The 117533-nt window shown below is 50.4% G+C and overlaps 6 protein-coding genes and 1 non-coding gene across 8 annotated transcripts; 2 read left to right on the top strand and 5 right to left on the bottom strand.

The window, feature by feature from the left end:
• Positions 1 to 18422: 18422 nt before the first annotated feature.
• On the top strand, positions 18423 to 23459 carry CTSF (cathepsin F). Its single transcript, XM_047070806.1, has 14 exons — positions 18423 to 18733; positions 18950 to 19048; positions 19325 to 19409; positions 19502 to 19563; positions 19692 to 19767; positions 20368 to 20481; positions 20601 to 20746; positions 20835 to 20931; positions 21011 to 21091; positions 21885 to 22004; positions 22084 to 22148; positions 22253 to 22343; positions 22749 to 22807; positions 22890 to 23459. Exons 1-14 carry the CDS (start codon positions 18524 to 18526, stop codon positions 22962 to 22964), a joined length of 1380 nt encoding a protein of 459 aa, XP_046926762.1. The 5' UTR covers positions 18423 to 18523; the 3' UTR covers positions 22965 to 23459.
• A 204-nt stretch (positions 23460 to 23663) lies between these two features.
• ACTN3 (actinin alpha 3) lies at positions 23664 to 36761 on the bottom strand. The gene is given in 22 exon segments (XM_047072099.1): positions 23664 to 23888; positions 23972 to 24130; positions 24837 to 24902; positions 24995 to 25141; positions 25566 to 25745; positions 25834 to 25968; positions 26413 to 26595; positions 26845 to 26985; positions 27081 to 27189; positions 27785 to 27935; positions 29086 to 29233; positions 29358 to 29588; positions 30041 to 30133; positions 30416 to 30501; positions 31279 to 31360; positions 31444 to 31508; positions 31511 to 31521; positions 31979 to 32066; positions 32148 to 32234; positions 32550 to 32669; positions 32845 to 32959; positions 36615 to 36761. Coding segments are annotated over 22 exon segments (2703 nt in total). The 3' UTR covers positions 23664 to 23729.
• An 864-nt stretch (positions 36762 to 37625) lies between these two features.
• Positions 37626 to 43277, top strand: ZDHHC24 (zinc finger DHHC-type containing 24). Of its 2 annotated transcripts, none has more exons than XM_047070702.1 (3): positions 37626 to 37954; positions 39049 to 39326; positions 42677 to 43277. In XM_047070702.1, exons 1-3 carry the CDS (start codon positions 37674 to 37676, stop codon positions 42970 to 42972), a joined length of 855 nt encoding a protein of 284 aa, XP_046926658.1. In that variant the 5' UTR covers positions 37626 to 37673; the 3' UTR covers positions 42973 to 43277. The 2 variants fall into 2 exon arrangements, with proteins under 2 accessions (XP_046926658.1, XP_046926659.1); XM_047070703.1 differs by lacking the exon at positions 37626 to 37954 and adding an exon at positions 37991 to 38163.
• Positions 43278 to 43448: 171 nt separating this feature from the next.
• BBS1 (Bardet-Biedl syndrome 1) lies at positions 43449 to 68775 on the bottom strand. The gene is made up of 18 exons (XM_047070701.1): positions 68718 to 68775; positions 68308 to 68384; positions 68139 to 68173; positions 64546 to 64818; positions 64384 to 64430; positions 64202 to 64240; positions 64010 to 64082; positions 61026 to 61157; positions 60183 to 60289; positions 58708 to 58828; positions 58384 to 58542; positions 56907 to 56976; positions 56263 to 56421; positions 53505 to 53638; positions 52375 to 52509; positions 51670 to 51756; positions 51026 to 51441; positions 43449 to 43735 (listed from the first exon to the last, which is right to left on the bottom strand). The coding sequence occupies exons 1-17, from the start codon at positions 68762 to 68764 to the stop codon at positions 51355 to 51357; spliced, it is 1782 nt and encodes a 593-aa protein (XP_046926657.1). The 5' UTR covers positions 68765 to 68775; the 3' UTR covers positions 43449 to 43735; positions 51026 to 51354.
• A 933-nt stretch (positions 68776 to 69708) lies between these two features.
• DPP3 (dipeptidyl peptidase 3) lies at positions 69709 to 104963 on the bottom strand. Its single transcript, XM_047070919.1, has 17 exons — positions 103955 to 104963; positions 95083 to 95172; positions 94351 to 94488; positions 93447 to 93521; positions 92725 to 92818; positions 88993 to 89123; positions 88752 to 88882; positions 88618 to 88676; positions 85459 to 85653; positions 85150 to 85262; positions 84724 to 84816; positions 83285 to 83347; positions 83065 to 83189; positions 82835 to 82955; positions 81579 to 81758; positions 73246 to 73408; positions 69709 to 70230 (listed from the first exon to the last, which is right to left on the bottom strand). Exons 1-17 carry the CDS (start codon positions 104222 to 104224, stop codon positions 70058 to 70060), a joined length of 2214 nt encoding a protein of 737 aa, XP_046926875.1. The 5' UTR covers positions 104225 to 104963; the 3' UTR covers positions 69709 to 70057.
• LOC124506508 (U6 spliceosomal RNA) lies at positions 96198 to 96304 on the bottom strand. The gene has a single exon (XR_006960771.1). It is a non-coding gene; the product is annotated as a U6 spliceosomal RNA (small nuclear RNA).
• A 3922-nt stretch (positions 104964 to 108885) lies between the features above and the next one.
• PELI3 (pellino E3 ubiquitin protein ligase family member 3) lies at positions 108886 to 116569 on the bottom strand. Its single transcript, XM_047071405.1, has 7 exons — positions 116418 to 116569; positions 115815 to 115886; positions 113370 to 113499; positions 112633 to 112734; positions 111643 to 111837; positions 111135 to 111323; positions 108886 to 109850 (listed from the first exon to the last, which is right to left on the bottom strand). The coding sequence occupies exons 1-7, from the start codon at positions 116567 to 116569 to the stop codon at positions 109281 to 109283; spliced, it is 1410 nt and encodes a 469-aa protein (XP_046927361.1). The 3' UTR covers positions 108886 to 109280.
• Positions 116570 to 117533: the final 964 nt, after the last annotated feature.

Raw genomic sequence — 117533 nt, 5'->3', positions numbered from 1 at the left:
AAGCACTTTTCTTCATGCTGACTCACTTTTTAAGCTTATTTTTTTAAAAAGCAATTTAAACCATATTACCAAATACCTATATAGTGATTGATTATGAAACGCCAGCCTCGGTTCTACACACCTTACATACAGTAATTCATTTAGTCCTCATGGCAATGCAATGAAGCAGGTACTACTATTATTTCAAGGTCCAGATGAGGGAGCTGAGGCACAGAGTGGTTATATAACTTGCCCAGGGTCACATAACTAGGATCATGGCAGAGTCTGAATTCATACCCAGGGTTCTGACTCCCCAGTACTGCTCCTAACCACTACACTCTTATCTTAAAATATAGAAAACAAGTCTGCCCAGTTGAGGCCCACGGGATGAAGCTTCATATGATCAAATTTTACTTTCATGATTGCCTAAACGCTGAGGTAATCAGGCTTTCTCGCAGCTCACCTGATTCCCAGAAATGACTCTGAGGCCCTTATCGCTATTCTTTCAGATTTAGAGTGCATTCCCTGAGCCTCTCCCAAGGGCCAGAGGCTCTGCCTGGAGGAGGGAGGTAGGGAACTAGAGGAAATCAGAGAGAAGCAGTCCCTGTTGCTGATGAATCTAAAGTTTGGTGAGGAATATAATTTCAACAATGTAGCAAGCGAAGGGTACAGTGGGACCCCACAAAAAGGCCATTCAACAGAGCTGGGGGGGGCGGGGTAGGAACAGGGGTAAGTGTGAGAAGTGAGGGAGATGATTCATTTTCAGAAATATCAAATAAAAGCTGTGCTGTCTAGTTAACAATAGGTTTACAACCTATGGGAAATATGTACCAACCTCCCCAACAATGGAGTCCCAAAGCCTTAGACCTTCACTTCCTGGCTCTTCTTCCCCTTTCCGTTTTGCAGGCTTATTTTTCTCAGGCTTTGCAAAGAGCATGTGCCAAAGAACAAAAGGAGGAGGGAACTGAAAGTCTCTGCATCACCTCAGGGAATATACATTTGTTCCAACCAGACTATGTTTTGCCTTACATGGGCATAGGTGACTTCCGGGTAAGGCTGTAACCTCTGCTGTACTTAGCCAATGAGGAACCAGGGGAGAGATTTGCATTCTAGGAAATAAATTGTCTGCTGTAGCTGCCCTGAGTGTGTCTGTCCATCAGACACCTGCTCTTGCAAGAATGTTGATTAAAGCCCGGCTTCACTGTGCTCCAAGTCTCTGCATCCCTCCTTTGATTGGGTCAGTGGGCTTCCTTCCCGCAGTGAGGGAGAGCTTTCCTGGAGGAGGCTACATTCAAGCAAGATCTAGTTTCTAGAAGATTGAGCAGGAGTTATCAGGCACATGGTAGCAGAGGAGAAAGGGAGAACATTCTTTTCTTTCTTTCTTTCTCTCTCTCTCTCTCTCTCTCTCTCTCAGTAGGCTCCATGCCCAACGTGGGACCTGAACTCATGACCGTCACATCAAGAGTCACATGCTCTACTGACTGAGCTAGCCAGGAGCCCCAAGGAGGAAAGCTTTCTAAGCCCAGAATGAGCAAAGGTATGGATCACGAGCATGGTGTATGTGGAGGAAATACACATTAACAACCTTGAAAGTTCCTGGAAGGAAATGAGGCTGGAGGGGGAGGCAGGGCTTTGTTGTGTAGGTGGTGGCAAGCCATGTATTCCTCAGCAAATGCCTACTGAACACCTGCTCTGTGAAACCACACTAAACAACATAGACAAGGATCTCTCACATTCTGGTGGGCGACACACAGTGGTCATGCAGGTAAAACAAATCATCTCTGAGATGGTGACAAATGTTATGAGGGGTAAGAAAAAAAAAAGCAAAAAGGGCAATAGAAAGTTCAGAGACTAGCAATTTAAAATAGGGGATCAGAAGAAACACAATAGACGAACATAGGGGAAGGGAAGGAAAAATAAGATAAAAACAGAGAAGGAGGCAAACCATAAGAGACTCTTAAATATGGAGAACAAACTGAGGGAGGTGGGTGGGGAGATGAGCCAAATAGGTGATAGGCATTGAGGGGGGCACTTGTTGGGATGAGCCCTGGGTGTTGTATGTCAGTGATGAATCACTGGGTTCTACTCCTAAAACCAATACTACACTGTGTGTTAACTAACTTGAATTTAAATAAACAATTTTTTTTAATTTTTTTTTCAACGTTTTTTTATTTATTTTTGGGACAGAGAGAGACAGAGCATGAACAGGGGAGGGGCAGAGAGAGAGGGAGACACAGAATCGGAAACAGGCTCCAGGCTCCGAGCCATCAGCCCAGAGCCTGACGCGGGGCTCGAACTCACAGACAGTGAGATCGTGACCTGGCTGAAGTCGGACGCTTAACCGACTGCGCCACCCAGGCGCCCCTAAATAAACAATTTTTAAAAATAAATGAATAAAATAGGGATCAGAGGAAGGAGTATTTGAGCAAAGACTGGGAGGAGTGGGAGGAGCCATGTAATATCTGGGGAAAAAACATTCTAGGTGGGGAACTCATGTAAGTGCAAAAGCCTGGAAGTAGGTGTCTGCCTGGTGGGTCTACAGATGCCCGAGTTGCTGGAATGGAGTGAACCAGGTGGAGAAGGCTTGGGAATTAGGTCAGAGAAATAATGGGGTTTAACAGGCTTTAGTCGGAGAGGTGACATTTGGCTGGGCCACGGGTGACGCTTAGCAGGCTGCCAGGCTGGAGGTAAGCAGACCAGGGCAGAGGCTGCCCTGGGGGGAGCAGAACCACTGTGTTGGGCCGATGAACAGGAATAGAGTGTTTTGGAGGCAAATTTGCCAGCATTTGGTGATGAGTGGGTATGGGGAATGAGAGCAGAGAGTCAAGGGTACCTCCTGGGTGTGCCTGGCTTGGGCTGCTGGTGGAGCCCTTCTTGAAATGGGAGTCTGGAGGGTGTGGTAGGAGTGGGGTGGGATGGGGTGAGGGAAGGTGATGAGTTCAGCCCTGAAAAGGTTAAGTTGCCTGCAGAACATCCGAGTGGAGATCCAAGGGCAAATGTTCCTCCTTAGACTCTGCTAAAGATAGGAGCCCTCTCTGAGCAGCACGCTTATACACGTATGTCTTGTGTAGCTCCTCTCATATCTTAAGTCTGTAATTTTCCTAGCTATTTTTAGACTGAAAGTATCTATCTGGGGCCTAAAATATGTGTAGAAATGATTGGTTTGAAATTTTACCAAGGCTACACTTTTTTAAAAAGCTGTTAATTACTGGGGTGCCTGGGTGGTTCAGTCAGGTAAGTGTCAGACTTCGGCTCAGGTCATGATCTCGTGGTTCATGAGCTCGAGCCCTGCATCGGGCTCGGTGCTGACAGCTCAGAGCCTGGAGACTGCCTTGGATTCTGTGCCTCCCTCTCTGCCCTCCCCCGCTCATGCTCTCTCTCTCTCTCAAAAATAAATAAATATTTTTTAAAAGGCTATTAATTATAAACACAAAGTTCACCTAATACCACGGAGTTAGGCATTGCTGTGGACTAAATGTTTGTGTCCCCCTAAAGCTCATGTATTGAACCTCTAACCCCCAATGTGACAGTATTTTGGAGGTGGGGCCTTTGGGAGGTAATTAGGGTTAGATGAGATGATGAATGAGCCCCCCCACCTAAAAAGCAGAGGAAACCAGAGCACCGCCCCCCCCCCCCAACTATGTGAGGACAGAGCAAGAAGGCAGCCAATGGCAAAACAGGAAGTTAGCCTTCACTGGACACCAAATCTTCTCATCTGGGGATCTTGGACTTTCCAGCCTCCAGAACCATGAGAAACAAATGTGTGTTGTTTAAGCCACCCAGTCTTTGGTACCTTGTTACTGCAGCCCAAGCTGACCGAAATAGGCATCATCAAGGTATACCCTGGCCAGGAAGCTAGAAGTCCCTTGTTCCGTTCCTTGTGTGACCTTGGGCAAGGGATTTCTTCTCCTTTTCATTCATTCATTTGTTACATATTTGCTAAGCACTCTCCGGGTCTGGTGCTGTGCTAGGCCCTGAGGGCACAACACTGAGCAAAGCCAACAAGGTTCCCGACTTCAGGGAGCTCCTGCTCTGGTGGATGAAGACCACAAACAGAGAGTAGAAGTTATGGGGAGAGTGGCCTGGGGAGGCCTGTGGCTCACCCTGACCTGGAGCCTCAGAGACACTCCCCTCCTGCCCTGAAGGGCTCAGCAGAGTGTAGGTTTTGTCCCGGCCCAACCAACCCCTGTGATCTGGGCTTTCTGTGACTCTCTTCTCATTGTACTGTCATCACATTCCCTTAAGACGTCATTAGGCTCACTCGGCAGATGAAGAAATGCTCAAAGACGCAGAGCAATCTGCTGAAGGTCTTATAGTTAATAAGTGATACGTAACAATTTAAAACATGTGCGTCCATGGACACCATCAAGAATATGAAAGACAACTCACAGAATAGAAGGAAATATTTGCAAATTATATATCTGATAAGGGAATTGTAACTAGAATATATTAAAAAAAACTTACAACTCAACAATAAAAAGACAACCCATTTTTTTTTAAATAGGCAAAGCATTTGAGAAAACATTTCTCCAAAGAAGAGATACAAGTGGCCAGTAAGCACATAATACGATGCTCAATATCATTATTCATTAGAGAAATGCAAATCAAAATTATCATGACAGGGGCACCTGGGTGGCTCAGTCGGTTAAGCATCCGACTTCAGCTCAGATCATGATCTCACGGTTCGTGAGTTCGAGCCCTGTGTCAGGCTCTGTGCTGACAGCTCAGAGCCTAGAGCCTGCCTTGGATTCTGTGTCTCCCTCTCTCTCTCTGTCCCTCCCTGCTTGTACTGTGTGTGTGTCTCTCTCTCTCAAAAATAAATAAATAAACATTGAAAAGAATATATCATGAGAAACCATTTCACAAACATGTGGATGGCTATGATAATAAAAAGACAACAAGTGTTGACAAAGATGTGGAGAAACTGGAACCCTTGGTAAAGCAGGGCGGCCGCTGTGGTTAATGGCCTGGCAGTTCCCCAAAGTGTTAAACGCGGGGTCACCACATGTCCTAGCAATTCCAACTTGTAGGGATACACCCAAGGGAAATGAAAACATATGTCTGCACAAAAATTTGCACACGAATGTTCACAGCAGCGGTACACCTAATGTGGTGGCTCCACCCAGGCAAAAGCTACTCAGCAGCAAAAAGGCACGAAGTGAGGACACACACGACGTCACAGGTGAACCTTGAAGACACGATGCTCCGTGAAAGGAGCCAGGCACAAGAGAACACATATCGTATAATTCCTTTTGTACGAAATACCCAGGGGCGCCTGGGTGGCTCAGTTGGTTAACGTCCCACTCTTGATTCTGGCTCAGGTCATGACCTTGAGGTTCGTGAGATCGAGCCCCCTGTCAGACTCTGTGCTGACAGCATGTAGCCTGCTTGGGATTCTTCCTCTCCCTCTTTCTCTCTCTCTCTCAAAATAAATAAATAAACTTAAAAAAAAATCCCAGAATAAGCAAATTCATAGAAAAAGTAGAGTAGCAGTTGCCGAGGTCTGAGGGAAGACGGGGAAAATGGGTGGGAAACTGTCAACATTAAAAAGATAAGTGGTAGAAGGCATCTGGGTGGCTCAGTGGGTTAAGCATCTGAATTCAGCTCAGGTCATGATCTCGAAGTTTGTGGGTTCAAGCCCTGTGTTGTGCTCTCTGCTGTCAGCACAGAGCCGCTTAAAATCCTCTGTTTCCCCCTCTCTCTGACCCTCCCCTGCTCGTGCTCTCTCATTCTCTTTCTTTCTGTGTCTCAAAAATAAATAAATATTAAAAAAAATAATAATAAATCACGGTAGAGACTGGGCAACTCCAGAGCCTGTGTCTTTCTGTTACCATGTGGGGAGGGGAGAATGAGACACTGGAAGGTCCTTTTTGACATGGGTACCCCCTTACCTCTGCCAGGGCCCTGTACCCATTGGCTGTCCAGTGGTCCCCATTACCCTTCCCACTCCCCCCCTCCCCACACCAGACTGTCCTCCAGTCTCCTGATTTGTGTCAGCTTTTACCTCTGAACTCAGTGAAGACTAGAGTACTGGTCTGGGAGGGAAGAAGAAAAACCAACCTTAATGAGTATCTACTGTATGCTGGACAAGTCACTGTGCCCGGTAGGGAGTTTCCCACAATCCTCTCACTTAATGCTCACAAAGACCTCCTAAATCTCAGGGCTCATATTCTGTTCTCAGCGCCAAGCTGATAGCAGATCCTTTCTTCTTGGTTTACATTCACCAACTGAAGGGGTGGCTGTGGACCGTCTCAAAGGTCCACTCCAGTTCCGACCTGCTCTGTAAACAAGTCAATGAAAGCTACTCACAAAAGTGGGAAGGATTTATGACGCAATGACAACTAATAATTTGAAGGATTTACCACGTGCCAGGTCATGTTCTGAGGATGTTTCAGGCATGAACTCCTTCATTCTTCACAATAACCTGCGTAGCATGGACACCAGCCCCTGTTTTGGAGATGAGGAGAAGAGGCGCGCATGGTCAAGTCCCACTGTAGGTAGCCTGATCCAGGGCAAGAACGCAGGCTCTAGGGGAGCTTTGCTGTAGACTTTAGACAACTTAATCTCAGAGTCTCAGAGGACATGAGCTCAGAGGAACTAGTCTCTGGTGACAAAGGAGCTCCCCTCTGAAACACAGGACTGGCTCAGGTGTTATTTGGAGAACCTGTTTATAGAAAGATACCCACAGAAGACCAAGATTTGGCCCCTGGGGAAGGAGACTGCTGCCTGGAGTCTGGAGCAGGCCTGAGGATTGGGGCAGGAGGGAGCATGGTAGGAGGGCTTCCCAGGGAGGGGCGAGGAGGCTGGCACTGAAGCACACCGTGGGCATACAAGGGAGCCCAGCCCCCAGGGCTCTGGACCGGGACTTGGGGATGGGTGTGCTCTGTGCTTACCTCCAGGAGATGAAAGTCAAGTGACTGTCATTTCCCACGGGTCTGTATTCCCCCACCCCAGGAGAGTCTCTATGCCAGCCTACCCCACGCCACCTGCCAACAGCTTGGCCTGTGACCGGTCCCACCATGCTGTCAGACAAACCGGACAAATTGGTTTCTTGTGGCCCTTGCACGCAGACTCCCACACTTGCTCGCCACACTCCCACCCCATGAACAGTGGTATTAGCCTAGACTTGGGTCTAGTTTCAGGTTTTAAATTGCTGTACCTCATTTGACCAAATTCTCCAAAATAACAACTTGCTGGCTAGTTAAAACAGAGACTTAAGTGGCTTCCGTTGTGAAAGTTCTTAAGATGTCAGCCTTTCCTTCTAAGCCTGAAGGCCTCACAATGCCTGGAGATGACTTTTTTAAATCAAAAGATGATTCCTGTGGAAGGTGTAGCACAGGGGCACTGAGTAAACACTAGGTTGCTGTTATTGGATGACTCTTCCTAGTTATGCAAGCAGGAGTTAAGGTCATTCTGGGACTAGGGTGTAACGGGAATTTGGGGGGGGCCTCCAAAGCTGTGGTAGCCTGAGATTTTGGCCGCAAAGCAGGGAAGGAATGAATCAATTTACACACGAAGATATAGAGCACTTGCGATTGGAGGCAAGGAAGGTCATTACGCTAACCCTTGGCCTGATGATTCAGCCAGGGAGACCTGTAGGTGGACCATAGCTGCTCAGTCAAGGCTGAGAGATAAACCCACCTCCAGGAAAAAGAGTTTGGGCTGAAGTCCTGGGGCCCAGAATCTCCATCCATCCAGCCATCTGTCCGTCCATCCATCCATCCAGTCACTCAACAAATACTAGGGGAAACCCACTAATGGCCAAGGCAACATCATTTTTTGGCCCTTTTTGGTTCCTCACCCCATATCTTACCACATCTTATAAAATGCACCTATGTCCCATATTAAATAATATTTTGCTATAAAATGTTTTGAAAGACACTCCTTTCAAAAAATTTTGTTTTTGAAATGATCTGACTTCGTGTAACTTGTTTAAATTGTGATTTGCTGTGAATTTTTAAAATGTTTATTTATATTTGAGAAAAAGAGAGAGTGCGAGTGGGGAGCACAAGCAGGGGAGGGGCAGGGAGAGAGGGGGACAGAGGTTCCAAAACAGGCTCTGTGTGACCTGAGCCAAAGTGGGATGCTTAACCAATTGAGTCACCCAGGCGCCCCTGCTGTGATATTTGTAAGCAATCATCCTATGGACTGCAGATGGTCTTGGGTTGAGAAATTATAACTCAAAAATCCTTCTCAGTTATACCAAAATATTTATGAATATCAAGTTTAACAATAAAGTCAATGAGGCATTTAATGAAATATAGCAATTTTTATTTTTAAGAAAGCTGTGGACTCTGTAAAATTTTTTTCCAGACTCTAACATCTTCATAGGCCTTGGAAAGCTAAGAGGCCTAGGGTGTCTGATGGAGAAATGGCCCCAAGGGTCAGGCATATGAGGATAAAGACAGAAGGGAATCAGATAATCAAGGTCCTTGCTCTCAGAAGTTTCCAGTCCAGTGGGAATAAGCAAATAAGGGCATGTTATGATAAATGCTGAAATATACAGTGTTTTGAGAAAAGGGCAGGTTCTTTAGATATCGGTGGTCCTACTCTGAAGAAACAGCATTTAGGCAGAGACTGGACAGTTGGGAAGAAATGTGACCTCTGCAGAGCACAAGTCTCTCCAGGCAGAAGGGACGGACAGTACAAAGGCCCTGAGACAGGAGAGCAGTCAGCTTGTAGACAGGGAAGGGGTCACGGTGGCAGAGGCATAGTGAAGGGTAGCACAGGAGACATGAGATGAGTTCGGACAGGAGGGAGGGACCAGATTGTGCCCAACCTAACAGGTCATGGTATGGAGCTTGGATTTCATTCCAAGTGCGTGGCGTCACTTAGGTTGGGATCTGCAGGGAGCAGATTCTAAGACAGAGTTTGGCAGGCAGGATGTCTGTGAGGGGTGCTCTCAGGACCAACACCAAGAAAAGAGAGGGAAAGTCAAGACGGGGCGGAGATATTGAACGGCTACGCAATTTCAGTGGATATTATTCCTCACCCCTCAGGGGGTTCTGAAGCTAAGGTGACCCTTCAGATTTGTCATTAGGTAGCAGCTGCTTGGGGAGGGGAGCACGACAATCCCTGAGGAGTTGACAGCCGAAGGCAGCACTCCCAGTAGCTGGACACCAAGTCCATTCACAAAAGGGGCTCTGGTCTGCACATCCCAGCCCACACTTGGTCCCGTTTATGTTTAAGGAGGTCCCTCTGGTTGCTTCAGGGAGAGTAAATTATTGGAGGCAAGAGTGGATCCAGTCAGGCAAGCAGTGATGGTGGCTTGGCCATGAAGGGTGGCCATGGGAACGGAGATAAGTAGATGAATTGGGAGATATTGAGAGGTGGAATCTAGAGCATTTGAAAATGGGTTAGATGTGCGACATGAAGGAAAGGGAAGAAGCACGGACACTTCTGGTCTCTGGACCGAACAACTGGGGGAAACAGCGATGCCATACGCTAAGATAGAGGATTCCGGAAGTGTGGTGGGGATTAAAACGATATGCAGTTTTGGCCAAGTTTGAGATGCAAGAGTTGGCGTCAAGAAGGTGGTGTGAGGCTCCGAGGCCAGAACTTGGCTTTAATTTTTAGATGCGTGTAGGGGGTGTAAATTCGGGCTAATTTTCGTCCGGTGAGGCCAGACTCTTCTCTGGTTCTGCCTTCCTAGCCCAGCGATCACGCTTGGGAAGGCAGTGGTTGCGTGAGAGGTGGGCGGGCACAGGAATAGGCGTCCCTGAAGTTCTTGCCGGGATGGTGACGCTCGCAACGTCCAGGACCAAACCTCAACAGCGCCACCGCGTGGCGATGATGCGTCACAACAGCGGTGGACTCCCACTCCGGGGCCCTGAGTGGTACCGGAAGACGTCGCTCAGAGCCAGGGCCCTCAAAAATCAGGCCCCACCACTGTCTGTTTGGCACTGAATAAATCACTGGGGATTCTGGACAACTTAGAGCCCGGAGGGAGAGGAGGAGCCTCAAAATACAGAGATAGCTAGGCAATGGAGTTTGAGGAATTATCTGAGAAAGAGAAAATGGTTTTAGTATACCGATGCCATAAAAAAATCGATTTGCATAGTAATAATGCTGACAGCTCCCATTCAATGAGCACATATTCCGGAAGGCTTGATCTCATTCAGTCTACAAGGACGCTGAGGCTCAGAGAGGTGAAAAGATGTGTCTCAAGTCACATACTAGTCAATGGTTGTGGGGCTAGGATTAAAATCCAGTTTAGCCTACCAGTGGATCTTGACTGTGTCCAACAGGCCTTTTAACAACAAATATTTTGCAATGCACTGTCACATCCCCAGCATCTAGATAGTGGCTAATACATAACATGCACTTGGTCTATATTTTTTAATGAATGAAGTGAAATTTATAGATAATATCCTATCTACCCACATCATTTTAAAAATCAAGGAAAGGGGCCCCTGGGTGGCGCAGTCGGTTAAGCGTCCGACTTCAGCCAGGTCACGATCTCGCGGTCCGGGAGTTCGAGCCCCGCGTCAGGCTCTGGGCTGATGGCTCAGAGCCTGGAGCCTGTTTCCGATTCTGTGTCTCCCTCTCTCTCTGCCCCTCCCCCGTTCATGCTCTGTCTGTCTCTGTCCCAAAAATAAATAAACGTTGAAAAAAAAAATCAAGGAAAAATGAAGTGAAAGTAATTTGTGCTACAGAAACCTCTATTTCCACATGCACGTGCTCAGTCAGGATCACATGAGAAGACATAACTGAAGCCATCATTGTGAACTGGGATGGCTCCAAATACAGTCTCATGTTGCCTACAGAGACAATCTTCTGAAACGGGGAATGTCTTTTGTAAAGATCTGGATTCATACAAGGGAAATTCTCTTAATAAATGCTTCAGTAGAATTCTTGAATAATTCAGTGTGTACTAAAACTATGCATGTAATATTATGTGTGTACATATAAACAGTTAAGGGTCTCAGTGCAGAGGATTATCAACAGGTTTTTTTCTTTTTCTTTTTTTTAATGTCTTTTTTTGAGAGAGAGAGAGAGAGAACGTGCGAGTGGGGAAGGGCAGAGAGCAAGGGAGACACAGAATCTGAAGCAGGCTCCAGGCTCTGAGCTGTCAGCACAGAGCCCAATGCAGGGTTCAAACTCACGAACCGTGAGATCATGACCTGAGCTGAAGTCGGACACTTAACCGACTGAACCACCCAGGCGCCCCTCAACACGTTTTTTTTTCCACTTACATAGAAATGACCAGTGGGACATTAGAAACTTGTGCAGGACATGGAAGAATTCTCGGTAATGTGGGTCTGTCCCAAACACTGAAGGATGTTAGGAATCTCTGGTCCCCGTCTGTTAAGGACCAGAAGAGCCCCATCAAAGTGAAAACCAAAAGTGCCCCTACAGATTCCCAAATCCAAATTTCCAGGGACAGCAGATCTGCCTTTGAGACCTCTGATCTGTTAAAGCCCCGATGCCTAAACTTTGCTTTGATGGTCTTCTCCTCTTTCGGGGCCCTCCCAAAGACCTGGGCTCCCACACTCTCACTTCTTTATCCCTCCCTTCAGCATTCTCTGCAAGTCGTTTGGTTTTAGTTTGTTTTTCTTTTTTTGTTTGGTTTTTCGCTAGAAGGTTAGAACTGATGTGATAAATGAGGTACATTTCTATCTTCCTACTTCTACAAAAAAGTCTCGGGCAGGTGAAGTAACTTGCTCATAGACACAGAGCCAATCCGAAGTGGCAGAACCAGAATGAGAACCCAGGTGAGTCAATTTGACTCTAAAGCCTGTGATTTTTGCCATCTTTTCTAATCCCTCCTCACTGTCTTCCACCTCCCAGTCCCAGAAGATTTCTGTTGTCACGGGGAACCAAGGCTGAAGAAACCCAAGTATCTCACTTACTGGGTAACGTTTCTGTAAGTTGTCCACCATTCTCAAAAGTCAGGTGGTGGGTCGGAGGGGTCTGGAATGAGTTCAGACCGTATAGTTGTTAATTGTCGTTCTCATAAAACATTGCTGGAAGAAAACCCTGCTGTTTGCTCCCTTGTCCTAGGAAGGTCAGTTCCATCTGGTCGTGACCTGTGTATTGGGTCATCTCCTAGATGCTCTCATTTCTGGGCAGCATTTGCCTCAAACTCCAGGGGCAGAAGAGGGTGAAATAAACCCCTTGGTCTCGGACTTAGGGGTGAGATGTAAGCAGCTGCCATTTCATTGAAAATTTAGGTCTTAAAAGAGGTGCTGCAAGTTTGGCACATCATCTCAAATAATTGGGGGATGTGCCTAATAGAACATAAACTTAAAAAAAGTTGCTTTAACGTTTATTCATTTTTGAGAGACAGAGTGTGGGTGGGGGAGGGAGAGAGGGAGACAATCTGAAGCAGGCTCCAGGCCTGCTGTCAGCACAGAGCCCGACAGGGGGCTCAAACTCACCGACTGCTGGAGGACCCCAATATCATGACCTAGGCCGAAGTCGGACGCTTAACCGACTGAGCCACCCAGGCGCCCCAAAGGATGAAGTTCATTTTAAATTTATGTTCTAGGGGCACCAGGGCGGCTCAGTCAGTTAAGTGTCCAACTTCAGTTTAGGTCGTGATCTTGCGGTTTGGGAGTTCCAGCCCCGCATCGGGCTCTGTGCTGACAGCTCAGAGCCTAGAGCCTGCTTCAGATTCTCCCTCTCCCTCGCTCTCTGCCCCTCCCCCACTCATGCTCTGTCTCTCTCTGTCTTTCAAAAATAAATATTAAAAAAAAATTAAGAATAAAATCTTAAAAAAATAAAAGAAACTGGTGTACAAAAGCATACTTTTTCAAACATCAGTGCTCCTAAGATTGACCACATGTTCCAAATTCCTTACCTAGACCTCCTGAAACAGAACCTGGGACCTTGCATTGTCAATGCCTTCCCCCCGCTCCGCCACACCCTGTACCTCCCAGTGACAGATCCCTTAGTCCATTTCTTAGTCCATTTCACCTGCTTGGAGGAAAAATGCTCCCTTTATGCTTTCAATAGCCCTGAGGGGTCTGCAGAGGCCAGTGTGAGAAGCAGAATCCTTACTGGTATTAGGACTGGTTTCCAACCCTGCTTCCATTTACCATTTCTGCAACTTGGGCAAGTTACAGATTCTCTTGTTGCCTGAGTTTCCTCCTGATGTGAAATGTGGGGGTTCAGGAGTGAACGGTCAAGAAGGAATTCTTGAGACGTCTTCGGTGCAAAAGGGTGTTTTTATTAAACTATGGGGACAGGACCTGTGAGCAGAAAGAGGTGCAGTGGGGTGGTGAGAGTGGATGATTTTTATACCTTCAAGTTGGGAGGGGGTTAGGGCTAGCTGTTGTTGGGAAAAGGTCATTTACTACTGCCTAGTAAAACTCTAGTCACGAGACCCTTCAGATGTGTGTCAGTGCACCATATGCTTGGAGGATGATCGCTGACATATATGGGGAACCGGGGAGAGAGAGATAAAGGAAGTTTCCCAAGGAATTTTTTACAGGATCCTGGTGGTTGGGCTAATGTCAAGCTAAGGTTGCCTGTTGCTTTTTGCCTGCAGCAACATGTTAACATTGAGGCAGCTGAGCTTTTAAAAACAATTTTTAAGTTTATTTATTTTGAGAGAGAGAGAGCATGAGAATGATTGGGGGAGGGGCAGAGAGAGAATCCCAAGCAGGTTCCAAGTACGGAGCCCCATGCAGGGCTCGAACCCATGAATCCTGAAATCTTGATGGGAGCCCTAACCAACTGAGCCACCCAGGTACCCTTAATCTAGATTTCTTGATGAGTAAATGACAATGTATACAAGAGTGACTTTCAGTTTCTACTCTCTGTAGTTTTGCTCTTTTCATACACTTCATTCTCCTGTGTCTAAATAGGGGCACCTGGGTGGCTCAGTCTGTTAAGTGTCTGACTTTACCTCAGGTCGTGATCTCACATTTCATGACTTTGAGCCCCACATCAGGGTCTGTGCTGACAGCTCAAAGCCTGGAGCCTGCTTTGGATTCTGTGTCTCTCTCTCTGCCCCTCCCCTGCTCACATGCTCTCTCTCTCAAAAATAAATAAACATTAAAAATTAAAAAAAAAACTAATCTAGACTGCAGACATGCTGTAATCAAAACTGTGGAGTATAGAAAAGCTAACTTAAGTATAAGTGCTTAAACTATGAAATTTCTAAAAAGAAAACAGTAAATAATTTTGATCTCAGGGACAATTATCTTTTCGTAAATTATTACCGAAGTATAATTGACATACTATGTGACATTAGTTTCAGGTTGGGACAATTTTCTTAGCTATGACACCAAAAGCATGATCTATAAAAGAAAAAATATGATAAATTGGATTTCATCAAAATTTAAGTGTAAAAGGTGCATAATCTTTGATCCAGAAATGCCTGGAGCCAGGAATATCTTGTTACACCAGATAGCAAAAAGCTATCAAAGAGGGGGTGGGGCAGAGAGAGAGAGAGAGGGAGAGAATCCCAAGCAGTCTCTGCACTGCCAGCGGGGAGCCCGACAAGCGTATGTAACTCACAAACCACAAGATCATGACCCAAGCCGAAATCAAGAGTCAGACATTTAACCAACTGAGCCACCCAGGTGTCCCAGAGGTAGCTGAACTTCTTGAGGAAGTTCACTCTGCCTGTGTCAAGTACTTCCCCATGGGCTGTAGGTTGTAAGGAAATTTAATTTTTTTCTTTTGCCTTTGTTTTCCCCATCAGTCCGTGGCAGCATACCTGTCTCATAGGGTTGTTGTGGGTTAAGTGGGCTAATGCATATACGTGCTGAGAACACTGAGGGCCTAGCACATAGTTAGTGCTCACGAAATGTGAGCTATCATTTTTACTGTTGTTAATATTTTTATGTGTGGGGCGCTCTTCTGGGGAACACCAGAACAGATGTCAGGTGACCCCGATGATCTCCACCTCCTGGTGTCCACATCTTTGTGTAGGCTCTCCCCTCCCCCCTCCCTTGAGTGTGAGGGCACCTGTGACTTCCTCCTAAAACCAGTAGAGTGCCGCAGAGTTGACGGACACCAGATTATGTGTATGTGATTATACAAGATTGCAATATCTTTACTTCCCCTTACTGGCTTTGAGGAAGCAAGTGGCCATGTTGGGAAGGCCCACACAGGAAAAAACTGGGGGCAGCTGATAGCCATCAGCCAGCAAACAACTGAGGCCTCAGTCTGGCCGTCCTCAAGGAACCGAATGCTGCCATTAACCGCTGAGCTTCCGAGCAGATTCTTCCCGAGGCCAGCCTCCCATGAGACTGCAGGCCTGGCCATTCATTTTGTGATCATGTTTCACACAGTGACAGGTAACTAATATACAACCCCTCACCTCCCGATCTCTTTGCTCCTGCAATTGTCTCCTCTTTCTCCTAAATCATCAATATCCCCCTTTCCATTTGGTCACTCACACCAACCCATAAGCATGCTCGAGTGTCTCGTATCTTAAAAAATACTCTTCCGACGCCTGATGCCTCTTACCTGGCTAGCTGCCACCCCATTTCTCTACTCTCCTCCATGGCAAAACTTCCTGAGACCCTTGTCTCCAGCCATGTCCACATTTCTCAGATTCTCCCCTCAACCCACTGCCGTTGGTGAGGGCTCCGGTGACCTACACGTCAGCCAATCCAAAGGTCACGTGTCTCTCCTCGTTATATTGCCTTTTCCGTGGCATTCGACGCAGCCGGCCACTTCCTTTCCTTGAGATGCACTCTCTTCTCCCACTCTGTTGACATCCCCTTCTTGTCCAACGTCGTCTCCTTCCCAGTGTCCTCTGTGGCCTCCCTCTTCTGTCCTCAGCTTCTGAATGTTGGCATGCCCCTGGTTTCGATGCAGGCAGGCCGGGTCCGAGGACCCAGAGGGGTGTCTCCTGCAGGACCAGCCAAGAGGGTCCTTGGCTTCGTGCGGGATGGAAACCAAACACGGGCCAGCAGCAGGTGAAAGCAGAGTTTACTGAACATAAAAAGCAGATACAGATGAAGTGCCCGGGGAGGCTTGGAAAGGAAAAAAGGAGCATGAGTCTAGTCTTTGCTTGTGATCTGGTCCTTGCCTCCCACCAGGCGTCCAGGAACTGATGGAGCGAGGACAAGCTCTCAGGTGTCCTCCTTAACTCATTCAGGCCCTGAGTCAGGGGTCTTGAAGTGTATGGCCCCTCCCAGTTACTCCTTAGCTGTTATCTCTCATGCTGGAAGACTCCAAAGAAATCATGAACTCCTCAACCTTCACGAGGAGGACACATTTTAAGGCATATGTAAGGTGGGGGTGTGGGTTCTGGCATGAAGAGAAGGAGGAAAAGGAGCAAAGAAAACTCAGCTTTTTCTCTCAGGAGGTCCCATCAGCTTCCTCCCCGGTGAGATTTCCCTTCCAGGTTGTTGTGAGAATTGCCCAAGGGAACATATGTGCTCCTTAAAAAAATATGCCTCACCTCCACCCACTCTATTAATTATAATTATGCTCTCTTGCCTCACTCTGGTGAGAAAATGAGCCACCCTTCCCCCCCACCCCCACCCAGACACTTGTCAAGTGGCTCCAGTGTCAAGGGAACAAACGTTGAGGAAGATGACTGTTTCCCACAAAGGCCAATGTGGATTTCTGTTATCCTGGGTCTAAGAAAAGCCCATGGCTTCTGCTGGTGCCTTAGAAATCCCTATTTTAAATTCATTCAGCCTCAGACCTCTCGGGAGATGAAGTGTGTGTGAGCGTGGGTATGTGATCTTCCGTAGACACAGGTAGGAGGCCTGGGTCAACGATAGCAGGCGTTTCCGAGATTCTTCTAGCCATAGTAACACCATTTATCCTTCTAGAAAGTGAAGCTATGCATTAAACAACAGTCGGGTGACATCATGCCCACTCCAGGGCATGCCAAAGGAGTCACTAATTCATTCAACAAACATTTATTACGCAGGTTTTGTGTCCGGCACTGTACTATGTGCTGAGGAAACAGCAGTGAGCAGGACAAGGTCCCAGCCCTTACAAGCTCCTGGCCAACTGGAAGACATCCACAAGCGAAGAGGAAATTGCAGTCCAGCATGAAAGGAAGTTCACAGGGCTTGGCATCTAGGAGTACAGCGACAGTGGCAGCTAGTCCGGCCAGGGGCAGTGGGGTGGATCAAGGATGGCTTCCTGTTGGAAGTGTCCTCTCAACTGAGAACTGAAAGATGTCTGGGTGTTGGGCAGAGGGAAGAGCAGTGTGAAGCTTCCGAGGTGTGCCTGACCTTGAACTTCTGAGGAGATGCAAATAGATCGAGGCTGGGGTTTCAAGCTCGAGGCACAGGGCGAGGACCCAGGCGAGACGGAACCTCGAGGGGCTTGGGAAGCCGCATCAAGGATCTGGGACTGTCTCCTGTAAGACACACAAGGGGAGCCCCCGGGAGCTTAAAGTGGGAACAGCATAACTGGGAGAGAAAAGTATCTGCTGGAATCCTTCAGGCCATGCCCTCTCAGACCACAGCCAGGAAGGAGCTCAAAGCTGGCCCTGGTCTGGCTCCAGCACTTATTTCTGAGTAGCTGGACAGTCACTTCACCTTTTTAGACCTCTGCTGCTGTAACGAGTCAGATTTGGATCAGGTGACCTTTGATATTGGTTCTTCACACTCTCCAAGCCCACACACCCTCCATCCCCTTCTGGGATTTCCTCAATTCCCTTAAACTCTCACTTCCCTGCTTCTCTCCCTAGCTGGGAACACCTTGTGGGACAATTTCTCTTTCTCATCTGGCTCTCCACTAGAGTGGGAGCTCCAAGCAGTCAGCACTATGCCTAGTGCATCTGTTCACGCATCCTCTTCCTAGGCCCTGGAACACAGCTGTGAATGCTTGAACGAACCAAAGACAACCTCCCGCCTTCCTTTAGTAGTTACCTAATGCTTGCATGTTTGTGTTTGATCCTCACAATGGCCTGAGGCACTGCCAGTCCAGGGGAGATTACCTGCCATTTTGCTGATTGGCAGAGGGGCCTCAAAGAGGGGCAACTGAGCCGTGAACCCAGGTTCTAAAGCCAATTCTCCAGGTTCAAGTCCAGCTCTATCACTTACCGGGTGTTTAGTAAACCATTTAATCTCGCTAAGCTTCTATTTCCTCAATTATAAAATGAGGATAATACCGACTTCACGGATTGCTACGACGATAAAAGGGAGATGGGATATAATGAGTAACATACAATAAGCATGCAATAAATGTTAGTTACTATTTTCATTCTCAGGCTAGCGTCCGTTCCTCTCCCCAAACAACAGCTCTAAGACCAAAAAGGATTATGCCAAGACTGCAGCGCGGGCCATGGGTCTACGTACAGAACTGCTGCCAGGCCGCGTTGTACCCCCTCCTCCCGCCCCCCACCCTACGTCTCCCCTCCCCCTCCCCATCTCCTCCCCGTTCCCTTTCCCCTCCCCGCTGTGGCTCCAATCCGCCTTGCGGCCAGCGCGCCCCACGTGCCTCACGTAAATAACCGAGTGCGCAGGCGCCCGGGACCCGCGGCCGTTGGCCGGCTCCCCGCCGCCCCGGGATCAGGGGGAGGGACGCCGGCCCCTCTGGCCGCGGGCCGCTCCGCCCCGTCGGTCGGTCCCGGTCTGTCCGTCGGTGCGTCCGGGCCTCCGGCTTCGCCCTCGCCATGGCGCCCTGGCTGCTGCTGCTGTCGCTGCTGGGGTTGCTCCCCGGCGCCTCTCCCGCCCCGCCCCACCGAGCAGCCGACGCTCGGGCCCGGGAGGCGGCGTACCCGGAGCTACTGGGGCCCGCCCGCTTCGCCCTGGAGATGTACAACCGCGGCCGGGCTGCCGGGACGCGGGCGGCGCTGGGGGCCGTGCGCGGTCGCGTCCGCCGGGTGAGGACGCGCCGGGGGCGGGGGCTCCCCAGTGCGGGTGCGCGGGGCCCCGGTCAGTGGGTTGGCAACTTTGGTCTGGACCAGGGGTGGGGGCGCTGGACGCCCGAGAGACGAACCTCTGGTAATCGGGGAAAGGGAAGGGGGTACGGCGGGGTCGTGGGAAGGACGGGCTGAGGAGGGAATGGATGTGCCTACTTCACCCGCCCCTCCATCCAGGCGGGCGAGGGGTCCCTGTACTCCCTGAAGGCGACCCTGGAGGAGCCTCCCTGCAACGACCCCACGGTGTGCCAGCTCCCGGTGTCCAAGAAAACCCTGGTGAGTGACGGGGCTCCTGTAATTCCCCGCCCCCACAATGCGTCTGGGTCAAGTCAAGGGGAAGGGATGAGAGGCACCAACTTCACAGGCCCTGAGGGCTAGAGACTGAAATGCTCTAAAAGGGGGTGGTGGTGACAGGGTGCTGGGTGTGCCTCGCTCTACACCGTGGGGGTGGTTGCCTTGGAGGCGGTCTTCACCTGAGGACCTTCCAGCTGCATCTTGCCAAGGCCTTGTGCCCATACCAGCCCCCAGACTCGCTTCCTCCTCTCCCTCCAGCTCTGCAGCTTTGAAGTCCTGGATGAGCTGGGAAAACACATGCTGCTGAGGCGGGACTGTGGCCCAGTGGATACCAAGGTTACAGGTGCTGGGATAGCCCAAGGATACTGGCATAGTTCAGATAAGACTTCACTCAGGGTTCAGCCTTGATTTCTCCTCTGTTCCAACCCCATTCAGATGACAGAAATGAGACTTTAAGTTCAGTCCTTCCACTGTTGAACAAGGACCCCCTACCCCAGGTGAGGAACCGATTTCCATGTAGGAAGTTGGCTGCTGCTTTATTTACCCCCCCCCTTTCCCTCACCCTGGCCTGGGCTCCCTGGTCAACTGAGAAGGACTCCTTGTGAAGACCCCTGTGCCTTTCCAGGATTTTTCTGTGAAGATGGCTTCAATCTTCAAGGAGTTTGTTACCACCTATAATCGGACATATGGGACACAAGAAGGTGAGGACCCAGCCTTGGCTGTACCTGTCCCAATCAGATCAGGACATTCCCCTCCCCCCACTTGGTATCTTGGTGTTGGGAAGGGGAAGGACACAAGAGGCAGTGCCTCCTTTCAGAGACCCCTAAGTCCCCAAGTTCTTGCCCACCCTTCCAGGACTGGACAGCTACCTCAGGTACCTGGTCCCTTCTCCCATCTAATTTTCCTGGTCAGAAAGCATGGGCCTTTATCATTCTGGATAGAGTGGAATGGGGCAAAGACCAGATTTTCTCTGCTGGTGCCCCCACTTCCCTGGCATGGTAGCCGTTCCCCATGACCTCCTATCTAAGGATGCCCTTAGGAGACCATTTTGGTTCTGCCTTCACTCCTAAGATGCCACCAGCGTTGCCCCCAAAGTTGATCACACCTCCTGCTCATCGCTTGTGGGTCTGGGCCTCCCCTCACCTCCAGCCCTCCCCAGGGTCTGTCCTTAAAAAGAGCTTCAGGCCTGATCCTGAGCCCACCTCCTCCCAAGGGAGACAAGTGCCAGTTAGTCCTAGTGCCCCTCCTTTTATGATCTGCCTGGGGTCTGAGACTTTCCTCTCCTGCTCCTTGGTTCTCAGAAGCCCAGTGGCGCATGTCTGTCTTTTCCAACAACATGGTCCGAGCGCAGAAGATCCAGGCACTGGACCGTGGCACAGCGCAGTATGGGATCACCAAGTTCAGTGACCTTACAGGTAGAAGTGGTGGCCAGAGCTCTCGCGGAGCCTGAAAGAGTCAGGGCCTACTCCCACAGCCCCGGATCAGGGCTGCCTAATACTTTTCCCCGCCATCCCCTGCCCACCTTTGCCCACAGAGGAGGAGTTCCGCACCATCTATCTGAATCCTCTCCTAAAAGAGAACCGCAACAAGATGATGCATCTAGCCAAATCCATTGGTGACCATGCCCCACCTGAGTGGGACTGGAGGACCAAGGGGGCTGTCACCAACGTCAAGAATCAGGTTGGACCCCTAAGAAGCAATGGTGGGACATGAAGGCTACCTTGGGGTTGGGAAGGGACCCAGCCCTGACTTTGTCCGTATCTTGCAGGGCATGTGTGGCTCCTGCTGGGCCTTCTCAGTCACCGGCAATGTGGAGGGCCAGTGGTTCCTAAAACAGGGGGACCTGCTCTCCCTCTCTGAGCAGGGTGAGCATCCCACTCTACATTCCTGTCCCCAGCCCAGCCCCTCCAGAGGGCTCCTCAGGACCAGCCTTCTGTCTCCTAGAGCTCTTGGACTGTGACAAGGTGGACAAGGCCTGCCTGGGTGGCTTGCCCTCCAACGCCTACTTGGCCATAAAGAATCTGGGTATGCATTCATGGGATCAGGATGGGCAGTGGGAGCCACTTTTCCCTCCAAAAGAAGTCACTTTGTGAGGGGGAGATATATGAGCATGGAAGTCATGTGAACTGGGTTCAGGTCTTAATGCTGGCCCTTAACAAAGACCTTGAGCAAGTCAGCTCTTTGAGAGCCTCGGTTGCCTCATCTGTGAAATGGGGATGATCTTGCTCACTTCATAGGATTGCCTTGAGTATCAAGTGAGGAAATATACATAAAGTTTCTGGTGCATAGCAGGGGTTCTTGGTGTTTTTGCTGCTTGGAGGTCTGTATTTCCGTAATACCACTAAACCAAGTAGCACACACCTCACCCTTTAGAAGAGGTATTAAACTGGCAATTCAGTGCAGGGGTGGGCTGCAGTGGCACGAGGATGAGGGGCTGAGGGACTGAGGTGGCTGTACAGAGACTGGGGACCTGGCAGGTGTCTGGACCAAATTGGGAACAGACTGTCTGAGCAGGACAAGCAAGCCATGGTGAAGAGTCCCAGGAATGCCAGGATGAATAAAGATCAGAAGTTGGGAATTGAGTTCCATCTTAGCCACATTTCTCGCTGGTTACTCCCCCATCCCGCTTAGTCTCTGTTTTGTCATCTCTAGAGAGAGGCTGTTGTTCAGAGGGCATGGCCTTGGTCTGGGATGGACGAGGACCTTGAGACCTCACATATAAGGGGCTGATTATAGCTCCTGGCCAGAAGACAAGTGTATGGTAAACGGGGGTCCACCTTTTCTCTCCCCTCCCCTCCCCACCCCCACCATTCCCTAGGAGGGCTGGAGACAGAGGATGACTACAGCTACAGTGGCCACTTGCAGACCTGCAGTTTCTCTGCAAAGAAGGCCAAGGTCTACATCAACGACTCAGTAGAGCTGAGCCAGAATGAGCAGAGTGAGTAAGGGACAGGGTAGGGACAGGCCAGGTGGGGCTGGGGCCTGTGTGTCCCTGATGCTGTCCCTCCCCGTCTCAGAGCTGGCGGCCTGGCTGGCCAAGAAGGGCCCCATCTCCGTTGCCATCAATGCCTTCGGCATGCAGGTAAGGTCCCTGTCTCTTGCCTGTCTCTTGCTGACTCCTTTCCCACTTCTCCTTGGAGTTGGCTCCCTACTCCTTATTCTCGCCTTCCCCCCCTCCCGCCCCAGTTCTACCGCCGCGGGATCTCCCACCCACTGCGGCCCCTCTGCAGCCCCTGGCTCATCGACCATGCAGTGCTGCTCGTGGGCTACGGCAACCGTGAGTTCCACTGACGCCCTCTCTGCCCATCCGCCCCAGCTACAGGCAGAGATTGGACCACAGCAGCTCAGGGCCTTTGGAGGGGGAAATTGAGGGAATGCCTAGGAACCCTGTCCTACTCCTGCTTTGGGCCACGGGCCAGGCAGGAGCCCTCCGTCCCTTCTGTGGATGGCAAAGCTGAGGTAGTGGAAGGTTGAACTGAACTGTTACAGATGAATAATCTGCCAGAGGAAGACGGCCGGGTGCCCTCCCCAAACCCCAGAGCCGTACCAGGAGGGTGGCAGGTGTGGGCCTGTCTTGTTTTCTGCTCTTTTCCCAGTGTCTGTCACAGTAGGCTACAGCAGATACTGGGAGAGGGCCAAGTGCTGGGGGCCCTGACTCCTTGCCCTCTGCCCGGCTCCTCAGGCTCTGGCATCCCCTTCTGGGCCATCAAGAACAGTTGGGGCACTGACTGGGGTGAGGAGGTGAGTCTTGTCCCCTTGGCCGTGGCTCTCCAGCTCCCATCCTGCCCTAATGCCCTTACCAGCTCCCCTGCCTCTCTGCCAGGGTTACTACTACTTGTATCGTGGGTCCGGGGCCTGTGGCGTGAACGCCATGGCCAGCTCGGCCGTGGTGAACTGAGGAGCGTCGGCACGGGACCTGGTGCTGACCAGAGCAGCCCCTTCCTCAGCCTGACCTGCGTGTCCAGGCCCCTCCCCAGGAGGCACAGCTGGCTGAGTGACGGCCACCGGGTTACCTCAGGGTGAGAAGGCACTGGCCTAGGGCAAAACCCCTACCCCTCTCCACTCCACCCCACTCCTACCCTGAAGTTCCCCAGCTGCACCTTTGTAGACTTGTGGTAGCTAGGAGGCTCTTGAGCTGAAGGATGATGCCGCTGCGGTTGATGCTGGGGCAAGAACCTTGGGCTTGGATAAGGAACAGGTGGGAAGAAAACATTCTGGTCTTAAACCCAGCTCTGTCTTCAGCTGGCTCTGGCTTCCTCTCCTGGCTTTCCTCTGTCTGATGCTATAAATTTTCTGGTTCCCCTGGATTTAGGGACAGTGTTTCCTTCCACATCTAGAGAAACTCTTGTAACTACCTTTTTCTAACAGCAATAAAGAGGTGTCCTAGGCCCCAGTGTGGTGTGATTGTTTAGTACCTTTGGGCAAAGAGGGGTGGTAGGGATCCCTGGAGGGTTAAGGTTGGGCAGCTGATCCTGCTCAGGAGCATGAGGGCCCAGTGTCTGCTTCAGGAACCAAAAGGAGATGGAGGGAGGCTCACGGATGGCTCTTTATTCAGAAATACGTGGCTGGCCGTTCTCTGAGGCCTTTGCTCCAGGAGATGGATGGAATCAGCCGGAGGGAGTCTCCTCTCTCTGACTCATGTAGAGAACCTTAGGGATTGAGGTCAGAGGTCACTCTCCCCATAGAGGGCACTGGAGAAGGCCACATAGTCCAGAGCACCAGCTGGAGCCCCAGAGCCTTTGTAGGGTGCCATACGGCGGATGCAATACTCGGCCTGCTCAGCTGGGAGCTCCCGCCGCAGCTCCTCAGGGGTGATGTAGTTCTGGGGGAGAAAAGGTTATTGAGGACCCCCAGATCCTGTTCCTTGTCCCAGCCCGCCAGCCCTCTCCACCACCCAGGACTCACCTTATCTCCTGCCAGGATCTTGAAGGAGGCCACAACTTGCTCAGCTGTGTCGGTCTCGGCTGTCTCTCGTGTCATGAAGTCAATGAATGCCTGGAAGGTCACAACTCCGGCTGCGTTGGGGTCCACCATGGTCATAATGCGAGCAAACTCCACTTCTCCCTGCAGGGATAGAGGCCAGGCACCATGCGCATGGGTGCTGAAGCCAGAGGACTCCTGATGTCCCTTTCTGGGGACTGTCCAGCTTTGGCTTGATGACCCCAGTTACAAAGTGCTCTCTTCCCTCCATAGACGGTGCCGCAGCTTAGCTCTGGCTTTATAGGAAGTCCTTTCTACTAAGCTAAAAACTGCTTCCTGTTCCTGGCAATGTCCCCTATTGCCCTTTGGTCCTGATCTTTTTTTCTGGAGCTCCCTGTAGTGCTGTTTCTCTGGGGGGAAATGTTGCAAGCTAAGGCGCTTTTGTTTTTTTCTTTTAAAACTTATTTTTATTTTTGAGAGAGAATCTTAAGCAGGCTCCATGCTCAGCACAGAGCCCAACGCAGGGCTCAGTCCCAGGACCCTGGGATTGTGACAGCCAAAATCAAGAGTTAGACACTCAAACAACTGAGGCACCCAGGGGTACCACAAGCTCAGGCTTTTGAGTCACATAGAACCAGATCCAAACGCTAGCTGTGTCCTTGGGCAAGTTAATTCACCTCTCTGAGCCTTTGATGGCCCTGCGTGAAATGAGGTAATTTTGCCCAGCCCCGGTGGGTGTGATGAGGAAATGAAGTGCACGAGGAGGGGGGAGGGGTGCAGTAGGTGATCGGTATGCAGGAGAGAGGGAGGCACTGATGGGGCTCCTGCGATGCGGTCTGGGGGCACTCACCAGGTCATAGCCCATGGAGATGAGGCAAGCTCGGAAGTCGTCAGGCTCCATCATCCCATTCCGCTTCTGTAGCGCATGAGTGGATGTCAGACTTGGTCTGCCAACCCCCCGCCCTGGCCCCCAGGTCCACCACCCCACAGGGCTGGGCCCCTGCTGACCCGGTCAAAGTGGTTGAAGGACGCCCGGAACTCGTTGAGCTGCTCCTGGCTCAGGCCCTTGGCGTCTCGGGTCAGTACCTGGTTCTCCACCTCATTGATAGTGCGGGCGATGGAGGTGAGCAGCTGCTCCCAGCCTACGCGGATGTGCTGCGGGGTCGGTGGTGGGCCAAGTCAGCGGGCGGCCAGTGCCTGGCCGCTGGTGCTAGCTTCACTTCCAATCTGCTGTGTGCCCCTGGGAGAGTCTTCCACCTTATTGGGGCTGTGTCCCTATCTGGAGGTTCCACTGAGTGGCCTCCAGCAGCCCTTCCTGCCTTGCAGTCTGGCGACTTGTTACGTATTAAGTGTTGATCAACCGGTCATGGCAAGACCTGGCCTGGCTTTAGACTCCTGTGTGACTCTGGACTGGTCACTTCCCCTCTCCAGATCTCAGTATCCCCATGGATACACTGGGGGACCTGGACAAGCTGGACCGGGGACCCTCCTGGGGCAGACGTGCTATGTCTGGCCACGGCTGCCCCAGGCTTCCCTGGCCAGTGCCACCTCCCCTCTCTCCTCAGCAAGTGGATCCCACCTCCATGCTGTAGACGGTGTGCTTGTTGTCGAACACCAGGCTCTCCTGCAGAAGCTGGTGGTCGCCCTCCAGCCGGTCAATGTTGCTCTTGTAGTTGATGATGTTCTGCTCCTGTTGCCGCAGCCCGGCCATCTGTTCCTCCAGAGACCCGGCCATCCCCGCTGCTAGGCGCCCCACCTCCTGTAGGGGGACCCAGGCGGGATGTGAGCTCCCTGTGGCCTGGCCCTGGCCCCACTCCCCCAGCTCGACCGCACCATCCAAGCCTTACCTCCACCTTCGCCTGGATCCAGGGCCCAACAGCATTGGCTTGAGCTGCAAACTGTCTCCGGAGCCTCTCGTTCACCTGCTGCCGGGCCAGCTCCTCCTGCAGCGTCTGGTCACGGCTGGGCACCAGCTTTCGGACCTAGGAAGGAGGGTGCTTGTGCATGGGTCAGCTCTGGGAGCGAGAAGATGGCTTTGAGGGGAGGTGGGCTCCGACCCCTAAAACAGGCCCTGCAGCTCTGAGCCAAGATGTCTGGGCTGTATGGACAAGCTCTTGGACAAGTCATTTGACCTCTTGTTTCCTCATCTGTGAAATGGTGCTGATGATATAACTGATAGCTAACCTAGGTTGTTTTATAAAGATGTCCACACCCAGGCTCAATACAGGAAAATGCTGCTGTTATAGCCATTTTACAGATGGGGCCATGACAGGAAGGGTGACTTATCCAGGGCTACATGAAGTCTGAGAGACCCCAGATCCCAAGGCGGACTTGGTTCTCCGTATCTTGGGACATCTGAGGTTTCAGGGCAGTTAGAATGCACAGGAGTGGGTGGGAGGCAGGGAGAGGTCACAGGCAGTACTGACCATATCCCACTTAGCGTTGATGTCCTGCGGTGTGAGGTTGATGTAGGGGTTGGTGAGGCTGGGCCGCAGCCCGTACGTTTGGCAGATCTTCTGGATCTCACCCTGGATGCCCAGGATGGCCCCTCTTTCTCGGTCAGCCTCGGGCAACGTAGCCTTGAATTGGTCGTGTGCAGTCAGCAGGCTCTGGGAACGACAGGAAGGAAGCATCAGCCAGCACCCTTCACTTCCCACAGGCAACAGGGCAGCAGCGTGCTCCAGGCCACCCAGCAGGTCCCCGGCAGGGCTGGCTCAACCCAGGCCTCCGGTCTCCCAGCCTAACACTTGGGAACTGGGGTTTCCCTCCCACCCCCATTCCCCAGGAACCCAAAAGAATGGCTGACAGGATTCTAGGCCAGCTTCCCCATCATCCCGTCCAGCAACCCCCGCGTCCACCTGGGTCTCCTCCACTGAGTGCACCAGCCACACATCCTGCAGGTCCTCCACGGCACCATCCAGCCAGTTGTTGAAGGGTGCCGCCCGCCGGGCAAACTCCAGCTGCAGCTGGTCAATGGTCTCCAGGAGCTTCTCCATCCGCTAGGAGCCATGGGGATGGCGAGTCAGCAGCCTGCCCACAGGCCCCTCACCAGCCTCCGGTCTCCAGCCCCCGGTTCTCTGGCCCCCAAGCCCACCTCCAGCGCGTCCCTCCTCTTCTGGGTCAGTGTGCCCAGGTTGTCCCACTGGTCACAGATGGCCTGGCAACGGCTGTTCACCGAGGCCGCATCATGGTAGTCCAGCTCACTGGGGGCGAGAAAGGGATGATGGTGGGGTCAGACCACAGCCCAGATTTCCACCTGTCTTCCTGGGACTGGAACCTGTGCCCCAGGTGAAGGCGGGGGTGTCAGGGGAGGTGTGGGGGAAGCAGGGCAGTCCTGGGGGTGGAGATGGGGGTTCCAGGGTGATCTCTGGGTAGGGGCTGCCGGCAGATCCTCAGCTCCAGTCCCTCCGGGAGCTCGGATGTGGGAGGTGGGTCGTGTTTCAAGGGTGGGATTGCTCGAGAAGGGGCGGGTGTACAGGAGGTGGGGGGCGTGGTCAAGGCTGATGGGGAGGTTTTGGGAGAACCGGCCACAGGAGCTGAAGGGGGCTGAAGGGGGCGGCCAGGTTAGGGGTGGCCCAGGAGGATGAGGCAGGCCAAGCACGGGTAGGAAGTGAGGGTCCCAGGTGGGGACAGGACAGGATTAGGGGAGGAGGGGAGGAGCAAGTGGTGACGGGGAGAGACGTGAGCACCAAGGCAGGGCTGCTGACTTGAGGGCAGCGGGGAGCCCGGGTGGGCGGAGGGACGAAGCCGGGTAGGGGCGTTGTCACCGGGGCGAGCCGGGAGGCGGGCCACGCCTACTTGAGCTCCTGGGCCAGAGCGGCGATGTGCTCCACGCGGTCCTGGTGCGCCGCCAGGTCGCTCTCAAAGGCCTCGTGGCGCCGCAGCAACGCCCGCACCTCCTGCAGCGAGGCCGACTCGTAGTCGCGCTGGCTCAGCATGTCCTCCTTCCCTACTCAGAGAAAGGACCGGCTCGGGTCACCCAGCGGCGGCCACGGCGGGAGAGGGGGTTCGAGCGAGGCTGCGTGACCTTGGAGATTCCTCATCTGTGAAATGCAGGTGATCACACCTGCCCGGCCTATCGGCCTATCGGCCTATCGTAGGGGTTTGTTCTGCGGCGCTAGGGTGATAAAGCGAAGTGAAGCTCCTGTTCCAGGGCATGACCTGTAAATCACGTCAGTGTCCCCGGATCCTGCACGTTTCAGGGTGGCCCTTGGTACAGTTCGGGTATTACTGCATATCGAACTACCTCCCAAGGACTAATGAGCCCCTGACCTTTGCTCACCAGTTTCCCCAGGGCCTGCCACAGTGCCTGACCCTTGGTAGACCTTCTAGGAATATTTGTTGGATGAATGAATGATGAATATAAAAGTGCTTTCACAGTGAATTACCATAATTACACAGATAAAACTACAATAATAATAATTGCAGCAGCGACAATTTATTGAGTACCTTTGCATCTTGCAGAGCTGGTAACAGGCTTAAAGATTCAGAAACCCCTTAAGAGTAACAAAATGGCTGTATATTTAGGGAGTTTTTATATCAAAGCATTGTTATTCTTTGTGCCCATAATCCATTATCAGATGTTTGTTCATTATTTTATTTACTTATTTATTTGTTTATTTATTTATTTTGTTCATTATTTTTGACAGAATTCATTTATTTGTAGGATTAAAATCGCTGGTAGAGTACGGAATGAATGTTTTCATACAGAGTGTTATATTTGACTCATGCAGTATTTTGCCACCAATATGCTTTGAGTATAACATAATTGCTGTTAGCATTGAGGACTCACCTGCTACATGTACAAATAAAATGCTAAATGACAGATTCATCAGAGCAGACCTACAGAAGGCCAGAGCTGGGAGACAGTTAGGGGTTGAAGTTCACAGATGAAGAAACCGTGGCACAAAGAGGAGAAGTGACTTGGTCACACAGCAAGTCAGGGTAGGACTAGAAAACAGGTCCCCACCCCCCCCACCCCACCTCCCTAGTTCCTGGCAGAACAAGTGCTCCTGACCTGTGCATTTTGCCAGGACCCCCCTCCCCCACATACCAGTTTTCACCCCAGGACAGACCCAAGCCCCATGAGGTGTACCTACCCCGGGTCCAGGTTTCGTGCAAGGAGGCCTTCTGCTGGAATTTCTCAGCCAGGTGCTGGAGCCGCTGCAGGCGACGGATCTCCGAGAGCAGCCAGTCCTCGTAGCCTTTCTCCACCTGCTCCAGCCCACGCCATGCGTTGGCGATGTCCTGTGGGACAGGCAGAGGTGTCTTCCGTCACGGTATGCCCATTGTACAGATGGGGACACAGAGCCCAATGTCGCCCAGAGGATGTGGGCAGAACGGGGGTCACCCCATCCCCGGCCTGGCTCACCGAGACGAGCTTGCCCTCCGAGGGCATGAAGGCGGGCCGGTGGCTCAGCCGCAGCTTGGTCTGCAGCGTATTGAAGTTGATTTCCAGCTGGCACTTCTCCTGCACCCGGGGCGGCTTGTGCAGGCGCCGGTAGTCCCGGAAGTCCTCCAGCTTGCGCTGCATGGCACTCATGCTGGGCTCGCCCACACGGTTCTCCAGCCACGGTATGGTGCGGCGGATCCATTCCAGCAGCTGCCAGGGCCAGGCAGGTGCAGCGCAGAGAGCTCTGAGCCACTCTGCTCACCCCTTCCACCCCTGTCCACCCACACCCCGGGCTGTGGCCGGAAGGAGGGGCCTCCAGCCGAATGGGGGTCCCCGCTAATCAGGGAAGGAGTGGGATGGTAAATGTCTGAGTCCAGGGACCAGCATAGGCTAGCACAGAGCAAAGGGTCATGAGATTGCCTACATATGAGTGAACAGATAAATGAATGAGTAAAGCAATGAATGATGAGGGAATCAGTGAATGACCAGGAGCTTGGACAAGCAGCAGAGGGCAGGAGATGAGTGAAGATGGCAGGAAGAGGCTGGAGGAGGCCAAGGCCAAGGCCCTGGGGTGAGGGAGGCTCTGTGGGCCCGGGCTTGGGCCAGGGTTGGCGGCGCACAGGTAGGGGAAGGGGAAGGGCCCTCTCTGGCCTCAGCCTCACCTCACTGGCAAGCTTCTCGTACTCCTCCATCAGCTTCTCGTTCTCCTGGTTCACAGCCAGCACCTTACAGATCCTGTTGGCAGCCGTCTCTGCCTGTCGCGGGAGGCCAAAAAGGTGGGCACTAGAATGAGCTACTGCTTTCCCTGACACAGCTTTCCTCCGTAAAGCCCTTACAATTTGGATCCGTGCACATAGGGGAGCACATCTTTTAGGATGAGGAGGGAGCTCCCAGACCAGATGCCTCTGCTTCTGAGTTCCCCAGAGACTGAGTATATGTGGCTGGGACAGTGGCACTCCCACCCACGTGGGGCCCAGCACCTCCAAATGTCGGACCACAAGCCCAGCCCAGGCAGCAGTAGCGGGGGGCCCCCTTACCTGCTCAGCCCCGGCGAAGGCGTGGTAGAAGCAGGAAACATAGGTCATGATGGCCTTCTCATCAGGCTTTGGGGTGTTCACAATGTCTAGGGGACAGCAGTGAGATACAGGTATTTATTGCCCAAAGCCAGGCTTGAGGAATGGGCTCACGCCCCTAACAAGGCAGAGAGCTCCCTCGAGACGGTAAGGGTGGAGACATCTAGTCACAGTTACCAACCGCCAGCTACCCCAAACCTAGCGTCTGCCTCTTCCCTGGAGCCCTCCCCAATCACCCCAGTGTCCAGCAACCTGCCCCTCTGTGGGGTGAGAAAAGCGTAAGGGAGCGGGTGAGTGAGCAGACACGCGGCCCTCAAGAAGCACCAGCCCACACTGCCCGGTGTCTCTAACCATCCCATCCCTCTGTGGGTCCACCTGTCTTCTGTCTTTTCCCCAAGCCCTCATCCATTGGTGCCCACAGACCCAGGGCACCAGGCACAGTAGGTGCTCAGAAAATGTTTGCTGCTTCAGTTGACTGAAGACTTGACTGGGCACAGGGACAAGAGGCAGGGCCTGCCCTTAAGGAGCTCCATGCTCCCAGGTACCCAGGTAACAGATCTGAGACAGAAGGTGGCACCATGAGGGAAGAAGAGGAGAGGCTGCTTCCACTGGCTGGTGAGGGGTAGGCAGGCATGATAGAGGGCTCCTGGAGAAGGGGGCCTTGGGCAGGAAGGATTCTGACGGAGGCGGGGGGGGGGGGGGGGGGGGAGGGGAGGGGGAGGGGAGAGAATTCCAGGCGGAGGGAAGAGCAGGGGCAAAGGTGAGAGGGTGGGACCACGCCATTGGTCGGTAAGTGGAGTCCTCGCCCAGGCTAGACTTCCTCTCACCTTCGGCATCCAACATCCTGGGGATGTCCAAGTATTTCTCCGCCACCTCAAAGGCAGTGTTTAGGTTGCCAATGGGGTCATCCTAGATGGGCAGGAGCAGGGACAGGTGAAATGGCAGCTGAGGGCAGAGGTGGGGAGTCGGGGCTGGGAGTGACAGAGGCCTACCTTGCGCAGCTTGGCATAGTCGATGAGGTCAGGGCGGTGTCGGTGGATGAGAGCACAGAGAGCCAGCCATCCTTCCAGCTGGACAGACAGAAGTGGGGGTCAGTCCCGGATTCGAGCTGAGGCTCTGTGCTTCCCTCACTCCAGGAGCATCCCCATCAGGACAGCCTCATCAGTAAAATGGAGTTGTCTAAACTCCTTGGCTTGGCATTTGAAGCCTTTCATTACCAGAGTTGGACCATCTCCTCCAAGCTTATCATGATTCCTTCACATACCCTGTCCTTGGGCCACACCAATATCTAGATGTTTTTGCTTACAAGGTCCCCTCTGGCTGGAATGCGGTTCCAGGGATGCCTCCAATGCACCCTCCCTCACCCTCCTGGATTCCATCGCAACATCGACTGAGTCCTCCTATTTTCAGACACGGTGCCAGGAACTTGGCTGTGACCTCTCCTCTCCTGGGGCTTGTGATAGGGGCCAGCTCTGTGCCCCAGAGCCCAGCAGAGGCCCGTGTGCATGTGCTGACCGGCTGACAGACCTGGTGTGGAAGTTCTGCACGTTGACGTTGCGGTACGGCGCTGTCTTCCGCTGGCACCACAGGAGCAAGCCTTCCTTGGCCGAGGTTTCTGGGTGGGGGTGGGGAGAGCTATTAGCTGGGGAGAGGGGTCTGGGCCAGCCCTCCCACTCTATCGCGTCCCCCCCCTCACCCTCCACAGAGATGTCCTGGATGGCGAAGCGAAGGATGATGGTCCAGATCATGCCCAGGGTCATCTTCAGGTTCCCGTCAACAATCTCTGCAGGGTGGGGAGTGGGGACAGATTCCAGCCGACATTCACGGCCTGTACCACCTCAGCTGCCTTCCCTCCTGCTCCGCTCTCCGGCCCTTGTCCCCCATCCCAGAGCCGGTACCTAGTAAGTGTTCAATCCCGGAACACCTACCAGAGCCAGGTCCTGTGCCAGCACTTTGGGCACGTTTGCCCCTTAACAGCCCCTCCCAAGAGGCATGGATGGTCGACTCGGTGGGTGAAGAGACTGAGGCTCACAGAAGCGACTTGACGCCGGGACCGCCCTCCAACCCCCTCCCAGGTCTTCTCCTGCCACCTCCCTACCTTCGGCACCAATGGACACCAGCTTAACCCCCTTGCTGGCAATGAAGTCCAGGGCCTTGTTGACGTTGGCGATCTTGTGGAAGCGCATCTTGCCTTTGTCTGGCCTGGGTAGCCTCTCTCCTGGGTGTAAGAGGAGAGGTCAAGGGTCAGAGGTCACAAGAAAAAGCTGAAGACCCTGTCCTCAAACTTCCCCCTCCCCCACTTCATCCCCTCCAGCACTCTGCTGCTGCGTTCCCCCAGCTCTCCGGATTCTCCTAGGTCCCAGGGTCCCGGTGCATTGATTCGCGCCCCTCACCTGAAATGACCTCCAAGAGTAACATGAGTTTGAGGCCATTGCGGAAATCCTCCTCGATGTTTTCAATCTGGGTGCCGGCCTTGCGCAGGTGTGAGTTGCACCAGGCAGTGAAGGTCTGGGGGGCAGAGGACAGCACTTAGACCCTAGCGCCGGCTCTGGGGGACATCAGGGTAGATCTCAGAGCCCGGACCCCCGATTCAAGTCCTGGCCCAGCCACTGACTTGCCATGCAAGTCCTTTTTCTCTCTCTGAGCTTTAATTCTCCTGGAAAAGGAAAAGTGGGCGCTGGGGCCCACACAGGTCCCAGTTTGGACCTGGGACATACCAGTTCCGGTCAGTCTCAAGCACCTGAGGGCGATTGAGAAAAATTGTAAAGCATACGCTCCGAAGTGTGGGGCCCTCCCACACACAAGGGCCAATGCAGGGTGATACCGCCCTTCTAAGGCCTGAAAAATTCTGGACTGAAGCATGTCCGGCTCTGAGGGTTGTGCCTGAGGAACTGTGCACCCGTGTTACTATTATCTCAGCCCCACTGCCCTCCCGGGGCTGTTGTGAATTGGCCTCCAAGTAGAACGTGAGGGTGCGAGAGCTTTGCAGGTCGCAGAGGATCATCTGGGCACAAGCGCAGCCTAACACGGCTCCTGGAGGTGACTGCCCTTCCCCTCTCCCTAGAGTCATCCTCAGCCTCAGCCTCTGTCTGGGATGGGAGGGGGGCGCTGCTGTGCAGTTGGGTGTATACTGGGGATGGGCGTGACCTGGTGCAGCCTGGTGCACAAGTTTCCACCAACCTATCAAGCCTTCAAGCCCTGGATTCTGCCATTAGCCACAGAGTCCTTGGTAGAATCTATCCTTGGGCTCCAGCTCACTCACTGTGGCCCAGGGTGCACCCCCTTGCCCTTTCTTGGGCTCAGTCTCCCCATTTGTACAATTAATCGCCCAGACTTCACGATGTCCCAGGTCTTTCTTCCTCCAATCTGGCAGGATTCTAGAATTCAGAGCATTCCCCCACCACAGAGCAATGAATTCTGGGAGGTGGCCCTGGAAGTCAACTGGAATTATTTCCCTCAGATAGCTTCCCTTCCCCAGACCAGCTTTTCAGCTGTCCTTAGAGCTGGACGTGAAAGATGATGCTTTAAATACTTGAAGGACTGTCGTTGCTAAGGAGAGAAAGTGAGCTTCCCGTTACTGGAGGTATACAAGTGAGTCTGAGCACTACTGGTTGGGGCCCCAAGCACAGGAGAAGGCAGTCGGATTCTCTGTAGTTCCCTCCAAACCCAGAGTCTGAGATGCTCTGGGTCTAGATAAGGCAGGGAGGAGAGGCAGGACTGGGTGGGGGTTCCATGGCGGAGGAAGGGGCATTCTTTCCTTTGACAAACATGACTCTTAATGAGATGTGGTCCCTGCCGTAAAGGAGCTCACGGTCAATTAAAGAGTCACGTTGGTCTGAGAAGTGCTGGGAGAGACTAGTGTCAGGGAGAGGAGGGAAAGAGCTCTTCAAATCAGATGGGGGGCCTCCTGGAGGAGGCTACTATCTGATCTGAGCTGCAATGGAAGGGCAGGAATTATTCAGACAGAGAAGGGCAGGCAAGGGCACGCCAGGCAGGGCCAGCGCCACAGGCAAATGCTCAGCAGGGAGAAACAGCTGTGAGGTCTGTGGGGCTATAGCTATCTGGGTGCCGCTGGAATGAAGCTGGGGGTGTTGGGGTATAAGTGGTGAGAAGCAGGCCGGAGGGGCGGCAGGGGCCAGGTCATGCACGATCTTGGGTGCTAAGCCAGGGACTTTCAACTCGATCCTGAGGGCAACAGGGAAGAGAGGGAAGCTTTCAGGCAGAGGGAGGTGGGCAGAAAAGTGTCTTAGAAAGCTCTTTCTGGTTACAGAGTGGAGGCAAATGGCTTGGCAGAGCAGAAGGGAGAGGTGAGGAGGTGGTACCCAGGACCAGGGTGAGAGAGGAAGGGTGTCAGTGAGGCGGCATAGGGCAGGATCAGACAGATGGGGTAGAAACACTTTTCCTTGCTGAACTGTAAGCTCCCTGAGGCAGAGGCTTTGTTTTGTTTCCTGCTGAATTCCTGACACCTAAAACAGCACCTGGCCCATAGTAGGATCTCCCTAAGAAATACTGAATGAATGTTTTTGAATGAGGTTGAACGAAGAGGACTCAGGCATCGAGTGCTCCAAGACCCAGAGGAAGTGCAGGGGTGGAGTGGGGCTGAGGATGAGCACAGAGATGCTCAAGTTGGAGGAGAAAGAAACTCTGGAATGGCCAACTCCCAGAGATGCTGATTAATATCTGGAGCACCTACGGTGTGCAGCCGTTGAATGAATGGATGAGGCGGGTGGCTCTAGGTTGAGTTAGAAGGATATCCCTGATATTTTGTTAAGTGATGAAGGCAAGTTACAGACGAGCACGTGTCTTATGAAGGGCGGGCAGACCTGGACCTGAGAGAAACATGGTGGGTGGGGTAGGGATAGGGGTTGTGGCAGAACAGATGGCAGCCGGAGCCGGGGGCAGGGATGACATCACCGGGAGATGGCCAGACCCAAGGACCGCAGCCTTGCTCGGAGACAGGTGCAGGAGGAGCTTGAGGGGAAACGTGTCACCGGGGGCACCCCAGCCTAGTCAGCTGAGCCTCCCAGACTCTGGGGTCATCTCCTGTCATCTAACCCAGCAGGAGTGCTCTGACTCTAAACCCTAGGATTCTCAGATCCTGCAAATTCCACTGAGCACTCCTGTTCCCTGCCCTTTCCTGGAGTCGCACACTGTTGGCAAATGCTGAGCGGGGTCCGATGACTTCATGGTGTCCTCCCTACCCCTGGCCTGCCACTCCCCAAAGTTTCCTCACTCCAGCCCGGATCATTTTCTCTTTTGGGAACCCAGGTGTTCTGCCCCCTCCACTTGGGAAAGTCTGGGAGTGAAAATAGATCAGGGAGGGGGCCCGAGTGCCCTACAAGGCTGGGCCTGGGCAGCAGCTGCCCGTGTGCCCCACTCCAGCTCCCTCAAGGCGCTGCCTCAGCACAAAGTGTCCATCTGGCCGGAGCGTCAGATTACTGTGTAAGGGGACCCAGGCTCCCCTCCTCCTTGACCCTGTGGCCTTTTCAGCAGACTTAGGGCCTCTGGGGTGGGAAGGGGTATCTTGAGAAGGAGTGGGGGTGGGGCAGACAAGGGGCAAGGACTCTCAGGTTGGGAGGGGGGTCCTGCTTTCCGACAGCATATGATTTGGGTTCTATCTCTGCCCCTTTCGGGGCTTCAGGTTCCTCATTTGACAATTGGGATGGAGTCGAAATGAACCCCAGGGTGGAGAGAATAGAGAGAGGAGAGTGGGGAGGGGTCTGGGATGGTTCCCTCCTCCCGCACACTCCCAGGTCCACCAGTTGCCCAGCCGCAAGTCCTCTGGGTGGGGTCTAGGATATTTAACTAGAGGGTTGGTGGTGTGGGGAGAAAGATTATTCTCCCCACGCTCCCCAAACTTGGATCTCCTGGGCTTCACCCAATCCCTTTTCGCCAACAGAAGTGGGGCAGTGGGCACTGGGTAATGAACCCTGAGGGGTGGGGACCCCAGAAACTCTACTGGTTATCCTAAACCCCTCATGAGCGCCCCCAGCCCTCTCTTCCAGCCCTAGGGGACGGCAGAGGACTGATGGGCAGAGCCTGGGCTAGGGAGTGGCTCTCCGGGTTAAGACAGGCTCTGCCCCAGACCTGCTGAGATGCCAAGGACAAACCGCCCGTCTTCTCAGGCCTCAGTTTTGCCATGTGGAAATGGGTGAGCACTCACTTTCCGCTGCTGCTTCTCCCAGGCCGGGTCCAGCAGTAGGTCGCGGTCCCAGTCCTCCTCCTGTTCCATGTACTCGCCGCCCCCGCCGCCGCCCGCGAAGGGCCCCTCCCTGACCCCCAGACCCTCGGGCTGCATAACCATCATCATCTTGCTCGGGCTCCGGGCTCCGCTGCGCTCGGCGCTCTCCAGAACACCGGGGCCGCGTTAAGTAGCTCCCCGCCCAGCCCCGGATCGGATTCGCGCTAAATATGGGGGAGGAGGGAGGGGCCGGATGGGGGCGAGGGCGCTCGGGTCGGGACCTGGCGAGAGGTTGCCCTGGGGCCAGGGGACTGCAGGATTTGGGGGTGCTGGGGGGATCCCATGGCGGAGATTCGGGGTTCCCGTCCCGGCTCCGCCTCTTGGGTGCTGTGTGGCCGTAGGAAAGCCACGGGCCTCTCTGTTTCCTCATGTGTACAACGGAGATGACGATAATAACAGTGACTGTAGACCGCTCTAGAAGCTGCCCCTTAGGCCTCCTCCTGACCCTCTCCCTGCGCGGCGCTGGTGGGAAACATAGAGCCCTATCCCCATTTCACAGAAACAGCGAGGCGCTGAGCTGTTTGAATGTTTTCTGGGGTGATGGAGACACTCGGGCATGGGAAGGGGTTCCAGGCCAGCTGGATGAGGTGATGCAGGGCTATTAATATCGGGGCGGCTGGGGGTTGAGGGGGAATGAATGTGCTGAGCCGGGAAACCCCGATGCCACCGAGTCTGCAACTCAATCCTCCAAACCAGCCAGCGAGAGCAGAGGGCGTGGCTTCGGCGGAGGGGCGTGGCCTCCGCTGGCGGGCGGAGCTATAACGTGCTGTCCTTCCCTGCTCCAGCGCCAACGGGATTCCAAGCTTCTCGCTGGCTCATTCGGCCGTCCAATCACATGCCTGCATCTTCGGGCCGCTCCCTGTGACTCTAAGCCCCGTTCGAGCTTCTATTGGTCGTAGAGGGCGTCCGTCTGCCACTATCCCCGCCCCAATACGGAAGCGGTGGTGTACTAGGGACCCGATAGCCGGTGGGGTCCAGGCCATGGGGCAGCCCTGGGCGTCGGGGAGCGCGGAGGGGGCGCCCGCGCGGCTGCCCCTCGTGCTCACTGCGCTGTGGGCCACGGCTGTGGGCTTGGAGCTGGCCTATGTGCTAGTTCTGGGTCCCGGGCCACCCCCGCTGGGACCCCTGGCTCGGGCCTTGCAGCTAGTGCTGGCCGCCTTCCAGCTGCTCAACCTGCTGGGCAACGTGGGGCTCTTCCTGCGCTCCGATCCCAGCATCCGGGGCGTGATGCTGGCCGGCCGCGGTCTGGGCCAGGGCTGGGCGTGAGTGGGGCGCGGGATCTGGCGAGGGGGGAAAGCAGGAGGAGCCTTGGACTGGGGGAGGCGCCCTAGGACCTGAAGATGTTAGAACCAGATTATAATAGGATCCGCTTGTTAGAGCCGGAACACTCTTTTAGAACCTGGATGGTAGATCCTGAAGACGTATCATTCATTCACTTGCAAATATTTAATGAGCACCTGCTATGTGCAAGGTACTGTTCCGGCCACTGGAGGTACAATAAAATAGATTCCTGACACCCTGGAGCTGATTTCAGTGGGGGAGGGGGCAGATGATTAGTTACATGCATAATAAATTAGCAAATTGTATAGAACGTTAGAAGATGGTGGTGGTATGGAAACAAAAAGAGCAGAGTAAATGGTGTGCAGGTTGCAGTTTGAAATAGGGTAGTCAAGGTAGGTATTTGCACAGACTTGAAGGAGGTGGGGGAGTTAGCCATGTGGGGATCTGGGGGAAGAGCATTCCAGGCAGAGGGAATAGACAGTGGGAAGACTCTGAGGCAGTTATGTGCCTTGCATGTTCCTGGAACAGCAAGAAGGCCATTGTGGCTGGTGTGGAGTGAGAGGGGGAGGAGAGAGGTTAGAGATGGAAAGACCTTGCAGGACACTGAAGGCTTTGCGTTTACTGGCAGTGAGATGGATAGCCACTGAAGGGTTTTGAGCAGAGGAGAAGGGCACGACTTAGACTTCTAAGGATCAGTCTGGGTGCTGGCGTGAGACTAGACTAGGAGGAAACAAAGCTGGAATCAGGGAGAATAATTAAGAGTCTGTTGCAGTAATCCAGTAATCTTTTGGTGACTTGGACCAACGTGGTGAGCACAGAGGAAGTGAGAAGTTTGCTCCTGGGTGTTAGAGGCCTTAGGACTGGATGTCTGAGCTGCAGGAGCCTCGGACCTGCAGTGCTAGAACTGGAAGGGCCCAGGAAGTGGTGTTCAGCCTGCATTTATGTATGATGAACTTGAGGCTTAGTGAGGACAGCGGCTGTGCCTGCTTCCCCAGGATGGGCTCAGAGGCTGACCGGGCCTGACGAGGTGCTCAGAGCTGCTGGGGGAACTGACTCTGTGGTTCCTTCTCTGCAGTTACTGCTACCAGTGCCAAAGCCAGGTGCCACCACGCAGTGGGCATTGCTCCGCCTGCCGCGTCTGCATCCTTCGTCGGGATCACCACTGTCGCCTGCTGGGCCGCTGCGTGGGATTCCGCAACTACCGGCCCTTCCTGTGCCTGTTGCTTCATGCTGCGGGCGTCCTGCTCCATGTCTCTGTGCTGCTGGGTCCCGCCCTGTCGGCCCTCCTGCGAGCCCATGCACCCCTCCACATCGCGGCCCTCCTCCTGCTGCCCTGGCTCATGCTGCTCACAGGTGGGGAGCTTTGCAGTGGGCCATTCTGGTGGGGGATGGGATTTCTGGCTGGTTCTCCTGGTAGTGCCCTGGGGACCCAGTCCCAGTGTCATGTATGGGGGGTGAGGGCAGCCCGGGATTCAGCTGGGTGTGCGGTACAGTAAAATACAGGGCCTTGACACAGGTACAGAGTTCTGGCTGGGAGAATCGGGGAAGGGTTCTAGGTGTGGGCACAGAAGGAAAGACTAGTGGGGATTCAGGACATAGGTTGGGATGGGGAGGGAGCATTCTAAGTGGGGGTGCATTCTGAGTGAGGGGAGCAGCCTGAGCAAAGGCAAAGAGGTTGGACAGGGAGTGGGTTCAGACTGGATGGTGGAGGTCCTGAATGCTGGTGTGAGGAGATAGCCAGCCCTGACTTGACTGGACAGTAGGGAGCCAGTGAAAGTTATAGTCAGGGGAAGCTCCAGGCTTTGGAAGTTGGGAGGAGAGGACATGGACCAGGAGGTTAATTGAGAGGCCATGTTCTGGATGACAGACTTACTCCTCTTTCTTCTGACAGCCCCCCGCCTCCCTGAGATAAAATCCACCCCCCCCATTTTTTTTTATACTATTTTTTGTCTCCCCCTGAAATGCTTCGGGATTTCTCTCCCTTGACTCCTTCCTCCCGACTCCTCCGTGGTCCCCTTTGTCACCTTGTCCTGCGGTTACTAAACTCCATGACCATTCAGTGGTCACTGTGTCTCCTTATCCTCTCCAAACCCCAGTCTGTCCCAAGGGCCCCTCCCTGCAGCCTGGGGGGAGGCCTTGGAAGGCCCAGCGGGGATGGCAGTGTCTTCCTCTGCCTACTGGCTCCCTGAGCAGCCTCCTTGATGACCCCCTGCCTCCACTGAGACCCAAGCCCTCCAGCTGCACCTCCCTGTGGCCATTGCCCTCTGAGCCCTGGGCCCTGGTGAAATCCTGGGTGTCTGCAAGTCTGCGTGGATGGCCCAATCAGTGTCCCCGTTGCTCAGCCTCTTGCCCTTCTCCTCCATTTGACTCCCTCCCTCTACTCCCACGTCCACCCTAGACCTTGTCAGAGGCCAAACTGTGTCCGAGCCAACACCTCCCAAATCACGCTATGAGCCTGTCACCCCTTTCTCTGCTCCCCACCTCCTCTCCTTCTCGCCAGCTCTCACTCTGACACTCCAGGACACCTGCTTCGTGAGCGCCGGGCCCTCACCTTTCTGTCCATCAACCCTCCCCACGTCACTGCCCCCACATCCAGCTTAGAATCCTCATTCCCACCATTCTTCTGCCAACATCTCAATCCTCTTGCTCCGTCTGCCTCCCGCTGTGCCTTCCTGGCTTCTCTGGGTCTGCCCCTGGCTGCTGCCAGCTTCCAGAGACGCTCGGTACTTCGTGGCAGTTGGTACCATGCCGTGTTCATGGCTGCGGACCCCAGCAGATCCGACCTGACTGCCTCCGGCTTCTCCTGATGTCTGGCCCGTCCTCCCTGCTCAGAAGCCTCGCTGTGGGCCTGCTCTCCTCCTGCCAACCCAGGCTCTCTCTCTGCATGCTTCCTCTGGGTTTCCCCATCGGTACAAAGCCTCTCTTCACCCCACATCCTCCTCCTCCGGAGCTCTTGCCTCCAGGCTCTTCTCCTGTCAGCAGCCAAGCTGCTGCTGCTGCTGCTTTTTTTTTTCTTTTTCTTTTAATGTTTATTTTTTAGAGAGAAAGGGGGAGAGAGAGAGAGAGAGAGCAAGCAGGGGAGAGGGCAGAGAGGGAGACAGAGAATCCCAAGCAGTTTTGAGCTGTCAGTGCAGAACCTGACGCGGGGCTCAAACTCAAACCATGAGATCATGACCTGAGCTGAAGTCAAGATTCAGACAGATGCTTAAAAGTCAGACGCTTAACCGACTGAGCCACCCGGGCACCCCTAGCAGCCAAGCTTCTTGAAGGACTAGCCCGGGTACAAGACCTTTCTGCCTCAAGACTGCTGACCTCCAACCTTCTGGATGGCCCGTATCCTGGATTCTCCAACAGCCCTTCCTGCATCCTGTTTCCTTCTTTCTTTCTGGTTTCCCTCTCTCTTCTTCTTCTTTTTTTTTTATTTATTTATTTTGAGAGAGAGAGAGAGAAAAAGAGAGAGTGGGGGAGGGGCAGAGAGAATCCCAAGCAGGCTGCACACCAGTAGTCGCCGAGCCTGACTCAGGGCTCAGACTCACGAACTGTGAGATCATGACCTGAGCCGAGATCAAGAGTCGGACGCTTAACTGACTGAGCCACCCAGGCGTCCCTTCCCTCTCTCTTCTTGGTTGGGTCCCAGAGGACCTGCCGCTGAGGTCATGGTGTTGACTCCATCTTACTCTACACTCCGGTGGGTCTTGGAACTGCCTGTGCTCCAACCACCTGCAGATCTGCGTGTCCAGCCTGGGCTTCTCTCCTGAGCTTCCAGAACCATCCATGCATGGGTCTCCCAGACGCCCCTCCATCCTGCCTCAGGACCTTCAAACAGAATGTTTTCTCCCCTCTTCACCTAGCAGATACCTCCTTCAGGCACCACCCAAGATGTCACTTTATTAAAACAGATGAAACCCACTTCCTTTAGCCTAATACATCTGCTTGGCATTTCCCCACACAGCCTCTTTTTTATTGCAGTAGAATTCCTATAACATGAAATTCATCCTTTCAATCACTTTCTAGTATACAGTTCAGTGGCATTCAGTACATTCACAATGTTGTGCAACCGTCACCACTGTCTAATTCCAGAACATTTTCATCACCCCCAAAGGAAAGCCTGTGCCATTAAACAGTCCCTCCCCATTCCTCCCTTGAATCCCCCAGGCCCTGGTAACCACTAATCTACGGTCTTGTCTCTTTGGATTTGCCCGTTTGGGACGTTTCACGTGAATGGCATCATAGAATACGTGACTTTGGCGTCTGGCTGCTTTCAGTGAGCACAGTGTTTCATGACTTCCTGTAGTTCATTTGTTCGGCGGATACTTAGTACCTACCGTGGGCCGGGAGGTGCTGTGCTTTTCCATCGTAACACACATCACTGCTGTGATTAAGTAACTGAGAAGCGATCTCTTAAACGTCTGTCTGTGAACTCCCGGAGGTTAGGGGTCCTGTCTACTGTTCATCTTGGTGCCTGGTACCGTGTCTAGCACCCGGGAGGTGCTCACAAGTTTATGGTGAATGGAAGTCAGATCTTGGGTAAGGAGCTGTGTCTGCCCAGGTCACCAATGGGGGCTGGCTAAGGAATAGCCAGTGAGTGTTTGCTGAGCAGAGGAACGAGCCCCTGCTTCGCAGTGGAGGGTGAGGGCAGGAGCTGGGCTTTGGGGGGACGGGGCCCGCTGCTGCTCCCTGACCCTCTTGCTTTCTCCTTGCAGGCAGAGTGTCTCTGGCGCAGTTTGCCTTGGCCTTTGTGACCGACACGTGTGTGGCAGGTGCACTGTTGTGCGGGGCCGGGCTGCTCTTCCATGGGATGCTGTTGCTGCGGGGCCAGACCACGTGGGAGTGGGCTCGGGGCCAGCACTCTTATGATCTGGGCCCTTGCCACAACCTGCAGGCGGCCCTGGGGCCCCGCTGGGTCCTCGTCTGGCTCTGGCCCTTCCTGGCCTCCCCCTTGCCCGGAGACGGGATCACCTTCCAGACTGCAGCTGATGTGGGCCTCACAGCCTCCTGACTCCAGGAAGAGCCAGAGCTGTTCGGGGAGAGGGGAGCAGGAGAGGGGGCTCCTAACTCATCTCAGGCCCATCCCTAACCTCGGGAGGGGAGGTGCGCAGGTACTTAAAAATGCCTTTCGGCAACTCCAGTCCCATCCTTGGCCTTGCCCCTGTCCAGCTTGGACTCCAGTGTCCGGGGCTTGGGCCCTGCAGCTCTGCCTCACTGGCCCTCTAGCAGAGTGGCAGGTTTGGCAAGGGGCTGCTTGGCCAGCCTAATCACCCCTTTGCCAAGTTAATAAAGCGCCCACTTGGTTCTTGGACTCCCTCCATCTTTCTAGGTTTCTGGTTCCTCTCGCTGTCAGGCCTGGGACCCACAGAATGCCTGAGCGCATGAGGGGCCAGGGCTCTGCCTCCCGTGGCCTTGGTGGGGGCCAGAGCTGGGGCACAGCAGGCCAGGGCTGCATGTAGGGATCCAGGGAAAGAGAACGCAACATTCTTTCCCTGGTTCAGTGCTTTATAATTAGAAGCATCTCCGCAACACTCACTGTGCCTCTTTGGCTGATCTGGTACCAGAGGCAGCAATTATGAGAGTTGATGGGATGAGATCACGGGGCAGTGAGTGGAGGAGTCAGGAGTTGAACCCAGATATTTGTGCTTCCGCCTTCGTCCTGACGCAGCTGAGGAAAGCGTGTAGGCAAAACCGAGGCAGAGAAATCAGGTGGAGATGTTCAAGCATCTGGAGGCTGATGCTCAGAAGGCCAAGCTCTTCCTCTCCGGAGCTACCTGTTAAACATGTTTATTTAAATGTAGTGAATAGACTTCCTGTTAAATGTGGCAGGTTTAAACACATGGGCTTACCTCTGTTTCCTCTTAAAATCTAAAATGAGAGTAAAGAAATAAAACAGGTATAAATTTACAAGGAGAGAGAAAGTAGGAGGGAGACAGTAATAGACCAAAGGACCTGATGATGTTTTGAAACATGGGAAATGGATGGAGGCTCATTAACTCTCTTAGCAGAGAATTAGAAATTAATCAAATGTTCCTAGAGGGAGGGGCCAAGAAGCAGCCAAATTGTCCCCCAGAGCCCTGGAGGCTCAGGAACTCTCCTGGCACCGTGAAAGGCAAGGGTTGGGACGGACAGTAGGGGGACTGATCCAAAGGGCAGCTGGGTTGCCCTCCCCCCAGGGCACTCCCTACCCCTGGCGGCCAAGCAGCTATCCTTCTAGGGTAGAGATGGGTGCTACTCGAAGCAGCTTTGGGTCTCAGGGGCACTGGGGGAGGGTGGGGGGGGAAGGGTTGGACCCAAACGGGGTTAAGTGAAAAAGTCTACAGATGCTGCCAAGGGTGGGGGGTTATCATCCCGTGACATGGCAGACTTGTCACCCAGGAACCCTCAGAGAAGTCCATCCTTCTGACAGGTCCTGCCCATACCCACAGAGGTTTGAGCTACTAGGACTTCGTTTTTTCCAAATGGCATGTTCAAGAACTATTTTGTAACTGTTAGGAATGTGGTGTGCCTGGCACTCTGTGCTACTTTACCCCTCCAGAATACTTTTCTTTCTTTCTTTCTTTCTTTCTTTCTTTCTTTCTTTCTTCTTTCTTTCTTTCTTTCTTTCTTTCTTTCTTTCTTTCTTTCTTTTTTAAATAGTAAGGAGAGGCAAGAAGATATTTATAAAATAAAGAGGAACTCCCTCCCCAGCCCCATTTAAGAAGAGATGGAACCCACTTCTTTGAAGTCCCTGCTGTGCCCTCCCTGGTCGAGAAAACACTGTGCTGTCTTCACCATTCCCTTGCTTTGCCTTGTAATTGCGTTACCTAGGTTTGTATCGGTTTTGCATGTTTTTGAATTTTATAGAAATGGAATCATACCGTTTATTCAGTCACTCAATATTATGTTTCTGAGGTTTATCCAAATCAGTGTGTGTAGCTGTGGGGCGTTCCTTCTCCTTGCTGGATAGTGAACCACTGAATCTACCGCAATTTATTTGTCCCGTTTTGTCTCACGGGTCATTTTATCTGCCCCTACTGTGTGACTCCCTAAGATCCATCCATGGTCCTTGCTCTTCCACATAAATTTTAGAATCCACTTGTTAAGTTCCACCAATAAAAATCCCTTTGAGATTGTGAATGGAACCCAACTGAATTTACAGATCGGTTTGGGGAAAATCAGCATCTATATGAAATTGCATTTTTCAGTCATGAACATGGTGTATCTATTAGATGTTTTCAATAAAATTATATACTTTTTCTCATAAAGATCATGCCTCTTTTGGTTAGATTTCTTCTTTTTTTAATGTTTATTTATTTTTGAGAGAGAGAGACAGTGTGAGCAGGGGACAGGCAGGAGAGGGAGACACAGAATCCGAAGCAGGCTCCAGGCTCTGAGCTGGCAGCACACAGACTGACATGGGGCTCGAACCCACGAACTGTGAGATCATGGCCTGAGCTGAGGTCAGATGCTTAACCTACTGAGCCACTTGGGCGCCCCACATTTCTTCCTTTTTTATTCATTTTTGAGAGACAGCAAGAGCGCATGAGTGGGGGAGGGGCAGAGACAGAGGGAGAGAGAATCCCAAGCTGGCTTTGCACTGTCAGTGCAGAACCTGACTTGGGGCTCGAACTCACATCCCGTGAGACCATGCCCTGAGCCGAAACCAAGAGCCAGACGCTTAACCGACTTAGCTACCCAGGCGCCCCATGGTTAGATTTATTCTTAAGTATTTGATAATGTTTTGTTATTGTACATGGTTTATGCAAACAGATTGTGTACAGCAAACCAAAAACTTACCATTAACTTATAAACTCTTCTGAGTTTTCTATGTTTACAATAAAATCTGTGAGAAGACAGTTTTGTTTTTCCTTTAAAATTTTTATACCTTTTTTTTTTTTTTAATTTTTTTTTAATGTTTATTTATTTTTGAGACAGAGACAGAGCATGAAGGGGGGAGGGGCAGAGAGAGAGAGGGAGACACAGAATGGGAAACAGGCTCCAGGCTCTGAGCCATCAGCCCAGAGCCTGACGCGGGGCTCGAACTCACGGACCGCAAGATCGTGACCTGAGCTGAAGTCGGCCGCTTAACCGACTGCGCCACCCAGGCGCCCCTAAAATTTTTATACCTCTTAATCTTCTTGCCCCTCCTGTATGGGTAGAGGAAAAGTAGTGGGCACCCTGACTTCTTTCTGGCCTTTGAAGAAATCATTTCAATATTTCACTATAAAATATGTTCACGGTGGGTTTCTTTTAAAACAGATGCCCCTTCCTGTTGGGATGAGCACTGGGTGTTGTATGGAAACCAATTTGACAAATTTCATTAAATAAATAATAAAACAGATGCCCCTTAAGTTCCCTTCTAGTCCAAATACATTAAAATAATCTGTATTCTTTTACTTTCAATTGTCTTGTAAAAGCCTACAGATGGGGGCGCCTGGCTGGCTTAGTGGAGCGTGTGACTCGATCTCAGGATTGTGGGTTTGAGCCCCAACATTGGGTGTAGAGGTTATTAAAAAAAAATTTTAGAAAGAAGAGACCAGCCTATAAATGGATTTTTAAGTCTAGACAACACTGTCTTCCAGTTGAAACAGTCATTTATATTTATTGTAATTGATGTACCTGGAAAGATTTCTACTTTGTTATTTGTCCCACCTTTTCTTAGCTTTTAGTTTATCACCCTTCTTAAAGTTACTTTTTACTGGGGACAGAATTCTAGGTTAATAGTTATTTCCTCTCATATGTTGAAAATAATATTCTGTCTTTTGGTCTCCATTGTTGCTATTAATAACATCAGCTGTTATCTATTTGTTGTTACCCCTTTGAAGACACTTTTGTCTCCAACACTTTTAAGACTTTTTTGTCTTTGACATTCTGCAGTTTACTGTGATGTGCCCGTGTTGTTGTCTTTGTATTTACCCTAATGGTATTCCTTGGGTTTCCTGATTCTATGAATTGTCTTTCACCTATTCTAGAAAATTCTTAGCCACACCTTCACCTATTTTCTCTGCCTCTACTGAAACTCTGGACCTCTCTACTCCATCCTCCTTGTCTCTTAATAACTCATATTTTCTGTTTTTTTGCATTCTGGATTATTTCCACACATCTTTGGGTCTTTCTTCAGCTCTGAAACCAATCTATTTAGTTTGCTGTTTTTTTTTTCTTTTTTAAGTGGTTGTGCCGACTCTTCCATTGAGTTTTACATGTCAAATATCTTATTTCTCCTTCTAGTTGTTTGCTTTTCAGATTTGCTTGGTCATTTTATATGCTCTCTACTTCTATTTTAGGATCTTTTTCTTTAAATATATCAAAAGCACACATCTTATATTGTTTGGTAATTCCAGTAGTTTTTTTTTTTTAATTTTTAATGTTTATTTTTGAGAGAGAGAGAAAGAGAGAGCATGAGCGGGGAAGGGGCAGAGAGAGGGAGACACAGAATCCGAAACAGGCTCCAGGCTCCGAGCTGTTAGCACAGAGCCCGACACGGGGCTCAAACTCACGGACCCCGAGATCATGACCTGAACTGAAGTCAGATGCTCAACCGAGGGAGCCACCAAGTCACTCCTTAAATTGCCCTTCTTTTTCTTGTTTCCCAGAGTGGAAACTTCTAAATTACTGATTTCAGATCAACGCTACAAGTTTCCCTTTAAGCACTGCTTTTGCTGTATCCCACAAATTTGGTAAGTGTGTTTTCATTTTCATTTAGTTTAAAATATTTTTAAACTTCCCTTGAGATTTCTTTTTGACCCACATGTTATTTAGAAGGGTGTTGTTTCATCTCCACGTATTTGGGGGAAATGATGAAAATTTGGGGGATTTTCCAGTTACCCTTCTGTTAGCGATTTCTAGTTTAATTCCATTTTGACCTGAGAACAGACACTGTATTATTTCCAGTCTTTTAAATTTGTGAAGGCCTACGTTATGGACCAGAATGTGGTCTGTCTTGGTGAATGTTCCACGTGAGCTTGAGAAAAATGTGTATTCTGCTGATGTTGAAATAAGTCTATAGAAGTCACTTGTTGACTGATGGTTTGGTGACCTCTATATCTTTTCAAAGACATTATAGTTAAAGATTGACCACAGAACAGAAAGAGCTGAGAATTAAAATAGTGGAATTTTAAAAAACAGTTCCAGAGAAGAGCTGAAAGAAAAATTTCTCAGAACATAGAACAGAAAGACAATATGAGAGAAGAGAGAAGAAAAACAGACAATCAATCCTGTTCTCTCTGGAATTCCCATTTATCAGGTGCTCGGTTAATGAGAATTCCAGAGAAAAGAGAGAAAATGGGAGGAAATCGCTTAAGAAACAAAATTTTGTAGAAGTGAGGGATATACATTTCCACCTCACAGCACAACAAATAACGACACACATGTAAGTCATGTCCTGACATTTCAGAACAAGAAGGCCAGGAGCAAAAATGGCATGCAACTTCTCAACAGCATTACCAAAAATCAGAGCACAAGGGAATACCGCCGTAAAAATGATTTTCTTGCATGAAAACTATTTTCAACTTCAAATTTTATGACCTATCACACATGTATGTGAATGGGATAAAGAAATTTTTAGACAGTGTACTAAAATTTTTTAACTCTAGTGACTTTTTAAAGTCAGTACTGTGGATACACTCCACCAAATGAGGGGTAAAAGAACTGTAAGGATGAAGAGAAGGGGCCCAGGAGTCAGAGGCTCTAGTCAGGAGAAATAGTCTGCAGTAGTTCTAGAGAGCAAACAGTCCTCACTGAAGCAGGGGATGATGGAAAGTATCCAGAAAAACAAAGTAACTGTCAGAATGGATGAGGGAAGAATGAACAATTGCTACATATAGAAAACTAACCAAATGAAAAAAAAAAGGCAATTATTAACTCCATGAAAAATTAAAAGGTAATTTAATTATATCCCAATTTTGGCTCTGCAGGGAATAACTTTCATATAGTAAGATAAACAGCCATCTAAACAGTAAGTATTGATTTACCTAAAAACTGGGGAGAAAAGGCACAAAGTACCCCACAAGAGAGCTAAAGCCTCGCCTTTTACAATAGGGACCCAACAGATAGTGTCTAGAATGATAAATCAAGCAAGAGTAGTATAAGCATATTTTTAAGATAAATAGCTAATGGATACCTGGCTGGCTCAGTCAGTGGAGTATGCGACTCGTGATCTTGGGGTTGAGTTCAAGCCCCACCACTGGATGCAGAGATTACTTAAAAAAATAGCTAAGAGAACTGAAAATGATTGTAGCAAGGGAGCAGTAGTGGGGAATGGGGAGAATTTTCTCGTTATAAACTAATTCCATAGTACTAAGTAGGTACGTGGTTTTAGATAAATACTTTTTTAAAAGATAATAACTTCCCTCATCCCTAATGTACACAATCTCCTGGAGCTCCAACTTGTGAGTGCACTGGGTACCATGCACTCACTGTTCCTGGTTTCATATTGCTTTATGTATACTTGTCCACATCAGTGCAGTTCATGTATTTTTAATAATAGATACATAGTATTACATCACACAAACTCTCTTTAGGTGCTGGGCATAAGAAGCTTCTCCACTTCCATCATCATGAATAGCTACAAACTAGACTTGGTGTTCCGAGCTCACACAGTCATCACATGATTGGGGAAGAAGAGATTGTATGGTCATACGGCCCAGTGAAGAGCTAGCCCAGCCCCAGTGACAGAGCTCCAGCGATAAGGGGCTTACTACCTTCTAGAGCAGGCCTTTCCATCTCTGCCAAGCTCTCTTAGGAAGCTCTGCAGGTTAAACCTCCTGCTTCGTCCAACTGTGACCCACTTGGCTTGATCTAGAGACCCTTCACCACCCTGACCCAATTAATCTATGTCTACAAGCGGCCAGGGTCTGCACAGAGGAGAGGGATGGGCTCTTTGGTCCATACCCCATTCTTTCTTAACCTGGCCCCAGAATGCATTCCTTGGAAGGGTTTGGGGTGAGCTGAGAGCTGTGTCACCCCAATCCCTTGCTGGGGTCCTGGACAAGAGGTTATTGCCCGGCCATGGCAGTTAGTGTGGGGCCCTTGGTCTCAAGGGCAAAAGCCCTGCAGTTACTCCTGTCAAATCCCCCCTTTCTGGAGTGGAGTCCTCATTTCCTCTAGAGCGGCTGCCAAGCTCACAGGATGCTAGAGCTCAATTTGGTCACAAACTGCCTCATTTTACATGTGGGGAAACTATAGCCTAGAAGGATTTGGTTACTTCCCACAAGGCTGAGGTACCATATGCTAGGCTGCACCTGGTCATACAGAGGAAAAGACAGGTGCTCAGGGAGCAGGGTTCCTGGCTCCTAAGTGGTTCAAGGTGGCCCTGGTAGCACCAGCCTAACACTGGCCAGGGCTCAGGAGGCACTGAGGTCCGGGACTGTGGGTCTAGGGCCCTTGTGGTCTGAACATGTGCTTTCCCTCAGTCTTTAGCCTCACTCAACACCTCTGGTCCATGCCTTTCCAGCTAATGCCACTGCCCAGTAAACTTTCCACTTACGTGACTGATCTGGGCTCCAGGGCACAGAAGAGCAGTTCTGGGCTTCTGCCTCCTGTGCCACCTCCCCAGGGCCCGGAAACGCCTCTCCTGCGCACCCCAGCCCCACTTGTGCTCTAACTGAGCCTTCCTCTCCTGGGACGCTCTTTCTGGACACGCGCGACCAAGTCAGGAGCGGCAGTTGTGTGGTGTTCAGAAGCCCGGTGGGGGCTGGGGCCACTAGCTCCTGGCATGGGCGCCCTATGCTTTCCTGGCACCACCTCCTCCCTTGGCGATCTTCATGGAGCATCACAGGCCTGAGACTTTGGCTGAGGCCAAGATTTCAGGAAAGGCCCCTGTGGGGAGGCAACTACTCCCTAGGCTCCCTTGTTTGGCTCACAAGGAGAAATCAGAGAATGTGTTTTGCCTGTAATCTGACCAGCATCAGACAAGCCTCTGGAACCCCAGGGAGCAACAGGGGGCTCGGTCTCACCCAAGAAAAGCCTCTGATTACCCCAGGCCAGGCCGTGGCCAATTCTGGCCCGGGCCTGCAGCAACCCAGGAGTAATGTGCCTACAGAAAGCAGCAAAGGAGAAGGCTGGGCCCGAGCCCCTCATCTCACCTTGACCACTTCAGAGATCTTCCTTCGGCCCTGGGGGTGATTTCTGGACAAAAGTGGGGAGGATGAAGGACAGCAGTAGTCCGGTGGGCAAATGGCTGGGTTTTCCTGAGGGGGAAGGAGCTGAACCTCCTGGGTACTCACTGACCTGCTGCTATCGGTCACCCAGCAGTCAGGGTGGTGAGAATGGGGACACTTAGGAGAGGAGAAGGAAACCGTGGCCCCAACACACTGCTGCTCGGGGACTGGGCCATTGACTCTGCCCAGATGAGTGGAAGCGGCTGAATCTTCCTGGTCCCGATTCTACAGGGGCTTTAACACCAGTCCAGGGGTCAGGCGGCTGCCAGCCCCTCGCTCACAGGCATGTTGATGTGGGCACTCAGGAGGGGTGCACTCTGGCCTTCACGAAGCACCAGCACCTACGGAGGAAGTGCCGTGGCAGTAGGGGCATGCCCCCTTTACTCCCCGCTCCCTGCAAAGGCCAAGCCCAGCCTGGTCTGCACTGGTCCCAGTGACAGGCCACCAGGGCTCTGTCAAAGGGGATGGGGAGGCTGCAGACACCCACCCGGACCTGGCAGCCATGTGGGGGCCTTGTCCACCTCACTCTCACTGTCTCCCCGACGTGGTACCAACAGTGGGCGACCTACCTTGATAATGTCCGAGATGCCCTTGTCACTGAGACTCTCCACAAAGGTCTCTAGTGGGTAGCTGAGCCCTGGCACCAGCAAGGGGACCTGGGTTTGGCGACAGACAGGTAAGGAAATCAGCTCTCATGCCTGGACACTGTTTGGCAGATTCCAAAGCACTCTCACACCTGCTGTAGCAGCTGAATTCAGCATAGGCCTGGCAGGGCGGGTGGGGCTGATGGGCCCATTCACAGGGCATATGGGTTCAGTGAGGGGAGTGGACGCTCGAGGACCACATGTATGTCCAGGATTAAACTCAGACCAATCCCAGAGTCTTTCTCAGCCTCTGGTACTCCCAACTTAGGATCAAATTGGATCTGGGGGGGAAATTAGGCCCTTCACTCTGTGGAAAATTTTCCTTGGGGCAGAAAGAGGCTCCCATTCCCACCGCAGGCATGGCTGCGAGGCAGGATGGGCTCTGGGTTCTGGCTCTTCTAGAACCTTCCGTGTGGCTCCTTGAGACCTCTCTCAGGCTGGGAGAAAAGCAGCCAAGGCAGGTCATGGGCATTCTCCCCAGGGGAGGACCCTGCCATACCCCAGCCTGGTCTGTGGCTGTGGCCACCTGCCAGCTCCCTCACCACTGACCTGTTAGGGCTCTGTGGGCACCTAATCAGGCCCCAGCCTGGTCTTCCCCTCAATCCATGTCTCAGTGGGGCAGCCCAGTACCTTGAAGAAGGCCCGGGGCAGGGCGTAGAGCACCTCGTTGTACAGGAAGCAGACCAGCAGCCCCAGGATGGGTCGGGCTGCTGAGGTGTTCTGCAGGTGAAGTGTGAGCTTAAAGGTGGGACCCAGGCCCTGAACCTGTGGAGAAGTTGGGGTGGGTGGAGGAAGCCCTTAGGAACAGTGGCCTTGGGCAATGACTCCCAATGTGCCCTGGCCCTGTCCTCCTGCTTTGTCATCAATGTTCTCGAGTTACTCTGTTCCAACTGCTCTAATGTATCGTCCTGCCCCTCGAAAGGCCCCTCAGAAGCCCAGAGGCTAGTTCCTGTTTGTACAGGGATCAGCAAAGGCCAAGTGGGGGAAGGGGCTTGATGTAGACTGCACAGGAAGCTGGTCAGAGGCAGAGCTGGCCCAGAGACGAAAGCCCAGCTCCCACCTATGGCCTCACCACTGTCCCTGCCGCTCTCTTCCCAGGATCTGACTTCCTCCCACTCTCACCCTAGGGTAGGCACAGGGATTTCATGTTCCTCCCTTTCATTCTCAGTTGTTTTGTAGCCTCTCTCTCTATCTATCTACTTCCTTTAGGGAAAGAGAAATTGGAAACCCATTTGGGTCAGACAGCACGCCTCTGGGACCAATTTAGTCCAGATGACCTTGCGGTTTCTTGTGTCTGAGTGCAGGGTCTCCTCCTCCCGTGCACGTCTCAGGACTTCCCTTCCCTGTAGCAGGCAGTCCTAGCCCCCAGGCTGCCCACAGTTACTGAAACAAACAAACAGCTTTCTTCCTTGTACCGTAGCCGTCAGAGTCCCTCCAGTCCCGGGAAGAAATGTCCCAAGGTGACTACTTGTGTGCCCTGCCCCAAATGCGGGGGCTTGTTTTGAGGCACGGCATGGGCTGAAGGAGCTAGAGAGTGTGGCCCGCTGAGGGGAAGAGGCAGCACAGCAGAGGGGAGGAGAGAGAGCACCCTCCTACAGGAAGACAGACACTCGGTCTCTGGGCCTCTGGGAGGGGAGAAGGGGGCACAAGGCCTAGTGGGCTCAGAACTGGCTCTGGGGCTGAGGGGTTCCTACCCACCCTTGCCCTCTGCCCCTCTGGCCCCGAGGTGGCCTGACTGCCCCCTAGCCCTGGGTGCTCACCACAGCGTGCAGCTTGAGGGGCTCCCGGGCTGTCACAGACACAGGATTCAGGCTGGACTCAAGGGCCTGCACGTAGGCGCGGGCAGTCCGGAGGCGCAGCAGGTAGAGGTCGGTCTGGAAGGTCCGGTGCATGGCTGAGGAGAGGCGCACAAAGGGCTGGTGCCGGAGGGAAGGAGGGAAGGAGGGGGCAGAGGCAGGGGAGAGGGTGTCTTGCGCGGGCTGCTGTTCAGACAGCACAAGAGGAAGGCAGGGGCCGCAGGAGCTGGGAACGTGGGAAAGGGAGGACCAAGGTGCAATAGCCTGGCGTCGGTCCGGTGACACTGGACGCCGTGGGCCACACGCTGGCTGCCTCCTGCTTTCTGGTTTCCTACCACCGCACAATCCCACTCTCCGGGATGGCTCCTTCGATTTCGCCCTAAGGGCTAGTGTTCCCTTAAGTCTTGTCCTCGGTCCTCTTCCTCTATGCCCTGCCCCGGCTGTGAGCACTCCACTGAGGAACAGCCTCGAGCTCCTGAGGGTGGGGACTTGTCACTACCGAGGCCGCAGTGCCCCGCTCAGGACCGGGCCCACGTCCACTCTCAGTCCTGCTTCCAGCTGCCTGATGGTCACCACCCGGACGTCCCATCGACATCTCGAACTCAACACCGCGGACACGCACGTCATTCCCCCGACTCCGTCACTGCGTCCCCATCCACCAACGTGCCCAGGCTCACCTCTCACGGTTACTCATTTGCCAAGGTCTGAGGACTCTTCCTCAAAGCCGCCTCCAGAGCCCATGCCCTCTTCGTTCCCCCGGGACCCTCTTCCAGGCTTAGCACGCTGGCTTGCCAGTTGGTCCTCGCCCTTCCACGCGTGTCAGGCGCCTCCCACCCCTCAGAGGTCTCATGTCTGGACGTTAGCCTGTTAGCCCGTCTATTAGTCTTTCCTTTTTCCTCTAGTACTTTTACAACTTATTTTTAATTTACTCAGATTCATTTTTGTGTCTGGTATGAAGTAGAGTTCTAACTTTTTTTTTCTAGAAGCATGCAGTCCCAATTATGTTTTTTGGACAGGCTTTCCTTTCCCCACTAATTTGAAACAACACCTTTAACATAAACTGACTTTTCCCATACACGAGGGTCTGTTTCCGGACTTTCTAAATGTGCCCTGGATCGATATCAATCTCCGTATCACACCACAGCTGCTAATTCCTACAGCTTTCTAGTTCATATAGTTCCTTCTGCTGAGAGGCTATGTCCCCTCATTCTTTTTTTTTTTTTTTAATGTTTATTTATTTGTGGGGGGCAGAGGGGTGGTGGAGGGAGGGGCAGAGAGAGAATCCCAAGCAGGCTCTGCACCATCAGCCCAGAGCCTGATGAGGGGCTCAAACCCACGATGATGAGATCGTGACCTGAGCCAAAATCAAGAGTTGGATGCTTAACTGACGGAACCACCCAGGCACCCCAAAGGTCCCCCCTCATTCTTAAATTCCATCCCCCAGTTTCTTAGATTTACTGAAAATCAACTGGCAAGTCCTCAAAATAAACCCTATAGGGATTTTCACTGTAACATTGCTATGTTCCTAGATTAACTTTAGAAGCTGTTAATTAATCAGCAGCTTTAAAGCATTAGGTCTTGCTACCCTGAGAGTCTCATCATTGAAATATTCAGATGATCTTTTACGTTCTTGAGAGCAGTTTTATAACTTTCTTTCTTAGACTGACATTTTCTAGGGATTTTGTTGCCATTGTGAATGGAAACTTTGGATTTTCCAACTTGGTATATACCAAATTATTGAATTTTGCATATTTTACATTTGGTCACTTTAGAGAACTTCCTAATTATTTCTTGAATGTTTCAATTGTTTCTCTTGGATTCTCTCAGCTACAACAGCCTGCTAGCTCTTTTATCCTCTAATTTACCCCTTAAAACTATCAGCAAGGTCCCTTTATAAGACAGAGCTGGTCGAGTCACTGTATTTTTCGGCTTAACATCTTTCCCAGCCCCCACTACCTAGAATCAACCAAACATCTTAGCTTTGCACTCCAGGCCCTTTCGGAGCCAGCTCTGCCCTGCCTTTCCAGCCCCTGGTCTGGCCCCCCTGGCCTTCCTGCACTACACCCGCGACCACGTGGAAGATGCCACTGAAATCCAGGTAGGATCCTGTGACTCTACTCACACCTCTGCCTGAATCGCCCTTCCCTATCCTTCTCTGGCTGGTGGACTTATAATCATTTTAGGGTGAAGTCCAGTGTCACCTCTCTCTGAAGCCTCTCCCAGGCGCCCAGGCAAACTTCCTCACTCTTGTGAGTCTCAACAGCCCTTTGCAGAGACTTCTTCTACATCTGTCACGCATGTGAAATTAGCAAGGTAGACTGAGTTCCTAAGGTAGGGGTCTAAACCTATTTCAAGGCATTTGGCACAAGGCCTGGCATAATCCTGGGTACCGAATGAAGGGAAGAATGAATGAAAGAGCAAGAAAAACTGAATAGGAAAAGGAAGAACCCTGGTCAAATTCAGCTTCTCTCATGAGAATTCCTGCATCTAGAAGCAACTGTTCTCCCCTCTGCATTCGAAGGGCATGTGCCCTCACCCACAGGATCTCCCACCTTGAGGCAGTTATTGGAGGTAGGGGACACCTCCTAGGCTGTCTCTGGACTTCCAGAGGCAGGAAAGCTGCCTGGTTGCCCAGTGCTTGGGGCACCCAGGCGGGTTCACCCAGTTCTTGCTGCTTTAGAGCAATGCAGAAGGAAGAGGCAGGACCTGGCCTGAGACTCACCGGTGCCAGCCTCCCGCTCTCGCAGCGTCTGATCCACGTAAAGCCGGGTCTTTCGGGGCACGTTGAGTTTCAAGGCCTGGGCTGGTGGGGGGCCCGCCTCACCTCCCCCTTCCACAAACACTGCCGTGCGCTTCAGGATCTTGATAATCAGGCCACCGCCTAGGGAAGTGGACAGACAGAAACAGATCTGTCCTCCCCAGTTCTACCCTACATTCCCATTCCTTCCTCCCCAAACAATCTGCCTCATATAGACCCAATTCTGTCCATGTTTGTCTTCCTGCTGAGATTCTGGGTATCTAGAAGGAATAAAGGATGTTTTACTAATGTCCTACTATCCATCCGTTCATTCAGTAGTTACTTATTAACTATTATGATGTTAATAGTTAATTAACATAATAAATGTTAATTAAATATTGTGATGTCTCCTCAGACACTGAGGAGACTGGGGTGAACTGGAAACGCTGGCGCCTGCGAAGTGAAACCAAACTGCTGATGAGCTGGCCTCAGACAGGACATGTGTCTACAAGCCTTGCTTCCCAAACCCAGGCCTGCCTATGCTTCACATCCACATCTTCTTTCCTAGGATCTAGCCTGTCACCTTTGCGTCTAACTCTAAAACTCTTGCCAGGTCTAAGTCTGCTCACCTCGTGTGGTCATGATGAGGGTGTTATCTTCCCGCCCATACCGGCCAAAACAAAGGCTGGTCACTGCATCCTGTGGTGGAGACACCAGGACTTAGTTGGGAAAATACCATGGAGAGGAGAGCAAGACTGGGGTGGAGTGATAAGGCTGGGAGACCCCAGATATGATAGAATAAAGAGATGTGAGGTAAGGCCTGGGGCAATGCTGCCTCTGAAATATTTCCTCTATTTCTCATCTCCCATCCAATCTCACTGCCGCAGTCACAGTTCCAGACTGAATGTCATTGGGCTTCTGGGGTCACCTTTCTAACAGGTCCCCAGCCTGGTCTTTCTCCTTAATCTGTCCTTCACACTGATGCCTTTCAAAAATATAAACAGGATCGTGTCTATTTTCTGCCAAAAAATTCCCATGGCTTTTGTCCTCTTGGTTACAACAACTTAAGGCCTTCCACATCAGACTCCAACCTCCCTTTACTGTCCCTCTCCTCTTTACCCTCCTCCCACCCCTACAGCAGGCCTATAGTTCAAACCAACTGCTCTCAAACTTTACACATACACACACACACGTTTCACATGTGATATAACCTAAGCTTTCTTTCCTTTTTAATGCTTATTTATTTTTGAGAGAGAGAGAGACAGACAGACAGACAGACAGAGTATGAGCAGGCAAGGGGTAGAGAGAGAGGGAGACGCAGAATCCGAAGCAGACTCCGGGCTCAGAGCTGTCAGCACGGAGCGTGATGGGGGACTCGAACCCACGAACTGTGAGATCATGACCTGAGCTGAAGTTGGACGCTTAACTGACTGAGCTATCCCGGTGCCCCTCTTTTTCTTAAGTAGGCTCCATGCCCAATGTGGGGCTTAAATTTCCGACCCTGAGATCAAGAGTCATGTGCTCTACCCAGCCAGCCAGCCAGGTGCCCCCTCTGAGCTTTCTTTTTTATGTTGCTGGTTGTGGCCCGTTAAATTAATTTAATGACCCATAACTTAGTGTTTGAAAACTCTAATCCAAATTCCTCAAGCCACCTGTATTCCTTAATCAAGAACATTCATGCCTCTCAGCCTTTGTTCATGCTGTTTTCAGTCTGGAATATTCTTTATGTATTCACTTGGCAAATTGTTTCAAGGCCCAGAGGAACTGCCACTTGCTATGAAATGGCTTGTGAGTTCCACCCCCATTTATCCTTCACCACCCCCCCCCAGGTGCTAGGCCCCTCTGTGCTTTTTCACTACTTTGTTCCGCTTTAGACTTGCTTGTATTTGAATTAGCGGTGTCTCTGGCTAGCTGTCATCTTAAATTATAAATTCCCTGAAGGCAGGATTTAGACATTGTTTTATCCCCCACATGGGCTGTGCACATGAGATGCTCAACAAATGTTTCTGAGATACATCAAAAGTCAAGGGCATCAGGTGGGGATCAGGAGAGGCAGCTAAGAAGCCCCAGAGGTGGGACCAGAACAAAGCGGAGTCAGCAACTCACCGGGGTGCGGATGACATTGAGCAGGGTCTTATCACGGTAAATGCGGACTTCTCCATTGGCCAGCCCAGCCATGACGGCCTGCAGGCCCCGGGAGTGCTGCTCCAGGAGATTCATGGTCAAGATGGCTGCTGGCATTTGCACTGTCCACAGCTTTTTACCCTGGGAGAGAAGAGCTTCTTACCCTGGAAGCGTTCAGGACACAGGTGGAAAGAAGGGGTGGCTGGAGTTGCAGGGAAAGAGACACCAGAAGGAATCGCTTGCTAAGGGGGACCAGAGACACATACATGGAGGGGCTGGGGGGTGATGCTTGCCCAAAGGCCACACCTTGTGGGTGAAGCCATGCAGGCTGTCTTGGGTGCTGCCCACCACCAGGACCTTGTGTACCCGGACAAGCCCCACAGGCTGGGCGCTCAGCTCGATGCAGTACTTGGGGCGCTTGGCGTCTCTGTGGAATAAAGACATACTCTCCAAGCTCCAGAGCCTCTCCAAGCCTCGCCTTCCCTGGCTGACACTCCTCTTTCTAAGCCCCACAGACTATCCCTGAAGGAACCTGGGCCCCAAAGTAGATGACCATAGTATTGTTTCCACGTTTACCACTTAGCAGCTGTGTGACCTTGGATAACATGAAGTGTGTTTTCTTTCCCAGTCTCCCTGCTGCCTTCACTACAGTGATTTGTGTGATGACCTGGCATTTAATGGTTTACAGTGAGTGTACTTAGGCTAGGTGAAGTGCCACTGGACTTAGGCAGTGGAGCAATTTATCAGAAATGCATTGAGAAGTCTGCTATGTGTAGATGCACTGTTTTCAGTTTCCCAGCTTCTAAATCGTAGTTTCTCTTATCAAGAAAGTAGGGGTAATTCCTGCCTACTAATCACAGGCTATGGCTCCCCTTTCTTCATATGATGGCCATCAGATGATCATATCCCATCTGATGACCCATCCGAGAGCCTCCCTCTGGTCTCTGGTCCTCCTTCCAATCTACTCTCCACCCAGCAGAGTAATCTCTTAAAAATATAAATGGCTCATAATATTCTTCTGATTAAACCCCATAAGAGTTTTCAAACTCAAAATCTTTATCATGTCCTAACAGGCCATGCCTGGTCTGCACACATCTCTTTCCACCCTCCCCCCTGACCATCAAGCTTGAGGAGCACATGGCAATGTCTTTTCTATCTTGAATTTGCTTAAGTTTTCTCTGCTTACAACACTTCTTCCCCACTTTTGGAATAACTGGCTCCTTCTTAACCTTCCAAATTATCTCCATAGACAGGTGTTCACTGATCACCTTGGCCCTATTATTTTTGCCCACTGAGCTTGCATTTTTCCTCCAAAGCATGCATCCAATTCGAAATACATCTTGCTTGGTTGACTTTAACATCTGTCTTCCCCTGAGGGCAGGGCCTATGTTTAGTTTATATCATTTAGCAATACATCCTCTATGCTTTATATAATGCTTAAAACATGGTAGGTGCTCCAAAATATTTCTTTAATTAGAAAATGATTATCAGCCTAAAGCATAAAGAAGTGTCACATACCTATAAAGCAATACAGCAAATGGGAGGCTGTTTTTGTTTCTTCCCATCACTGACTGCACTGCTCACGTGCTACAGCCACCTTACCCAGTCTCTCACTTTGCCTGCTCATCACACAGGCCTGCAGGTGGCCCCCTATGCACGTGAGCTCACCTTCCTAGCCAAGTTCCCAGCTCTTTCCACTCCCAAATACCAGCCCCAAAGCCCCTGAAACCAGCCGGTTTCTGAGATGTTCCTTCTGGCCCCACAGACCACGATGCAGTTACCTTCTCAGGATATAGATGTTCCCGTTGCGGCAGGCAGCAGCAAGCCGGAACTCCACATCAAACTGGCCGGAAACATCCAGGAAGACGGGGACGCTGGGTAGGCTCATCTGCAAAAGAGAGGCTCAAACATCCCAATTTTTCTGGTGCCCATCCTTCCCTACCTTGAAATAACGCCTGTGAGTTGGTTCCTTGTCCAAAGTCCCAATCTCCTCATCGTCACCCTGCTGGTCACAGTTTTTGTATACTTTTCCCGGAGGGAAACTCGGCAACAGTTTTGTCTATACCTTTGACAAAACTATGCCACTTCTAGGAATGTACCCTAAAGACGTATTTAGATAAACATGCACAGGGGTTTGGGCAAGGAGGCCTACTGCACTGGTGCTGACAGTAGTGAAAACTGAAAACAATGTAAACATACAATGAGTGATAAGGTAAATAAATTATGGTCCATTTATATAATGGATGTTGTGTGGCCTTTAAAGAAGCTAATGTGGTTTTATACAGATATAGAAAGACACTGATGAGTTCCTAGTATGTGAAAAGAGCAGGTTACGTGATCCTTACCACAAAGCCGTTTTTGTAAAAAAAAATTTATTTATGAGTTATATATCTGTGTCTCAATATAAAAATGTCCAGAAAGACATGCCAAAACTTTAATAGTAGATATTGTGGGTGGTGGTATTTTTGGACATATACTTTTTTCTTTATGCTCATCTACATTTTATAATTTTTCTACAATGTGTATTACCAAGAACTAGGGGCGGGAGATGGGGGAGGGAGTAGAGGGAGGGAATGTAGCCTGGGCCTCAGCTGTGCCGAGGGCCTGGCCCCATACTGACTGACCTTGGCCAAAATGATGAAGGCCTCTGGGTCCAACACCAGGAGCTCCTTGTTCTCAGTGCCCAGCACCAGGCAGGAAACAGCATCCTCGTCAGCCAGGTTCTTCTTCAAGGTGGTCATGGTGGTGATGACTGTCTGTAGAAGAACTCCAGGAGTCAGCCAGGGGGTCCCCACCCACCATCCCCACAGATACCCCAAGGACACCACAGGAGGGAAGAAAGAGAGCAAAAGAGGAGGAAGAGTATCAGAGATGTGATGTAAGTTTTATGTACAAAAGTATTTATGGCAACAAACCTAACTTTTTTTTTTTTTCAAAAAAATTTTTTTGATATTTATTTATTTTAGAGACAGAGCACAAGCCGGGGAGGGACAGAGAGAGCCAGAGACAGAATCCGAAGCAGGCTGCAGTCTCTGAGCTGTCAGCACAGAGCCCAATGTGGGGCTTGAACCCACGAACCACGAGCCTGAGCCGAAGGCAGACACCCAACCGACTGAGCCACTCAGGTGCCCCAGCAACAAACTTAACTTTCTAACAACAGAGAACTGTTTAAGTCAATTACAAATTTCCATCTGATCAAAAACCACATAGTCATTAAAGAAAAATCACACTTTTAAAAGAAGATTCAATGACAGAGAGAACGCTTCTAACGTATTCAGAGAAAAAATGGGTAAAATGTTGTTAGTATAATCCTCGTTTAAAAATATATGAATAAAAAAGCACATGCTGGCAGGTGAAACTCATTTACTCAAATTGGTTCTATCTGGACAATGAAATCACAGGTAATGTTTAATTTCTTCATTGTGCTTTTGTAGAATTTCTACAGTGGGCACATGTTCCTTTTATAATTGTGATTGGAGAGAAAACTTTTCTTTTTTATTTATTTTTAATGTTTATTTATTTTTGAGAGAGAGACAGAGTGTGAGCGGGGGAGGCGCAGAGAGAGAGAGGGAGACAGAATCTGTAGCAGGCTCTGGGCTCTGAGCTGTCAGCACAGAGCTTAGACTGACATGGGGCTCGAACTCATGAACTACAAGACCATGACCTGAGGACGCTTAACCGACTGAGTCACCCAGGCTCCCCTGGAGAGAAAACTTTTAAAAGAGAAGAGGATGATCCCTTTTTTAGGAATTTGTCCTATGAAAATAATTTAGCAGGACCAAAATTTTCTCTGGATAAAACTGCTCATTGTGTCTTTTTTTTTTAATGTTTATTTTTATTTATTTTGAGAGAGAGAGAGTGTGCATGAGCAGTGGAGGGGCAGAGAGAGAGGGAGGGAATCCTAAGCAGGCTCTGTGCTGTCAGCACAAAGCCTGACTCAGGGCTTGATCTCACAAACGGTGAGGTCATAACCTGAGCCAAATGAAGAATCAGACACTCAATCAACTGAGCCACCTACTCAACCCGTGTGATTATCTTTAAGATTAAAAAAGAGGAATCATTCTCAATGCCTAGTGGAAAGAAAAAGGTTACAGAAACGTGGATGTTAATGGTTCCCAATTATATAGCTATGACATATATCTTGGAAAGATTGCCTCACTCCCCTAAACTGCATCTTTGAAGCAATAATTAATTCATTTCATGATTTTATACGTACTCAAAGATACTGACACCAGCGGATTTAAGCTGCTGATCAGCAGGAGACAATATTTCCCACAGAATTGGTCTAAGGCTAGCCAAAAGCTGAGGCATGCGTTGGCCAATGTGTTGGCTCAAGTGGCTTCTACAGGAAGTGGAAGGTTCCCATGAGGCTTTCAAAAATGCAGAGAACAGCTCTGGGATGGGACTGAGGGTCAGCCCCTAGGTCAGGAATCACTAGAGTTTACTGAACAGGTTCATCAATAAAACCATTAAAATGATAATTAAGAAAAATATGAAGTGAACAAAAGGGATACATTTCTTAGCTAATGACCTGCATGTGAACAGTTACATAAACTATGAATGAAATAATTGACAATTAAGGAAATAATCAAGGGGACATTAAGAATGGAGTTCTTTTCTTTAAATTTAAACCTTTTTTAAAAATTTATTTTAGAGAGGGGCGCCTGGGTGGCTCAGTCGGTTAAGCATCCGACTTCGGCTCAGGTCATGATCTCGCGGTCCGTGAGTTCGAGCCCCGCATCAGGCTCTGTGCTGACAGCTCAGAGCCTGGAGCCTGCTTCACATTCTGTGTCTCCCTCTCTCTCTGACCCTCCCCCATTCATGCTGTCTCTCCCTGTCTCAAAAATAAATAAACGTTAAAAAAAATTAAAAAAAAAATTTTATTTTAGAGAGAGAGAGAACAAATGGGGGTGAGGGGCAAAGGGAGAGAGGGGGAGAGGGGGAGAGAGGGAAAAGGAGGGAGGGAGGGAGGGGGGAGAGGGAGAGGGAGAGGGAGAGAGAGAAAGAGAGGGAGAGAGAGAGAGAGAGAGAGAGAGAGAGAGAGAGAGAATCTCAAGCAGGCTCCACGCTCAGTGCAGAGCCCAACATGGGGCTTGATCCCACAACCCTGGGATCATGACCAGAACTGAAATCAAGAGTCGGATGCTCAACTGACTAAGCCACCCAGGCGCCCCAAGAATGGAGTTCTTAAAGACTGTTTAAATGCTCAAGATATAATGTTACATACTCAAGGAAAACAAATTATAAAGCATATTTGTAAGAAAATGTACCAAAATGGTAAGAATGGGTACCACTGGGTAGTAAGATTATAGTCATTTCTCCTTTATACTTCTCTTTATTCTCTAATGAAAATATGTTATCTTTACTCTTAAGAGAAGAAAAGGTATGTAAAGTTCTGTAACTACATATGTTAATTCAAAGCTGCCACTGTTGACTGGAAACGTAAGGCCCTGCAGCTTTGTGACCATTACGTGTGGCAGGGGCTGGAAAGGAAACTATAAAGTGACACTAGCGGGGGTTGGTTGTAGAATTTACCACTGATGTTATGAGGTCTTTAAAAAAATTGCCCACCTTTTTTATAGGGAAATAAAGAGCAAAGGGGCATTACCTGCCGCTTGATGGACTTGGATTTGTGCTGGCTCACAAATGCCTCCATTTCACTCAGCTCCAGCTGTAGAAACCTGCACACACAGAGAACTGGCACCTGCATGCCCTGGGCCTACTTCCCTCCACAGGTCATTCCACAGCCACTCCCTCCCCCTGGAGCTTCTGGAGCCCCGGTCCTCCACAGGGCCCTTACCTGAGTGACTGTACCGACAAAGGCACCTCTGCCTTCTCCCTGAAAGGAGAGGGGCAATCGTGGCAGATTTAGTTGAGGAACAGGGTCCTGGGGTTCAGACCAAGCACGGGAGGGATGAAGGAGAAGGGGTGGGGGGTTAAGGGAGGGGTGGGAGGCATATGAAGGGGAAAGTGGGCTCTCACCGGATGCCTTCCAGCATCTCCTTCAGCGTCAAGGGGTCAATCCGGTCCTGTGACAGCAAGGGAATAAGGTTAAGTCTGTGAGCTCCAGAGGCAGGCAGGGAATGAGGATGACTCAGTGGCGGCCATCTTTGCCGTCTCATTCCCATCCCCGACATCACTTACCTCCTTGGCCTGGTTCCAAAGATCTTGTTCCAGGGGGTTTGGCGGCAACTGGGGCAGGCTGAACTTGAAGTAGGGCCTAAGATTCTTATACACATACACACAAGGGCCTGAAGCGAGTGCCAGAGCTGGTGTCCGGGGTTCATGTTGCTCCATAAGGAAGGTGGCGGCCGCAGCTGGCAGTGCAGGTAATGGGCTTTCAGTCAGCACTGTGGGTCCTTTGAGCACCTTCAGGCGGGGATGCTGCCCACCTGGGCCAAGATCCCCCACCACCAGCTGTAGAAAGAGGCTGGCTTATTCCAGGCTCAGGGTCTAAAGACCTCTCCACTGACCCCCTTCTTGGGCTTAGCCTTTTTGCCAGTGCACATTCATTCACTCCTATATCAATGTACCAAAGGTGTGGGGCAAGGAGACTCTGCAAAAAGGCTTGCAAGTTATATGACCTTGGGAGAGTTGATTAAACTTCCTGAGCCTCAGTTTTCCTACCCGCAAAATGGGAATACCTATCTCATGACACTTGTAGTGAAAATCAAATGAGGTAATGAATTAAGCAACCTGGTGAAGGCTAGTGAGGAGTAGGTGGCAGATGATGTTTTCGTTATTCATTTGGGAATCACTTCTTCAGAACCTGCTCCATGCCAGGCACTATTCTAGAGAGTGAACAGTGGCTAAAGTCAGTGAGGTGCTGGAAACTCATATCTGGGCCTCTGAAGCCTGGCTTCCAAATGGGAAGAGAACACAAGCATGCATGCAGACAGGATGTGCTCTGTGGACAGAGAGAAGAACCAAGCTCCCCAGTCTCTCTTTTCCACCCTCCAAACTATCCTCCAAGCTACTGTGTCTGCCAAGCAAGCCCATTCTCCCAAGTGAGGCCTTCAAGGCCTCTCTGATCTGGCTTCCAACCTGTTTTCCATCACCTTCCAATCTATGCTATTCTCCAGCCAGGATGGGGGCTGCCACAGAGCATCTGGATTCTGAGAATGTACAGTGTGCCAGGAGCCACAGCAGGCACTACATGCATCCTTTCATTTAGTCCTTTCAACAACTCATGGGATAGGTACTATTATTAGCCCCATTGCACAGATGGGGAAGCTGTGACTTAGAGATGTTAGGTAAAAGTCACTCAAGCAAGTGGCGGAGCTCGGACTGGAATCTAGGTCTGTCTGAGTCTAAACCAGTGGTATTGACTACTATTTTACTTACTTACTTACTTACTTACTTACTTATTTATAGAGTTTGAGTGTGCGTGAGCAGGGGAGGGGCAGAGAGAGATGGAAAGAGAAAGGATCCCAAGCAGACAGCACTGAGCCCGACTTCGGGCTTGAACTCACAAACTATGAGATCCTGACCTTAGCCAAAATCAAGAGTTGGACACTTAACCTAATGAACCACCCAGGTGCCCAACTACTACTTTTATTGGCTTTCCCTTTCTAACTTCAAATTTACTCTTTCAAAATATGCTATAAACTTCCAAGTCTCTGTGCCTCTACTTGTGCTGTTCCCTCTGACTGGAATGCTTCCCCCCTCCCCTCTTCCATACCTTCTTGATACATTTCTTTCATCCTTCAACACCCAGTTCACATGTCACTGCCTCCTGGTGCCTCCAGATAGATTTCACTATTCTCTCCCTGCTGCTCCCATAATACTTTCCATATATTCAATTTTAACATCCTTTTGTTTACTCCATAAAAATTTACTGAGTACCCAATTTGGGCCAGGCACTGGGCTAGATTCTGGGAATCAACAAACTAGCTCTTAAAAGTTATTTCACAAAAGCATCGAATATTTCACATTAGTTATTGGAGCTGTGATTTCTACACCTTTCACTCCTATAAATCCAGTGCCAAGCACACACTAGGTATTCACTCCATATCGATGGATAAATTAAGGGCAGTGTCTGTATCTCTTCCCGACTGTGTACTGATTCATTTCTTTTTTTTTTAAGCATAGTTTTTTTTTTTTTAATTTTTTAAGTCTTTATTTATTTTTGAGAGAGAGACCAAGTGTGAACAGGCGAAGGGCAAGGAGAGGGAGACACAGAATCTGAAGCAGGCTCCAGGCTCTGAGCTGTCAACACAGAGCCTGATGTGGGGCTTGAACTCACAAACTGTGGGATCATGACCTGAGCCGCTCAGATGCCGAACCGACTGAGCTACCCAGGCACCCCCTGATTCATTTCTGACTTTAGTGTCTGCATAATGCCTGACACACAGTAGAGGTTCACTGCACACTTGCCAAATTGCAGAATGCTTTAAGCACAGGAATTGGGGGCATATGTCCACTGAATTCTCCTGTACTCTCCGTGAAGCATAGGGTTCCAGACCTATCTTCTAACTGCCCAAATAACATGCCCACTGTGGGTTCAGTGCCCATGGTTGAGCCATAGTGGAACAAACACATGACTGGGAATGCAACCAGACCCAGGTCTGCCACTTTTTACAAACTCACTAAGCTTATTCAGTCTGAATCTATTTTCCCATTAACAAATTGGGAATAAATATGTATGTATGTATGTATGTATGTGAAAATGTTCAAAGAGGGTCTACTCCAGAAATGGACACTCAATATATGTTAACCCACTTCAAGCCCCAAATATTTCTCAATCTTTTAAAAACCTGTACCTTTAATTTTAAAATTTATTTATTTATATTTTATTTATCTTGATGTTTTTATTAAACTTATAATTTAACCTTTTTATGATTTAAAGTTTTCAGTCATATACAAAAGCAGAGAGATTAATATAATGAACCCCCAAATACCATCCAGTTTCAATAATTAGTAACTCATGGCTAATCTTAAAATCTATGCTCATTATTTATTTTAATTTTTAATGTTTACTTATTTTTGAGAGACAGAGACAGAGCATGAGTAGGGAAGGGGCAGACAGAGAGGGAGACACAGAATCCAAACCAAAGCAGGCTCTAGGCTCTGAGGTGTCAGCACAGAGCCCGATGTGAGGCTCAAACCCATGAACTATGAGATCATGACCTGAGCTGAAGTCGGACGCTTAACCAACTGAGCCACCCAGGCGCCCCTATTTATTTATTATTTTAGAGAGAGGGAGAGCATGCAAGCGGTGGAGGGAGCAGAAAAAGAGAGAGACAGAATCCCAAGTAGGCTATACTCAGTGCAGAGCCCTAGGTGGGACTCCATCCCGTGACCCTGGGATCACTACCTGAGCCAAAAACAACAGTCGGACATCAACGACTAAGCCAATCAGATGCCCCTTGCTCTTTTAATAAACACAAAACTCTCTCTTCCCTCCCTTCTATTTGCTCTCCAGATTCCAACGCCCCACTCCCAACCAACGGATGTGCCCTTCCAGCAAGGAATTATGTCAAGTTAACAAAATTAAGAGGCTTTGTCTTGGCAGAATCCCCAGCAGCATTTTGTTCTGCTTTGCTTTCTGCAGTCTGTATTCTGAAATCAACAAGTCCTCTTCACCGTCCACATAAAAATAAAATTTAACACTAAATGTACTTTTTCAGGGTACATGAGCTCCAGATTACGCTGAACTCCTTTGGAGCCATCAGGAAACCTCATTTCTGATATCTCCCCACCCCCCAATTCTCTTTCAGCTGAGGGGATATGCTTACCTTGTACTCCCCATCCCCATGCAAATCTGCCAGCGCTGGAAAACACAAAAGGGCCATAAACCGGGGTTTCAGAAGCTTTGAGGCTTCACTACAGAACCATTATTTGACCCCTCCACCCCACCCCACTCCCCCCACCCAGAAGCAGGGGTTCCTGGTCCCAGAGACTCACCCAGGCAGCTGGAAAAGGTGTGGATGTTGGCCACGGGGTCGTAGTGTGCGTCCAGCCATTTCGAACTGGCCTCGTTGCTGGGAGAGGAGGGAAAGAGTTGGGCGCTGAGTCCCAAGGGAGAGTAAGAAAACTTTGAGGGGGCTAGTCTCAGAGTGAAGTGTGTAGGGCGCTCTGAAATGGGGATACAGAACCTCTGGGTCCAAGTCCAGGCTCCACCACAGGCTCCCTGAGTGACCCCGAGTCACACACACGCATATTCACTCCTTGGGCCTCAGTTTCCCTACTTGATCCCTAAAATCCGTTCAAGGACACCCGGTGCCTTCCGAGAACCGCAGGTGCCCAGATCCCAGGGCCCAAGACCCCCTCTTTACATTTATAGGAAAGGAGGCCTCGAAGACCCCGGCCTTCACCTCTCAGCTCGGCCGCAGTCGGAATCAGACGAAGACGCAGCAGCCATCTTCGCAGACGTCGCCTTGGCAACCGGCTTCGGCCAGCCGCAGCGCAACGCCCAATAACGCCCGGGCTCGGGGAAGCGCGCGTACAAAGGTTCCGGGCACTCAGCTTTCCGGCCCAGGGCAGGGAGGTCACCGTGCGGCAGACGCTGCACTCGGTTGAGCTTCTGCCTGCTGAGGCGCAGTCTCTCGTCCCAGCTCATAGGTTTTACCTTTGCTCCTTCCCAGCCTGAACTTGGGGGCCCTGGAATCTCTGGGTTATTGACAGGACCCTCTGGCCTCAAGGCCTGGAGGGAAGCCCTTCTAGTGTTTATGAGCAGTGAGAGTAACTGCTTACCCTCTTCATCCTCATGGTTAACCGGGCTGGAAAGGTTCTATGTCCTTTCTTCCCATCTTGCTCTAGCGGTCTGGGCTCGGAGAAACAAAACACGGGGTTAAGAGATTAAATCCTAGGATTGACTGACGTTGAGAGTTTCTATAGTTTTTAGTCTCCTGTAATGTTTTATTTTTAATTTTTTTAACGTTTATTTATTTTTGAGACAGAGAGAGACAGAGCATAAACAGGGGGAGGGTCAGAGAGAGAGGGAGACACAGAATCGGAAACAGGCTCCAGGCACTGAACCATCAGTACAGAGCCCGACGCGGGGCTCGAACTCACGGATGGCGAGATCATGACCTGAGCTGAAGTCAGATGCTTAACCGACTGAGCCACCCAGGCGCCCCTCCTGTAATATTTTAAAATACAGGAAATGCCACAAAGGAGGACTGCAAAAATGGTTCTGTGTTCCTCTTTGTGTTTGTCTTGTACCATCTAGAGGTGATATCAAAATCCTATTGTAGAGGGGAGCCTAAAACTGACCTTCCTTCCCTTCCCCAGGGCTCCCGTTACCCTCCTGGGAACAAATGAGAAGTGAGGCAAACGCAAGGATTCACACAGATCACAAAGATGGTGGTTGTTTCTAATATTTATTTTTCTGGTTATAAAAGTAATACATGAAGAGCACTGGATTGGGAGAGGTTTTGAGTCCTGCAGGATCTAGACAGGTCACTTCTCACAACTTCCATTCCCTCACTTGGCAAGCAGAATAAGGAGCCTGGCCTTGCCCACTCTACCAAGGGCAGTGCAGATCAAATGAGATAACACAGGAGAAGCACTTGGTAAACTGGAAAGTGCTGACAAATGGAAGAGGTTAGTGTCACCACCCTCGGCTGAGGTAGCACCAAGGTCTGAGCTCCTGCTCCTCCCCTAGCATACACGTGGTTTGATGGAGTTGAGGGAGGAGCTGCATAAATCGGTCTCAAGCCTGGCCAGATGGGGCCTCACTGGGGCACTTCCAGAACCGGGCATCAGCTGTGGCCAGTTGGGTGAGGATCTCCTCCAACTCGGGCCCGTCCTCTGGGAAGCGCTCAGAGAAGGATTGGATGAGACCAGCAGCCGAGGCCTCATACTCGAGGAGCTGCACTTCTGAGCCTGGGGAGGAGGATAAAAAAAAAAAACAGCAACAGGGAAAGGTCTTAATAGGGAAGCAGATAATCATAATCATAGAAGCAGGTAGTTACCAGGTGCCAAGAATCGTGCTCGGTGTTTTATTATCTAATTTAATCCTTATAATAACTCTATGAAGAAGAAAGTGTTAAAGGGGAAGTAGTCAATAAATTGACTCTAAAGGGGGAGAGTCAATAACTCTATTAAGAAGGAAGTGTTAAAGGGGGAGTAGTCAATAAATTGCTGCACTCATTCACTCATTCATTCATTCATTCATTCACTTAATGAGTATATACTCTAGTGCCATGTTAGGTTAAACAGATAGTCCTTGACCTCCAAAAGCTTACAGTCCAGCAACTGCTTCATCTCTGACTACTGTGGGACCTTGGGAAAATTTCACAAGCTCTCTAAGCCTCACTTTCCTCGTCTATAAAATGGGAATGAGCATAGTACCTCTTCTCTCAAGAAGCTATGGTGACTAAATACAACAATGCACAGGAGTACCTGGGTGGCTCAGTCGGTTGAGCATCTGACTTTGCTCAGGTCATGATCCCAGGGTCATGGGATTGCGCCCCATGTCAGTCTCCATGCTTAGCATGGAGCCTGCTTAAGATTCTCTCTCTCTCCCTCTGCCCCTCTCCCCCACTTGTGCACTCTCTCTCTAAAATGAAAAGATAAATATGATAAGGCATGGAGTAAATGCCCAACAAGTGCTAGGTATCACTAGCATCGTTATCTCTGAACCCATCAGAGTTAAAAGGGCACCCATTTAACTCACGGGCTGTTCTGGGGGTCCCCTGAGTACTCATGGGAAGAATTTCCCTCCAACATACTTCCAATGCTTTACCACTCATAGAACCTTGTTGTGCTCTTGTGGCATTGCGGGGTGTATGTAGCTAATACCACAGGCTTTGGGTTCAGACAGCCCATGTTCAAATCCTGGTTCTGCCACCCACTAACTGTTGACCTCAGACAAATACACAGCTCCTCTGTGTCTCAATAGGGGTAATAACTTCCTCAGTGGGTTGCTGGGAGTTAATCACAGGAAGTTTTTACCCAGTGACTGCCACATAAAAGTCCTCAAAAGTTAGTCACCACCACCACCACCACCATATCTTTGAAAATCCAACCTGCTCTTCAGGCTTAGTTTAACCACTTCCTCCCCAGAAGCTTCACCGATTCCCCTGAAGGTGAATGTGACCTTCTCTAAGTGTTCAGATCACCGTTTGGGCCTCTTGGGTGCTTATTAACACTCCCTGGGTGTGATCATTTCTCTCTAGGCCTTATTCCTAATGGACTGTGAACTCTTGAGGCAAGGGCCTGGGTCTGATTCATTGCTCCATCCCCAAGGGCCCACATAGGGCTGGACAAGCAGAGCAATGCTGTTGTAATGAGCATTTATTATGTGTCTGGCATGATTACTCATTTGACATGCATTGAGCAGCTCCTGTGTGCCAGGCCCTATACTAGCTACTTGCTGGGGGTATGCCATTTTCGCTGACATGGAGGCAAGGCAGGCAAGGAAAATAGCAAAGAGTGACAGTGCATGAAGGAATCACTTTAGATTGAGGGGTCAAGGACAGCCTCTCCCAGGAGGTGCCATTTTAACAGAGACCAAAATGACAAGAAGGACCAACCAAAGGTCGGGGGAGGACTGTACCCAGCAGAGGAAACATTGAGTGCAAAGGCTATGGCAGCCTCAGGGGGCAAGCTCAGGGGGCTGGAGAAATGGAAAGGCCATGAACCTGGAGGCCAGTGAGTCAGGGAAGAGGGGTCCCAGAGGCCTGCTAGGGGTCCAGGCCAAATCGCCTGGAGCCTCTGGAGTGCAGCGTGAAGAGTTGGAAATAAGGCTCTTAAATGTGTTTTCCTTGCCAGTCGGAGGTAATTATTTCATTTAGCCTTCACGACTGCCCATGACTCTGGTAGTGAGGAGCACTCTTAATTCGGCTCTTGGTTCTTCCAGTAAAGAGCTGTAAGCCTTGAACAATTTAGTCTCTGTGCTTGTTTTCTTAACTGTAAAGTGGGGATAATACCTACCTCATTGGGTTATGGTGTGAGGATTTATTTTTATTTTATTTTTTAAGTAAGCTCTATGCCCAAAGTGGGACTTGAACTCATGACCTCAAGAGCCAGCCAGGCACTGCTATGGTCAGGATTTAAAGGGTTAATCCAAGGAAAGCACTAAGAGCTTGAAGAGAGTACTTAATTTAGGTTTACTACAGTGTCAGCACACAACGAACACTGGCTCTATGACTGAAGACACCCAAGCCAAGAGAGGTTAAATGATTAGGCCAAGGTCACAGAACAGCTCTGAAGCCCATGTGGTAACCACTGTATGGCACTAACTCATGTGACAGGAGTCAGGAACGATGGGTCAGGAGGGGAGCGGAAAGTGAATGCAGCAGCGGGCTGGGACCCCAGGGGCCTCTAATACAACAGGTACAAGTGCAGTGCAGACAGGGTAAGGCTTCTGGAAACAGGATTATCATTTGAGGAGGGAGAGGGACCATGGGGCTGCTGATCTCTCTGCTGGGCTCTACAGAGTCACATTGTCCCCAGAGTTCCACCGGCCTGCAGGGTTCCAACTCACTGCCTGCCCTGACCTCTCCTCATCCCCAGGCACCGAGAGGCCTGATTCTCCAGGACTATTCCTGGCCTCCCATAAGCTTGAAGTCTGTCTGTTCCACTAGCCCCTGCTCTGCTGGCCTTCCTCAAACCTCCAGTCACTGTCTTATAAGCAGCACAACCGTGTGTGTAGCAGGGAGGTGGTAGATGCTGAGGTTTTGGCCTGGGGTTTGGTCTGGGGTTTGGCCTGGGGTTTTGGCCTGGGATTTTGGCCTGGGGTTTTGGCCTGAGGTTTGGCCTGGGGTTTGACTGTGGCAGGGAGGGAGAGAGGCAGGAGTCACTTCAGGTAGCCTGAGCCCAGGGATTGGTTCCAGGCCTCGTCTCTCATGGGGCCCTGAATGGCCCCCCATCAAAGGAGGCTCAGCAGTCTGTTACCTTCAAGACGAGTGTTGGGCTGAACAATGAGCTTCCGAGATTCCTTGCGGAGCAGCACGGTATCCCTGAGGGTGAGGAAGCACTCAGGGGGTGCATCAGTGACTGCTGCGTACCCCTCATACAGGGCCCGGCCTCCGGCCACATCTCCCGTGGACTTCAACACCTGTGGGAAGGCAGGAAGAGTCAGTACCTATGACAGACACCTCCCCTGCATCCATGGGGCTTTGCCAGGGGCTGCAGCCAACTGTGCCCAGCCCTGGACAGTATCTGCTCTCTCGTGGTGTTACTGTGCTGAATATGTGAGAAATGTAGATCAAGGGCTTAGCTCATAGTAAGTGCCCAGTAAAGTGAAGCGAGTATTTCTCATTTGGTTGTCTCATTTGAGCTGTGGACAGAGAAAGCATTACCATCACTTTTTTTTTTTTATTTCACATACACAAAATATATAGTATATATATTAGGTTATAACATATGGGTCATAAACAATACATAGGTTATAAAAAATAATAAGACACCCATGCAACCAGCACCCAGCTTGACTTAGCTCCTTCCTTTTTTTAAAAAAATTAAATTTTTTTTTTTAATTTTTTTTTTCAACGTTTTTTATTTATTTTTGGGACAGAGAGAGACAGAGCATGAATGGGGGAGGGGCAGAGAGAGAGGGAGACACAGAATTGGAAACAGGCTCCAGGCTCCGAGCCATCAGCCCTGAGCCCGACGCGGGGCTCGAACTCACGGAGCGCGAGATCGTGACCTGGCTGAAGTCGGACGCTCAACCGACTGCGCCACCCAGGCGCCCCAAAAATTAAATTTTTAAAAAAGTATTTATTTTTGAGAGAGAGAGAGAGAGCATGCACATGAGCAGGGGAGGGACAGAGAGAGAGGGAGAAAGAGAGAATCCCAAGCAGGCTCTGCACCATCAGCATGGAACCTGATGTGAGGCTCAAACCCATGAACCATAAGATCATGACCTGAGCTGAAATCAAGAGTCAGACATTTAACTGACGCAGGTGTCCCCACACCAAAAAAAAAAAAATTTTTTTTTATGTTTATTTATTTTTTGAGAGAGAAGAGACAGGGCATGAGCAGGGGAGGGTCAGAGAAAGAGAGACACAGAATCCAAAGCAGGCTCCAGGCTCTAAGCTGTCAGCATGGAGCCTGATGCAGGGCTCAAACCCACAAACCGCAAGATCATGACCTAAGCTGAAGTTGGACACCCAACTGACTAAGCCACTCAGATGCCCCAATTTTTAAAAATTAAGTAGGCTCTATGCCCAGCATGGGGCTAACTTATGCCATCAAGAGTCACATGCTCTACCCGACTGAGCCAGCCAGGCACCCCAAGTTAGCTCCCTTCTTGACTGCATCCTGGGGCTTCCTGTCTGAGGATATAGTCCCCAATTCTGTGCTTATCGTTTCCCTGTGTTCCCTAAATTCTGCTCTCAACCATGTTATTTTAACTTTGGCTTATGTCCTATGATTTGCTTTTTCTGCTCAATTTATGTCTGAGATTCATCTGTAGCTATAGTTCACCCATCTCACTGCTGTCCAGTATTCCACTTATAAACACAAACAATTTAATCTCTTCCCATGCTGATGGGCAGCTTGTGCTGTTTGCCATTTGGCACCGCTGTTGACACCCTTTGTATCTCCTGCTGAACAGAATGAACAGATGCAGGTTTCTCTAGGAGAATCATTTGTCTAGAGGTCAGGGGAATGCTCAATCTTAGATGAGCCCACCTTGTTCTCCAAAGTTGTTGGACCAGGCAATGCTCCCAGAAACAGTGGCTGGCAGTCCTGACCACCTGGTATACCCAGCTGGTGTTGGCAGTTCTTCATTTTTGCCAAGCTAGTGGTATAAACCTCATGTGGTTTAAGCTGTGCTTTCCTGATTGCTCAAGAGGTTGAACGTCTTCCCATAAGTTGATGTATCATTCATTTTCCTCTCCAGTTCATGAATTTTGCTTATTTTTGTGTTGGGTTGTCCTTTCTTCACCTTTTTTTTTTTTTAAGTTCTTTATTTATTTAAATACTAACCTTTTGTTAATACATATGTGGTAAATACCCTATCTTAGTTTAAGATTCATCTTCTCACATTATTTATGGTAACTTTTGATGAGTAAAAGCTATTTTTTTTTAATTTTTTAATGTTTATTTATTTTTGAGAGAGAGAGACAGAATGTGAGCACGGAAGAGGCAGAGAGAGAGAGGGAGACACAGAATCCAAAGCAGGCTCCAAGCCCTGAGCTGTCGGAACAGAGCCCGACACAGGGTTTGAAGCCACAAACTGCGAGATTGACCTGAGCCAAAATTGGACACTCAACCGACTAAGCCATCCAGGTGTCCCTTTTATTTGTGTTTTTAGTTTAATCTTAAAGATTTAATTTTTAATTTAAATTTACCTTATTTTTTAACTTTTAAATGTTTATTCATTTATTTTGAGACAGAGACAGAGCGCATGCATGCAGTGGAAGGGCATAGAGAGGGAGACAGAATCCTAAGCAGGCTCTGTGTAGACAGTGGGACTTGACCCCATGAACTGTGAGATCATGACCTGAGCTGAAATCAAAAGTCAGACTTTTATTTATTTATTTTTTTTTTTTAATTTTTTTTTCAACGTTTATTTATTTTTGGGACAGAGAGAGACAGAGCATGAACGGGCGAGGGGCAGAGAGAGAGGGAGACACAGAATTGGAAACAGGCTCCAGGCTCTGAGCCATCAGCCCAGAGCCCAACGCGGGGCTCGAACTCACGGACCGTGAGATCATGACCTGGCTGAAGTCGGACGCTTAACCGACTGCGCCACCCAGGCGCCCCAAAAGTCAGACTTTTAACATACTGAGCCACCCAGGAGCCCCTAGAGGTTTTATTTTTTAAAATAATCTCTACACCCAACATGGTGCTTGAATTTACAATACTGAGATCAACAGCCTCACCCTCCACTGACTTAGCCAGCCAGGTTCTCCAATAAAAGCCAATTACTTTTTAAAGTTTTTATTTATTTATTTTCAGGTGGGGAGGGGCAGAGAGAGAGGGAGAGAGAGAATCCCAAGCAGGCTCTGCACTATCTGTGTGGAGCCTGACCCACTAACTGTGAGATCACGACTTGAGCCGAAACCAAGAGTCAGACGCTTAACCAACTGGGCCACCCAGGCATCCCAAAGCTATTTTGAATGTAGTTAAAAGGACCGATCTTCTCCCTGATAGCTGGTGCTTCTTGTGCTTAGAGAAATTCTCCTTCACTATGAGGTCATAAAGATATTCTTCTCCCAGTTTAAAATTTTGCCTTTCCTATGTAAGACTTTAATCTCGTGGTGTTGACTATGTATTGCAGAAGGTAGAAATCCAGTTTGGCTCTCCATAAGGAGAACCTGTCGTCTCAGCATGACTTATTAAATGGTCCCTCCCTTCTCCAGTGGCCTACCGTGTCCCTTCTATCATCTACGAGAGTCAATGCCTGGTTCTTGGTTCATTCCACTGGTCAGTTTGTCTATTCCTGCCCTAGGGCTATAATGAACTTAATAATCTTAGAATAAATTTTGGTATCTGATGGAATGAGTCCCCCAACCGGTTTTGCTTCAGGACTGCCTTGGCTCTTCATCATAATCATTTATGCTTCCATCTAAATTTTGCAATCAGCTTGTCAAGTTCCATGAAAAACCCTCTTGGGACTTTATTCAACCCTGTGAAACTCTTTATTAATTTCAACAATTTGTAGATTTGTTTGGCTTGCCTAGTCATATCATTTGCAACAAAGAGTTTTGTTTCTTCCTTTTGAATGCCTAAACTTTACATTTTTCTTCTCGTTTCCTTCCAAAACCTAAGACCTTCAGTAAATTGTTGATCAGAAGTGGAAATAGGGAGCATTTCTGTCTTCTTTCTAATTTTTTTAAATTTTTTTTTCAACGTTTATTTATTTTTTTTGAGACAGAGAGAGACAGAGCATGAACGGGCGAGGGGCAGAGAGAGAGGGAGACACAGAATCGGAAACAGGCTCCAGGCTCTGAGCAGTCAGCACAGAGCCCGACGCGGGGCTCGAACTCACGGACCGCGAGATCGTGACCTGGCTGAAGTTGGACGCTTAACCGACTGCGCCACCCAGGCGCCCCTTCTTTCTAATTTTTTATTTTATTTTGGTCTTCTTTCTGATTTTAAAAGGAGTGTTGTAGTGTTTCAACAGTTGACAGCTATTTTCATTTTTTGAAACATTCTTTATCAGTTCAGAAAATTCTTTTCAACTCTTGAGTTTTTGGGTTTTTAAATCTTTTTTTCTTAAATGTTTATTCATTTTTGAGAATAATGTTTATTCTCAAACATTTAAATGTTTATTCATTTGAGATTCATTTTGAGAATCACTAGAGCATGAGTGGGGAAGGGGCAGAGAGAGGGAGACATGGAATCTGAAGCAGGCTCCAGGCTCTGAGCTGTCAGCACAGAGCCTGATGCGGGGCTTGAACTCACAAACTGCGAGATCATGACCTGAGCCAAAGTCGGACACTCAACCGAGCCATCCAGACGCCCCTAAACTCTTGAGTTTTTAAAGAGGTTTTTTTTTTTTTTATCATAAATGGATATAAAGGGTCTTTAAGAGTTTTTCTAAATTTATTGAGATGATTGTGGTTTTTCTCTTTTAATCTGTTAATATGCAATTTTCATAAATGTATTTTCTAATGCTAAATAAACCTTGCATTTCTGGGATAAATCCAAGTTGGTATTTTCTAGATTTGGTATGCTAGGATCTTGTTTAGAATTTTGGTATTTACATTTTCCTTTTTGGAACTATCTTTGACTTTGGTATCCAGGTCAAACTAGCATTATAAAATGAGGTGGAGAACATTCTCTCTTTTTCCATTATCTGGAAGAGTTTATGTAAGATTGATACCACCTGTTACTTGAATATTCTGAAGGATTCACCTATAAAACTCTTAGTATTTTTTGTATGAAGACTTTAGATCACTGATTTAATTTTTATAATGGCTGAAGGACCATTCGAGTCATCTACTCGTGAGTGGACTTCAGTATGTTTTATTTGTCTAAGAATTTGTCCACTTCAACAAAGTTGTGAATTTTATTGACGTAAGTTTCTGATATATTTGTACTTATGTGCCCTTTAAGTTTCTACTTTTATTTGTGTCTTCGCTCTTTTTCTTGACAAACCTTGTCAAATGTTTGTCGATTTTATTATCTTTTCAAATAATCAACTTTGGACTTGTTGGTCTTCTCCATAGTTGTATTTCAGCTCCTTTGTGTCTGCTCTTATATTTGTGATTTTTCCCCTTCTATTTTCTATGTATTTCCTTCTCCTCCCTGAATTCTAAAACTTGATGGACTTATGAATTGGGTCTTTACTCAATTCTAGGAAATTCTCGGCCATTATCTCTTCTAATATGTCTTCCCCCTCCCTCTCTCTCTCCTTTCCGCTTAAAGTTTCAGTTTACTTCCTTAGACCTTTTCACATTGTCTCCCATGACTCTCCACTTCTCTTCTAAATTTTCTTTTTTTTTTCCTTTTTAAGTTTTTTGTTTGTGTGTGTGTGTGTGTGTGTGTGTGTGTGTGTGTGTTTAGAAAGAGAGCAGAGCAGGAGAGAGAGACAGGGGGGGAAGAGAGACAGAATCTCAAGCAGGCGCCATGCTCACTGCAGAGCCCAAAAACGTACTGTGAGATGACCTGAGCTGAAACCAAGAGTTGGATGCTCAACTAGTTGAGCCACCAAGACGCCCCTCTTTTAAAATTTCTATCTTTGTCTCTGTGCTACCTGCTGTATATTTTCTTTTATCTTTAGCTGAATCTAAAACTTGTTTAACCTGCCTATTTTTAGTTTCATTGGCTGGATAGTTTATTTCTGGGAGTTCCATGTGACTTTTTTCCAAGTATCTGACATTTTGTGGGTCTGATCCTTACTTCTGCCGATCTGCAGGTGGCAAAGTAGGACTCCTGCTAGGGCTCCCACCAGGTAAGCCTCTTCCTCTTAGACCCAGGGTTACAAGGTTATTAGCTCTAGTAAAGAAAACCAACGGGGACCTCTGAGGGCTCAGTTAAAGAGAACATCTTGTCTTTCTGTCTTCCCAACAGTACTGAGCACACGGAAGTACTGAACACACATTCACCAAGCTGACATGTCAGACCCCATGAGCTTAAACCAGAGAGCTGGTAACACGGATGCCAGTGGGAGGCAGATGGTTTCATAAACCTGACTAAGGCAGGTATAGGTAGTAGGGAGTAGAGCTGGCAAACTGGAGAGTGCTGCCATGCCCAGATGTCCAAATATGGTGGCTCCTGCTTAGTTTCAGCCTCTTGTTCACATGGGACTTGAGCCTACTGATGCCAGTCCTTCCAAGAAGACAGAAATACAGATTTATACCCAACCTTGCCAATTTTCACAATACACGGTGGGCCAAAATGGACTGTGTGTGTGACCCCGGCTGAAGCCTCTCCTTACGGAAATGCCTTCATCTTCCCTGCTTGCGGTCTCCTTGCTGTGCTCTTGGCTTTTACTAAGGGGCTAATAAAACAAAGAGCCACACCAGAAATGCTTCCATATTCTGTTTCTTCTGTAAAACTATTGCTGAGGTCACTGTCCATCCTGCTGAATGATTCCTCTTATACAGAGACTGAACTGGTTCAGTCCCTAGAACGGAACACTTTGTGCTTGTTCAATACTCAGTCACAGTTCAATATTGGCCTAGGATTTGGGAGATTTGACTCCTTCACCTAGTGACTTGTTGTTGTTGTTATTATTATTATTACTATTAACAAACTATTTTGGAATAATTCAGATATGCAGAAAAGCTGCAAAGATAAAACAAAGAGTTCTCATATGCCGCTTGCCCAGCGTCTCCTGTTGTTAACATTGTACAAAATTGGTACATTACTAACAACTAAACTCTAGACCTAATTTAGATTTCACTAGTTGTCCCATTAATGGCCTTCTTCTATTCCAGAATCTAAGACATCATATTGCATTTTGCATCTACTGACGTTTAATTTCTAATTTTACTTTAACGGCCAAATATCTTTTATTTAAAAAAATGCCTTTCTTGGGGCGCTTGGGTGGCTCAGTCGGTTGGGCGGCCGACTTCGGCTCAGGTCATGATCTCGCGGTCCGTGAGTTCGAGCCCCGCGTCAGGCTCGGTGCTGACAGCTCAGAGCCTGGAGCCTGTTTCGGATTCTGTGTCTCCCTCACTCTGACCCTCCCCCGTTCATGCTCTGTCTCAAAAATAAATAAACGTTAAAAATAATAATAATAAAAAAAAAATAATACATCATTGTTCTTTAAAAAAAAAGAAGAAAAAATGCCTTTCTGGAAATAGACAGGAGTATAAACACAGAGGTATTTGCTGAATTGAAAAGCTGGGCCTTCTACTGGTTGAAAAAGCTGGCAGGACCCCGCTCCAATGGAAGTCGCTGCACCATGAAGAGCGAGCCTTCAGTGGCTCTTAAACTTTGCTGAGTGTCAGACTCACCTAGCAGGCAGGTAAACATGCATATTCCTGGACCCTGCTCTCACAACTTCTGAATCAGGTCTGGGGTGGTGCCCAAGAATCTGCATTTGTAGCCTGCTCCTGGGTGATGCTGATGCTGGTGATCCATGGACCACACCTAACGTCACGCTGGCTTGGAGAACACATTTTATCTCAGTATGTCGTTTCATGTGATTCCTGCCAGGTGAGGCAGGGAATGTATCCCATTTAACACATGAGAAAAGTGGTGCCCAGCAAGGCAGAGCATGTTGCCCCAATCACACGGCTGGTTAATACTGACACCAGAACCCCCAGAGGTCCCGGCTCTAAGCATCCCGACATGGGAGAGCAGCCAGGGCCACGTTGACCACTGTCCTTTACCTACTAAGCTCCAGGCCTCCTCCTGTCCCTCAACCCACGAAGCTCATTCCAATCCCCAAACCAGACGTTGTGCTTCCTGTTTCTTCTGCTCTCACATCTTCTCACAGCCAAGGTTCCTCCTTGCCACTCAAGTTCCAGCTTAAATACCATCTCCTCCAAGAAGCCTTCCTTGACCACCCAGGCTAAGGGGGCTCTGCATCCCTTTCCCCTCCAATCTCGCTTGCTATCACATCACCAAGTTTTACTGCCTGTACAGGTCTTTTCGTGATTTGAAATGATCTCATTCACTAATCGTTCACATGTTTATTGTTTCCCTTCTCGGTAGTAAGCCTTCCCTTCATCTCAGTGCCTGGCACGTGGTAACACTCGGTATACAGACTTGTCGAATGACTGAATAAATAAATAAAAATAAATTAATAAATAAACGGATGATCGGAAGGCTACAAGGTGGTGCTGGAGAGCAAGTCTGGAGGGCAAGAGGCCCCTGTTTACCTGAAGTCTCCTGAGGAACCGCTCCAGGGCAGGCTTGCCCACAGACCGGATCTTGTTGCGGTCAAGGCGGACCCGGGCATCTGGCCGCCCATCAGTGCCTGTGGTGGCAGTGACAGTAACGAGTCCCTCGCCAGCCTCCAGCAAGACCCTCAGGATCACAAACCGGGCCTGCATGTGGGCCTGCCAGAGCCAAGAAGAAAGGAATCATTTGCAACCCTGATGGAAGACATATCAAGAGCTTGGGCCTAACATACAGTATGTGCTCATTAACTGTCAATTAATTCTTACCATCGTATTCTCCCTCATTCCGTGGGCCTTTTTCTGCCTTAAATGCTTCCTCCCTTCTCTGCTCACAAGGGAAGACAGGCTTTCCTGGGAAATAGGAAGGCCATTCCCAGGCAGAACCGTGAGCCCTGTGCTCCCCTTTACCAACCCCTATGCCTTTCTCTGCTCCAAACCCCACCCTGATGATAGCAGATGTCTCCGGGGGTCCCGCGCAGTCCAGGTCACCAAGCACCTTCTCCTCCACATCTTGTTTGCATTCAACAGTGGGACCAAGTCAGCATCAGGATCCCCAGTTTACAGATGACAAAACAGAGGCCCAGAGAGGTGAACTGACTTGCTCAGGATCACACAGCTGTTACAGAGAGCAAGGACTTACACCTAAGTTTCCTGACTCTAAAACATGTGCTCTTTTGATGACATAAGATCGCCTCCTTAGAACATACTTGTATAACTTTCAAAAACGTCCCTACTGCTTACCTTATTTCCGAAACACATCTCATAACTGACCAGTCTAGCCTAAAGCTCTGGAGGCAGACCGCTTGGATTTGAATCCTGGCTCTGCTACTTACCAACAAGTTACTTAATCTCTTTGTGCCTCCATTGCCTCGTGTCTACAATGAGAGTAATAACACACCTACCTCCTGGGGTTGACACTGGGAACAAATAAGTCAATTCAGGTAAAGTGCTTAGAAACGTGTGTGGCACGGAGTTAAGTCCTACACAAGTCAACTATTAGCAGTCATAGTAAAATCACCTCATCTGATTTGCCATCAGAAGGGGGCAGGGGGATTATTACTCCCATTGCACAGACAGGGACACTGAGGCTCACAGCAGTGTGACTTACCCTCCCCACCCCCCTCCCCACCCCTGACCATAGGCAGTAGAGTCTGGGATTAAACCCAGTTCATGTAACTTGTAGGTAGATATGGTTGTCCAATCCCTACACCTAGAATCCTGACCTTGGTCCTTACCTGTCTCCAGCTAGACACCTCAGGGGTGTAGAACTCCAGAGCGAGCAGCCCGGCCCGAACCATGTTGAGCCAGTTCACATAGATCACATCTTCCGCATCAGCCCCCTCAAAGCCAAAGATCCTGGTGGAGGGACAGGGTGGTGGCAGGGCCAGTCAGAGGCTGCCTGGGTTTTGACCCACCCCTCGGCCAGCACACCCTCCGTCCCACCCCCCATGCCTGGTGCTCATACTCCAGCACTTGGGGGTTGAGGCAGAGGTAGAGGCCCACGCTTTCAGCCCGGCATTCTTCATAGCTAGAGGCGATGGTGCTGAACTTGCTGTCCCAGGTCTCCCCGCTCCGGTACCAGCTCTGAATCTGGGAGAGGAGGCCCAGGAAGCAGGCTTAGGGGCAGCTGCTCCCCCAGCCATGCCCAGCCCAGCACCCTGGGGCTCCACCGAGGCCGCCCTCACCTGCTCCCCCGTCTCTGGGTTGATCACTGTTTCCTGGTCAAAGTTAAATGCTCCTTTTTCATCCTGCAGAAGGGTCATGACAGGAGGCAATGAGGGAAAGCTGCCTCTGCCCCAGCCCAGGACTTCAGCCCGGGGATTCAAGGGCCATCCGCACGCTGCTGCCTCCAAACCTGAGTCCTGTGACACTGGCTGCCCTCTCAGAACCCCCAGTCACTTGAAAACCCAGACCCAGGATCTCCAGACCCCAGATATGTATCAGTGGGTGGGCCAGAAAGCTTGGCTGCTGCCCCCCTATGTGTTTCCCAGCCCCTTGCCACGCTGGAAGAGCCCACAGCCTGTGATTCTCTGCCTCAAGTAAGCTATCCACTCCGTGTGCCAAGTGTCTTTTATGCACCTGCCGTTTATTCCTCATAACTGCCCCCCCACCCCCGAGGGAGGTCCTATCACCCTCATCCACAGAGGAGGAAACTGAGGCTCAGAGACTCTCAGCCCCAAAGTGGAATCAGAGCACATAACCTTCGTGCACACTATCTCAACAATAACACCTATTTTCAGAGGGCCTACCGCATCAGGCAAGCCCAAGGGCTTTGCTTTTATTCCTCACAATAGCCCATGTGGTAGGAGTCAGGGTCCCTGTTTTGCAGATGGGCCAAATGAGGCTCACTAAGGAGAACTGACTTATCCAAGGACATAGTGTGGCCACATTTATCCACATTTCCCTGTGACTTCAAAGCCTGGACAGGGCCCAATGCCAGGCTGCTGTCCCCACTAGCTGCTCTCTGGATCCTCCTGACCTCCAGCCCCTCCCCACTCAGTGAGGTGCCCCAACTCACAGGGCACAGGCCCAACCCAGAACCCCGCTCCCTCCAATGTCCTGGCCCCAGCCGCCTCTGGTCATCTCATTTGTGCAGTTCCATGCTAGCAGTCCAGGATGGGCTCTTCTCAGCCTGACAGAAAGGCTGTCTGTCTTCTCCATACTCCCTGAGTGGTTGTCAAAGGGGCTCCAGCCATTCTGGCCGGCTGGCAGGAAGGGGCTGCCCTGGGGAGAAGTGACTCCCTGTAATACCTGGAGAGGTACAGGCTCCAGGGAACAGTAAGTAGAACAAAGACAGACCATGCTGCAGCCTCAGGACTGGGCGCATCCAGAGACTGCCCCTCGCAGCCTCCCTGTCCCTGGGGCTATCTGAGTCACACCCCCAGGGCAGGCTTCCCTGGCCTGAGCCTCGCAAGTCTTCCTGTTCAGACCACAGCTGGACTGTCCTGCGGGCCCTGCACCCCTGAGGCTCCTGGGACATCTTAGGGGAGGGAGAGATAGGAACTCCCCTCATTAAGGGGCCATTTTCCCCAGCTAACCCGGAACCCCTGAGCGCAAAGACTGAAGCAGACTCATCCAGGGTGGAGTTGATCCCGGGGGAGGGGAGCTGCAGGCGCGTTCTCACCTGCACAAAGAGCTTGCCGCTGCCGTGTCCCAGCAGCTCGTGCAGTCCCACCTGCACATCAAAGGAGGGCCCCTTCCAGCGGATGTACAGGTCCTGCCAAGGCAAGTAGAGACCCACGCTGTCTGCCGCCCCACCACAGCCGCAAAGCCACTAATGCCCCTGCTGCCAGGCAGAGGGCCCGCCGTCTACTTTATGCCAGGCTCTGCGCAGGGCACCGCATGGCCCACCTCACCCTTGCAACAACCCAGGAGGAAGGAATTGCCTCCACTGTTCGACAGGTGAGCAAACAGGCCAAGTCATGGGGCCACCAGGCTGGGAAGTGGTTGGCCCTGTTCTTTCCTCTCCCTGCCCAGGACCCCTCTGCCTTCCCGTGTCAGCTGAGGTCAGGCCAGGCCCAACCCAGACCCTTGGGCTGCCAGTGCCCACCTTGTCATCCTCCTCCAGGAAGGTAAGCTTCTCCCGCTGTGTAGCGTAGGCCACAGCCAGCACGTTCCCCAGTGACACGTTCTTAAAGCCTTCCGTCTGCCTTAGGTCGTCATCTGGAGAAGGCGGGGAGGGAACCGGGAGAGGGGCAAAAATCAAGGCCACAGACAAGGAGTCGAGACAAGGGGACCAGGCTGCGATGGAGAACTGATTAGGGCAGCATGTGGCCAGGGTGTGTGTGTGAGGGGGAGGGGTGACCCTGGAGGCTCAGGGGGGATACCGTGATGGCTTCAGGGGCCTGAGGAAGCTCACAGTTGGGGATGTTGATGCCAGCAGGGATGCCAGAGCCAGAGAAGGTGAGAACATCCAGGGAGGTGAAGTCGGGGCTGAGGAACTTGTCCTTCTCGAAGGCGGGGGGCCAGGGCAGCTCCTTCAGCAGCTGTTCTGCGCTTGCCACCAGACACTCAAACTTGGCACTCATGGCCTTGTTCACCATGGCCACAAAGCCTGCAGGGAAGGAGGAGGGCTGTGGGCTGGCAGGGATCCTATACCCCACTTCCAGCCATCACGCACGTATTGAATGCCTGCTGTGTGCAATACCCTTTGCCGGCCAGTGGGGAGAACAGTGACCCAGGCCTGGCCCTGCCTTCGTGGAGGTCACTGGGGTGGGTGGGCTGTAAGGAGAAGGCTTCAGTGGGTAACACCTGAGACGGATCTTAAAGGAGATCGCGGGGAGCACATAGGGGGCGGTGGGTAAAGGATCGGATTCCCAGTGGAAGGGACTGCATGAACAAAAAAAGATGCTCTTCTTTTTGGAGAAACTGAGCTGTCCTGCATGGCTAGAGCATCTGACTTGCACGGTGAGGCTGCTATGCAGGAGGGCTGGGGCTGATCCTTTTAGAATTAAAAAGGAGTTTTTAAGCTAGGAGTTCCCAGCTTAAAGCACAGTTTCTAAAGTTGTACTCCATAAAATGCTGTTTCTATAAAGGCCTTCATAAAGAAAGAGCTTCCTGGTTAAATAAGTTTGGATACCACTATATGCTCTATCACTAACTTCTTAGAGATTCCTAATGTACGTTTGCATATTAGAGGTACTGAAGAGTCCTGTAGGCAAGACTCCTTGCTGCTTAGCACTGAACCCTTCATGGTGTAATTCGTGTTAACCCTGCATGACCTATACCTTGGAAAGGACCGGCCTAGACTACTGCCTGGTCAGGCTCTTGCAAAGAATGGATTAACTTGGCCAAGGGTTAGACTGGACGAAGCCTCCCTGTCTGGAGCCACTCTGTCAGGTGGAATTGACACCAGGCCAGAAAGCTGGGATGATTAAAATAACAAAGAGGGGCACCTGGGTGGCTCAGTCAGTGAGGCGTCTGACTTCAGCTTGGGTCATGATCTCACGGGTTCGTGGGTTCAAGCCCCGCATCGGGGTCTGTGCTGACAGCTCAGAGCCTGGAGCCTGCTTCGGATTCTGTGTCTCCTTCTCTCTCTGCTCCTCCCCCATTCATGCTCTGTCTCTTTCTGTCTCTCAAAAATAAATAAAAGCTAAAAAATTTTTTAAAAAATATAATAAAATAGCAAAGAAGAAAAAGCAATCTCAGGGACTGGTTAAATAAATTAGGGGGTGGCTATATGATGGCACACCATGTAACTGTTAGACATGTAGCACAATATTGAATGTCATGGGAAATTATAATATTATGCAGCTACTGAAAAGAACATGGGGGGAGCCTGGCTGGCTCAGTTGGTAGAGCATGTGACTCTTGATCTTTGGGTCGTGAGTTCAAGATCCACGTTGGGTGTGGAGCCTACTTAAAAAAATAAATAAGTAAAAGTGAAAAGAATATTGGGGCGCCTGAGTGGCTCAGTCAGTTGAGCATCCGACTTTGGCTCAGGTCATGACATCATGGTTCGTGAGTTTGAGCCCCGAGTCAGGCTCTGTGCTGACAGCTTGGAGCCTGGAGCCTGCTTCAGATTCTGTCTCTCTCTCTCTCTCTCTCTCTCTCTCTCTGTCTCTCTCTCTCTGCCCCTCCCCTGCTTGCACTCTGTCTTTCTCTCTCTCAAAAAGAAATAAACATTAAAAAAATTTTTTTAATGATAAAAAATAAAAATAAAAAAGATAAAAAGAACATGGTAGGTCGATACATACTGATTTGAAAAGATATCCAAAACATTCAGTAAAAAAAGCAAGTGGCAGAACAATATATACAGCATGACCTCATTTACCTGGACGAATTAAAAGTTGTGTGTGTGTGTGTGTGTGTGTGTGTGTGTGTGTGTGTGTGTGTGCGCGCGTGCGCTTAAACAAAGCTCTGGAAAGACCTTTAGTGAACTGTGAACAGTGGTGACCTCTGGAGAGGAGTGTCAAGGGGGAAATTTCACACTGTATCCTACATACTTAGGTATTGTTCCAATTACTTACAACAAACATGGATTTTTAAATCCCCCCACACACATTTTGAAACATTTACAGCTCTATATAAAAATGAAAATCACAATGTACATTCCCAATTTTAACCTTGAGGTGGGTGTAATCACAGATGATTTCTTTTCCTCTACTTTCAAAATTTGTGACCACGAACATGGACTAGTTTTCTAATAATCACAATGAACTGGGGTAAAAAGGGGAGCCTCTGAGATCAAGGCTGCTTAGGAGATTCTGGGGTCTTGACCCTGAGAGAGGCCTGGAGAATCAGGACCCAGGCACAGAAGCTGCAGGTGCACACACCTGTCCTCCCCTCTGGTACCTGCATCACCTGCCCCCTCGGCCTGCATCTACGAGCTCAGATCTAAGCTGCCCCCAGGGGCTGTTGGGGCTTTCCTCTCTCCTCCCACGCTAATCTCTCTGGCTTCTAGCAGCTGGGTGCTTCAGACTCTATCTCCAGGGGCTGGGGAGGATAAGGCTTGGCACAGAAGTCTAAATCCTCAGGCTGGATGCCTGGGGATATGGGCATAGACATGGAGGCTAAGGCAGCTTCCCACCTGCCCTGGGATGACAGCAGCCAAGTCAAGTTCACAATCATGATGTTAATTATGCTCCCACTCACCCAGCACCTTTCCTGTGCCTGGCATTGCGTTGACAGCCTACATAGAATACCTCACTTCCCACGACACCTGAAAGGGAGTGAGGGATGCTCATCTCTGGGTTTACACAGCTGGGGAGGTCACACAGCCGGTGAGCGGCAAAGCTGGGCTCTGGACCAGACAGCAAAGGCAGAACAGCAAAGTGGCTCAGAGCCGAGGTTCCAGGCTTAGCCACTCACCAACCTCTGTAACCACCTCTGTACAGTGAGGATAGCAATTCTCATGGGACGATGATGTCCAAAGGAGCTAATACAGTTAAGGGCTACGTGGTAAATCATCAACACTGGTTCTGATTATTGTTGTTATTACTGCTAAGGTGGGAGGGGAGAACTCTCAGGGGACATGGGATAAGGGTTTGTAAGCTGACCCCCTTTTCCCAGAAGTTACCTTCAAACTCTCCACGGGAACCAAAGGGGTCTCGGTAGCTCTCGATGAACCCGATGTAACTGGGGGAGAAAAGGGCAGAGATAGAAAAGGGGCGGGCAGGAGGGGGGCAGCCGGGGTGAAGGCTCGTGCCTCACCTCTCTACGATGGGGCCTTTGTCCTGTATCCAGAAGCGGGAGCCCCTCTTGTGGGCCTCGATGGAGCCCTGGGTGAAACTCTCTATGTACTGAGCCAGCATCTGTTCCTGCCGGCTGTTGGCTGCATATGCCTGGGGGGGAGCAAGGGTCGGTCAGTCTCAGGCCACCCACTTGTCCTGACTTGTCTCTGATGCCCAGAGGGATCTGGAGCTTGCACGCCTCAGCCCCCAGCCAGCCCTACCTTGGCTCTCTCCAGGTGCTCCACCACCTTCTGGAGGATAGGTGCATAGTCCCCCCGCGTCACCTGAAAATGGTTCCCACGGAATTCATAGCTCTTCAGCCTGGACGTCATTTCGGAATGCAGAGCAGACTCTGAGGGAAGAAGGATTGCTAGTGTAAAACACCCCAGCAGGCTTCACACCGTGACACTCTTTTATTCTAAGATCTTCAACAACTCCCCACTGCCTACGGAAACTAGTATAAACTTTCATTTTCAAATATATATTACCTAACATGAAATGTTCTTTTTCTCTTTTTAGAGAGAGAGAGAGAGTGCATGAGCGCGGGAGAGGTGCAGAAGGTGGGGGAAGAGAGAGAGAGAGAAAGAGAGAGAGAGAGAGAGAAAGAGTGAGAGGGAAAATGAATCCTAAGCAGACTTCACACTCAGCGAGGAGCCCAACACAGGACTTGATCCCACAACCCTACGATCATGACCTGAGCCGAAATCCAGAATCAAACACTCAACCAACTGAGCCACCCAGGCACCCCCATAATATGAAATGTTCTTGGGGCGCCTGGGTGGCTCAGTCAGTTGAGCGTCCAACTTCAGCTCAGGTCATGATCTCATGGTCTCTGAGTTCAAGCCCCGCCTCGGGCTCTGTGCTGACAGCTCAGAGCCTGGAGCCTGCTTCGGATTGTGTCTCCCTCTCTCTCTGCCCCTCCCCTGCTCACGCTCTGTCTCTCCCTCTCAAAAATAAATAAACATTAAAAAAATTTTTTTGAAATGTTCTAAGTATTGCACACACGTTAACTCATTTAAGCCTCACGTCAGCTCTAGGGGGAGTGATCTCCATTTTACAGATGGGGAAACAAAGGCACCGAGAGGTAAAGTAAGTTTCCAAAGGTCACACGGGCAGTAAATGGCAGAGCAGGATTCAAACCTAGGGTGGCAAACTGTATTTAAAAAGACAGCTATCCCCTAAATGTAATCACAGCGGGTCTTACAAGGAGACAAGAGGGTGAACAGGAAGTAGGAGACGTGATGAGAGAAGGAGGTTGGAGAGAGGGGAGGAAGGGGGCATGAGCCAACGAGAGCAGGCAGCCTCTAGAAGGTGAAGCTGAAAGAGTATTTCCCCTGGAGGCTCCAGTTCCTTCTGGAACTTGTTTTTGACTTTGGACCTCCAAACAGCGGCCAAATAAATGTGTGTTGTTTTATGCCACCGAATTTGTGATTTGTTGTGTTTTGCTTGTTGTTCCTGAGCAGTACGATGTACTTCTAGATTATGTTTAAGAAAAAAAGATAACCACGGTGTTTCCCATGACCCAATGTGACATTTCCCATGTCCCAAATGTGACATCCCCCATTAGGATGCGGGGGCTCTTTTCCGTCCTCTTGACGCTGGGCAGACTTGCGACTATAGCAAAAGTGATGCTGAGACCAGGTCATAAATGGTGACACAGCTCCTGCCCGGCTCTCTGGGAACCCTAGCCACCATGACTGACGCAAAGAAACCACATGGGGTGCTTTGGCCCCTGCTGAGGTCCCGGCCGGCAGCTAGCATCTTCCACCAGATGTGTGAGTGACAGCCTGCGGGTGATTCCAAACCCCTGGCTATTGATGACCCCCCAGCCTCTGAGTTTTCGCAGCTGAGGCCTCGGACATCGTCACCAGGGACCAGCTGTTCCTACCGTGCCGCAGCCAAATTACCGACCCGGAGACTCTGTGAGCACGAAAAGGTGGGTTTCCATCACTAAATTTGGGGGGCATCTGTACAGAGCAATAGATAACACCACAGGTACACCCAGGCAGCCTGGCTCCGAGCGGTGTTCTCAGACACTGTCCTGTACGCAGTAGAGTATATGTAAGTACAGGTCCAGCTTCTCCTCCCCCGAACCCAATATCCCTTTCCTTAGTCAAATCAAACTACTCGCCAATCCTTAAACTCCCCTTCCACCGTGCTCTGGGGCTCACGCTGTTCCCTCCACCAGCAGCGTGGGTCTCCAGCCATCTTCACCTCTTCACACAACCAATATCTGAGTTTCTGCCACGTGCTGGCCAGTGGGGAGACACTGGTGAACGAAACCTACAATTCCTCCCCTTGAGGAGCCTGTAGTCAACAGCAACTGCAAGAAACCTGGGGAATTACTGGGTGTTGCTGGTGGGAAAAGAGAAGGAAAGTCATCGAGAGGCAGGGAAAGGTCCTGGAGGTGATGTTCAAGCGCAGTCTTAAGGATGAGTAGGTATTCATCACATGAGCGAAGGGAGGGAAGCATTTGAGGTGGGAAAGGGATCAGATTGTGCCAAGTCCTGGACAGCGTACATGAGAACAAGGGGTTTTCAGAGAACTGGAAGCCGCTGAGTGTGGCTGGGGCACAGAGTCTAAGTGGGAGGCTTGCAGGAATGTGAGGCTGGGGGCTGGGAGGAGGCAAGTGAGTGGAAAAGGGAGGGCCAGGTTGCAAAGGCCCTCACAGGGGCCTGGATATTTCTGTCCATACCGAGTACATTTCCTTCTCACCTGGGAACAGACCCCAACTTTCCTCTGAGAATCCTCCACCAGGACCACCTCCGGTTCAGGTGAGTGGGAGGGGCTGACCTCATCACCTGGCTCTGAGGTAGGCTTGGGATCAGGGTCTAGACAATGAGATATCCGTCCCTGACCACAGGGATTGGTTCACAGGTAAATACGGTATGTAGGATAGGGAAACTGGAGCCACTCCCAGACCTTACGAAGAAACTTCTGGGAGAAGAGGGCTCTCTTTCTGCTGGACTGGCCAGGCTGGTCCACTTATCAGGCCCCGTGTGGGAGGAACATGCCATGGATGAAGTCAGAGAGCTGAGCCAAGACACGGGGAGAGAAATTTCTCAGGATACTGTCTGAGCAGCTGGATCCGGCTGTGCTTGAAGCCATCCTACTCCAGGCTTCTTAATTACCCAAGCCTGTTAAGTACTTGGGTTCTGGTTCAGGCAAATTTGAAATAGATTCTTCATTTGCAAAGAGTTCTGAATGACAGGGGTGCCTGGGTGGCTCAGTTGGTTAAGCGTCCGACTCTTGGTTTCAGCTCAGGTCATGATCTCTTGGTTTGTGAGATCAAGCCCCATGTAGGACTCTGCACTGACAGTGTAGAACGTGCTTGGGATTCTCTATCTCTCTCTCTCTCAAAATAAACAAACATTAAAAAAAAAAAAAAAAAAGAGTTTTGAATGATACAGCCCTTAGGGGTGGATTTGGGCTTTACCCTGAGGGTACCTGATAGTTAGGAAGCAGACTTTAGTACGTTAGCCATCTCAAACTTTCTAGATTCCCCCCAGCCTCCAAGACATATATGGTCTTCACTGATGTATAGTCTGGATTTCTCTTCTAGGCTGTCAAGGGGCATATGGCCCAGCCTCTCTTCCCATTATTTACGTGGGTTGTCATTTTTTGTGATGGGGATCATGCCCAACACGACTCCCGTTAGAGGCTTGCAGCAGTAACATCTGCCAAGTGGAACGGAACCCCTTTCCCTGTCGTCATGTTTCCCCCCATTTCTTTACTGTCACAGCCAGCACCGGGGCAAGCATTCCCTCACAGGTACCCCTGTACACAGAGCACGGCACCCGGTGAGTCTGCAATCAACATGCGCCGTGACTATTATGACCGTTCTTCCCTGCAGCTCCCGCATAACCCACCAGCCCCTGTCCTCAGTCCAGCCCCCTCTGCCCTGGTCCAGGAGCACTGAGGCAGGAGTAGAAGGGGTGTGTGAAGCAGCTCACCCGTGCCAAGCACAGAAGCCAGCCGCACCTCATAGCGGGGCTTCCCATCCTGGTCAACATCCTTGAAGAGCCGCGTGTTGTAGGCACTGAGGTTCTGGAAAAGACCAGGGCATGGGTCTGGGGAAGGGTAAAGTCCAGAGGGGGCTGCAAGGTGGGAGTAGGGAAGGGGTCACACCAGGGAGAGAAGATACAGAAGCAAAGCAGGCCAGGGCCGCTGGGGGAAGCTGCCCGAGGCAGCTGGACGGGGGTGGGGGAGCAGGTGGGCAGGCGGGCCAGGCTCTCCACTTCTGCTCTACACGCTGAGCACTAACGTTTACTAAGTGCTGACCCGACTGTGCCCAGCACTGCATGCCCTCAGCTAACCCAGGGCTCTGCAAGGCGGCAGACGTGAAACTGGTCACACAGCTTCTGGGAGGTTCATGTTGGCTTCATGTGGAAGCCAGGGCCCAACGGGAAGCGGCTCTGATGCTCTGTGTCGTCCTGCCCTGAGGCTGTCATTAAGGCCTTCAGTCTGGGGCGGGCGGGGGCAGCTTTGTCACAGCCACGTGTGGGAATGTCATCTTCACTGGGGCCAGGCCAACTCTTGGACAAGGATTCCCAAGTCTTGTCCGCCTCAAACACCCAAGATGCCAGTGTCTCTGGTCCCAAGCTGAGACCCAGAGTGGGTGCTGGCGATGAGTGGGTCCCGTCAAACCACTGTCCTGAGTCCCCAGTCCTCAAACCTGTGAGTCCAGAAAGTCTTGGGCCAGTTTGGCATCTTCCATGGTGCAATTCCCGGAGAAATAGGTGGTGATTCCCTGTTGAGGAAGGGGATGGACGGGAAGAAGGAATTGCTGAGGTGGGGAGACTCCCTTCCCGGCACACTTCCCCCCACAGCCCCAGGTTTCCTGTACCTCCTCCCAGCAGCCTCCACCCTGCCCCCTCCATCTCTTTCCTGGGGGAATAACTGTAACACAAATAACAAAGAGAGGTCCGTCTCTAGCTTTCCTGCAGCTCCGCTCCAGTCTTTCACAGGCTGGCCCCTCGCACAGGCTTGTCACATCCCTCACACCATGCAGCTGCTGCGTGGCCTCCAGGGGCGGGAAGCCTAGGCTCCCTCCTCTCCCTTCTTCCCTTCCTCAGCTCCCTCTCACTCTTGGCTCTTCTCCTTCCCTTCTGCACACACCACCCCAGACTTCAGAACTGGAAGGGCTTTCAGAAAGCTCTCCATCCAGGGGCGCCTGGGTGGCTCAGTCAGTTAAGCAGCCGACTTCGGGTCAGGTCATGATCTCACAGCTTGTGAGTTCGATCCCTGTGTCGGGCTCTGTGCTGACAGCTCAGAGCCCGGAGCCTGCTTCAGATTCTGTGTCTCCCTCTCTCTCCATACCTCCCCTGCTCATGCTCTGTCTCTCTCTCAAAAATACACAATAAGCATTAAAAAAAATTTTTTTAAGCATTAAAAAAAGGAAAGAAAGCATTCCATCCAGCTTGCTTCCTAGTTTACAAATGACAAAACTGAAGCCCACAGTCGTGTGAGCAGCTCGGCCTTAAGACTGGGAGGCAAAGCCCACTGCCTATCAGGCACCCTTCCCTCCATGCCAGTAGCCTCAAAGGATTCCTCTCTCCTGTACGGCTGGGGGGCCTCACCTCCTTCCCCAGCCCGAGGTGTCGAAGCCGCGGCTCCAGAGAGAACATGAGCTCCCCGCAGGTCTGCCAGAGGCTCCTGACTTCTGCCGGGTTCTGCTGAGCAGCCTTACTTCCCAGGATCACACGTTCCAGCTTCTCCTGCAGGAGCGGAGAGGCCATTGGCTCGGCCACACCACCCCAGGCTGTCTTCTGGACCCTCCACACCCACCCCGCAGCCCTTCTCCCACAGCCTAAGACCTTCCGGCTCCAAGTGCGGTCGACGGACCAGCGGTGTTGGTGTTGCTGGAGAAATGCCGATGCTCAGGCCCCGCTGCAGACCTGTTCAGCCAGAAGCTGCGTTTCAACAAGACGGCCATGCAATTGATGTACGCAGTTAGAGCTCAGAGCCCTGGTGTAAGAACTGCATCTGCCGGATGTGCTTGGTCTCCACAGTGCCAGTGAGGGACGCCCGTGCCCAGGCCTCTCTACCATCCCCAGCGATGACCAGGCCCGAATTTTACAAGCACTTCACAGTTCACAGAACATTTCCACATCCTTCCCCCGTGTGACGCTCAGGTCAGCACGGTCAGGAAGAAACACTGCTTTCCCCTTATATGTGAGGAGGCTACAATGCCCAGCAAGGCTGGCTGGCTTACCCAGAGTCATGCAGCATGGCAGGGACACGGTCAAGGCTCCGCTTAGGCTCCCACTGGCCCCCAATTCCTCACCTTCCCCAGCCTTCCCTCAACTCACCTTGGGCAGGTTGGGAACGAACTTGGTGTCGCCAAAGGACTTGTAGTTGCCCATGTTGGAGTAGATACCTGCAGCATAGACCAGGAACGCCTAGGGGAAGGTGGGCATCAGAGACCTGGGAACACAGCCTCCCCCACCCCAGGGAGGTTCCCTCCTGAGATGTTAGCACCCAGAGGAACCAGTATAGGCGAGGCTGGGAAATCTGGGGGCAGGATCCAGATCCCAGCAGGACCCAGTCTGGCCGCAAAATACTTTCACAGACCAATCTTCACACACCCATTGTCCAGCCAAACCAGTCTTTTCGGCAGCCCCCAGACACATCCACCTTTGTTCCCACTCTGCCCAGCACCTTCTCAGCTACCTGCAGCCATCTCACCTGACCTCAAAAGCCCAGTTTAAACACTGGCTCCTTCCAGGAAGCCTGGGTGGCTCAGTCAGTTGAGCGTCTGACTTCAGCTCAGGTCATGATCTCAGGATTCGTGGGTTTGAGCCCCACATCAGGCTCTGTGCTGACAGCTCAGAGCCTGGAGCCTGCTTCAGATTCTGTGTCTACCTCTCTCTCTGTCCTTCCCCACTAACGCTCTGTCTCTAATATAAACAAAAAAATTAATAAAAAAACGAACAAAAAAAACCACACTGCCTCCCTCTGCAGAAAGCCTGTCCTCTGCCTCCAACCTGCCAGGAAGCTGTCATTGGAAACATTAAATGTTACAGCTGGAGAGGCCTTGATCATCTGCCCTATGGCTTTCACAGGCCCAAAACTTAGGTCTCCCTTCCTCTGGCAACAAGACCTCAGTCTTCCTCTTGAGAAGGGAGGGACTCTCCCTTCCCTAACTCTGGGGGTAGGCATAGGCTCAGGCTAGACCGTAAAAGCCCTACCTGGGCAATTTTCAAGTGGTAAAGAGCCTCTATTTTTATACTAGGGATCAAGTCTGGAGCCCCTGGAGCTCCACTACTGGAGGAAAGAAAGCAAAGCTGAGAGATGAAGATTGCATCACAATGGCATCACTGAGCCCCTGAATCTAGCCATGCCTGAAGCCTGCCCTAGCCCCGGACTTTTCAGTTGCGTGAACCAATAACTCTCTTTTTTTTTTATTATTTATTTACTTAATTTTAAAAAATTGGAATGCTTCATGAATTTGTGTGTCATCCTTGTGCAGGGGCCATGCTAATCTTCTCTGCATCGTCCCAATTTTAGTATATGTGCTGCTGCAGTGAATACACTATCTCTTTTTAAAAATATCTTATTTTTTAGAGCATTTTAGGTTCACGGCAAAACTGAGCAGAAAGTATACAGATTCCCTATGTACCGTCTGCCCCCACACATGAACAGCCTTCCCTGTTATCAACGTCTTCCACTAGAGTGGTATATTTGTTACAACTGGTGAACCTACATGGACACATCATCACCCAAAGACCATAGTCTACATTAGGATTCACTCTTGGCCTTGTGCACTCTATGGGTTTAGACAAATATTTGACATATATCTACCATTATGTAGATTACTCTGTACTACAGAAAAGTTTCATTGCCCTAAATATCCCTCCCCTCACTGCCTGGCAACCACTGATTTTTACTCTCTCCATGTCCAGAATATCATATAGTTGAAATCAAATGCATGTAGGCTTTTCAGATTGGCTTTTTTAAGTTTGTTTGTTTGTTTGTTTACTTAGAGAGCAAGTAGAGGAGGGGCAGAGGGAGAGGGAGAAAGAGAATCCCAAGCAGGCTCCATGCTGTCAGCACAGAGTCCGACATGAGGCTTGAACCCACGAACCCTGAGACCATAACCTGAGCCAAAGTTGGGTGCTTAATTGACTGAGATACCCAGGCGCCCCTCTTATTGTTGAGTTTTAAGAGTTCTTTATATATTCTGGCTAACGGTCCTTTATCCTATATCCTATATCTCAGTCCTATATCTCTTGCAACTGTTTTTTCCCAGTCTGTGGCTTGACTTTCCATTTGCTTGACAGTGTCTTTGACAAAGCAGAAATTTTTAATTATATTGAAGCTCCACTTATCAATTATTTCTTTACAGATAATACTTGACATTGTACCTAAAAAGTCATTTCCCTACCCAAGGTCATCTAGATTTTCTGTTCTCTTCTGGGAGTTTTTTAGTTTTGCATTTAAGTTTGTGGCCCACTTTGCATTAACTTTTGTTAAAGATGTAAGGTCCACATCTCGTCTACATTCTTTTTCTTTTCTTTTTTCTTTTCGTCTATGTTTCTTTTTTTTTTTTTTTTGTTTTAAGGCTTATTTATTTTGAGAGAGAGAAAGCGCTTGTGCATACATGCACACAGGGGAGGGGCACAGAGAGAGGGACAGAGAATACCAAGCAGGTTCTGTGCCATCAGCACAGAGCCTGACATGGGGCTAAAACCCACAAACCATGAGATCATGATCCAGGCTGAAACCAAGAGCTGGTGGCTTAACCGACTGAGCCACCCAGGTGCCCCCCTTTTATTTTGCATGTAGATGTTTCAGAACTATTTGCTGAAAATTTCAGACTATTTTTACCCCATTGTGTTGCCTTTGCTCCTTTGTCAAAGATCAGTTGACTATAATTATCGGGGTCCATTTCTTGGCTCTTTATTCTATTCTGTTGATCTATTTGTCCTTTTGCCAACACCACACTGTCTTGATTACTGTAGATTTATAGTAAGTCTTGAAGTTGAGTGGTACTGGTCCTCTAACTTTGTTCTTTTTCACTACTGTGTTGGCTATTCTGGGTCTTTACCCTCTTTCCTCAGTATTGTGTTGAAAATAAAATCACTTGCTGGGATTTTTATTTGGGTTGCACTGAATCTATAAAGTTGGGAAGAACTGACATCTTTTTATTTTTATGTTTATTTATTTTGGGAAAGAGACAGAGGGAACACATGAGTTGGGCAGGGGCAGAGAAAGAGGGAGAGAGAAAATCCCAAGCAGGCTCTGCTCTGTCAGTGCAGAGCCTGACTCAGGGCTCAATCTCACGAACCATGAGATCATGACCTGAGCTGAAATCAAGAGTTGGACGCTTAACTGACTGAGCCACCCAGGTGCATCAACTGGTGTCTTGACAATGCTGAATCTTCCTGTTCATGAACATGGAACATCTCTCCATTTATTTAGTTCTTTGATATCTTTCATCAGGTTTGTAGTTTTCCACCTATAGGACTTGTACATTGTTGTATTTTTAACTTATGTATTTCACTTTTTTGTGTGCTACTGTAAATAGTATTATGTTTTTAAGGTCAAATTTTGTTCATTGCTGCTGTATTGAAAGCAATAGACTTTTGTATATTAACTTTATATCCTGCAACGTTGCTTTAATTGCTTATGAGTTCTAGGAGGTGTTTTTTGTCAATTATTTTGGATTATGTAGATGATCATGTTTTCTGTGAACAAAGACAGTTTTGTGTCTTCCGTCTCAATCTGCATACTTTTTATTTCCTGTTCTTGCCTTATTGCATTAGCTAGGACTTCTGGAACAATGTTGAAAAGCAGTGGTGAGGGGACTTCCATGCCTTGTTCCTGATCTTAGTGAGAAAACTCGAGTTTTTCACCCTTAAATATGATGTTAGCTGTAGGGTTTTTGTAGATAGGCTTTAACTTTATCAAGATGAGGAGGCTCTTCTCTATTCCTAGTTTACTTAGTTTTTATGATGAATCGTGCCAGATTTTGTCAAATGCTTTTTCTGCATCTATTGATACGGTTGTGTGGTTTTCTTCTTCAGCTTGTTGATGTGATGCATTATTTACTTTCAAATACTGAGCCAGATTTGCACTCCCAGGATAAATTCTACTTGGTCATGGTATATAATTTTTTATACATTGTTGGATTTGATTTGCTAATATTTTGTTGAGGATTTTTGCATCTATGTAAATGAGAGATATTGGTCTGTAGTTTTCTTTTAATGTCTTTGTCTGGTTTGGGTATTAGGATGATGTTGGCTTCATAGAATTAATTAGGAAGGATTCCCTGTCTCTCTCTCTTTTGAAAGAGATTATAGGGAACTGGTATAATGTTATCCCTAAATGTTTGGTATAATTCACCAGTGAACCCGTGTCAACCTGGTATTTTCTGTTTGGAAAGGTTATTAATTATTGATTGAATTTCTCTAATGTCCATGGGATCTATAGTGATGTCCCATCTTTCATTTCTGATATTAATAGTTTATGACTTCTCTCTTTTTCCCTTAGACTGGCTAGAGACTTTTTACTCATTATGGTCTGAATGTTGGTGTCTCCCATCCAATTCATACGTTGAACTCTAACCCCCAAAGTGATGGGATTAGAATATGGGGCCTTTGGGAGGCAGTTAGGTCATGAAGGCAAGAGCCCTCACCATTGGGATTAGTGCCCTTATAAGAGACACCAGAAAGCTAGTTCACCCATTCCACCATGATAGGACACAGTGGGAAGTCAGTATTGTGCAAACTTGAAGAGGGTTTTCACCAGAACTTGACTGTGCTGGTGCCCTGAATTTGGACATTCAGCCTCCAGAACTCTGAGAAATAAACTTGCTTATAAGCCACTCAGTGGTATTTTGTTATAGCAGTCCAAATAGACTAAAATATGTTTTGCTGATCTTTTCAAAGAACTACCTTGTGGTTTCATTAATTTTCTCTACTAATTTCCTGTTTTCAGTTTTATTGATTTCTGCTCTAAAGTCAGACACTTAACTGACTAAGCCATCCAGGAGCCCCCTATTTATTTTTAATAAAGTTTTAAAAATTTTATTTGAGAGAGCACACAAGCCGGGAAGAGGAGCAGAAGGAGAGAGAGAACCTCTCCACACTGTGTGTGGAGCCTGACACAGGGCTCGATCTCAAAACCCTGGGATCAAGACTTGAGCCAAAATCAAGAATTGGACGCTCAGCTGACTGAGAGGGCACCCAGGTGCCCCTAGATCTGTCTATTTCTGATGCAAGAGTATTAAAGTCTCCAACTATAGTACTGGATTCATCGAATTCTCCTCGCAGTTCTATCAGTTTTTGTCTCAAGTATTTTGATGCTCTGTTAGACACATACACATTAAAGACCATCGTCTTCTTGTAGAAATGACTCTTTTATCATCATGCAATGCCCTCTTTATCCCTGGTAACTCTTCAGACTCTGAAGTTCACAACATTAATATTGCTGCTCCCACTTTCTTTTGATTAATGTTGGTATGGTATATCTTTCTCCATCCATTTACTTTTAATTTATATGTATCTTCAGATTTAAGTATGTTCTTGTAGACAACATATATTTGGGCCTTGTTTTTTTGATCCATTCTGACAATCTCTGTCTTTTAATTGATAAAATCAGACCATTGACATTCAAAGTGATTATTGATACGGTTGGACTAATATCTACCATATTTGTTACTGTTTTCGATATGTTGTCCTTGTTTATTCCTATTTTTGTCTTTCATTATTTTTCTGCCTTTTTAGTAGTAACTGAGACTTTTCACATGAGTCTATTTTCTCTCTTTTCTTAGCTCATTAGTTATACCTTTTCACTTTTTAGTGACTGCCCGAGATTTTGCAATATACATTTATAACTAATCCAAGTCCACTTTCATAGAACACTATACTGCTTCATGGATAGTGAGTACCCTATGATAACAAAATAATTTTAATTCCTGTCTCCTTTCCCATGTATCATTGCTGTCCTTTATTGCACCTACATACAAGGAGACAGAAATATATGTATGTATAAATATGCATAAGAATAAGATAAACATAAGCACATATAATTGAATACACTGTTGCTATCATTATTTTGAACAAATGGCTATCTCTTAGATCAATTAAGAATCAACAAAAATAGAGGCAGCTATCAGTCAGAAGAGCATGTAACTCTTGATCTCGGAACTGTGAGTTCAAGCCCTACGTTGGGTGTAGAGAATATTTAAAATAAATATTTTTTAAAAATTTTTAAGTGTTTTATTTTACCTTCACTTACTCCTTCAATGCACTCGCTTTCTTAATGCAGATTTGAGTTTTGGACCTGTATCTCTTTTCTTTTCCCTGAAGAACTTTCAACATCTCTTGCAAAGCAGGTCTACTGGCAATACATTACCTCAATTTGTGTTTGAGAAAGTCTGTTTTTCCTTCACTTTTTTTTTTGAAGTTTATTTATTTATTTTGAGAAAGAGAGAGAGAGAGAGAGAGAGTGGCACAAGAGGAGGAGGAGCAGAAAGAGAAGGAGAGAGAGAATCCCAAGCATGTTCTGTGCTGTCAGCACACAGAACCCGACGTGGGGCCCGATCTCACGAACTACGAGATCATGCCCTGGGCCAAAATCAAGAGTCGGACATTCAACCGACTGAGCCACCCAGGCGCCCCTTCTTTCATTACTGAAGGATAATTTCACAAGGTACAGAATCCTAGGTTGGTGGCTTTTTCTTTCCACACTTCAAATAATCCAATCCACTTTCTTCTTGTCCGTGTGGTTTCTGAGAAATTGGATGCAATTCTTATCTTTGCTCCTCTAAAGCTAAGATCTACTTTTCCTCCGGCTTCTTCCAGGACTTTTTCTTTGATTTTCTGTACTTTGGAAATATGCCTAAGTGTAGTTTTTTATGACATTTAATATTCTGCTTAGTGTTCACTGGGCTTTGTGGATCTGTGGTTTAGTATCTGACACTAATGTGAGGAAATTCTTGGTCATAATTGTTTCAGATATTTCTTCTGTTTCTTTCTTCCTCTTCTGGTATTCCCATTACATATACGGTTCCTACAGTTGCTCTACGGTTCTCAGATACTCTGTGCTGCTTTTTTCAGTCTTTTTTTTCTCTTTGCTTGTCAGTGTTGAAGGTTTCTATTGGGATATACTGAAGCTCAGCGAGTCCTTCCTCAGCTGGGTCAAGTCTACTAATAAGGCCAGCAAAGGCATTCTTCATTTCTGTGTTTTTAAACTTCTAGCACTTTTGGGTTCTTTCTTAGGATTTCCATCTCTCTGCCCATCTGTTTTTGCATGTGGTCTACTTTATCCATTAGGGCCCTTAGCCCTAATCATAGGGCTATTAATCATAGCTGTTTCAATTCCTTATCAGTCCACCATACCTGCTATATCTGAATCTGGTTCTAATGCTTTCTCTGTCTCTCCACACTGCGTTCTTTGCTTTTTTATTATGTTGTTATTTTTTCTTGATAGCCAGACATGATGTACTGCATAAAAAGAACTGCTGTAAATAGGTCTTTCATAACGTGATAGCCAGGTGTGGGAGTCCCAGAAGTATTCTACGGTCCCATGAATAGGTCTCATTAGTCTGTTAGTGAGCCTTTACCTCTGGACTGTGAACTCCTCATGGGCTTCTCGGTCCTGTGTCCCCACCCACCCTTAGGTGGGACAGGATGACTTAGAACTGTCTGGAGTGGGATATTTTCCTCTGCCCAGGTCAGTTAGGTTCTCATAAATCCCTAGAAGGTTAGGTTCTGGTGAAATAGTTTCTCCTGAGAGCAAACTGTTAAGAACAGAATGTTCTGGCATTTTTCAAAAGCAGTTCCCTTTCCCTTTCCCCTGTCAGAAGCACAAGGGGCTTTTTCTCTGAAACTCATTGTGAGGACCCAGTCAAGATCCTGGAGGTAAAACTCCCAAATGTGTGGGGGCCTCTCCTGTGACTGGGTTCCCCTGGAGTTTTTAACTCTCAGAGCTGTCCACACTGGAGCCTCCAGCAATTTTTCAGTTACAGTTTAGGTTTTCCTACCCTAGTGCTGGTTGTGGGGAAGGCTTCTGCTCATGAATTTCTGCTGTTAAGTTGTGATTCTCTGTACCCACCTGTCTGTCTCTCCAATTTGGGAGCGGCAGCCCTGTGGCCTCATTTCTTTTAAGGACGTAAGAAAAGCTGTCGATTTTCTGGTTTGTCCTGCCTTTTACTTGTTAGGACAGATCGGTGACTTTTAAGTTCCTCACATGCTGGACTGGAAACTGGAAGTCATGAATTTCATTTTCACTGAAGCCAATTTGAGGTGGGTTTCTGCTCTTTGCAAACAAAAATATCCCACTGGAAACAGTAGCACATGCAGCAATTTTCTATTTCCAAGCACTTGTCTCGCTGTTAACTCTTTTCATGAATAAATCAAGGCCTAGAGATGGGATGCTGATTACTAAAAGTTAAAACAAGGTAGAAGAAACAGCCTGGGCCTCAGCTCAGAGAGAAGCAATCCAATCCCTTTATTTTACATATAGAAAAACAGGCCACATTCTCATACATTCTGGGTGAAACCTTTGTAGAAGATGATTTAACAACATCAATCAATTATAAACGTACAGAGCCTTTGACCCAGCAATGCGACTTCTAGAAATAGATCCTACTCACACATGGCATGATCTCATTTATGTAAAGGACAAAATGAGGAACTGATACACATGTGCATGTACACATGTAGGTATGCAATACACAGACAGAGGAATTAAAAGGCTGCACACCGCACCATCCAATGAGTGATCTTTGTATTTTGTGTCCTTCTGCATTGCAACAATGCACTACAAATGTATTCACATATTTGGCCAACAGACCCACGAACAAACAAAAACCAGAGGACAGGCAGGAACGCACAACATGGTGGAGGAAGATCTGGTCCAGAACTCAGACCTCCCGATTCCTACCCTGGACTCATTCCTCTACTGCCTCTGAATCTCCACAGCTGTTGCCTTTACTCACAGCCCCTGTTAAATCACAGCAGCCACTATTTATCTTGGAGTCAGGTCACTGCAGCCCTAGAAGGTACAGACTACCCTCATGCATGTTTTACAGGTAAGACTGAGACTCTAGGAGAGGAGGTTCCTGTATATGCAACCTTTGGTCTAATCTAAAGAGAAAGACCTTTGTACCCCTGCTTGTGGTCCCTCATACCCAGAAGCCCCTCAGGAAATGCAGGATGACCTAAAAGAACTGACCTGATACTCCTCCTCGGTAAGGCCCTCAGCCAGGGCATGCTGGCGCAGCTGGTCTGGGTCCTGGGCACGGAAGAGGCGGCTGAGCAGGGCATAGATGTAGGGGGCCTCAGGGGAGGTCTGCAGCAGCACAGCCAGGCCTCCGTACCAGGCGGCCCGTGACAGATGGTGGGCATACAGGCGCTCTGTGGGTGACAGCAGGCGGAAGGCCTCGCGGCAGTCCAGGCTAGACACACCGATGTCATTGGGCAGGATGTACTGGGCGTCCGCCATGGGCCCTGCTGAGAACCATCACCATCATCACAGCCATCATTTACCACACACCTAGCTCTGCACTCTCATGGTCTCATTTAATCCTCCCCCAAACCCATTCACCAGATATGTTAACTGAGGCTCAGAGGTTAGGTGACTCATCCAAGGATATTACAAAATACACTGGTGGGTCACATTTGGCCTGGGGCCCCTAAACCTTAAAGAATGAATTCAACTACCAGTATTACAGATGGGGAAACTGAGGCCCAGAGAGGCTAGGAGCTTTGCCTAATACACAAGTAATAACACAAGGGAGAGATCAGAAGCAGAGACCTGCATCTCTAGACTCCCAGCGGGGGTGGGGGAGGGGGCACTCAGCCTCCCCTCCTCCTTCTCTGACTTCCTAACCTCCTCTTCAGAATTCTCCTCAATTGTGAATTCAGAATTCTTCAATTCCACCCACCACTGTGTTCAAAAGGACAGAGTTCCATGCTATCAGCTGGAAGACCCAGGTTCCAAACTTGGTTCAGCTCTAGACTTCTAAAATCAAGTCAGTTTTCACTTTTCCGTGCCTCCGTTTTCACCTCTGTAAAATGGGGGTGATAATAACGCCAACCTCACCAGGACAGTGTGCAATCTGTCTCACTCCCATCCTTCTAACTGCCTTTTCCTTGGCCTTCCATCCTCCTACCCTCTCCCCCGTGCTCGGCCAGGGGAGCCTCAGAGCCGCAGAAGTTCGGAGCTGGAAGAAAACTCATTTTACAGACAGAGACACTGAGGCTTAGAGAGGCCACGAAACTTACCGAATTCTCACAGCCCCGTTGGGACCCGGGACCTCCCAACCCAGTGCATTTTCCACACCGCACCCCCCCCCCCTTACCGGGAATGAGTGTCCAGCCTCCCCCACCACTCCGGATGCTCCGCCCCAGTAGCACTAACCCCACCTCCCGCCCCCGCCCCGGGTTAACTCTTTGCTGCCCGGAGGGTTCCTTGGCATAGGGGCCACAATGAATGTGGAAGGGGTACTGGATGGAAGGCAGAAAAAGAATGATCTTGCGTTCGGTCCAGACTCGCCCTGTCCCCCGAGGATGACGCACCGTGACCCCAAAACCCGGGCGCCGCGCCTCACCTGCAGCAGCTGCTCGGATCGCAAACTCACTTCCTGCTTCCGGCTCCCCCATTCATTGGGGCTCCGCGAACTCCGCCCCCCGCGGCCAATTGTCGGGCCTCGGAGCCCGGATGGGCGTCAGCTCCAGCCAATAGGCGCGCCTCGGCGCAGTCCGCCGGCCCGCCTCTCCCCGCCCCCGGGCCCTACAGGGTCGCACGGGGATGGCCCCTGCGGCCTTGGCCTTTGTCAGCGAGGGTGCTCTCGCGGGCCACTGGAACCTGAGTGGCTGGCCTGGCCGCGGCGTGGGCTGACCAGGTCCCTCCGAGTCCGGACGGGGCGGCATGGGTGTCTGTACGGAGCACAGGGACTCCCCATCAGAGTCCCAACCCGACTCTGCTTTGGGTCCCCCACCTCAGTTTTGCAGGTGGAAACCTGCACAATGGAAGTCATGTGGCTCCTTCTTCCTCACTGGATTCGAGGGTCAGGCCGTGGAGATACTTAGGAGACTGCGACCCTACAGGGCGAGCTGCTGGGCTTAGGCTGAGGTGATCACACCCTTGCGGAGACACGGAGAAATGCCCTCAAGTGCATCACTGCCCTGCCGTTGACTCGCCAGGGTCTTGGGATGCAGCTGCTAAACATCTCTGAGCCTTTGTTTCCTCGGCACAAAGGGGCGAGAGGCCTAGCCGTCTGTTGGTGCTTGGCCGATAACTCGATGGATCGGAAAGCTGCCTGTGACCCCAAAAGGCAGAGCTGGGCCTGAGACTTTTGCACGTCTGGGTGGACTCACAAGAGGATATCCTGGGTGGAGCATGGCACATAGAAGTGCTGGCACCAGGCCTGGGCTGAGTGGGGAGCACTGTGAAGGTCCTGGGTCAGTGTGGGAGGAGCCAGGCCATCTGAGGTCGAATCCAGCCTCCATTGCCTACTGGCTGTGTGGACTTGGGTGGGACACTTCACCTCTCGGAGTCTTTGGCTCCCTCAGCCAGAAAACCCGGGCTGGGCTAACACTTGTCTCCACTCCAGGGAGCGAAGTGGTGAGTGGACAGTCTGCCCCCTAGTGTTGTGCCCAGAGGAACTGGGGAAAGGGAATACCTGAAATCCACATACTCTCCTCGCCATACCTTTGCCACACCTGTGTCTAGGCCCCCCGCAGCATCTGCCCAGCATCGACGCCAGTTTCTCATTTACGAAAGTGCCCAAGGCCCTGCTTGACACAACAGTGCCACTTACTGTTGGCTCTGATGATGATTATCATTACAAGGAGCTCAATAAATTGATCTATGTCCTTAGGAAAGTCACCCTCTTCTTCCCTGTGCTTCAGTTTTGTCTTTAAAATGGGTACACTTCCTTGATTTGAGTGAATTTGAAATGTGCACCAGTAAAGGAGGTAGTGTTCTCCAGCCACCAGTGGGCAGCTCAGGCTAGCAAAAGATTCCAGCCCACCTGGGACCCTTAACCAAACTATGTTTTTATGATCACAGTTAATTTGAGCACACGAGGTCCTGTGTCAGCAGCTTGACATGGAGGATATTCCATTCTTGCAAAAACCCTGGTAGGATATCATTTTACCCATTGCAGGAGATGGGGAAACTGAGGCTAATAGGTTCATTGACTTCCCTAAGGCCACCCAGCCTATCCTCAGGTGTCCCTGAACAGGAGTCTAGCCTTCCTGACACCTTCCACCACACTGTCCCCTCCACTTGCCCCAACACACACACACACACACACACACACACACACACACACACACACACACACACACACATAATCATATGGAGCAGTCCACTCACTGGAGTCATGACCATCCCCAGCCTTGGTTCTTCCCCATGGAAATGCAGGAGGGGTATGTGGGGAAGTAACATTAAGTACCTACTGTGTTACAGGTGCTCTCTATACAGTCACAACCATCTGGTGATGTAGTAACTGCTATTCCATTTAACAGGTGACTGAGGCTCCAAGAGCTGGGAAGGGGCAAAGCTGGGCGAAATTCAGGGCTGTATTACCCCCCACCACTACCTCTGAGTTCTCCCTGGGATGGTTCCATGCTCTTTGCTTGTCTCTTCTCCCAGAGAGTAAGGTTCTCTGCTGGAATGGGACTGGAACATTCCCCTGACTGGTTCCCAACAGGGTCAGAAGAAAGAACAACTGGGAAGAGCCGGATTCCTAGTGGTGTGTGTGTGTGTGTGTGTGTGTGTGTGTGTGTGTGTGTGTCACAGTACTCCCACATCCACCTGAGCATCCCATCTGGGCTCCCCCACTGTGGCAGTGTGATGCACTGAAGCTCATCACATCCCCTTTTCACCACCCACCGGTGCCCTCTGTCCTCTCAAGAGCCCTACGTCTGATCTCTGTGGCCCCACCAGCTGTGTGGCCCGGGGCAGATCCCTCCCCTTGGAATCTGTACTCCCTAAGGCTCTAACAGCTGTCTTCAACTGGGGATGATGCCCGGGTCAGGCCTGTACTTAGAGTCTTTTTCAGGTTTTTGGATCTCCAGAACTTCCACCTACCTGTCTCCCAAGGTTGCTGTCCCCAGGAATGGTCTGGAAGCAACCCCAGCAGCACACCGAGGCTGCCTTGGCTCTCAGGAAGAAGTGACACTTAGGATGAGTGGGGATCCAGTTTAGACTTGGTCTTCATGGCAACCAAGGGCCACCAGGCCCCAGCCCAACATCCACACCCCTCATTCCTCATCCCTCCAGACCTGGCTCCTCTGTCACCAAGCATTTTTCCTGCCACACCCCTCCCAACTTCTCCCACCCCTGTTCAAGGAAAGCAGCACAGTGTGATGGAGAGGAGGGCGGGCTGAGGGCACGATTTGAATCTTTTCTAGCTGTATGACTTGGCGCATGTGCCTTAATCTCAGAATCTTAGATAGAAATGGTAACACCTTGCTCCCTGGGTTGCTATGAGGATCAAATAGCAAAACCGCCTAGTTAATGCTCCATTAACAAAGTTATTATCAGCAGCAGCACAGCAAGGGGCATGGTGGGCACTTGGCAATACCAGCCCTTCTGTCAGCCAGCGCACTGTGAGAGTCCCCTCTCTTCCCCCTGCTCCTGACTGTCCACAAATGAGGTCCCAAAGCCTCCATCCGGCATCTTCCCCATCAGCACAGCCCCAACCTCTTGCTCCGGCCTCCTTTCTGCCCCCTGTTGCCACTGCCCCAGACACTCAACCGCTCGCTCAGTTCTCTGCTTCCTCCTACCTGAGCCTGTGCTCAGCCTCCCTCCTGCCCACAGCACACTCCCCTTCCTGTGGGGAGTTCCCACCCGAGCCCCCCTCACCCTCCCGCCTTCTAGTGAGACCTGCTCCACAGCCTTTGGCCATTCTCCGATCCTGGCACACAGGAAACTGTGCTGTCATTCAGTAATTTGGTCTGTCGTCCACTAGACTGTGAATTCCACCGGGCAGGGAACCAAGTCTGATTGTGTCTGTCCCCAGAGCCCACTTGGCATAGTGGTCCAGCCCACAGTGGGTATCAGCAGATGCCAGTCCCAGCCTGCTGCCCACCCATCGCTCACGCAGGGGCTGGCGGCACTGCACTCATGCTGGACACGCGGGATTTGCGAGGGCAGCTGAGCAGCAAGGTTTATAGAGGAACCCAGGGCAGCAGCAGGGTGAGTATATCTGGAGCTGGGTCGGCAGGCTCGGGGCACAGCCAGCCTAAGCTGGGGGTCAGGGGCCCACGGCCCCTTCACTCCCCCAGGGACACAGTGTAGGCGGCATGATGTAGGACACCCCAGGAAAGCCCGGGACAGAGCTGGTGCTGAGGGCCCCATCATTATGACTGGGGTAGGGGTTTGGGGGACCAGAGATAAGAGGGAGGAGCACAGCCCATCCAACACGTCCATCCGGTGTGGCTATGTGCCAGCAGGTAGAGTCCCACATGCAGAGCTCCCTCTGGGCTGCAGAAGGTGGGGGACCTAGGTGGGCAGGTGGGCACGGCATCCAGGGCCCCGGGAGAGCCTAGTCCAGTGGCCCCTGGAAAATGAGGCGGACGCAGCCATGCTCGCCGGTGAGCCAGGCCCCACAAAAGGGGCAGGCAGCATGGAAAGCATGGGTGCCATGGGGCAGTGGTGTCTGGGCCCAGTAGCGGGCAGTCTTCTCAGAGCAGACATGGCCGCAGGGTGCAAAGGCATGGCTGGGTGGTCCAGGGTCCAGACAGAGGCCGGCCTCCTGGCCGAGCCATAGGGGGACATAGGGTCCCACGAGGCGACAGAGAGGACACTCGCGCTCCTGGGGGCCCCGCTCTCTCCTGCAGCCCCAGCCATGGTAGCCGTGGACGTGGCCACAACGGACGTAGACCCAGGGCTGCTGCTTGTCGGGTGCTGTGCGGCCACGGGCCGGACTGGGGAAGGCCAGGGTGCTGAGGCCCACGGGGCACTGGGGCCGTGCTGCGTTCGCTTCCTGCCGCTGGGCCTCTAGCTGCTTCAGCGTGGGTGCCCTCAGCAGCCCTGCTGGCGTGCGCCATAGCAGCGTGGCCCCACACAGGTCAATGAGGGAGCCGTCCTGCAGCACATTAGACTCGTTTTCCACCTGCCAGAGACAGCAGAAGGGCCTTACTGCTCAAGAGGCCCCCGAACTCCTGGCCATTGGGCAGCCGTCACCCCAGCCAAGCCACCTATCCATCCCACTGAACCTCCCTGGAGAGAACACCCTGGGCCAGTGGGGTGGGCTGGGGCAGAGGAGCCAGGAGGCCTGAGAACCCATGTGGGAGAGCAAGTCAGTGCTCCCAGGCATGCACTGTCCCTCACAGTGTGACATGGGCCTCGGTCACTTTATCTGTCACATCAGGAGAGCTTGACCAAAACAAGGTTGTTCCCAGGGTCTCCCCTAAGGGCAGAAGTGGGAAAACCCTTCTATCTGAGAAACACTGGGGGGCTTAGCCCAAGGCAGCTGTCCCAGTGGCTGTGGTTAAAAGCAATGATTCTAGAACTAGCGTGCCTGGGTGTGATTCCTGGCTTCACTGTTTACTAACTTTGCATCCCCGGTCAAGTAACTCAACCTCTCTGTGTCTTAATTTCCTTATCCTCGAGATGGAGTCTGCGTCCCATTATCTCAAGTGGTTCCCATGAATCAATCAACGTAAACGTCTGGAACAGTGCCTGGAACACAGTAGGTACTCAACAAGTGTGTGCCAGTGAAATATTCACACGCACCGATTTTAAAGATAATGTTTCTCCAAATCTCCCCGTAGAATTGGTGCTCTGGAAAGAGAAGCCATGCTCTTCCCTGAGATTGTGCATCTGTTTGCCGGGTGTGCTCGAGCCCTGGAAGAGCTCGGAGAGGCCCATTTAAGGAGCTTAGCCACGTGACCATGGGCAGGCCCCTGCCTCTCTCTAGGACTCTGTCCCAGCTCCTAATGTTAGTTCTCTGATCTGTGCCACGTGGAGCATTCACTGTCACCTCCGTGAGAACTACTCCAAGGGCCCTTTCCCGCTAGTAGAGGATAATAAAGCTAAATCCATCCGAACGTGAGAGACACGTTGCAAACTGCCAACACTTTCGGCTATAAACTGCTCACACATGGGCCAAGTGTCATCCTCACAGGAGGCTGGGATGTCTTAAGCTGTCGGCATCCCTAAGGCCACTTTCTACCGCACAGTGCATTTATGTGTGCTCTATCGCGCCTCACCCCATAGACCTCCAGCAGTATGTGAGCTACATTTTGGAGCCACTGGTCTGGTCCTCTCTGTGGGGCAAGTGGGGCATGACCCCCAAATGGAACCTGTTGGAGCTCCCTTGTGTAGGAGGGCTGGAGATCAGGGGGAAGGGCCTGGGAAGGAGTCGGGGGCGGGGAGGATGGAGCAGGCCACCTACCAGCTTCCCTCGCTGCTGTGCCGAGCGGCTGTCCCTCAGAGTGTACACATTCCCACAGACTGATATCTCCCTCCAGACACCCGGGGCCGAGTCCTCAGAGAAGCCGCCTGCTGGGTGCATCACCAGGACCCCATTGGTGGTTAAGCCGTCCATCAGGCCGTCGGGGGTCCGCCACTTGGCTGCCCGCTCCTGGGACCACATGTGGGATCAGATCATATCCCCGAGTGGCCCCCAGCAGGCCGCGATCCCGGGATGCTGCCCCAATACCCTCGCAGTCAGAGGGAGCCCAGAGAGGACTGGAATGGGCGCTGCACGGCCGGGGGCATCACCTGAAGTCCTGGAGTCTCACTGTGCTCATGTTTTAAGTGACATTGCCACTGCCAGCATAGGTCACAGTTATGATGACTGCCCACTGGTCCATCACCCCAGGACACTGACCCTCCCCACCCTACCCCTCTGCTCACTCTCAGATAAAGTGCCGGTCCCTGCCTGGGGGGGGCTCACTCACTCCAAGGAAGATGTTGCTGGAGGCATCAAAGCCAGCAGCATAGATGCGGGCAGTATAGGGCGGCCGGCGGTCACAGAGGATGCGGCAGGCATAGCGGGAGATGGTGCTCTGGGCAGAGGGGCCCTCGGCGGCCCCTCCTCCAGGCGATGTGTCCGTTACCACAAAGTCGATCATGTTCTCGGTGGAACGGCCGATCTGTGAGGAAGAGGAGGGCGAGCACAGGGATACTGTGCACGGCTCAATCCCACAGGCTTCCTACCCCAGGGTTCCGCCTGCGGGGTCACCAAACAACGAGGAGGGGGGAGTACCACCCCGACTCCCTAAGCACTCTGGGCTCTCAGCTGGGGTCTCCAAATCCAGTGGCTAGGATCTGGGGCTTCTCTGTCTCCCCCACTCAATAAAAATGAGTTTATTTTTTTTTTAATTGACCAGTGAAAACGTGACACCCACGGTCTGGGAGTGCTCAAACATTAGCAGCACATAGTGAATTTTTTAAATTTACTAGATACCGTGCTAAGCCCTTCATGTGCCATATCTCAGCTAATCTTCCCAATAATTCCATGGGGTGGGTATACTGTGGGCTCCACTGTACAGATGAGGAAACAGAGGCCCAGAGAGTCTAAGCGACGCTTGCCCAAAGTTACCCAGCTAGTAAGTGATGGAGCTGGGATCTGACCCAGGTAGTATGACTGTTGCACCGCACTCTGAACTCTTAAGCTGTATGGCCTCCCGTGGCCTGGGAGTCTGGTCTTGAGTTTTAAATTTTGATACAGCCACTGATTTGCTGTGTGACTCCAGGAAGTCAAAGGCCTCATAGGACATCCTGCTTCCTCATCTGAAGAGTAGTTGATTACACTGAGTCCCCCCCCCCCCAAAACACCCTCACCACGGCCTTCAGTCCTCCAGGGTCACCCTGGAATGCCTGCAGTGCTGGATGTTGAAGCCCGGTGGCTCTGTGGCCAAGAGGCTTACAGAGGGGCCTGAGCATACCTGGAACATGTCTGTGTCACTGTCATGTGTGTATTCAACTATGACCGAGTGGCTCCGGGACAGTGTGTACGAGATGCTGTGCTGGCCACGGTTACTCAGTGCCTGGTGGGGAGAAAGGAGAAGTCACTTCCCAGGGCATGTGGCCAAGAGAAGTGTGAGCCTCTGAGCCACAAGTTGGAAGCCAACGCCCACTGGCCAATCCCAGGGAAGGGGCAGTTCTACCCTCGCAGAGGATGTCCTGTGCAGCTGGCACTATACTCAGGTTGCCTTATCTGATCCCTACAGCCACCCCAAGAGGGAGGCCTGGTTATTATTCCCATCTTATGGCTGAGGGAACCGCAGCTCAGGGAGGAGAAGAAACTGGCCAAAAGTCACACAGATGGAAACAGGAGAGCTTGTATCTTAACCCAAATCCTCTGAAGCCAAAGGCTTTCCTTTGCCATTGCTGTGTGACTGTCACATCCCTTCTCTGAGCCTTGGCTGCCTCTAAATGATGCTGATCGTTTCCATTCAATGGCTGGGATCTGGTCATCAAAGAAACATTCTGCAAACTGTAAAGTGCGGTACGCTGCAGGGGATCTCCTCTCGGCACCACTTCCCTGGTAGCCCCAGAAGACACAGAGGGCTCCCCTGCTCCAGCAGGCCTGTGGGCAGGCAGCACTGGGAAGGCTGAGGACCTGGGATCTGGGCAGGGAGCACAGGACTTTTGTCCAGGTCTACTGGGACAGGCTGCTTGCCTTGGAGACGAGCGGTGTGGAGATGTGGTGCATGACGTCTGGCTTCACTCCGTTGGCATGGGGCCGGCGGCTCAGTGCCAGGCGGCTTCTCCGGCGGCCCTTGTCCCCACTTGCCAGACACCCATTGTAGCTGTGGATGTGGAGGGTTAAAAAGAAGGAATTGAAGGGAGAGAGAGAGAAAAAAAAAAGAAAGTGAGCCCCTGAGAGATTTGGAGGAACTGCTAACTTCTGGGCACGTTCTACGGTAACAAACACTAGAAGCATCTGAAACTAGAAGACCCTCCCTACTATATCAAATCAGTGCCTTTGGGAAGTAGGGTGAGGAGCAGAGTAGCTACAAAAGACTTTTCATTCAATTAACCAGTGCTTCCTGGATGCCTGAGCCATGTGTGGCCAGATGCTGGGCGGTGGGGTGGCATCAGGGGCACACCGCAGGTCAGTCCTGTGTCCTCAGTGGCAGGGAAGTGGGGGTCCTGAGCTTTTCAAGGAACCTGAGTACCAACTGTGCCATAGGCCCAGAGGCAGGAGAAGGGAATTCTGGCCTCAGATCAGGTTTCTAGAAGAGGAAGCTGGGCTTTGAAGAACTAGAAAGGATTCACCTCTATAGCAAACTGTCACTTGTTACACCACAAGTATGACTGGAAACCAGAATGAAAGAAAAAACAGAGGGGCACCTGGGTGGCTCAGTTGGTTAAGCATCTGACTCTTGGTTTCAGCTCAGGTCATGATCTCACTGTTCATGAGTTCGAGCCCTGTGTTGGGCTCTGTGCTGACAGTGCAGAGCCTGCTTGGGATTCTCTCTCTCTCTCCCTTTCTCCTTTTCTCTCTGCCCTCCCCTGCTCATGCTCTCTGTATACATCTCTCAAAATAAATAAATCAACTTTAAGAAAAGAAAGAAAGAAAGAAAGAAAGAAAGAAAGAAAGAAAGAAAGAAAGACCCACAATGCCACCACCTCCATATATCCATAACATGTCAAATTTCTACCTTCCTTCCAGCTCTTATCCAGAGGGGGTGATTGTGGAAGGCAAAGATGGGGTGAGTCACAGCCTTGGTCACTGCCATGTACTGGAGCCTCCCGTGTTCCCGGTGCTTCACGTTATTAATTACCTAATGGAATCTGTGCAATGTCCTGCCAGGTAAGTACCTTTCTTCCCATTTTACAAATGAGAAAAATTGAGGCTCAGGGAGGTAAAATGACCTGCCTGAGGTCCCAGGCTAGTAAGTGAAAAAGTCAGAGATTTGAACTTGGGTCGTCTGACTCCGGCCTTTCTTGCAGAGGCCCTTCCCGAGGGAAGGCTCACCCCAAGCAAAGGTCATGAGACTGGCAGGGTTTGGTGAGATCAGGGAGTGGTGATTTGGGTGATAAACTGCAGTAGAGGAAGATGAAGCTGCTGGAAGGGCCCTGAACACCAAGCTTAAGAGCCTGGACTTTTTTCTGGAAGACTAGGGAGCCATGGAAGGCTTTAGAGCAGGCAGTCCCAGGATGAAGAGCTGCCAAATACAGATAAGGCCCACTTAAATCAGAGTCTTCTCATGAGCTCGTTAAAATACAGATTTCCTGGCTCTACCCATGGAGATTCTGATTCTGCAGGTTTCGGACAGGCCTGTCAATGAGTATTTTCAAGGTGCTCTCCGAGTGGCTCTATAACCAGTGTGGGGCTTCACTGCTCTACAGAGAACAAACAGCTGTCAAGAGGGCCTATACCCTCAGGTCTGCACTCTCCCCCCATCAGTGGCCTCACCCTCAACTGGAAAGCCTGCCCTTCCTTTGGGACACCAAGCAGCTGCTCCTATCATGCAAGCATCCCTGAGAGGGGGATCACTTTTGCCCTTGTAAAATCTTCCCACCTATGGGGTGTGGGCCAGTTCAGGACATGGGCTTGAGGCTCAGGTGGGCCTGGCTTAAATTCTGGCTCTTCCACTTATCACATGACCTCTGTAAAACGGTGCTAATTAATCAGGACCTACCTCACAGGTTCATTGCGAGAACTAAATGACATAAATCATTTAAAAAATGTCCGGCACAGAGTGTGACAGATCTACAGCAAGCCCTTGACAAACGTTAACTATGATTATTAGGGGAAAAGCACATGGCGTGTACATGTATAACAGCCCCTATTACTTCTAAGTAATCATAATGACAGCATAGCTTCTCAAATATTTTCTTCGGGGCAGATGGCAGAGAGAGAGGCCAAAAGGTGTGGATGGAGGAGGAAGAAGAGGGATCTGTGCCTGGGGGTGGGGTGAAGCGGGTGGTGCAGGGATGCCGGTCAGGCGGAGACCAGGAAGGGATGAAGTTTACCCACGGACCACCAACTCACATCGCTTCCTCTCTCCTGGCCTCGGTTCTCATCTGTAGCGTGAGGGTCAGCTGTGGCTTAGTGAATGTGCACTAGACCTGGAGTAAGAAAGCCCTGGGTCCGAATCCCAGCCCTGCCACTTACCAGCTGTGTGCCCTTGGACCAGTCACTTCCCCTCTCTGAGCCTCGGTTTCCTCACCTCCTTCCTCACAGCATCTTTGTGAAGATTGAAATGAAATAATGTCCATGAAAGGGCTTGGCACAAGCCTGCCTCCCAGAACACTTGATATGTGCCAGGCACTGTTCTACGTGCTTTACAGAAATCACCTCATTCATTCCTCCAAAAACCCTCTGAGGTATTATTAGCATCCCTATTTGTAAGGTGGGAAAATGGAGGCACAGGGAAGTTAAGCTACTTGCAGAGGCAGGATTTGAACCAAGTATTTTTGCTGGAGAACCAAAGTTCTTCACCCCAGACTACATATACTAGGTGCTTTATGAAAGGCAGATGGTGCTACTTTATTTCTGATCAGAAACTCAGGTGGGCAGTCGGAGTTTTCTCAGTAATTTATTAAAAATGGGAAGATAAAATAACAGGAATTGAGGTGGGTTTGGTCAACTCTCTCAGTTGGGGAGGTGAGGAGGGACAAACAGCAGAAGGTCGTATGTGGGGAGAGCTGGGGCCCTTGATCTGGTTGCCCTGGGGGATGCCTGGTGCCCTGCCCCACCTGGGCCAGGGTCGCTCACCCCAGGACGATGAGTTCGCCATACTTGATGGGCTCCTCGCCTGGCTGCGCATCTTCACCAGGAGAAGAGAGGACACAAGAGCCCTGGCTCCCTGGGTGCCCGAGGTCTGAGGTTCGGGGAGACCCCACTTCAGGGTTTCCTTCTAGCACCATTCTGGGCAGAGTGGGAGAGGAGAAAAAGAATTTTGCAACCTCTCATCCCAACCCCCTCAATGCCAGCTCAGGCCTGCTGCCAGGACCACCTAGGCAAAGGCCAGAGTGACCTTTCACCACCTCTGTTGCTATGGCAACCACTCCACCTCTGTCTCCTTTAAACTGCCCCGGGGTTGCTGGGATACCAGGGAAGGGAAATGGGTGGGATGGAACCAAGAGGAAAGGGCCCCACAATCAGAGGGTCGGGATATCTGGGAGGGCCAGAGGGGTAGACCAACTTGGGGTGGCCAGAGGCTTCTTTTTGGCTAGGACCCCAGAGTCTGGGATATGCTTGGAAGAGAGACACCTCAAGAGTTAGAGGGCCCTTATTCCTCATCTTAGACTCAGTTCCTGGGTTTGACTCTTGGCTCCGGGGCCTCAGAGTAACCCTTCCGTTGGGCTCTTGGAATCTATCTATCTTAATCATTTAGTCCCTTGCAGGTCTAGGCCTCTGTCTGTCTGTCTTTTTCCTCAATGACTCTCTGTCCTCCCGGGGCCGTCCTTTTCGCCCGTCTCTCTTCCCACCCTCCTCCTCATGTCATCCTGTCTGGCCACCTTCTCCTCCCCATCCATCTGCCTCAGTCTCCCCATCTTGGCTTCGCCGGGCGGGCGGGCCTCTGGACCCCTCCCGGGTGCGCGCCCCCTCCCTCCCTCAGGTGTCTGTCTGCAGTCCCAGGGCCGCCCGGGTCTCTGGAGGCCTGTGGGGGCGGCGCTCCCCCCTCCGGCTGGGGCTGCAGCAGAGCCAGTCTCCGCAGGAAGCCTGTTTGGAAAACATCCCCGCGCAGGAGGGACTGCACCGGGGCAGGCCCGCGCCCCGAGCCCCGAGCCCCGCGCCCCGCGCCGGGGGCAGGCACAATGACGGCCCAGCGCATACGCAGATACACACCCGGCGGCCCCTCGCCACAAACACGCGCGCGCACGCACA

This window comes from Lynx rufus, unplaced genomic scaffold (assembly GCF_022079265.1).
Source record: "Lynx rufus isolate CCGP_SWC_20201006 ecotype Redwood Valley unplaced genomic scaffold, mLynRuf1.p SCAF_9, whole genome shotgun sequence".
In the NCBI taxonomy this organism is placed as follows: domain Eukaryota; kingdom Metazoa; phylum Chordata; class Mammalia; order Carnivora; family Felidae; genus Lynx; species Lynx rufus.
Note: the sequence above shows the minus strand (reverse complement) of the source record. Positions and strands in the feature narration are given on the sequence as shown.

Bases quoted from the DNA above. Each gene is read 5' to 3' on its own strand.
- CTSF (XM_047070806.1), top strand. From the start codon at position 18,524: ATGGCGCCCTGGCTGCTGCTGCTGTCGCTGCTGGGGTTGCTCCCCGGC. The intron at 21,092-21,884 runs GTATGCATTCAT...ACCATTCCCTAG, and splicing joins CTTGGCCATAAAGAATCTGG to GAGGGCTGGAGACAGAGGAT. The intron at 22,344-22,748 runs GTGAGTTCCACT...CCGGCTCCTCAG, and splicing joins GCTCGTGGGCTACGGCAACC to GCTCTGGCATCCCCTTCTGG.
- ZDHHC24 (XM_047070702.1), top strand. From the start codon at position 37,674: ATGGGGCAGCCCTGGGCGTCGGGGAGCGCGGAGGGGGCGCCCGCGCGG. The intron at 37,955-39,048 runs GTGAGTGGGGCG...CCTTCTCTGCAG, and splicing joins GGTCTGGGCCAGGGCTGGGC to TTACTGCTACCAGTGCCAAA. The intron at 39,327-42,676 runs GTGGGGAGCTTT...TTCTCCTTGCAG, and splicing joins CTGGCTCATGCTGCTCACAG to GCAGAGTGTCTCTGGCGCAG.
- BBS1 (XM_047070701.1), bottom strand. From the start codon at position 68,764: ATGGCTGCTGCGTCTTCGTCTGATTCCGACTGCGGCCGAGCTGAGAG. The intron at 64,819-68,138 runs GTAAGCATATCC...CTCTTTCTACAG, and splicing joins ATGGGGATGGGGAGTACAAG to CTGGTGGTGGGGGATCTTGG. The intron at 64,241-64,383 runs GTGAGAGCCCAC...CTCTCCTTTCAG, and splicing joins GAGATGCTGGAAGGCATCCG to GGAGAAGGCAGAGGTGCCTT.
- DPP3 (XM_047070919.1), bottom strand. From the start codon at position 104,224: ATGGCGGACGCCCAGTACATCCTGCCCAATGACATCGGTGTGTCTAGC. The intron at 81,759-82,834 runs GTAAGGACCAAG...TGGCTCTGGCAG, and splicing joins AGGTGTCTAGCTGGAGACAG to GCCCACATGCAGGCCCGGTT. The intron at 73,409-81,578 runs GTAAACAGGGGC...GCCTTCCCACAG, and splicing joins GGTTCCTCAGGAGACTTCAG to GTGTTGAAGTCCACGGGAGA.
- PELI3 (XM_047071405.1), bottom strand. From the start codon at position 116,569: ATGGTGCTAGAAGGAAACCCTGAAGTGGGGTCTCCCCGAACCTCAGAC. The intron at 112,735-113,369 runs GCAAGCAGCCTG...TCTCCCCACCAG, and splicing joins CCACACCGCTCGTCTCCAAG to GCACTGAGTAACCGTGGCCA. The intron at 111,838-112,632 runs GTATGCTCAGGC...TCTTCCTCACAG, and splicing joins GTGACACAGACATGTTCCAG to ATCGGCCGTTCCACCGAGAA.